General features: G+C 39.9%; 1 protein-coding gene across 5 annotated transcripts; it reads right to left on the bottom strand.

Moving 5' to 3' along the window:
• Nucleotides 1–43738: 43738 nt before the first annotated feature.
• PLCL2 (phospholipase C like 2) lies at nt 43739–138649 on the bottom strand. Of its 5 annotated transcripts, none has more exons than XR_004437353.1 (6): nt 136079–138649; nt 133334–133537; nt 98609–98684; nt 66135–66244; nt 64260–64331; nt 44478–44612 (listed from the first exon to the last, which is right to left on the bottom strand). XR_004437353.1 is itself a non-coding variant. In XM_033212750.1 (6 exons), exons 1-5 carry the CDS (start codon nt 138614–138616, stop codon nt 54968–54970), a joined length of 3024 nt encoding a protein of 1007 aa, XP_033068641.1. In that variant the 5' UTR covers nt 138617–138649; the 3' UTR covers nt 44479–44612; nt 54921–54967. The 5 variants fall into 5 exon arrangements, 4 of the variants coding, with proteins under 4 accessions (XP_033068640.1, XP_033068641.1, XP_033068642.1 ...); XM_033212750.1 differs by lacking the exon at nt 64260–64331 and adding an exon at nt 54921–55063 and having other exon boundaries at nt 44479–44612; XM_033212749.1 differs by lacking the exon at nt 64260–64331 and having other exon boundaries at nt 43739–44612.
• Between the last annotated feature and the right edge of the window lie 5530 nt (nt 138650–144179).

Genomic DNA, 144179 nt, shown 5'->3' with positions numbered 1-144179 from the left:
TGAATCTCACCTGCTTGGGAGGAAGTGGAGTGAGACTCCCAACTCTGCAGCAGCTCTCCCCAAAAATGTTTCTTCATAAACCCTCTCTCCTTCTTAACTCTTTCAGTCACTTTAGATCTTTTCAGTGATTTTTGAGAAGTCTAATTCGTTCTGTGTCACCTAATTTGAACTTTCTCATTTTGGAAAATCAGTTATTATATATATTAAACTTCCAACTTAACATGCTGTTACATATCTAGAAATATGATTGCTGGTTAAACTTTATCTTTCACTTAATGCAGGTGACTTATGAATAATTTAACTTATGGCTGCCAATGCCTGGTGTTTCTTCTCATTACTATCATTTTAATTTGTGAATCTGGTGTCACTGGTGGCCTTCGGTCACTGGGCAGAGTTACTCATCTATTGTGATGTCAAGCAAGTTCTGTCCTTAAATTAGTCACCCCTAATATCTCAGGTATGGGTCAAACACTTTCTGATGTATGGAGGGCAGTTACAAATTCCCTCATTTAAGAGATGAAAATCAGATGAACAGATGAATGGACTTAGTTAACATCAAAGTGCAGGGCCAGAGCCCAGGGTTCCTGACTCCTAGCAGACATGTTTCTTCTTCCCTCTCATTTCACCCCTGTGCCCATCCCAATCACATGGATCAAGGACTTTGTGGCCTTGTAGTCTCTTAATGAAGATAAAACAATCAAAGATATAGACAGGTGCTTGGCTTGGGGCTTTCCTTAAAAAATCTGGACTAACGCTGCATTTAAAATCCCTCAAAGGCAAGGACCAGACATTCTCTTCAATAAACAGTAAACAAGCTGACTATAAAAGGAAAATTACAGTCGCATGGGGTTATACAGCCTATTTATTTGAATTTCAGTTATTGTTACGAGAATTTATGGTATATTTATCATCATGAAAAGCCTTTATCTTTAGGCAATTGAAGCAATAAGAAAAGCGTAGTATTTAATTTTACCCTCAACATTTCCTTTAATCCAATCTGACACCACAAAAAAAGAATCAGTTAGAATTTACTGGCTCAGGATAATTCCTAATTCTCAGATGGCAGCTGCCAGAAAAGCTAATTAATTCAGATTGACTGCCATTTTTATTTGGATTTTTAAAAAATGAATGAGGGTAGCAGATCAATAACATATGTGCAGTCTGGCCTCAAATTTTAAAACGTTATCTGCCAGCTGGGTTCTGCATCCTTCTTTCATCCTACAGAGAGAAGTTTCTGGGAGGACAGTGTCCTTCAAATATTAGCAAAAGTCAAAGCTGTCTTGGCTGAGTTTGAGAGCAGGGCACCTGGGGAATGTCTGGGTACTGAATTCAGACAGGTCTGATCTCGCTGTCACTTACTAACTGTGACTGTGGGCAAGCAGATTCTGGGCTTCAGTTTTCTCATCTGTAAAATGGGCATGATGTTCCCCACTGCACAGGCTGCTGAAGGGAATCAAATTGCAGAGTAGGTGATCACTGGATGACAGTAAGAACATCACAGGGCCGGGCGCGGTGGCTCATGTCTATAATCCCAGCATTTTGGGAGACTGAGGTGGGCAGATCACCTGAGGGCAGGAGTTCAAGACTAGCCTGGCCAACATGGTGAGACCTCGCCTCTACTAAAAATACAAACATTAGCCAGGCGTGGTGGCGCATGCCTTTAATCCTAGCTACTGGGGAGGCTGAGACACCAGAATCACTTGAACCCGGGAGACAGAGGCTGCAGTGAGCCGAGATCACACCACTGCACTCCAGCCTGGGTGACAAAGTGAGACACTGCCCCAAAAAGAAAAAAAAAAAAAAAGAACATCGCAGACGATGTACCCTGTCACATGTCACACCAGGTCCTCAATGTAAGTGTTGTCTTTTAGAAAAGGTTCATCCCTTCATTCATTTGTTCAACAAACAGTATTTACTGGGCACGTAAACTGGGTCACAGCATGGGTGCTGTGGGTATGCACCAGTGAACAAGACCAACTGGGTCCCGACCAGGATGGTGCTGACATTCTCACTAGGGAGACAGTCAGTACACAAGTAAACAAATAATCTTTGGAAAAAATGAAGCAGGTCCATGAGCTAGAGAGTGAGGAGTGAGAGCACGTGGCCAGGGAGACCACAGGCCTTAGGGCTAAGACTGGGCTGATGAGAAGGAGCCAACCTTGTGAGATGAAGGAGAAAGACCAAGTGCATAGGCCTCAGGGGTCTGAGCGTGGAATATGGCTGGAGGAGTGGGCATGCGCCAGATTGCATGGGACTTCTAATCAGGGATTTCAAATGTTTTCTGTAAAGGATGTAGGCATTATGGCCCTTTATGGGTCTCTGTTACAATCACTCAGTTCTGCCCTTGTAGCTGATAGCAGCCATAGACAATATGCAAAGATTGGGCATGGCTGTATTCCAACAAAACTTTATTGACAAAACTGATGACAAGCAGGATTTGGTCCACAGGTTGCAGTTTTCCCGCCTTTGTTTTAAGTCATGGCAGAGAGTTTCAAGTTGATTCCAGGTACAATGGATTGCCACTTTAAGCAGGGATATGACCTTATTAGATCCATGCTTATGACTTTGATCTGAGGTTTTGCATCAATAATAAGCTGAATTATAGCAGGGCCCCCAGATTTTCTGAACAGAATCCAGGAGTGTCCACATGCTGTGCAGGGCTGGTCAGGAAAGGATTAAAAGAAGAGGAAGGAGGAGGAGGAGCAAGAGGAGGAACAGAAGAACAAGAGGAAGAATGAAAAGACAGAGAAGGAGAAGGAGATGGGAAGAAGAAAAAGAAGGAGAAGAAAGAGAAGGAGGAGAAGGAGTAGAGGGAAGAGGAGAAGAAGGAGAAGGAGATGGGAAGAAGAAGAAGAAAGAGAAGGAGGAGAAGGAGGAGAAGAGGGAGGAGGAGAAGAAGGAGGAGGAGGAGACATATTCCTTGTATTGAATAAAAGGAGGCTTTTTGGTCTGGCTTCTTCCTCTAACATTATACCTGCAAGGCACCTCTTTTGTGAGTGGTGGTATTAGGGTTATCATCATTGTTCTAAGGTAGGCCATTGTGTGACTACATCACAACTTGTTTGTGCATTCTTCTGTTAGTTACATCCCAAGGAGTACATGGGTACCTAGGAGGCCTCAAAAGCTGAATTCAGATGTTGGGTCACAGTCTGGGTCCCACAGCCAGGCAGGCCCTGGGTCAGCATCTGGCGCTGGGATTCTAGGGGATCTGGCGCCCACAGTGGCTTCCATGGGTCCTGATAGACAGGGAGGAACAAGCTTGTGAGAGTGAGTCCCTGACAAGCCCTGGCCCAGCCCTCCACTCTTCCACGCTTCTGGTTTATTTCAGATAAAGAGCATCAACAGCCTAGATCTGAGCCTGGCAGGTGGACAGTGGAGGTGGGGATGGGGTGGTGGGAGGGGAGCTTTCTACTCTTGGTTTGGTTCATTCATCCCCACTCTTGGTTCAGCAGACACATGCTGAAACAACCACACGTGTCCTAGAAAGCTGAAGAGTCTTCATGAGATTAGGAAAATAGCCACTGGTGGGAACTCCCCATTTCTCTCCTCTCTTCCTACCCCCCAGGCCCTGCCTGGGACTTCCCTGGGTATTCACTAGCCCTGCCAGGCTACCAGAGCCTCTATGCCCCAGCCTGCCCCTCTGGCCAAAGCAGACCTGTACCTGGCGGGAGGGAGAGGCACCTTGTCCTGGTGCTCGCACACTGGCTGGCAGACACGTGACACCCAGGAGCCCCCTGAGGCTGGGGCCACCCCATGTCACTGCATTGTCCACACTGCAGTGTGCCAGTTGTTAGGCACTGAGAATACCACATCTGCCTCCCCTCAGACAGTTGGAGTGAGAGCTACTTGGATGGCTAGCCTTGATCCTTGATAGCAGGGCTACAGACAACAAGAGTAATAGTAACCATAATAGAGATGATGATAAGGCTAACTAGAGCTAAGATTCCTCAGCTCTTACCACATTCCAGGTACAGTTCTAATCCTCATAACCTCACTTTGAGGTGGGTACACAGGAGGGGTATAAAGAAAGGGTAAGTAGTCTGGGTGCAGTGGCTCATGCCCGTAATCCCAGCACTTTGGGAGGCCAAGGTGGGCAGATCACTTGAGGTCAAGAGTTCGAGACCAGTCTGGCCAACATGGTGAAACACTGTCTCTACTAAAAATACAAAAATTAGTCCAGCGTGGTGGTGCACACCTGCAGTCCCAGCTACTCAGGAGGGTGAGGCAGGAGAATTGTTTGAACCTGGGAGGTGGAGGTTGCAGTGAGCTAAGATTGCACCACTGCACTCTAGCCTGGGCGATAGAGCAAGAATCTGTCTCAAAAAAACAAACAAACAAACAAACAAAAGACAAGTAGAGGGTGGTAAGGTGGCCTGAAGGTTGGGAGACAGGGAGGGAGAGGGATGTGCCAGGTGGATCAGTATCTCAGCCAGTGCTGTGGAGAGAAGGGTGCGAGTGCATGTGGTGGGAGGCTGGGTAGGGCAAGCACTCATGGGGATGCTGCCTGCGGAGGTGTTTGGGCCTTATTCTGGAGGAGACACACACTGCACACTATTTTGTAGTGATTTATTGATCTACACATCTTGCTCCACCTCACTTCCTCTCATACAGCAACAGTGATAAGGACAGTGGCTGAAAATACAAGTGGTGTCAGCAATGATCCACTGATGTGAGTCCCTCTGTTCTTTCCCATCTCCTGCCAGCCTCCAACATGTTGCATGTGGTTCTTCATAGGACTCTCCCCCATGCTATTTAAAGGTATGTGTGAAACCTTACTCACAGCAATGTCACCCAATACCATAAGAAAGAACACAATGAAGTCAACGGTGAGAATTTAGAACAAGCTGCTTGCCAGCTCTAATTGCTGCCCTGGGTCTCTACTTCATCAACACCCTCTCCTCCCCACCAGATATTCCCATCAGCTCCCTTGGCTGTAAATTCCATGCATATGTGCTAATGAGTCCCCAACATGTGTCTTGCCAGTCTTGACTGCTCCTCTAAGCTCCAAACTCATATATCGAACTGCCTACTTGACATCTCCATGTAGATGGGTAATAGGGTCTCAACCTCAGCATGTCCAAACAAGAACTCTTGATCTCCCTGGAATGTGCTCTTTCCCTAAACTTCCCTGCTTCATTTCTTAAGCCAGAATCTCCGATGTTATCCCAGGTTCCTTCTTTTCCTCATCCTACTCATCCAGTTGCTTGGAAAGTGTTTATCCCCAACATGGTGATAGCTTGTTGAGAGACAAAGGTGCACCAATCCACAGCTTGATGTTGCATCAAGTAGAAGATGACCAGGTGGCCTGAAGGGTGGGACTAAGATGCACCATCTTACTTGATGGTGCATCCAACATAGCTGGGATCACCCTTGTCTCGCCTTGTCTCTTGCAACCTTTGTCACTGAGACCGCCATAGCCTCTCACCATGGATGACTGCGTCAGTACCCTGACTGGTTTACAGGGTTCCAAAGTATCCATTCCAGCCCATTTCTCCAGGTTCATCTAGTGCCACTCTTCCCTTTGCTTATCTCTTCCCAGTCTCCACCCAACTGAGCTCCTTCCCGCCTCAGAGCCTTTGCACATGCTCCTCTCTCTGCCTGGAATGCTATTTCCACCCTCTTCATATAAGTGAATCCCACCTTTCCAGTGTCATGTTTTCAGAGCAGCCTTAACATATGTGTCTGAGGTAGAATCCCTCCCGCTGTTCTTTGCTGGAACTTGACTTGTTTCTGTAAAACTCATATTACAATTCATGTAATTTCATTTACAGGTCTATTTGTTTGTTGCCTCTGCCCCCTTAATGGAGTTAGCTGCAGTTCTCTTTCCCCAGCACGTAGAACCGTGCCTGGCACATACATGTGTTTGATAAATTAATTATAGAATGAATGCAGATGGTATAATGCCTCTATTTGTCTGCTGATTAGAAAGAACAAAAATCCTTTCAAAAGCATACATAAATGAGGCATAATTTATTTATGGGACTTTTTTGCTGATGTATATTTCCTATGTGATGCATCACATTTAGGTCAAAAAAATATCAAAAGTGACAGGGCTCTAAAGAACTGCTTAGTTGACAAAGACAAAAACTCTGGGCCAGAGACCCTGGGGGAGGCAGCTGTGTGTGATGGCCTTGCTGGGCTGGATATACCGGGTCCATCTACAAAGGTCTGTTGTGTGATTATAGCACTCAGCCCTGCTCAATTATGCAATTCAGATAAGCTAAATTACCTAGGGCCTGTGGCAGCAAAGAATCTTTCCTGGCAGAGCCCTGGTCTTGTTTCCAGGATACAAAACCCGATTCTTCTGGACCAAGGTCCAAATTCACACTTGGCGGTGAGGGGCAGGACCCACCACAAGGAGAGCATCTGTTTTTCAGAAAGAAAAGGATAATGATGAAAAGAAACCATGGGGTGCTGGCTTTAAGAAATGAGGTGCTGTGAGGACAGTTACACAGAGTGTTAGCAGGAGTGGGGCTTAATCCTTATCTATCACTCTGGGGAAGTCACTTGACTTCTTTAGGCCTAAATTTCTGAATCTGAAAGCCGCGGTTCCCAAACTTCCTCTATATATGCTTTAAAAACAAGTTTTCTAGCCTGGGCAACATAGTGAGACCTTGTCTCTATAAATAATAATTTAAAAATTAGGCCGGAAGTACTGGTTTATGCCTGTAATCCCAGCACTTTGGGAGGCCGAGGCGGGCGGATTGCTTGAGGTCAGGAGTTCTAGACCAGCCTGGCCAACATGGCATAACCCCGTCTCTACTAAAAATACAAAAATTAGCCTGCGTAGTGGCACTTGCCTGTAATCCCAGCTACTGGGGAGGCTGAGGCAGGAGAATTGCTTGAACCCTGGAGGCGGAGGTTGTAGTAAACCGAGATTGGGCCACTGCACTCCAGCCTGAGTGACAGAGTGAGACTTCTTCTCAACACAAACAAATAAATAAAATAAAATAAAATAATAAATAAATAAAATTAGCTGGACATAGTGGTGCATGTCCATAGTCCCAGTTACTCAAGAATCTGAGGCAGGAGAATTGGTTGAGCCGGGAGGTAGAGGCTGCAGTGAGCCGTTACTGTGCCACTGCACTCCAGCCTGGGTGATAGAACAGCCTGGGTGACAGTGAGTCTCAAAAAACAAAAAACAAAAAATTTCTGAGGTTTAATTCATTTTAAGTAGACAGTTCAAGGCTTTGACAAGTGTGTACACCTATGTAATAACCACCCTCCTCAAGATACGGCACATTTCCATAATTCCCACACGTTCTGTGTCCCCATCCGATTAGTTCTCTTTTGCTCAACACTGGTTGGGATGACTCACAGTGCTGTGTGCATCAGTAGCTCCCTCTTTTTCACTGCTGAGTAGAGGCCCATTGTTCCAGTCAGCTCAGGCTGCTATAACAGTGCCATAGACTCAAGTGGCTTATAAACAAGATAATTCTCTTTCACAGTTTTGGAGGCTGGAAGTCTGAGATCAGGGTGCCAGCATGGTCAGGTTCTGGGGAGAGCTCTCTTCCAGGCTGCAAACTGCTGACTCCTCAGTGTGTCCTCACATGGTGGAAAGAGGCAAGAGAGCCCTCTGGGGTGACTTTCATAAGGGCACTAATCCCATTCATGAAGGCTCCACCCTCCTGACCTAATCATCTACCAAAGGCCCCGCCTCCTAATACCATCACCTTGGGGTTTAGGATCTTAACACACAAACATTCAGTCCATAACACCCACTGTTTAAATACACCGCAGTTTGCATACCCTTTCACCTGTTGGTGGACATTTGGATTTGGGTTGTTTCCAGTTTAGGGTTACTATGAATAAGGTTGTTACGTACAAATCTTGGTATAGGCAGATGTTTTCATTTTTCTTAAGTGAATTCCTAGGAGTACCAGCTTTGTTAGACGCAGAACTCTGATATGTTAGGAGGATTACAGTGAAATAAGGGTGGGTTCCTGGAACTATGCCCTTACACCCATGGTAACCCACGTCACCTCTATGGGACCCAAGCGGTCCTGTGGTTTTCAGCCAACCCTTCTGTGTGGTCAGTCTGATCTGCCTGAGGGCCCCTCTCAAAAAGGGGAACCCTTCTCTGGCTGCAGGTATGGGTACAACGAGAGAAGCCTTCTCTTGCTCTAGTGAGTTAACACTAAGATTTTCTGACCAGGAAAAATCCAGGGTACAAATGAGCATCCACTCCTGATTTATTATAAATTATGGTGTGTATGATATATCACAAAAAAACTTAAATCAATAGTAAATGATTATAAATGTCACATACTTGAACTTACAAATCCACTCAATTTTCCTGAAATTTTCAATTTTTCCAGTGAAAATGATGAGAAAATCTAAATGCTTTGTATAGATTATTGGTGGAATTCATTTTTGTAACTCTTTCAGTAGAACAGGATATTATCTAGACTCTTGTTATTCAAAGTGTGGACTCAAGCAGGCAACATTTTACTTTTTGTAAAATAAAATTTACATTTTATTTATTAAGATATTTTCTCTAAATACTTCTGTCCCCTTTAGTGTCTTCACTAATGCTCTGAACCTAAGTCTAGGGCAGTTTTTGTATGATTCATTTTGGAGAAAACTTGGCATGTTACAGATAGGAAGCTGTTTTGTGTGCAGATGGTAAGACATGACAGTAAAAACTAGTCTATATGATTATTAAGGTGAAAAAATTTTTAAGAGACAGGGTCTCACTTTGTTGCCTAGGTTGAAGTATAGTGGCATGATCATAGCTCACTGCAGCTGCAAACTCCTGGGCTCAAGAAATCCTCCTACCCTAGCCTCCCAAGTAGGTATGCACTACCAATCCCACCTAATTTTTTATTTTTTTGAAGTGATGGGGTTTTGCTATGTTGCCCAGGCTGCTCTTGAACTCCTGGCCTCAAGAAATCCTCCTGTCTCAGTCTCCCAAAGTGCTGGGATATAGGCATGAGCCACTGTGCCCAGCCTCTTTTTATTTCTTAAACCAAAGTATCTACTCCCGGCTTGAGTTATGTTGCAGACAATATGAATTTTTCCTTCAATTACGTCATTTTTTCAGAAATCATATTCTTCTATTTTACTGCTAATAAAAATATGCAATTAGAAATCCTAAATGAAGATGGGTGCAAAACATATATATTGGAAATCTGTTAGAAAATTGAAATTTACCACATGATATGGTTTGGCTGTGTGCCTAACCAAATCTCATCTTCAATCGTAGTTCCCATAACCTCCACATGTCGTGGGAGAGACCAGGTGGAGATAACTGAATCATGGGGGAAGTTTCCCCCATTCTGTTCTTGTGATAGTGAGTTAGTTCTCATGAGAGCTCATGGTTTTACATATGGCTTTTCCCCCTTTTGCTCAGCACTTCTCCTTGCTGCTGCCATGTGAAGAAGGATGTGTTTGCTTCCACATCCAACATGATTGTAAGTTTCTTGAGGCCTCCCTAGCCATGCAGAACTGTGAGTCAATTAAACTTAATTCCTTTATAAATTACCCGCTCTTGGATAGTCCTTTATAGTAGCATGAGAACAGACTAATACGCCACACAACACACTACCTCTACTCCTGCTTCTCAGGTGCTGGGTTCAGAACAACCAGGATGAAAAATATGTAAGCCTCCACCTGACATGTGATATTATTTTGACTAGTACATTTCAGATTGCCAACCTATACATACTGTGGCATCATTTTCATAGGACATACAATTTCTATCAGGCATAATCTCAAACATTAAATAAAATGGTAAGAAGAGAGTTGCAAGAGTACTGAAATTGGAATCAGAAGTCCTGGAGTCTGGTTTTACACTTAAATCTTGACCAGTTCTCTGCCTTAAGCAGAACTTTTTCTTACGTTAACCTCTCTTGCCTCAGTTTCTGCACTTTAAATATTTAAAACAAATATTGAATTAGATCATTCCAATGGACATTGCTAGGTCTGAAATGCTATTATGACAACCATTTCATTTACCTAAGCCCAAAGGAGACATTTTAAGTCCTGATACATTCCTACAGATACTGCAAAATTCCAAGGCTCAAGTCTCATCAAGACCACCTAAATCTGTGAATATGACTTTAATTTGCCTTTTTCACTTAATTATCATCCATATTGATTTTCAAAATTTCTGAGATATAGAAAATGCATGATCCAACAGCAGATGTGGAAGGAAAAGAGGAAAATGACCTGTACTTCAACCAGGGCAATTCTTTTCCTTCTCCTGTATGGCTCTGCCAATTAAATGGAGATCCATGCTCTTTATATTGAAGGCAAATTTTTATCCATTTCTCTTTCTCTGAATCAATCTATATGACTTTCCCTTGCTGGAAAAGAAAAGAAGACGCTCCAAATTCTACTTCTACTAAGCTTTAGTTATTAGGAGCTTTTTCCATATCTTAACTAGTTTCCACAATGGTCAAAAGTCCATTTTCTGAATTTTCCATTACGTAACCTATACTGTATATAATGCTATATATAATATATTATAACCTATATAATATAGGCTACATAAGTAATAGAAAATTCAGAAAATGGACTTTGGATTATATATATATACACACATATATATACATACACATTTATGTGTGTGTATATATATATGAATCCTAAGAGAAGATGGAAGGTTACTGTGTTATACTTTTCTCTGAAAACAGGCTGCTTTCAGGGTTGTTTCAGGAAGTCACTGTCTACCTTGATTTTAGCTTGCATAGACATGAGGTTTCCGCTCTCTCGATAACCCATTGACATGCAGCTTTCCTGGGGTTAGGAAGTTTCTGGCTCTGAACCACCATGTTCCTTGTTTTTGAGGGGAACAGACAGCAGCTTCATTATTGACATGAAGGCTGATATAACTCAGCTGCTAACCCATTATTTTTTTTCACTTGGCTAACACAGCCCAAGGAGCTGCGTCCAAAGCTCCTTCCCATCTGCTTACTTTGGGTGTGCTCTTCCTCAGTTTCCCTTCATGCTTTAGATGAAAGAATCTCCACAGTAAACAGAGATGAACACTCACATCCACAGAAGAGCATTCTCAATATTTTCTTCTGCAATCAATTGGTAGAATATATTTACATTCAATATATTTATATGGTCCGGTATGTTTTTCTATGAACAGAAATTTTAAGGATTGCCCCTTTCTCCTTTGTGAGAAAGTAAAAACACAGCCCTGCAACACAACAGTGGTGTGGTAACTCTAAGTGATGTTACAGTTCACAAGTACCCCAATAGTAGACAACTGCCACAATCGTTAATGCAACATTTCTGGAGGGAGGGGCTGCTCATCGCTCACAATGCCAAAGATACTGTGGGCTCTGAGAAATTTATTTCTGCCTGGCCAGTGTGTGTGTGTATATATATACTCTTAATGAGAATGTCTTCAGAGTGACATTTATTCTCCATTTGGCACAGTCCTTACCACTCCTGATTGTACTCTCATCAGTTTCACACGTTTCCATCATCAGCCTGGCTCCTGGAAGCATTTCGGTGTACAACTCTTGCCCATTTCCCTTTCCCAATGATGATAATCATCATTTATCCCACCATTACACTTCTCTTTGAATATTTCTAATTGACCTTTAGCCTCACTGATTCATGACGATGGTAATGCGCTAACATCTTCTGCAGTGGCTGCTCTGCTAACCCTGGATGAATCAGCCCTGGCCCGTCTTGCGTTTGGACTGTTTGTCCTTCCTGTGTTCATAGCTGTAATTTATCCTTGTGGATATAAAATCTGTTGATACATGTCCCCTTTTACTGAAGTCTTAAAATATTCAAATCTGTCATTCCAAGTTACTAGCGATAACATCCTGTTTGGTTTCCTTTGCAGGGCCAATATATTTGTCTGTCTTATCAGCCATTAAAATAGGGTTACATGCAGTGAACTCTGATGAACCATGCCTGTGGAGGTAACAGAGGTATAGATATTCCCCCAAATAACTTGCATCAACCTTGGAATATAATAACTCACTTAACCATACATATGCATTTTAAGGATAATGCATGTGGCTACTTCATGCTCAAATTAATTCTCTCTCAGGGCAGTCCTCTTGTCAGCATTCTGGCAGCAGGGAGTAAGGTAAGTTTACATAAATTTCACTACGAGTTACCACTGACTGAAATAACTGTCATAGAGGCCCCAGCCCAATCTGCCTGCTCCAGGCTGGGTCTGAACTATGACTTGGACAGGTGGGTGGGCTGAAAACGGAAGGATTCGTGAAAGCCTCTGGCTATGAGCCTTCCCTCCCATACCCATGGCAGACATCACTGATGGTTCAATGCCTCGTGAGGGACTTTATCAGCTAGTGATATTTACCTGGGCATGAGTTTTCAGGGAGGGGTAACTGTTATTCATTATTCCTTATTTAAATAACAATGATGTGATTTCTCAGAAGAATTCATATTCCACTAAATTTAAAAGCACTTTAGATGTCAGCTTGACTGCCATTTCCTGCTTGTGCCTCTATGATGAGGCCTGAGAGTAGACACATTCTATTCTCTACGCCAGTTCCCCCATTCAGGGGAAAGACCCAGAGGACAACACACGTGCATGAAAACCTTCCCAACCATGAACATCGAGCAAGCAGTTCTGCACTGATAAAAAGGAACAGAGCTCTGTGGACCTCCTGACATACCATAAAAGAGAGAAGAACCAAGACAAACACACAGAACAACTGTCCACAGAGGTAGTAATGGAGAGAAAAAAATTTGGAAGGATCTAAATGGGTCCTAATTATAGTCACAAAATAGGAACGGCACCCATAAAAAGAAGTAATCATCAGAAAAAAAGGTCTTAAAACAGGAAATATTAAAGCCAGCATCACATGAATCAATCTAAGAACTGAACAAGAAAGCATCAAGAAAGTCTCCTAAGACATGGAACTAAAGCACAAGAGATGAACAAAGTGAAGGACAGTTAAGGGACCCTGTGGATTGATCTAGGAGATTTAACATCCATCTACAATCATCCCTATGGTGTCTGCGGGGGATTGGTTCCAGGACCCCCGCAGACATAAAAAATCCATGAATGCTCAAGTTCTGTATATAAAATGGTGTCATATTTGCATACAATCCATGCACATCTTCTAGTATCCTTTAAATAATCCCTAGATTACTTATAATACCTAATACAATGTAAAAGCTATGTAAATAGTTGTTATACTCTATTGTTTAGGAAATAACAAGAAAAAAAAGGTCTGTATGCATTCAGTGCAGACACAACCATCCTTTGTTCATTTATTTTTTATTTATTTTTATTTTTAATTTTTTTTTTTTTTTGCTGGACACCATTAATTAGAGGCACATCTTTTTTACAAAAATATTTTCTATCCACTGTTAGTTGAACCTACAAATGTGGATTCCATGGAAACAAAAGGCCAGCTGTAATAGGAATTCCGGAAAGAATAGGCAGAATAGAGAGAGTATAATTAAATAAATAGTAGAAAAATATTTCCAGAGTTGACACACAAGATTTCATAATAAGAGGGCCTATCAGTGATCAAGCAGGACGTTAAATATCACTGACACACTAAAGACTCTCAAACCTGTGTCCCTGATGTCTCGCTGCCCAGACCATCTGACATATACACTGGATCCATCAGTCTACCTGGCACGTCAATTTAGACAGGTCCCAACAGCACTTTTAATGTTTTTCTCCAAACCTGCTTTCCCCCAGGTCTTGCTGCTTTCATTGAATGACATGCTGTTTCACCTGAGTTCATTGCTCAGGTGAAAACCAAGGAGCCATCCTTGATTTCATTTCCCTTCCTCCTGCATCCAATTAAGATCTCACATCTGATGACATCTCCCCATCTCTACGGCCATATTCTATTCCAAACCACCATCATTGCTTGCCTGGTTGACAGCAAAAGCTTTCTAACAGATCTTCCTGTTCCTCCTCTAGACCCTTTATAATCCCATTTTCCATACAACAGCGAGAGTGATCTTTAAAGTAGAAATCAGATTATATTCCTCCCTAATTTATCCAGAATAAGATCCGAGTTCCTTGCAGGCTCTGCAGGGTCTATCTCCTATTTGGCTCTCGGACCTCATCTCCTACCCCTTTCAGGCTTTGATCACAAATTATCCAGTCACCCTGGCATGTTTCTGTTTCCAGACATTCAGTCCATTCCTGCCTTGGTCCTTTGGGGTTGTGTTCCCTTTTTTCTAGTGCTCCTTCCCAGATCGCTACATGGCTCCTTCTCATGATTCAGAGCTCTGCTTCAGTGTCACTTTAGAGAGGCTTCCCCATCCCTAATCACCTCATCCAAAGCACCTCCTCATTCTGCACCAGTTTACAATGACCTGTTCCATTCTCCTGTTGTATTTTCTTGGTATTTATCAATATCTGAAGGTTTCTCTTCTGCTCATTTGTTTATATTTTATTGTCTATTTCCCACATTAGAATGTAACCTCCATAAGAACCTCCATAAGATCTTATGTAACCTCCATAAGATCTTATTGCTTCATTCCCAGCCTCTAGGGTTCCTAGCAATTGATATCTATAATAACTGTTTGTTGAATGAATGAATAAACTTATATGTATCATTACAACATTTTAGAACAGCAAAAAAGCAATAATAAATCCAAAAAGTTCTCAGGAAAATGAAACAGATTGCTTACAAAGAAATAAGATCAGAAACTTACCTGTTTTCTCATAAGCAATATTGGTTCCAGACAAAAAAAAAAGTAGTGATACTTCAAGGTTCCAAGAGTAAATGGTTTTGAGCCTAGAATTAGATATTCAGCCAAACTTTCAATCAAATATGAGAACAGTAAATAATTTTTGAATGTGGAAAGACTCAGAAAATCTGCCTTCTATAAACACTTTATGAAAGAATGACTCACAAATATACTCAGAAAAAAAGAGAAAAAAAGAAAGAAGAATATAGAATTCAAGAAACAGCAATATATACTCAAATTAAGTCAGCATGGAAACAACTAAAAGTGAATTCCCGAATTAAACCTGTGCAGCATGCCTAACAAGTAATTTGTCCAAATTTAAACAAGAAATCAGACGGTTCAGAGAAAAAAACATCTTCAAAAGAAAATAAGCTGTAGGCTAGGTGTGGTGGCTCACGCCTGAAATCCCAGCACTTTGGGAGGTCGAGGCGGGTGGATTTCTTGAGCTCAGGTGTTCAAGACCAGCCTGGGCAACATGGCATAACCCTGTCTCTACAAAAAGTACAAAAATTAGCTGGGCATGATGGGGGGTGCCTGTAATCCCAGCTACTTCAGAGTCTGAGGCACAAGAATCATGTGAACCCGGGAGGCAGAGGTTGCAGTGAGCTGAGATCACACCACTGCACTCCAGCCTAGGTGACAGAGAGAGACTCTGTCTCAAATAATAATAATAATAAGTTGTAACATATTACATGATTAAGAAATAAGAAAAATTTTACTGATAAGGGAAAGGCATGAAATAATAGTAATAATAATATAGTATATTCCCTACTCCATTCCTACTTCCAATTGTTTTTCTCCTAATTTTTATGTTATATTTTTCTTTTTAAGATATAAAATGAGCTTTATTAAGGTATAATTTACATACAATAAAATGTAAAGATATCAAAGGTATAATTCAATGAGTTTTGACAGATGTCAAGTACATTGTAACTACAACTAGGTACACTAGTACTATTTGTACTAGTTGTATACTAGTTGAAACCAGGTGTACTACACCAAACATGATTTTGACTTGTTAGATCTATATTACATGTAAATCACTCCAGGAAGTTCCCTTTGGGGTCAACTCCCACTACAACCCACCCCACTCTAGGAAACCACTCACATGATTTCTACTACTATCTCTTAGTTTTGCCTATTCTAGACCTAATGGAATTATGCTGTATGTTGTCTGTAGTGTCTGGACTTATTCACTCAGCAAGAAGTTTTATAGAGTCACCCATGTTTGTTGCAGGTATCACCTTATTCTTACAGTTGAACATACGTGTATTTCCTGAATATAGTGCAATTTGTTTTTCCATTTTTGTATTAATGGTCATTTGGGTAGTTTAAGGTTTTTGAGTATTATGAATATGAATAAAGCTACTATAAATATTCTTGTGTGAGTCTTACAGTAGATATAAGTTGGAATTAGAATTGTTAGTTCATAGATCAGGTGTATGTTTTACAATATTTAAAATGTCCAACTATTTTCCAAAGTGTGTACCATTTTCTTTCCAACAGTGATGTATGAGAATTACATTTTCACCAACATTTAGTATTGCCAGTTGTATTAGTCCATTTTCACACTGCTGATAAACACATATTGGAGACTGGGCAATTTACAAAGGAAAGAGGTTTAATGGACTCACAGTTCCAAGTGGCTGAGGAGGCCTTACAATCATGGTGAGGGCAAGGAGGAACAAGTCATGTCTCACATGGATGGCAGCAGGTAGAGAGCTTGTGCAGGAAAATTCCACCTTATAAAACCATCAGATCTTGTGAGACCTATTTGCTATAATGAGAACAGCATGGGAAAGACCTGCCCCCATGATTCCGCTACCTCCCACCAGGTCCCTCCCACAACATGTGGAAATTCAAGATGAGATTTGAGTGGGGACACAGCCAAACCATGTCATCAGTCTTTAAAATTTTATCCATATTAGCGAGTGTGGAGTGACATATGTTGTGGTTTTAATTTCCATTTCCCTAATGACTTACAAAGTTGAACATCTTTTCAAGTGCTTTTTGGCTATTGTTATATTTTATATCAATTGTCCTTTATGATTTTTATCAAATTGGTTTGCTTTCTGACTGTTGAGTTGTAGGAGTTCTTTAAATATTCTGGAAACAAGTCCTTTATCAAATAGAGTATTGCAAATACTTTATCCCAGTCTGTGGCTTGAGTTTTGTCTTAATTGTGTCATTTGAAGGGCAGAAGTTTATTTTAAAATCAAATTTATGAAGTTTTTGTATTTAATAATGCCAGTTGTTTTCTATTTTTCTATTTGTCCCATGTATTCTTTGCTCCTTTTTTCCCTCTTTTCCTGCTTTCTTTTAAGTACTTTTTAAATTCTATTTTACTTCCTTTGTTGGCTTATTAGCTATAACTCTTTATTTTGTTATTTTAGTAGTTTCCCAGGGCTTACAGTCTACATCATTAACATATAGTAGCCTATTTTAAGTGCAATTATACCATTTCATACATAGCATAAGAACTCTGCAATAATATACTTCCATTTCTCCCCTCTAGGAATTTGTGCAATTGTTGTCATACATGTTATATGTATGCATATAAAGCCCACATTGCATTGTTATTTTTGAAACAGTCACTTATCTTTTAAAGAGATTTAAGCAATAAGAAAAAAATTAAAATGTATTTATTTAATATATGTGTAGTTACCATTTCAAGTACTCTTCTTTTTTTGTGTGAGTAGATCAATATTTCTATCTGGTTTCATTTTCTACTTCCTGAGAACTTAAAAAACTGTTCTTTCAATGTGAGTCTGTTGGTAATGAATTGCTTCAGCTTTTGTACATACAAAATAATTTTTATTTTTCTACTCTTAAAAGACACTTTTTGCTGGTATAGAAATCTAGGAAGAATTTTTTATTGGAGTCAGTACATTGAAGATATTGCTTCACTACCTTCTCACTTACATTGTTTCTGAAGACAAACTGCTACCATCCTTATTTTTGCTCTTCTATATAAAATGTCCTGTTTTCTCTAACTTCCTATACAATTTTTTTTCTTTATCACTGTGGGTTTTAAACAATTTAACTATGGTATGTGCCATGGTGTAGTTTTCTTCATGCATCTTATGCCTGGAGTTTGTTGAGCTTCCTGAATCTGTGGGTTTACAATGTACACCAAATATGAAAAATGTTTGGATATTATTTTTTCAACTTTTTTTTTCTGTTCTGCCCACTCACTCCTGTCCTTCAGATACTCCAATTACATTTACATGAGGCCACTTGAAGCTGTCCCACAGCTCACTGATATTCTGTTCATTAAAAAAAATTATTTTAAATTTCTGTGGGCACCTAGTAGGTGTATATATTTACGGAGTACATGAGATATTTTAGTACAGGTATGCAATGCATAATAATCATATCATGAAAAATAGGGTCTCCATCCCCTCAAGCATTTATCCTTTGTTTACAAACAATCTAATTATACTCTTTTAGTTATTTTGAAATGTACATTTAAATTATTATTATTGTCCCCCGCTGTGTTATCAAATACTAGATGTTATTCCTTCTGACTAGTTTTGGTACCCATTAACCATCCCCACCTCCCCTGACACCCACTCACTGCCCTTCCCAGACTCTGGCAACCATCTTTCTACTCTCTATGTCCATGAGTTCAATTGCTCTGATTTTTTTATATCCCACAAACACGTGATGTTTGTCTTTCTGTGCCTCGCTTATTTCACTTAACATAATGACCTCCAGTTCCATTCATGTTATTGCAGATGACAGAATTTCATTGTTTTTGTGACTGAATAGTATGCCATTGTATATAAGTACCACATTTTCTTTATCCAGATATCTGTTGATGGATAGTTAGGTTGCTTCCAAATCTTGGCTTTTGTGAACAGTGCTGCAATAAACATGGGAGTGCAGAAATTTCTTTGTTATACTTATTTCCTTTCTTTTGGGTATACACTCAGCGGTAGAATTGCTGGATCATATGGTAGTTCAGTTTTTAGTTCTTTGAGGGACCTCCAAACTGTTCTCCATAGTGGTTTTACCAATTTACATTCCCACCAACAGTGTATGAGGGTTCCTTTTTCTCCACATCCTTGTCAGCATTTGTTATTGCCTGATATTGGATGAAGTCCTTTATCCTCACACCTTTAACTGGGGTGAGATGGTATCTAATTGTAGTTTTGATTTGCATTTCTCTGATGATCAATGATGTTGAGAAGTTTATGATATACTTGTTTGCCATTTGTATGTCTTCTTTTGAGAAACATCTAGACATTTCTCAAAAGAAGACATCCATACAGCCAACAGACACATGAAAAAATGCTCATCATCACTGGCCATCAGAGAAATGCAAATCAAAACCACAATGAGATACCATCTCACACCAGTTAGAATGGCAATCATTAAGAAGTCAGGAAACAACAGGTGTTGGAGAGGATGTGGAGAAATAGGAACACTTTTACACTGTTGGTGGGATTGTAAACTAGTTCAACCATTATGGAAAACAGTATGGTGATTCCTCAAGGATCTAGAACTAGATGTACCATATGACCCAGCCATCCCACTACTGGGTATATACCCAAAGGATTATAAATTACTCTACTACAAAGACACATGCACACATATGTTTATTGCGGCACTATTCACAATAGCAAAGACTTGGAATCAACCCAAATGTCCATCTGTGACAGACTGGATTAAGAAAATGTGGCACATATACACCATGGAATACTATGCAGCCATAAAAAAGGATGAGTTTGCGTCCTTTGTAGGGACATGGATGCAGCTGGAAACCATCATTCTTAGCAAACTATCACAAGAACAGAAAACCAAACACCGCATGTTCTCACTCATAGGTGGGAACTGAACAATGAGATCACTTGGACTTGGGAAGGGGAACATCACACACTGGGGCCTATCATGGGGAGGGGGGAGGAGGGAGGGATTGCATTGGGGAGTTATACATGATATAAACGTCATGCACATGTACCCTAGAACTTAAAGTATAATAAAAAAAAAAAAAAAATGCAAAAAAAAAAAAAAAAAAACAAATCTTTTGCCCATCTTAAAATTAGATTATTAGATTTTTTCTACAGATCTGTTTAAACTCCTTATATATTCTGGTTATTAGTCCCTTGTCAGGTGGACAGTTTGCAAAAATTGCCTCCCATTCTGTGAGTTGTCTCTTCATTTTGTTGATTGTTTGCTGTGCAGAAGCTTTTTAGCTTGATGTGATCCCATTTGTCCATTTTTGCTTTGGTTGCCTGTGCTTGTGGGGTATTACTCAAGAAATTTTTGCCCAGACCAATATCCTGAAGAGTGTCCCTAATGTTTTCTTGTAGTAGTTTCATAGTTTAAGGTCTCAGATTTAAGTCTTTAATCCATTTTGATTTTATTTTTATATATGGCAAGAGATAGGGATCTAGTTTTTTTCTTCTGCATATGAATATCCAGTTTTTCCAGCACCATTTATTAAAGAGACAATGTTTTCCCCAGTGTATGTTTTTTACCACCTTTGTTGAAAATGAGTTCACTGTAGGTGTGTGGATTTGTTTCTGGGTTCTGTACCCTGTTCTATTCCTCTATGTGTCTGCTTTTATGCCAGTACCACGCTGTTTTGGTTACTATAACTCCAATGTATAATTTGAAGTCAGGTAATGTGATTCCTCCAGTTTTGTTCTTTTTGCTCACAATAACTTTGACTATTCGGGGTGGTCTTTTGTGGTTTCATGTAAGTGTTGGGATTTTTTTTTTCAATTTCTGTGAAGAATGCCAGTAGTATTCTGACAGGGATTGCATGAAATCTGTAGATTGCTTTGGGTCATATGGAAATTTTAACAATATTGATTCTTCCAATCCATGAATTAGGAATACTTTTCCATTTTTTGGTGTCCTCTTCAATTTCATTTACCAATGTTTTATCATTTTCATTCTAGAGATCTTTCCCTTCTTTGGTTAATTCTTAGATATTTAATTTTAGGCCGGGCACGGTGGCTCAAGCCTGTAATCCCAACACTTTGGGAGGCCAAGATGGGCGGATCACGAGGTCAGGAGTTTGAGACCATCCTGGCTAACACGGTGAAACCCCGTCTCTACTAAAAATACAAAAAGCTAGCCGGGCGAGGTGGCAGGCGCCTGTAGTCCCAGCTACTCGGGAGGCTGAGGCAGGAGAATGGCCTAAACCCGGGAGGCGGAGCTTGCAGTGAGCTGAGATCCGGCCACTGCACTCCAGCCCGGGGGGGCAGAGCAAGACTCCGTCTCAAAAAAAAAAAAAAAAAAAGATATTTAATTTTATTTGTGGCTGTCATAAGTGGGATTACATTTTTCTTTCTTTTTCAGATTATTCACTGCTGACATACAGAAATGCTACTGATTTTTGTATGTTGATTTTATATCCTGTGACTTGACTGAATTTGTTTATCAGTTCTAACAGTTTTTTGGTAGAGTCATTATCTTTTCCAAATATGAGATCACATCATCTGCAAGCAAGGATAATTTTACTTCTTCTTTTCCAATTTGAATGCCCTTTAGTTCCTTCTCTTACCTGATTGCTCTAGCATGGACTCCCCATACCATGTTGAGTAACAGTAGTGAAAGTGGATACCCTTGTGGTGTTCCAGATCTTAGAGAAAAAGCTTTCAGTTTTTCCCTATTCAGTATGGCACTATCTGTGAGTGCCATACTGTAATATATGACTCTGTAATATATGGCTTTTATTATGTTCAGGGATATTTTTTCTATACCCAGTTTTTTGAGGGTTTTTTTTGTTTATCATGATGGAATGTTGAGCTTTATCAAATGCTTTTTCAGTATCAGCTGAAATGATCATTTGGTTTTTGTCCTTCATTCTGTTGATAGGATGTATCACATTGATTAATTTGCATATGTTGAGCCATCGCTGTACCCCTGGGATAAATCCCACTTGGTTATGATGAATGATCTTTCTAATGTGTTGCTGAATTTGGTTTGCTAGTATTTTGTTGAGAATTATTGCACCAATATTTATCACAGATATTGGCCTGTAGTTTTCTTTTTTTGAACTCTCTTTGTCTGGTTTTAGTATCAGGTTAATACTGGCCTTAAAGAATGTGCTTTGAAGTATTCCCTCCTCTTCTATTTTTCGGAATAGTTTGAGTAGGATTGGTATTAATTCTTCTTTAAACGTTTGGTAGAATTCAAAAGTGAAGTCAACATGTCCCAGACTTTTTTTAGTGGAACACTTTTTATTATAGCTTCAATCTTGTTACTTGTTATTGTTCTGTTCAGGTTTTGGATTTCTTCTTGGCTCAATCTTGGTAGGTTGTACATGTCTAGGAATGTATCCATTTCTTCTAGATTTTGCAGTTTATTGGCATATAGTTGTTCATTGTAGCCACTAATGATCCTTTGAGGTTCTGCAGTATCAGTTGCAATGTCTCCTTTTTCGTCTTTGATTTTATTTATTTGGCCTGCTTTCTTTTTTCTTAGTCTGGCTAAAGGTTGTCAATTTGTTATCTTTTCAAAAACCAGCTTTTTGTTTCATTGATCTTTTGTATTGTTTTCTTCATTTATTTCTGCTCTGACCTTTACTAAAACCTCTTTTTTTCCTTCTAATTCTGGATTTGGTTTGCCCTTGCTTTTCTAGTTCTTTAACATGGATCATTCGGTCATTTATTTGAAGTTTTTCCTCCTTTTTGATGTAGGCATACAGCTATAACTTTCCCTTTTAGTATTACTTTTACTGTATCCCATAGGTTTTGGTATGTTGTGTTTCCATTATCATTTATTTATTTATTTATTTATTTATTTATTTATTTTTTTGAGAGCGGAGTCTCGCTGTGTCGCCCAGGCTGGAGTGCAGTGGCGTGATCTCGGCTCACTGCAAGCTCCGCCTCCCGGGTTCCCGCCATTCTCCCGCCTCAGCCTCTGAGTAGCTGGGACTACAGGCGCCCGCCACTGCGCCCGGCTAGTTTTTTGTATTTTTAGTAGAGACGGGGTTTCACTGTGTTAGCCAGGAGGGTCTCGATCTCCCGACCTCGTGATCCACCCACCTCGGCCTCCCAAAGTGCTGGGATTACAGGCTTGAGCCACCGCGCCCGGCCTCCATTATCATTTATTTTAAGAAATTTTCAATTTCCTTCTTAATTTCTTCATTGACCCACTGGTCATTCAGGAGCATATTGTTTAATTTCCATGTGTTTGTGTAGATTCCAAATTTCCTCTTGCTGTTGATTCATAGTTTTAGTCCATTGTAGTCAGAGAAGAATGCTTGATATCATTTAAATGTTTTTGAATATTTTAAATTTGTTTTGTGACCCAACATATGGTCTATCCTTGAGAATGATCCATGGTCTGGGGAGAAAAGTGTGTGTTTTGCAGTTGTTTGATGAAATGTTCTGTAAATATCTATTAGGTCCATTTGTTCTATTGTGTAGAATAAGTCTGACGTTTCTCTGTGGAATTTTTTGTCTGGGAGATCTGGCCAATGCTGAAAGTGGGGTGTTGAAGTCTCCAGCTATCGTATTGGGGTCTATCTCTGTCTTTAGCTCTAATAATATTTGCTTTATAGCTTGCTGCTTCAGTGTTGGGTGTGTATATATTTACAATCTTCACATCCTTTTGTTGAATTGACCCTTTTATCATTGTATAATGACCTTCTTTGTCTCTTCTTACAGTTTTTGTCATGAAATCTACTTTTTTGATATAAGTATAGCTTCTCCTGCTCTTTTTTTTTTTTTTTTTGGTTTTCATTGGCATGAAATATCATTTTCCATCTCTTTATTTTCAGTCTGTGTGTATTTTTATAGGTGAAGCATGTTTCTTGTAGGCAACAGATCATTGTGCCTTATTTTTTCATCTATTCAGCCACTTTACATCTTTTGATTGGAAAGTTTAGTCCATTTTGCATTTAATGTTATTATTGGTAAGTAGCAATTTATGTCTGCCATTTTATTATTTGTTTTCTGGTCTTCTCTTCCTTCTTTCCTTCCTTCTTGTCTTCCTTTTAGTGATGGTCATTCATTTTTGTTTTATGTTTTCTTTTATGTCTATGCTTTATTCTGGATACTTTGTATTATTGCTGTGTCTTCAGGTTTAATCTTTTCTTTTGCAAAATCTACTCTGTCATTAATCCCATCCATTGTATTTTTTATCTCACATGTTGAAGTTTTTACCCCTAGAGGTTTGATTTGGGCCTTTTAAGAAATATTATCCATGTCACTACTTAACTTTTTGAACATAAGAAATGCAGCTACAATAAGGGTTTAACACTCCTGTCTACTAATTCTGACATCTATGCCAGTTTTGGGTTGGTTTTAATTTTCTCCTCATTATAGGTCATATTTTTCTGCTTCTTTGCATGCTTGGTAATTCTGTTTTGGAAACATTTGTGAATTTTCCCATTTTGGGTCTTGATCAGGCAAACAGTTCAGTTACTGAAAAACAGTTTGATCTTTTCAGGTCTTGCTTTAAAATGTTTTAGGTAGGACCAGGGCAGTGTATAATTTGGGGCCAATTACTACCTACTTGAGACAAAACCCTTCTGAATTACGAGGATCTCTGATTGACACTATCCTGGCCCTATGTACCGTGTACTGTTCTCTCTAATCCATACATTCTCAAAGATGGCAATATTGCTCCCAAAGGGACAAAATGTAGTTTTTAGGGAAAAAATTCAACTGTGTATGCATAAAGCAAAGGTATATATAATATCTGTATCTATATATATATCATATACATAATGGATCACATATACATTAATATCTGTGGCATAAAAATTTCATGGGGGAGAACGATTATGAAAATGTCTAAAATGACTTCCATGAGGGTTGATAATTGTTAAAAGGTTGGTTGTTCCTCCAGTTATTTTGAATGGTTCTGTGCTTTGCCTCAGGTAGTGTTCTCACAGGTATGGTGATCAGCACTCTGCTGGATGCCAGAGGGGCACTCTGCAGATGCCTGCTCTTTCTTTGTGTGGCTCTCTCCTCTTGGGTGCTCTGTGCTGAAAACTCTAGCCACCTTGGTCTCCCAGGTATCTCACCTCCATTGCTTCAATTCAGGAGGTCTTCTAGGCTCTGCCTGGCTTTCTCCTTCTTGTACCATGGCCTGGAAACTCAAAGCTATAAGCCGGGGCAATCACAGAGCTCACCCCATTTGTTTCCCTTTTCTAAGTCATTACTGTCTTTCTATGCTAAGGGTCCGGGGTTGTGAAAACTATTGTTTCATATATATATTTTCTGCTTTGGGTTGTTCTATGTGGAAAATCTGTTCTCTACCTTGGCTGAAGGTGGAAGTTAGCATATTCACTTTTGAATGGCACAAGTTTGGTGGCATAAGATCACAAATGTCTCCTTTTTTGCAGGTTTGGCCACACTATTTGTGTAACAAGTTAATTCTTATGCAATTATAATATTATAAAGGCTGGTTATTACTTTCCAATTTTAGAACCAATCTTAGAGAAGCATGGAGAGTTTATAGTCACAGAAAAGAATATTAATGGTATCTAGAGACTGCCAGTGTGGCAAGTAGAGTAGCGGGTGGTTGGGAGTTAAAAGTGCAGAAGTTTTGCAGGGAAACAATAGAGAACATGAATTTTCTTATTTAACATGGTGATGAACGACAGTATGAAAGTCAACAATTAGAAGATGGCCGAATAGGAACAGCTCCAGTCTCCAACTCCCAGCGTGAGCGACACAGAAGACCGGTGATTTCTGCATTTTCAACTGAGGTACTGGGGTCATCTCACTAGGGAGTGCCGGACAATCGGTGCTGGTCAGCTGCTGCAGCCTGACCAGTGAGAGCTGAAGCAGGGCGAGGCATCGCCTCACCTGGGAAGCGCAAGGGGGAAGGGAATCCCTTTTCCTAGCTAGGGGAACTGAGACACACAACATCTGGAAAATCGGGTAACTCCCACCCCAATACCGCGCTTTAAGCAAACGGGCACACCAGAAGAATATATCCCTCACCTGGCCGGGAGGGTCCCACAGCCACGGAGCCTCCCTCATTGCTAACACAGCAGTATGCTGCGATCTAACCACAAGGCAGCAGTGAGGCTGGGGGAGGGGCGCCCGCCATTACTGAGGCTTAAGTAGGTAAACAAAGCCGCTGGGAAGCTCAAACTGGGTGGAGCTCACAGCAGCTCAAGGAAACCTGCCTGTCTCTATAGACTCCACCTCTGGGGGCAGGGCTCAGCTAAAAAAACAACAGGGGAAGCAGCAGAGGCCTGAGCAGATGCGAACGACTCTGTCTGACAGCTTTGAAGAGAGCAGTGGATCTCCCAACACGGAGGTTGAGATCTGAGAATGGACAGACTGCCTGCTCAAGTGGGTCACTGACCCCTGAGTAGCCTAACTGGGAGACATCCCCCACTAGGGGCAGTCTGACACCCCACACCTCACAGGGTGGAGTACACCCCTGAAAGGAAGCTTCCAAAGGAAGAATCAGACAGGTACACTCGCTGTTCAGCAACATTCTATCTTCTGCAACCTCTGCTGCTGATACCCTGATACCCAGGCAAACAGGGTCTGGAGTGGACCTCAAGCAATCTCCAACAGACCTATAGCTGAGGGTCCTGACTGTCAGAAGGAAAACTATCAAACAGGAAGGACACCTATACCAAAACCCCATCAGTACGTCACCATCATCAAAGACCAGAGACAGATAAAACCACAAAGATGGGGAAAAAGCAGGGCAGAAAAGCTGGAAATTCAAAAAATAAGAGCACATCTCCCCCTGCAAAGGAGCGCAGCCCATCACCAGCAACAGATCGAAGCTGGTCAGAGAATGACTTTGACGAGATGAGAGAAGAAGGCTTCAGTCCATCCAACTTCTCAGAGCTAAAGGAGGAATTACATACCCAGTGCAAAGAAACTAAAAATCTTGAAAAAAGAGTGGAAGAATTGACAGCTAGACTAACTAATGCAGAGAAGGTCATAAATGAAATGACAGAGATGAAAACCATGACACGAGAAATACGTGACAAATGCACAAGCTTCAGTAACCGACTTGATCAACTGGAAGAAAGAGTATCAGCAAATGAGGATCAGATGAATGAAATGAAGCGAGAAGAGAAACCAAAAGAAAAAAGAAGAAAAAGAAATGAACAAAGCCTGCAGGAAGTATGGGATTATGTAAAAAGACCAAATCTACGTCTGATTGGGGTGCCTGAAAGTGAGGGGAAAAATGGAACCAAGTTGGAAAACACTCTTCAGGATATCATCCAGGAGAACTTCCCCAACCTAGTAGGGCAGGCCAACATTCAAATTCAGGAAATACAGAGAACGCCACAAAGATACTCCTCCAGAACAGCAACTCCAAGACACATAATTGCCAGATTCACCAAAGTTGAAATGAAGGAAAAAAACTTAAGGGCAGCCAGAGAGAAAGGTCGGGTTACCCACAAAGGGAAGCCCATCAGACTAACAGCAGATCTCTCGGCAGAAACTCTACAAGCCAGAAGAGAGTGGGGGCCAATATTCAACGTTCTTAAAGAAAAGAATTTTCAACCCAGAATTTCATATCCAGCCAAACTAAGTTTCATCAGTGAAGGAGAATAAAATCCTTTACAGATAAGCAAATGCTTAGGGATTTTATCACCACCAGGCCTGCCTTACAAGAGACCCTGAAGGAAGCCCTAAACATGGAAAGGAACAACCGATACCAGCCATTGCAAAAACATGCCAAAATGTAAAGACCATCGAGGCTAGGAAGAAACTGCATCAACTAACGAGCAAAATAACCAGTTAATATCATAATGGCAGGATCAAGTTCACACATAACAATATTAACCTTAAATGTCAATGGACTAAATGCTCCAATTAAAAGACACAGACTGGCAAACTGGATCAAGAGTCAAGACCCATCAGTTTGCTGTATTCAGGAGACCCATCTCACATGCAGAGACATACATAGGCTCAAAATAAAGGGATGGAGGAAGATCTACCAAGCAAATGGAGAACAAAAAAAAGCAGGGGTTGCAATCCTAGTCTCTGATAAAACAGACTTTAAACCATCAAAGATCAAAAGAGACAAAGAAGGCCATTACATCATGGTAAAGGGATCAATTCAACAGGAAGAGCTAACTCTCCTAAATATATATGCACCCAATACAGGAGCACCCAGATTCATAAAGGAAGTCCTTAGAGACTTACAAAGAGACTTAGACTCCCATACAATAATAATGGGAGACCTCAACACTCCACTGTCAACATTAGACAGATCAACGAGACAGAAAGTTAACAAGGATATCCAGGAATTGAACTCATCTCTGCACCAAGTGGACCTAATAGACATCTATAGAACTCTCCACCCCAAATGAACAGAATATACATTCTTCTCAGCACCACATCGCACTTATTCCAAAATTGACCACATAATTGGAAGTAAAGCACTCCTCAGCAAATGTCAAAGAACAGAAATTATAAAAGACTGTCTCTCAGACCACAGTGAAATCAAACTAGAACTCAGGACTAAGAAACTCAATCAAAACCGCTCAACTACATGGAAACTGAATAACCTGCTCCTGAATGACTACTTGGTACATAATGAAATGAAGGCAGAAATAAAGATGTTCTTTGAAACCAATGAGAACAAAGATACAACATACCAGAATCTCTGGGACACATTTAAAGCAGTGTGTAGAGGGAAATTTATAGCACTAAATGCCCACAAGAGAAAGCAGGAAAGATCTAAAATTGACACTCTAACATCACAATTAAAAGAACTAGAGAGGCAAGAGCAAACACATTCAAAAGCTAGCAGAAGGCAAGAAATAACTAAGATCAGAGCAGAACTGAAGGAGATAGAGACACAAAAAACCCTCCAAAAAATCAATGAATCCAGGAGTTGGTTTTTGAAAAGATCAACAAAATTGACAGACTGCTAGCAAGACTAATAAAGAAGAAAAGAGAGAGGAATCAAATAGATGCAATAAAAAATGATAAAGGAGATATCACCACCGACCCCACAGAAATACAAACTACCATCAGAGAATACTATAAACACCTCTACGCAAATCAACTAGAAAATCTAGAAGAAATGGATAATTTCCTGGACACTTACACTCTCCCAAGACTAAACCAGGAAGAAGTTGAATCCCTGAATAGACCAATAGCAGGCTCTGAAATTGAGGCAACAATTAATAGCCTACCCACCAAAAAAAGTCCAGGACCAGATGGATTCACAGCCGAATTCTACCAGAGGTACAAGGAGGAGCTGGTACCAGTCCTTCTGAAACTATTCCAATCAATAGAAAAAGAGGGAATCCTCCCTAACTCATTTGATGAGGCCAACATCATCCTGATACCAAAGCCTGGCAGAGACACAACAAAAAAAGAGAATTTTAGACCAATATCCCTGATGAACATCGATGCAAAAATCCTCAATAAAATACTGGCAAACCGGATTCAGCAGCACATCAAAAAGCTTATCTACCATGATCAAGTGGGCTTCATCCCTGGGATGAAAGGCTGATTCAACATTCGCAAATCAATAAACATAATCCAGCATATAAACAGAACCAAAGTCAAGAACCACATGATTATCTCAATAGATGCAGGTAAGGCTTTTGACAATATTCAACAGCCCTTCATGCTAAAAACACTCAATAAATTCGGTAATGATGGAACGTACCTCAAAATAATAAGAGCTATTTATGACAAACCCACAGCTAATATCATACTGAATGGGCAAAAACTGGAAAAATTCCCTTTGAAAACTGGCACAAGACAGGGATGCCCTCTCTCACCACTCCTATTCAACATAGTGTTGGAAGTTCTGGCTAGGGCAATCAGGCAAGAGAAAGAAATCAAGGGTATCCAGTTAGGAAAAGAAGAAGTCAAATTGTCCCTGTTTGCAGATGACATGATTGTATATTTAGAAAACCCCATTGTCTCAGCCCAAAAGCTCCTTAAGCTGATAAGCAACTTCAGCAAAGTCTCAGGATACAAATTAATGTGCAAAAATCACAAGCATTCTTATACACCAGTAACAGACAAGCAGAGAGCCAAATCAGGAATGAACTTCCATTCACAATTGCTTCAAAGAGAATAAAATACCTAGGAATCCAACTTACAAGGGATGTAAAGGACCTCTTCAAGGAGAACTACAAACCACTGCTCAGTGAAATCAAAGAGGACACAAACAAATGGAAGAACATACCATGCTCATGGATAGGAAGAATCAATATTGTGAAAATGGCCATACTGCCCAAGGTTATTTATAGATTCAATGCCATCCCCATCAAGCTACCAATGAGTTTCTTCACAGAATTGGAAAAAACTGCTTTAAAGTTCATATGGAACCAAAACAGAGCCCGCATTGCCAAGACAATCCTAAGTCAAAAGGACAAAGCTGGAGGCGTCACGCTACCTGACTTCAAACTATACTACAAGGCTACAGTAACCAAAACAGCATGGTACTGGTACCAAAACAGAGATATAGACCAATGGAACAGAACAGAGTCCTCAGAAATAATACCACACATCTACAGCCATCTGATCTTTGACAAACCTGAGAGAAACAAGAAATGGGGAGAGGATTCCCTATTTAATAAATGGTGCTGGGAAAATTGGCTAGCCATAAGTAGAAAGCTGAAACTGGATCCTTTCCTTACCGCTTATACGAAGATTAATTCAAGATGGATTAGAGACTTAAATGTTAGTCCTAATACCATAAAAACCCTAGAAGAAAATCTAGGTAGTACCATTCAGGACATAGGCATGGGCAAGGACTTCACGTCTAAAACACCAAAAGCAACGGCAGCAAAAGCCAAAATTGACAAATGGGACCTAATTAAACTAAAGAGCTTTTGCACAGCAAAAGAAACTACCATCACAGTGAACAGGCAACCTACAGAATGGGAGAAAATTTTTGCAACCTACTCATCTGACAAAGGGCTAATATCCAGAATCTACAAAGAACTCAAACAAATATACAAGAAAAAAACAAACAACCCCATTGAAAAGTGGGGAAAGGATATGAACAGACATTTCTCAAAAGAAGACATTCATACAGCCAACAGACACATGAAAAAATGCTCATCATCACTCGCCATCAGAGAAATGCAAATCAAAACCACAATGAGATACCATCTCACGCCAGTTAGAATGGCAATCATTAAGAAGTCAGGAAACAACAGGTGTTGGAGAGGATGTGGAGAAATAGGAACACTTTTACACTGTTGGTGGGATTGTAAACTAGTTCAACCATTATGGAAAACAGTATGGCAATTCCTCAAGGATCTAGAACTAGATGTACCATATGACCCAGCCATCCCACTACTGGGTATATACCCAAAGGATTATAAATTATTCTACTACAAAGACACATGCACACGTATGTTTATTGCGGCACTATTCACAATAGCAAAGACTTGGAATCAACCCAAATGTCCATCTGTGACTGACTGGATTAAGAAAATGTGGCACATATACACCATGGAATACTATGCAGCCATAAAAAATGATGAGTTTGCGTCCTTTGTAGGGACATGGATGCAGCTGGAAACCATCATTCTTAGCAAACTATCACAAGAACAGAAAACCAAACACCGCATGTTCTCACTCATAGGTGGGAATTGAACAATGAGATCACTTGGACTCGGGAAGGGGAACATCACACACTGGGGCCTATCATGGGGGGGGGGAGGAGGGAGGGATTGCATTGGGGAGGTATATATGATATAAATGATGAATTGATGGGTGCTGACGAGTTGATGGGTGCAGCACACCAACATGGCACAAATATACATATGTAACAAACCTGCACGTTATGCACATGTACCCTAGAACTTAAAGTATAATAAAAAATAAAATAAAATAAAAAATAAAAAATACAGTTTAAAGCTTCAAAAATCAACTAGACCAAGCAGAAGAGAGAATCTCAGAACTTAGAGACAGGTCTTTTGAATTAATCTAGCCAGAAAACAAAAAGAAAAAAAAATAAAGAATGCATAAAGTCTTCAAGAAATATGGGATTACATAAAATGAAGAAATTTATAAATCATTGGTATTGCTGAGGAAGAAGCAAATGAAAAAAACTTGGAAAACCTATTTACATAAACAATTGGTAAAAAAAAAAAGAAAGTCAACAATTGATGCATCAATAAGCAATTTTAATTATATTATTAAAAGTTATTAAGGTAATCCAGTAGAACTAAAATGAAAATGTTCTTAATAGGGATTGGGAATGGAAGGAGAGCAAAGAGGTAGTGAAATGAGCCACATTTTTCATCTCCATGTGATGTCAGTATGTGTTTCTAAAGTTGATAAAGCAGAAAGCAGAGGTATAAACATACTATCAATCACTGCACTGTCCATTATGGTAGCCACTAGCCACATGGGACTACTGACTTGTTGAAATACAGCAAGTGCAGCTGAGAAACTACATATTTTATTGTATGACATTTTTATTCATTAAAATTTAAATTTATAGCAACATGTAGCTCATGCCTATCATATTAGCACAGATTTAGATGTTTCTATCATCATAGAAAGTTCTATTGTACAGCACTAGTCTAGAGTTTGGGAGACAATTATCAGAAGAATCAAAATCAGAAATGATTACACATGATAAGTTCTTAGCACTGAGGCTTGAGGAGATGAGGGGAGGACTTTACTCTTCACATTATACCTCCTTCATGCTTTGAATATTAATTACCTATCTTATATTTTGTTATATGTTCAGAATGCTCACCTTGACCTGTCATCTCAATGGCTACAATGGTCCATTTCCAAAGGATTTTTTACAATGGTTTTTGGTTTAGAGTCTTGTGTGAGACTTTAAAAATATTTTTAGAGGGGAGATACTTGTTCTTATACATTTGAATAGTTACATCTAAACATAAGTTGTTAAACTGTTGATCCCTACTTTCTACCTAACATCTGTGGCTTTGAATAAATACATAACTATTCTAGTTGATAAAACTGAATTGCTCATTGCCTTTACTTAAATACTCAATACTTTTATTTCTCTGATCCTTAAAAAGAGCTAAGCGTTTCCTTGACAGTAAAAGTCAGAACTTCTCATGGAGAGGAGGAGGGCATTTTTGGGGGGCATCTGAACATCACCGTGTAAGGAGGCATTGGCCAAACTGTTCCCTGTTGGGAGTGGGAGAAGGGCAGTGTGAGGGGTCACATGCACTTTTTAAATTTACATTTGTCAGCATTTGACTTTTCTTGGTTAACAATGAGCATGTACTTCTTTTGTAATTAAGTAAAATGAATGCAAAGTGGGCTAAATATAATACAACTAAATGGTTGGCACTCATCTTTTAGGAAAACAAGAACTCCCTAACAAGGACTGCCAAACCCTCCCTGAGAGGCCCCTGTGCCCTTGCCACTCACTCCACACCCTCTCCTTTTCCTTCTCTGCACCCCAGTCTCACTGTCCTTTCAGGTCCTCAAGCAAGGCTGCACTCCCTCCTGCCACTGGCCTTTGCAGCATGCTGGGCTCTTGGTCTAAATTGCCTGAATTGCTTTCCATTCTTCTGTCGCCAGCTGCTGACCCTTTTCTTTGGGGTGGGGCAAGTAGAGAGAGCGTCTTTGCTTTCAGGTCTCAGCTCAAATACCGCTTTCTCAGGGAAGCTTCCACGGTAGACTGTATTTTCCAAAAATAGTCTTAACATCTCCTATCCCATATCATCTTCCACAATGTGACCTTGCCACCCCCTGGTTGAGTTCTCCACCCCCTTGGACCTGGGCAGGACCTAGTGACTTGCCTTAACAATAGGATGTAGCTTCAGGGACATGCTGAGGTTTCTGAGGATAGGCCTCCGGGAACCTCAGGAAGAAGAGCAGTGTCCATGTTGGTCTTTGGAATGCTTGCCCTTGGGCCAATCCCTCTAGGAACGCAGTGTCCTGCAGTGAGGAGTCCAAGCCACATGGAGAGACCTGTGCAGATACCCTGGTTCACAGCCCCAGCTGAGCTCCCTGCAGTGGCTGTGCCAGCTAGTGAGCCAGCCAGCAGTTTAGCCCAGTCACATAACCAAAGCCCCTGCTAACATCTGCCAGTGCCTACACAAGAGACCCCAAGTAAGAAAACTGAGGTGAGCCCAGTCAACTCACACAGCCCCAGACATGAGAACAAATGACTGTTTCAGGTTTTAGGGGTTGTGTTACAGAGCAGTCAATACTCTCTCCATCTTCTCAAGAGTGGTGAGGCCCCATTAAACACCCTCATGTTCCCACCTATCAATAAGAAATGGCAACATTACAACAAGTCCACTGCGAACTGGGCTGGTCTAAGTGCTTTATAACAACTCATAAGACCCCTGTATGGGAAAGCAGCACTAAATAAAATACTTCCACAATTACAGAGGTAAGGTAGGTTAAGCACACCTCCCCTCAGCACTCAGCTAGGAAGTGATGGGATGGAACCCAGGTAGCCTCTCAGGGGGGCCTCTTCATAGCACTTTCCATAGTTTTAATTGCACTCATATCTTTGGAGTTATTTGGATAAATGTCTCTCTCTTCCCAGTTACACTGTGAGTTCCATGGGGGCTGGGACCATGCTTGTTTTTGTCCAGAGTGAATCCCTGGTGTCTAAAATGGGCTAAATAAAATCAGAGTCTCAGTGGCTTCTAGAGAGTCCACGTATCACATTAAAGAAGAAAAAGGCTGGGCATGGTGGCTCATGCCTGTAATCCCAGCACTTTGGGAGGCCAAGGTGGGTGGATCACTTGAGTTTAGGAGTTCAAGATCAGCCTGGTCAACATGGTGAAACCCCGTCTCTACTAAAAATACAAAAATCAGCAGGGCGTGGTGGTGCACACCCATAGTCCTGGCTACTCGGGAGGCTGAGGCAGGAGAATCACTCGAACCTGAGAGGCAAGAGTTGTAGTGAGCCGAGATTGCACCACTGCACTCTAGCCTATGCAACAGAGCAAGACTCTGTTTCAAAAAAAAAAGGAAGAAGAAAATGCCAACTGCCTCATTTTACTTTACAAGGTAGTACCCAACTTGTAGTTTAGAGGTGATACATATATATCTAGAATTCAAAAGAATGGTTGGGAATATAGGTTCTGCAGCAAGCAAAGCTGACTTTAAATCCTGACTTGAGCACTCTATGGCCTTAGTTAACTAACCTGTCTAAAGTCTTCATTTCTTCATCTGTAACATCAGACAAATACTTTGCCAGTTGTTGAGAAGATGAAATTGATATGTGCAAAGTGTCTTGGACACAGCCCTTGGCACACAGCCCCAACAAAGAGTCCCACTGTCAAATATTAGAAATAGAAAATTCTTACAACTGACAGCAAATATTAGGTCTGTTCGTAGCAAATATTGGCCGAGACATGAGCAACCACCGAACCTGTAGACAGATATATCCAGCTTGGGCGTTCTTCCTCACTGGATGGGTAAATCAGAACTAAGCTGTAACCACACTAAATTTGCATTTATAACTTTTTAAAACGCTTGATTGAAGATTCAACAAATTCAAAGTACCTCAACATACTATGAGGCCACGTGGCAAAGACTGCATGTGGAAACATTTGCAAGCTGGATGGCTTTCCCCATTCAGTGCTTCACAGCCCAACTCCATGTAGGTGAGGAAAAGCAGCCTCCTTAGGGGCTGCCCACCACCAGGCCTAAGAACTCTGCTCCTTGCCCTGGTTCCTGGGTCACACCCACCCAGAGATGGTAAGCACTTGTGTTTAGATGGCTTCTTTCCCATTGTTTAGAAGCCAGGCCTGCTAAGGGCAGAAAATAGACCAATGCCTGTAAGACTTTAAGTAGCTGAAAGGATACATTGAATATGTATGTGCAAAGAGGAAGCAGAATGTACTTAGTGTGTTCCTAGAGGCCTCAGGATTTACTGTGTGGGACTGACATCAACATAACTGCTGGAAACGTGACACTGGGCTTGCCAGTGTGACGTTTCATTTCCTACTGAATTGACCAGGTGTTTTCCATGATTTCTGTGCATTTTTGTCCAATTCTGAATTTTCCTGTGTCCTCAGCAGAGATTTACCAGTTGTTTTCATGCTACCTCTGATTGTATATATTCCTCCTAATTGGGAATAATGCAGTGTGTGTGTGTGGTGTGTGTGTGTGTGTGTGTGTGTCTATAACGTGCCCTATGTAAGCATTAGTCAAATTCACAAGGAATTACTGTTATTTACAATGAGTAACTTAAATGGGTGCCCCCACACCCATTTAAGGAATGCAGATAACGGGAGGAAGCAAATATGTTACCCCTGCTGTCACCACAACTTATGCAACCCAGGAGCAGGGATCTCACTTTTATTTGACCTGTGGGGTTATAACAAGGCCTCCTCAGGTTCAATCCAGAGTGGACCAGTCCTTTGTAAGAAAAGCTGTTTATAGAGGTCCAGAAATCATTACCTTGGCCCTTGCCAGTTTAATGAATGTTTTCTTTTTCCATACGAATGGGAAAAAAAGAACAGAATAGCTCAACTGGCCATGAATTTGTGCTCTGCTGATAGGAGTCATCATCCTCAGGAAGGATGGTGCAGTTACCAGATAAACAGGAGGAGCGCTGCATCTTTGGGAACAACTCCCAGCAGGCATGCCTGCCATTCCCATCACCTGCCTTATTTCTCTGATGAAATGGGTCAAAAGACGGTTGACATTTTATCATGGAAAGGTGGAGTAAACCCTGGGCTGGGTTCAGCACCAACACTACCCCTAACAGACTTTTTGACATCAGGCAATACATTTTATTTTTATCTGCAACTTTGGCATCTGAAAAAGAAAGTGTAAGACTGAATGTTCTCTCACACTCCTCCAATTTTAAAATCGATTCTAAGCCTGTATAAACTACAATATATTACATGTATTTTGCTATCAAAGTTATTCAAGTCACATATTAGATAATGCTTGTCATTACTAGACATGTAAATTTTTTTTTTCAATTTCATTATTCTTTAAAAGACATTTTTCATGATTTCTGGATTTTTCACTTTAAATTGAATATTGCTATTTACCTACCAGCTAAGTTTAAGTATTTGTAACAATAATCTAGGTTACACATTATTTCATTTCTCATTCTATAAGTTTACTTTTAATTCTCTGCTATTTTCTATTCCTTTTTACCCCGTGTAGAGTTCATATTTCTGGGCTAAGAGCCTAAGCTACTGGCTGGTGGTTAGCTGGGTGTGCAGGGAACAGCACCATTATCCAAGTAACAGGCTTATTTTCTAACAAATTATATCCAGAGAAGGGCAGTGGAGATGGGTACCTTAACTTAAGCACATTATTAGAATGCAAATGACAAGAACTGAGCAAAGCATTATTTAAGAGGATACTAAGGAGCCTGGGCAGAAACAAATGAGCAGCATCAGCGCCTAAGCATCTCTTGAACTGTGAGGAAATCACTAATAAGATACTCAGCTGAAGATTACATACACTTATCTGGCTCACATACCTGAGTCACTGAATAGAAAAGAAGGGATTGTTGAAGATTTAGAGTAAATATTGACCCTTCCAAAATTTGAAAGCAGTTTTGGTTTGGGAGAAGCAGTAATTAGGCGGCAGTGTTCGGTATCTTGAAAGCACTAAGTTTCACTGATTTGGAAAATAAAAGCTTGGATTAAAAACTCACCTGGCTCAAAATTACCTTTCAAAAGTGAAGGAAAAACAGATACTTTCTTACACAGACATAAATTGAAGGAATCTGTTGCCAGTAGAACTGGAGGAAAGCTACACCTGCTCCTGCCCTGTAACTGCTTTTGACTTACTATTTGCCAGATTCTGAGGCGCACATCACTACAGACCTGATTCAGAAGCATCAAGAGGGCAGCTGTGGGTATCTAGGTTCACTTTACAGTCAGCTGCTATTGCTTAAAGCTGTTGAAACCTTACCAAAAGCAAAATAAGGTCAGCCCAGACAAGCAACTTATTTTTGACAAAGCTGTTCAACAAGTAAGTGGCCACGCTTAAGAGTAGAATATTTTGGGGCGGAGCAAGATGGCCGAATAGGAACAGCTCCAGTCTCCAACTCCCAGCGCGAGCGACACAGAAGACCGGTGATTTCTGCATTTTCAACTGAGGTACTGGGGTCATCTCACTAGGGAGTGCCAGACAATCGGTGCTGGTCAGCTGCTGCAGCCTGACCAGCGTGAGCTGAAGCAGGGCGAGGCATCGCCTCACCTGGAAGTGCAAGGGGGAAGGGAATCCGTTTCCCTAGCCAGGGGAACTGAGACACACAACACCTGGAAAATCGGGTAACTCCCACCCCAATACTGCGCTTTAAGGAAACAGGCACACCAGGAGAATATATCCCACACCTGGCCGGGAGGGTCCCACGCCCACAGAGCCTCCCTCACTGCTAACACAGCAGTCTGCGGCGATCTATCCGCAAGGCAGCAGCGAGGCTGGGGGAGGGGCGCCCGCCATAGCCGAGGCTTAAGTAGGTAAACAAAGCCGCTGGGAAGCTCCAACTGGGTGGAGCTCACCGCAGCCAAGGAAGCCTGCCTGTCTCGGTAGACTCCACCTCTGGGGATAGCGCACAGCTGAAGACCAATACGGGAAGCAGCGGGGGCCGGTGCAGATGCGAACAACTCTGTCTGACAGCTTTGGGGAGAGCCGTGGATCTCCCAACGCGGAGGTTGAGATCTGAGAACGGACAGACTGCCTGCTCAGGTGGGTCCCTGACCCCTAAGTAGCCTAGCTGGGAGACATCCCCCACTAGGGGCAGTCTGACACCCCACACCTCACAGGGTGGAGTACACCCCTGAGAGGAAGCTTCCAAAGGAAGAATCAGACAGGTACACTCGCTGTTCAGCAACATTCTATCTTCTGCAACCTCTGCTGCTGATACCCTGATACCCAGGCAAACAGGGTCTGGAGTGGACCTCAAGCAATCTCCAACAGACCTATAGCTGAGGGTCCTGACTGTCAGAAGGAAAACTATCAAACAGGAAGGACACCTATACCAAAACCCCATCAGTACGTCACCATCATCAAAGACCAGAGACAGATAAAAACACAAAGATGGGGAAGAAGCAGGGCAGAAAAGCTGGAAATTCAAAAAATAAGAGCGCATCTCCCCCTGCAAAGGAGTGCAGCCCATCGCTAGCAACGGATCAAAGCTGGTCAGAGAATGACTTTGACGAGATGAGAGAAGAAGGCTTCAGTCCATCAAACTTCTCAGAGCTAAAGGAGGAATTACGTACCCAGCACAAAGAAACTAAAAATCTTGAAAAAAGAGTGGAAGAATTGACAGCTAGACTAATTAATGCAGAGAAGATCATAAACGAAATGACAGAGATGAAAACCATGACACGAGAAATACGTGACAAATGCACAAGCTTCAGTAACCGACTCGATCACTGGAAGAAAGAGTATCAGCGATTGAGGATCAAATGAATGAAATGAAGCGAGAAGAGAAACCAAAGAAAAAAGAAGAAAAAGAAATGAACAAAGCCTGCAAGAAGTATGGGATTATGTAAAAAGACCAAATCTACGTCTGATTGGGATGCCTGAAAGTGAGGGGGAAAATGGAACCAAGTTGGAAAACACTCTTCAGGATATCATCCAGGAGAACTTCCCCAACCTAGTAGGGCAGGCCAACATTCAAATTCAGGAAATACAGAGAAAGCCACAAAGATACTCCTCCAGAACAGCAACTCCAAGACACATAATTGCCAGATTCACCAAAGTTGAAATGAAGGAAAAAATCTTAAGGGCAGCCAGACAGAAAGGTCGGGTTACCCACAAGGGAAGCCCATCAGACTAACAGCAGATCTCTCGGCAGAAACTCTCCAAGCCAGAAAGAGTGGGGGCCAATATTCAACGTTCTTAAAGAAAAGAATTTTCAACCCAGAATTTCATATCCAGCCAAACTAAGTTCATCAGTGAAGGAGAAATAAAATCCTTTACAGATAAGCAAATGCTTAGAGATTTTGTCACCACCAGACCTGCCTTACAAGAGACCCTGAAGGAAGCCCTAAACATGGAAAGGAACAACCGCTACCAGCCATTGCAAAAACATGCCAAAATGTAAAGACCATCGAGGCTAGGGAAGAAACTGCATCAACTAACGAGCAAAATAACCAGTAATATCATAATGACACGATCAAGTTCACACATAACAATATTAACCTTAAATGTAAATGGACTAAATGCCCAATTAAAAGACAGACTGGCAAACTGGATCAAGAGTCAAGACCCATCAGTCTGCTGTATTCAGGAGACCCATCTCACATGCAGAGACATACATAGGCTCAAAATAAAGGGATGGAGGAAGATCTACCAAGCAAATGGAGAACAAAAAAAAGCAGGGGTTGCAATCCTAGTCTCTGATAAAACAGACTTTAAACCATCAAAGATCAAAAGAGACAAAGAAGGCCATTACATAATGGTAAAGGGATCAATTCAACAGGAAGAGCTAACTATCCTAAATATATATGCACCCAATACAGGAGCACCCAGATTCATAAAGGAAGTCCTTAGAGACCTACAAAGAGACTTAGACTCCCATACAATAATAATGGGAGACTTCAACACTCCACTGTCAACATTAGACAGATCAACGAGACAGAAAGTTACAAGGATATCCAGGAATTGAATTCATCTCTGCACCAAGCGGACCTAATAGACATCTATAGAACTCTCCACCCCAAATGAACAGAATATACATTCTTCTCAGCACCACATCGCACTTATTCCAAAATGGACCACATTATTGGAAGTAAAGCACTCCTCAGCAAATGTCAAAGAACAGAAATTATAACAAACTGTCTCTCAGACCACAGTGAAATCAAACTAGAACTCAGGACTAAGAAACTCAATCAAAACCGCTCAACTACATGGAAACTGAACAACCTGCTCCTGAATGACTACTGGGTACATAACGAAATGAAGGCAGAAATAAAGATGTTCTTTGAAACCAATGAGAACAAAGATACAACATACCAGAATCTCTGGGACACATTTAAAGCAGTGTGTAGAGGGAAATTTATAGCACTAAATGCCCACAAGAGAAAGCAGGAAAGATCTAAAATTGACACTTTAACATCACAATTAAAAGAACTAGAGAGGCAAGAGCAAACACATTCAAAAGCTAGCAGAAGGCAAGAAATAACTAAGATCAGAGCAGAACTGAAGGAGATAGAGACACAAAAAACCCTCCAAAAAATCAATGAATCCAGGAGTTGGTTTTTTGAAAAGATCAACAAAATTGACAGATCGCTAGCAAGACTAATAAAGAAGAAAAGAGAGAGGAATCAAATAGATGCAATAAAAAATGATAAAGGGGATATCACCACTGACCCCACAGATACAAACTACCATCAGAAATACTATAACGCATCTACGCAAATCAACTAGAAAATCTAGAAGAAATGGATAATTTCCTGGACACTTACACTCTCCCAAGACTAAACCAGGAAGAAGTTGAATCCCTGAATAGACCAATAGCAGGCTCTGAAATTGAGGTAACAATAATAGCCTACCCACCAAAAAAAGTCCAGGACCAGATGGATTCACAGCTGAATTCTACCAGAGGTAAAGGAGGAGCTGTACCATTCCTTCTGAAACTATTCCAATCAATAGAAAAAGAGGGAATCCTTCCTAACTCATTTTATGAGGCCAACATCATCCTGATACCAAAGCTGCAGAGACACAACAAAAAAAGAGAATTTTAGACCAATATCCCTGATGAACATCAATGCAAAAATTCTCAATAAAATACTGGCAAACCGGATTCAGCAGCACATCAAAAAGCTTATCCACCAGATCAAGTGGGCTTCATCCCTGGGATGCAAGGCTGGTTCAACATTCGCAAATCAATAAACGTAATCCAGCATATAAACAGAACCAAAGACAAGAACCCATGATTATCTCAATAGATGCAGAAAAGGCTTTTGATAAAATTCAACAGCCCTTCATGCTAAAAACGCTCAATAAATTCGGTATTGATGGAACGTACCTCAAAATAATAAGAGCTTTTATGACAAACCCACAGCTAATATCATACTGAATGGGCAAAAAATGGAAAAATCCCTTTGAAAACTGGCACAAGACAGGGATGCCCTCTCTCAGCACTCCTATTCAACATAGTGTTGGAAGTTCTGGCTAGGGCAATCAGGCAAGAGAAAGAAATCAAGGGTATCCAGTTAGGAAAAGAAGAAGTCAAATTGTCCCTGTTGCAGATGACATGATTGTATATTTAGAAAACCCCATTGTCTCAGCCCAAAAGCTCCTTAAGCTGATAAGCAACTTCAGCAAAGTCTCAGGATACAAAATTAATGTGCAAAAATCACAAGCATTCTTATACACCAGTAACAGACAAGCAGAGAGCCAAATCAGGAATGAACTTCATTCACATTGCTTCAAAGAGAATAAAATACCTAGGAATCCAGCACAAGGGATGTAAAGGACCTCTTCAAGGAGAACTACAAACCACTGCTCAGTGAAATCAAAGAGGACACAAACAAATGGAAGAACATACCATGCTCATGGATAGGAAGAATCAATATCGTGAAAATGGCCATACTGCCCAAGGTTATTTAGATTCAATGCCATTCCATCAAGCTACCAATGAGTTTCTTCACAGAATTGTAAAAAACTGCTTTAAAGTTCATATGGAACCAAAAAAGAGCCCACATTGCCAAGACAATCCTAAGTCAAAAGGACAAAGCTGGAGGCGTCACGCTACCTGACTTCAAACTATACTACAAGGCTACAGTAACCAAAACAGCATGGTACTGGTACCAAAACAGAGATATAGACCAATGGAACAGAACAGAGTCCTCAGAAATAATACCACACATCTACAGCCATCTGATCTTTGACAAACCTGAGAGAAACAAGAAATGGGGAAAGGATTCCCTATTTAATAAATGGTGCTGGGAAAATGGCTAGCCATAAGTAGAAAGCTGAAACTGGATCCTTTCCTTACCCCTTATACGAAGATTAATTCAAGATGGATTAGAGACTTTAATGTTAGACCTAATACCATAAAAACCCTAGAAGAAAATCTAGGTAGTACCATTCAGGACATAGGCATGGGCAAGGACTTCATGTCTAAAAAACACCAAAAGCAACGGCAGCAAAAGCCAAAATTGACAAATGGGATCTCATTAAACTAAAGAGCTTTTGCACAGCAAAAGAAACTACCATCAGAGTGAACAGGCAACCTACAGAATGGGAGAAAATTTTTGCAACCTACTCATCTGAAAGGGCTAATATCCAGAATCTACAAAGAACTCAAAACAAATATACAAGAAAAAAAAACAAAAACCCCATCAAAAAGTGGGAAAGGATATGAACAGACATTTCTCAAAAGAAGACATTCATACAGCCAACAGACACATGAAAAAATGCTCATCATCACTCGCCATCAGAGAAATGCAAATCAAAACCACAATGAGATACCATCTCACACCAGTTAGAACGGCAATCATTTAAAAATCAGGAAACAACAGGTGTTGGAGAGGATGTGGAGAAATAGGAACACTTTTACACTGTTGGTGGGATTGTAAACTAGTTCAACCATTATGGAAAACAGTATCGCAATTCCTCAAGGATCTAGAACTACATGTACCATATTGACCCAGCATCCCACTACTGGGTATATACCCAAAGGATTTTAAATTATTCTACTACAAAGACACATGCACACGTATGTTTATTGCGGCACTATTCACAATAGCAAAGACTTGGAATCAACCCAAATGTCCATCTGTGACAGACTGGATTAAGAAAATGTGGCACATATACACCATGGAATACTATGCAGCCATCAAAAAGGATGAGTCTGCGTCCTTTGTAGGGACATGGATGCAGCTGGAAACCATCATTCTTAGCAAACTATCACAAGAACAGAAAACCAAACACCGCATGTTCTCACTCATAGGTGGGAACTGAACAATGAGATCACTTGGACTCGGGAAGGGAACATCACACACTGGGGCCTATCATGGGAGGAGGGAGGAGGGAGGGATTGCATTGGGGAGGTATACATGATATAAATGATGAATTGATGGGTGCTGACGAGTTGATGGGTGCAGCACACCAACATGGCATAAGTATACATATGTAACAAACCTGCACATTATGCACATGTACCCTAGAACTTAAAGTATTAAAAAAAAAAAAAAAAGAGTAGAATATTTTGAACCAGAAATCTTAAAAGTTAAGGCTTCATTAAACACATGTACTGCTATTGGAGAAATATCATAAAACATCTTTTTAATGTGAACACTACTTCATACAATGAAAAACTATTTACAATGTATTGTTTCCAGATTTGTTGCTTCTACATCATCTCTACCCATGTGCTGACTCAGCATGTATCTTCAGCCAGGGAGCTTCAGTCCAATTGCACATTCTCCTCGATGGCTCTCCAAGGACCCCGAGGATTCAGGGAACCTGTCCACTTACATTCTCCTTAGTAATTATGGCTCAGCAAGCATGCCACCAAAATCATCTAGAACCCAGATACTCTGGCAACCCCACATAAGTAAAAATGCGTAGATCAGGTTTTTTCTCCAATAAATAATAATTTGACAATCCAATCCATTTCCATCTTAAGAAATTGTTTTCACTTAGGAAAATGTTTCTCAATGGAGCTAGAGTGAATAATCTGTTCTTCATACTGGAACTGAGTTAGAATGTCTTTGTATACAAATATAGCATATTTTGGCCAGCAATATAATTGCTTGCTATAGAGTTTATTTGCCTTCACACGCAGGATTGCTACATACATTCACAGTTTTAATAGACTGTAATTAGCTATTCCAGTTGTGCTTTAAAATCCCGAGTATTATTCTCATTAGCGAGTGCAAAGCAAATGTCCCATCTGACTACAATTGGTCCTAGAGTTATAAACTCCATAATGATTTATTGTAAATTTCCTCATTCTCCAGTTTCATCATTTGCTTTTTCAGGTATGACTTCCAAGCTCCGGCGTGGCTTCTGGACATCAGCATTTTCAGTGCCTGGTTTATTCAGTCCACATGAAACAGCAGCAAAATGGATTTGTTTCAGGTTTTCCAAAGTCTCATTCTTAGCATATTTCAAAAGATCTGCTTGTCCCTATAACAAAACAACAAAACATGCAATTAAACAGTATTAGATATGACATAACTTAGTGTTAGACTTCAACAATACATACCTTTCACTGAAATATAAGTATTTTGATTCCACAAGAGGGCATAATTATTTCTTATTGGCACTGCATCTGAATAGGTCAATTTTAATAAAAAGTGAGTTTGTTTTCCCAATTTCAATACCACACTCCAAGAGTATGCTGCTTTTCTGGCCCTTTCTATTTATAGATCTGCATGGGGTTCTGTGTGCATGGACTATTCCTGTCTATCCTGGTTACAATTACATCTTTCATTAGTTGTTTGGCCAATCTTGTCTTTTCCCTTTTAAGGTTTGAATTAAAAAAAAACTTTTTATTTTGAAATAAGTTTAAATTCACAGAAGGATACAAGTGTAGTACAGAGAGGTCTTGTGTACCCTTTCCCAAATTTCCCGCAGTGGTTATGTCTCACATAACTATAGCACAATATCAAAACCAAGACACTCACAGGGGTACAAAGTGTGCCCATGCTTCTGTGTGACTTCATCACGTGTGGGTTCACGTAACCACCATGGCAACCAAGGCACAGTACTGCACCATCACCACTGGGAAGTCACACCCACCCCCTCCTCTCCACCATCCCTAAACCCTGGCAACCACTGATCTGTTCTCCATCTCTGAAGAACCACTGATCTGTTCTCCATCTCTGAAGCCCACACAGCCTTTGGTAAGTGCTGACAGCCGTGGGCACACAGCAGGTCCTCACTGAGCAGCTGCTGAAAGAAAGAGTGAAGCAAAGGATTCTCTACTCAGGATATATTTATCAGCCAAATTTTAATTTCTTTGCTGAGGTCTGACCATCGACTTGATCTGTATGCAGTACAACACGATATAGGTCAGAAAACAGTGGGTGAATTGAAGCACAGTCACTTGGAGTCTGGAACTGGTGCTGACAATGGGCCAATGCAGTTTGTCACCCTCTCTGTTCTTGACATTTTGGACCAGATAATTCCTTGGAGGTGGGGAGCTGTCTTGTGTATTTTCAGATATCGAGCAGCACCCTTAGCACACCCTAATGTTTGCAGACATTGATAACTGTCTCTTGAGTGGGAGGGTGAGATACCCCCAGTTGAGAACCACTGGGCTAATGCATCAGCCAACAATTCCAAAATTATTGAGCAGAAGAGATGATGTGGTGCTCTATTGTTGTAAATTCCAACACCCCTACTTTGCTTTTTTGTTCATTTTTCCTTCCAAGTTTAACCTGCCTTCCACTAACAGTTTTTTCTACTTACACTATTACCTTTTCTTCTTTTTCTCCTTGCTTGCTATTTTTTTCCATCCCCTTGGGTTCTCAATTTATTCTATTATTTTCTTTTCTTTCTTTTTTTTTTTTTTTTGAGACGGAGTCTTGCTCTGCCCCCCCGGGCTGGAGTGCAGTGGCCGAATCTCAGCTCACTGCAAGCTCCGCCTCCCAGGTTTACGCCATTCTCCTGCCTCAGCCTCCCGAGTAGCTGGGACTATAGGCGCCTGCCACCTCGTCCGGCTAGTTTTTGTATTTTTTAGTAGAGACGGGGTTTCACCGTGTTAGCCAGGATGGTCTCGATCTCCTGACCTCGTGATCCGCCCGTCTCAGCCTCCCAAAGTGCTGGGATTACAGGCGTGAGCCACCGCGCCCGGCCTATTCTATTATTTTCTTTATGATTCCTCTGTAGTTTGACTTTTCTTTGTCCTACTTACACCTCCTCCCCATTTCCCTCTTTCTGAACTGCCTCCCCGTGTGTGTCCCCTTTAAGGCATTCCTGTCCAGCAAGAGCTTGGGGCCAGCTGCAGACAGCAATGGGTAGGGACTTACCTTGGCTGGCAAATGGACTATAGTCAAATGTCAGCCACTTGTGAGATCAAATTGCAAGGCAATTTTAAACCATCATGAGGCCCAAATCCACAGAAGTTTGCTGCTTACCACTTACCATACATGGTTTTCCTGCTTTACAGAGTCCTTTAATTAGTAACTGTAAATAGATGTTCCCTTGCTTAGATTAACTAAAGGAGCTTCATTTTTATTCATTCTTATTAGTCACTGGACTCACATGTTGAAAATTTACCAGTTATGAGGTCCCTGTATATATAGCATATTGTGTCAGGAGTACAATTTCATGTTAAATACTGTATTTCCCTTCACAAGCAGAATTGCTACCTACATTCACAGTCTTAATAGACTGTAACTAGTCTTTGATTTGTGTTTTAAAACTCCAAATATTATTTTTTTAAATTAACAAACTTTAATTTTTAGGACAGTTTTAGGTTCACAGCAAAACAGAGCAGAAACTACAGTGAGTTCCCTTACGCTCCCTCCCTATGCAAACCTTCTCCAGTAGCCACAACCTGCACCACGGTGGTATACTTGTTACAATCAATGAACTTATGTTGCCACATCCCCTCAAGTCTATTGCTTAAATTAGGGTTCACCCTTGGTTTTGTATATTCCATGGGTTTTGAAAAATGTATAACAACATCTATCTACCCTTATAGGATCATGCAGAATAGTTCCACCACCCTAAAATTCCTCTGTGCTTTGCTAGTCATCCCTCCCCACTCCCAACCCCTGGCAACCACTGATCTTTTTATTGTCTCCAAAGTTCTGCCTTTTCGACAATGTCATATAGTTGGAATCACAGTGTGTAGCCTTTTTGGATTGGCTTCTTTTGCTCAGTAATATGCATTTAAATTTCCTCTATGTCATCTCATGGCTTGATAGCTCATATCTTTTTAGTGCTGAATAATATTCCATTGTCTGGATGCACTGCAGTTTATTTATCCATTCATTTACTGCAGGACATCTTTGCTGCTTCCAAATTTTGGCAATTAAAAATAACTCTGCTATAAGCATCTGTATGCAGATTTTTGTGTGGACATAAGTTTTCAATTCATTTAGGTACATTCCAAGGGGTATGATCACTGGATCATATGATAAGAGTATGTTTAGTTCTCTGTAAGAACTACAGACAGTTTGACAGTTTCTGACAAATTGTCTGCACCTTTTTGCATTCCCACCAGCATAAATGAAAATTCCTGTTGTTCCACATCCTCACCAGCATTTGGTGATGTTAGTTTTGTGTTTTGGCTACTGTAATAGATGTGTATTGGTATCTCATTGTTGTTTTAATATACAATTCCCTAGTGACATGTGGTGCTAATATATTTTCCATTTGTATATCCTCTTTGGTGAGGTGACTGTTCAGACTTTTGCCCAGGTTTTAATCAGGTTGTTTTCTTAGTGTTGAGTTTTAAGGGTTCTTTGCATTTTTTAAGAGTTCTTTGACTGTTCAGACTTTTGCCCAGGTTTTAATCAGGTTGTTTCCTTACTGTTGAGTTTTAAAAGTTCGTTGCATATTTTGGAAAACAGTACTTTATCAGGTTGTCCTTTGAAAATATTTTCTCACAGACTGTGGCTTCTCTTCTCATTCTCTTGACATTGTCTTTTACAGAGCAGAAGTTTTAAATTTTAAGGAAGTCCAACTTACCCATTCTTTAATGGATTGTCTATGGTGGTGTATCTGAAAAATTACTGCCATATCCAAGGTCACCTAGATTTCATCCTGTGTTATCTTCTAGGAATTCTATAGTTTTGTGTTTTGTATTTATGTCTATGATCTATTTTGAGTTAATTCTTGTGAAGGGTGTAAGATTTGTGCCTAGACTGAATTTTTCATGTGGATGTCCAGTTTTTCCAGCACGATTTATTGAAAAGATGAAGTCTCTATTCCACTGTATTGCCTTTGCCCCTTTGCCAAAGATCGATTAACTATTTTATGTGGGTCTATATCTGGGCTCTTCTATCCTGTTCTGCTGATCTATTTGTCTATTCTTTTCACACTGTTTTATTTCCTATAGCTCTGCAGTAAGTCTTAAAGTCAGATAAAGTCAGTCCTCTGACTTTATTCTCTCCTTTAATATTGTGTTGGCTATTCTGGGTCTTTTGCTTCTCTCTTTAAACTTTAGAATCCGTTTGTCAATATCCACAAAATAACTTGGTGGATTTATTTAATTTTATGCTTGCTGGAATTTTGATTGAGATTAAGTTGAATCTATATATCAAGTTGGGAAGAACTGATACCTTGACAATATTAAGTCTTCCTATCCATGAATATGGAATATCTCTCCATTAACTTAATTCTTTGATATCTTTCACAAGAGTTTTATAGTTTTCCTCATATAAGTCATATATACGTTGTTAGATTAATACCTAAGTATTTTATTTCTGGGGTTCTAATGTAAATGGTCATGTGTTTTAAATTTCGAATTCCACCTGTTCTTTGCTGGTATATAAGAAATCAATTGGCTGGGTGTGGTGGCTCATGCCTGTAATCCCAGCACTTTGGAAGGCTAAGACTTGAGCCTCAGGAGTTCAAGACTAGCCTGGGCGACATGGCAAAACCCCATCTCTATATAAAAATACAAAAATTAGCTGGGTATGTTAGTGTGCACCTGAAGTATCAGCTACTTGAGAGGCTGAGGTGTGAGGATCACTTGAGCCCAGGGAGGTCAAAGCTGCAGTGAGCCATGATCATGCCAGTACACTCCAGCCTGGGTGTGACAGAGTGAGACCCTGTCTCAAAATTTTTTTTCTTAAAAAAATAATTCAATTGATTTTTGTATATTAACCTTGTATCCTGCAACCCTGCCATAATTGCTTATTATATTGTTCCAGGACATTTTTTTGTCAATTCTTTTGGATTTTCTACATAGATGATTATATCATCTGTGAACAAAGACAGTTTTATTTCTTCCTTCTCAAGATATATACCTTTTATTTTATTTTCTTGTCTTACTGCATTAGTTAGGACTGGACTTCCAGGTCAATGTTGAAAGCACTGGTGTCAGAGAACATCCTTGCTTTGTCCCTAATCTTATCAGGATTGCTTTGAGTTTCTTACCTTTAAAAATGATATAAGCAGTATGACTTTTGTAGATGTTCCTTATCAAGTTGAGTAAGGTCCTCTCTATTCCTAGTTCACTGAGAATTTTTATCATGAATGGGTGTTGAATTTTGTTAAATGTTTTTTCTGCATCTACTGATATAACCGTGAACTTTTTCTTCTTTAGCCTGTTGATATGATGAATGACATTAGTTGATTTTTCAAAAGTTAAATCAGCCTTATATACCCAGTATAAATCCCTTTTGATCATGGTGAATAATTCTTTTTATTCATTTTTGGATTTTAATTGTTAATAGTGTGTTAAGGATTTTTGCATCTGTGTTGATGAGAGATACTGGTCTATTGTTTTCTTTTCTTGTAATGTCTTTGGTTTGGTATTAGGATAAAACTGGCCTGGTAGAATGAGTTAGGAAGTATTCACTCTGCTTCTATTTTCTGGAAGAGACTGTAGAGTATTGGTATCATTTCTTCTTTAAATGTTTAGTAGAAACCAGTAAACTTATCTGGGTTGGTGCTTTCTGTTTTGGAGGCTTATTAATTATTGATTTGATTTCTTTAATAGATATAGAATTATTCAGATTGCCTATTTCTTCTTATGTGAGTTTTGGCAGATTTTACCTTTCAAGGAATTGGCTTATGTCATCTAGGTTTTCAAGTTTGTGGGTACAGAATTGTTCATCATATTCCTTCATTATCCTTTTAGTGTCCATAAAATCTGTGGTGATGTCCTTTATTTCATTTCTGACATTAGTAATTTGTATCATCTTTTTTCTTAGCTTGACTAAAGACTTAATTGATTTTAATAAGGTTTTCAAAGGAGTGGCTTTTGGTTTTATTGATTTTTCTCTATGCACTTTCTGTTTTTAATTTCATTGATGTATGCTCTTATTATTTTTATTAATAAAAATTAGTACCTACCAAAATGCCTATCTAGGCATCATTCTTTGGACATCACACGTCCAGTTGAGTTTCTGATATCCTGCTACTACTCCTACTACCAGCTACTCTTCAGTCAAAGCAACCCCATTCTTGACCTGGACCAAGGACCCTGGTGTCATTATTTACTCTTCCCTTTTTCTTCCATCTATCATCCCACCTGTCAGTAGGTCTTATTGTCACAATCTTCAAAACATATATATAAAGTTTCTCACCATTTCTTACCATCTTCACTGCCACCATTGTGGTTTAAGCCACCATAATCTTTCTTGGAGTTTATTCTGACTGGTCTTCCCTCTCCATTTTCAACATGACAGCCAGAGAGCTCAAATTAAAACACAGGACATCCCGTCCTCTCTGTTTAAAACTCTTCAGCAGCTCCCCAAATAACTCAGAGTGAGAGTCAAAGTCCTTGCCCACAGCCTCATCTGACTTCTTTCACCCACCCACCCACCCTGTAGTGTTCACCCAGCCTCTGATATGGTATGCTCCTAAATGTTCCTCAAACCCATCAGGTCCTCTTTAGTCCAGCTTCAATGTCTATGCACTCATTGTTCCCTCTACAGGGAATGCCCTTGCCACAGAAATGCACGTGGCTAGCTCCCTCCCCTCCCCTTGATGCCATCTTGACTCTGATGCCCTCTTCACAGCAGCGCCCTCTCTGACAGCCCCATCTTGTCTAATTAGAACCCTCACTTCCTGTCCATAATTCTCCTTACTGCTTCCCGGCCTTGCTTTTTCCATAATACTTATTACCTTACTCTACTGCTTGGTTTACTGTCTGTCTCTTCCACTAAATGTAAACTTCACGAGGGCAGGAATTTTTGTCTTCTGATCAATGCTGAATCCTCAGAGCCTAGAACAGTGCCAGGTACAGAGTCAGGGCTCCATAACCATCTGTTGAATGCATTTAAAGTAACGTAATTAAAGTAAAATGTGAAAGTCTCCCCTTTAATCTCACAGCTGCCCCCTAAACAATGAGTTTTGTCTTTTTCTCGGCATTATATGTATATTACAAACAGTTATCTTATTTTACTTTTAATGTAAATACAATCAAGCAATCTACATTGTTCTTTGGTTTCCCTTTTTCTTTAAGAAAAGTTATGTCTTAGTGATCTTTCCATGTCAGCATATATAGATCTACATGATGATAGGGTATTTAAAAACAAAAATCCCCAGATGGCATACAGTAATTAATGTGGTAATAGCAGAATCCTTCATCTCGTTGAATCTTACATTTCTCAACTTCAGAGAAGTCATCATGGTATCTTGAACAGAATAGGCCTTTGGACGTTACCAAGGCAAGACACAAAGGACTCCCAAAGGCAATAAATCTGGGCTTCAGAAGCTGCTGAACTTTGTCCACATCACTTTTAGTTTGTTCTATGTGTCTAAAAATACATGTTTAAGACATCTTGGAGGTAAGGCATGCAGCGTGAGTGAAGAACAATTCTGGCCAGGCATGGTGGCTCATGTCTGTAATCCCAGCACTTTGGAAGGCCAAGGCAGGCAGATCACCTCAGGTCAGGAGTACATGGTGAAACCTCGTCTCTACTACAAATACAAAAAATTGGCTGGGCATGGTGGTGGGTACCTGTAAACCCAGCTACTTGGGAGGCTGAGGCATAAGAATTGCTTGAACCCAGGAGGCGGAAGTTGCAGTGGGCCAAGACTGTGGCATTACACTGCAGCCTAGGCAACAAGAACAAAACTGTCTCAAAAAAAAAAAAAAAAATCTGAAAGAGGTGGGAGTGTTTGTTGTAGCAGTGTTCATATTTCATAGATTCAAAAGACTTGAAAAGAGCAAAGGTTACTTAAAACACTGCCACCCACTGACACAGGGTGTCTGGTTTTGAAGACTCCTTCCACAAAGCTGGCTTTGCAGTGTTTCCAGCTGAACAACTCAAATGTCATTTGATTTCACACATTCTGGTTTGAATTTTTTTTAACTTATTCTATTTGGTTTTCATCTTGAAAGAGTTTTTAACAACCTTAGGTCAAAATATTTAAGGTTCTTACTTAGTAATCTTTAAAAGATGTAACTGAGGGCAGTGGCTGGATCCCAGCAGCTCTTGCTGCGAGTCTGGCATGACCGTGCTTTTTCTGGCTGAGCCTGTGGCTTACCTGGGATTGGATCAGAGGCCGCAGCAGCCAGGAAAAGAATGATGGCAGCTCCAAATGCCAGAACCACACCCCAGCTGTGCTCAACCCTTGGGCTAATCACCATACTTTCCGTATGAGCACAAAAGATGTTCTAGTTTTTAATATATTAAAAATATTTCAAGACACATCTGTTAGTGCTACATTTTAGGAGCCAAAATTAACAAGTACAAGTCATTGCTTTTATTTAGTCGTAGGGACAAAACAACAGGGATTCTACAACTGGCTAATGTTTTCAAAGTCCTTTTGTCCAACTATCTATTAGAGAAAAACAGTTGTCTAACTTCTGAGGTGAGGGATCCAGTGTGGCAGCTGAGACTTCCCCTGCCCTCTGCCACCTGTGTAATGGCCACATGCTTGGGTGTTGAAGAGAGCAAAGATTAGCACTTGCCATTTCCTGGGGGCCAGCAGGCACTTTTCTTCCAAATCACATGCAGTGTGAGGGAGGAGAAGAAGGAGGGTACTCATACCTTTATGGGAGTCTGAGGCACGAGAATACTCCTCCTTCCTGGCTTTCTTACCTATTTGGGAACACAGACAGGAACCCAGCAGAATTTAGGTACCTTCACTGATACCACCTGCTCCACAAAGACAGGATGCAGGGGAAGAGCTATTACCATTCCTCTTTCATAAAAAGGACACTGAGTTTAGAGAGATTACAGGTGGAGTCTGAACAGCAAATCACACTGAAACACACACACCTTTCTCTCTGGTGTGTTTGTTTTATTTTCCTGTTGGATAAACTAAACTGTGAGGCCAAAACTGTAGAGAGTTGAACCCCACAGACCGCATACAATATTTTAAAGCAAGCAAGTTGAAATGTCCACTACATTTTTCATGTACCCAGCACGTCAAAAACTGTGTAGACAATTCCCTCTTCCTGTAATTAAAAGCAGAAACAGAAATATGGATTTCCAATGTGTGTTTGTTGAATGAGGAATGAGTGAACAAAAGAATGAAACAGGTGTGGTGGCTCACACCTGTAATGCCAGCACTTTCGGAGGCTGAAGTGGGTAGATCACCTGAAGTCAGGAGTTCGAGACCAGCCTGGCCAACATGACGAAACCCGTCTCTACTAAAAATACAAAAATTAGCCGGGCACGGTGGTGGGCAACTGTAATCCCACCTACTCGGGCGGCTGAGGTAGGAGAATCACTTGAACCCGGGAGGTGAAGGTTGCAGTGAGCCAAGATCACACACTGCACTCCAGCCTGGGGGACAGAGCAAAACTCTGTCTGGGGTGGGGGGCGGGCAGAAAAAAAGAATGAATGGATTGTAGGAGTCTTGGCTATGGATTCTAAATCGCCTTTCATGATTATACGTTGACAGTTCTCCTTTCAAGAGCTCTTTTGAGGCTGGCTGAGATTGTGGCACATTCATTAGAATTAAGGAAGGCCTCCTAGCTTGGTCAGGCCCACTTCCCACTGAAGTCTCAATAAACCTTATGGTTGAAAAAAGACTCCCTGATCATCAGAGTCACCTAAACCTAGAGCAACAGGACACAGGCTGTTGTACAGGATGTTAGGCTCATTCCAAGAGTGAGTGATGTTTTTTGTCCTTTTGGCTTCCTGTATGTGCACTCACATGTTTGATGGGCATGGAACATGAACTGCAAATCAGTTTGTCTCCCCACAGCAGGAAGACCGCTTTCCCTCCACCCTGACTTCCACCCCAAAGGGTGCAAAGAAGCTGCCAGAGGGGGATGAGGGGTTCTGTGCAGGAGCAGAAAGGAGAGCCCTCTAAGCACAGCTCCTGCCCTTGGTTTTTCCTGGATCCAAAGAGATGTTTCTGTGGTTCGAGGCAGTGTCTTGATGATGCAAGGACAGTGGGCTGCACAGATCTGACTATCCGTGCGGCTTCCTTTGCCTGCCACATCTTTTGCCTATATTTGGGCTGTCATCACATTTACAGTTAGTCTCCAATTTTCCCAAGGTTGTGCTCAGAGGTTTGTACAAAAGTTAATAATTTTACATATAATATTCAATTTATTAAATTCAGAATGAATGCCTTCCTCCTTATAAACAATTTTACATTTCCTTCACCAAAGACAGAGGGTTGGGGGCTCCTCAGCAGCACCATGGAGGAGACAGTGTCTGAGATGGGGAAACTCAGGGCAGGAAAGGATGGTGGCAGGCCCAGGGGCTGATGCTGCCTGCCACAGAGGAGTGACCATGACTCCAACACATGGCACCTCTGGAGCCCAACCATTTAGCAGAATGATTTCTATGCTACAAAGCGTTCTAGGTTCTGACTTTGACTGCATGTCCCTCTGCTACAGACCTGGCCATGGGAAGGGCTAAAGTCCACCATGCAGTACGACAGTGGCCTCATCTGGCACAGAGCTGGCAACTCTGGTGGCAGAGGCAGGGTGAGCGTTCAGGAGCAGCCTTTGGAGTCTCCAGACAGTGGAGGTGAGCCATGACCTAAGCACAGAAGGTTGGGTGCAGGCAGAGGGTTCCAGGCAGGGACCAGGGCCAGAGGGCAGGGGAGGGTGGCCCAGCTGTGTAGAGAGAGGATGCAGAGAGCAAGGGGACACTGAGAGGCAAGTGGGGCTGGCCCATGGGCGTAAGAGCCCTTGGAAACACCAGGGAAAATAGCGCGCACGTAAGCACCTCCTTCGCACTATTAATCTTCCAAGTACACCATTTACACAGTCAAACATTAGCTGAGTAATCACAAACTCCACATGAGTGGGGTCCCAATATTGGAGGTTTTACTGTGTTTCAAATGGACCAGAAAGAACAGCCTGCCTAATGACAAATGCTACTGTAGTTTGATTTTCTGAGCCATTCTGAGGCATTTTCACACACTAAATAGAGAAATGGCTTTCAGTCAATTATAGCTTTTCAGGAAAAGAGACAACATAATATTCTACCTATAATAAATAAAAACAACTAAAAGATATGAGCCTCAATAAAAGGAGTCACACATCAACTATCATGGTAACTTCAAAAAGGAAACAAATGCCAGTCTTTTAAGTCTTCAAGATAAGCACTGTACCTCAGGTGAAAATGAAGAAAATCAAGACAAACGTCTTACCAGGTGCAAAAACCATCTGTTTCATTGATTTATTTTTTGGCAGAAGTCTTAGGTTCCTAAAGAGAATGAATCTCGAATTACTTTCAGGGTTTATTGATAGTCTTGTTTCTGATGGTAGAGGGACACAGGTCAGGAGAGCTAGCCTGGCAGCCATTCATCTGGAAAACATCTTGGGCTGTAACAAGCTTAATTTAAGTCCAAGATATGATATAGATGCTATAAAAAAAAGTCCAGCCATCCCAGCCACCCCAGATGAGATCCAGCCATGTGAGTGCCTTCTTGGATGTTCCAGGCCAAGCTGAGTTCCCAGCAGAAGAAAATCTCTTAAGTGATCCCAGCTAACACTGTATGGAGCAGGAAAACCATCTGGCTGAGCCCAGCTAACCCAGAGAATCACAAGAAATAAGAAGTCGTTGTTTTAAGCCACTAGTTTTGTAGTGGTTTGTTATACAGCAATAGACAACTGCAACAGTCACCAAAGGGAGCCATATGTTGTGCTATCTGACAATACCTTCCTGGACAAAGTGGATTAAAGCAGAGAGAGAACCTGATCAAAGGACACTTAATTCAAGAGGAGGTTTATCAGGACCACTGGTCTGGAGCTAAAAGCCTAGGCTGAGGTAGCAAATACAAATAGATTGAGTACTTGAAATAAATGCTGAGAAGGTATGGTAAAGAACAGACCAAGGCCAGAAAAAGTTATAAAGCAGTAGAAACTCTGAGTGAACAGAATGAGCCAGCCAGCAGAAGCAGCAGAATGGAGAAGAGGCGGAAAGATAAGCAGAAAGACCCCTGTTCCACAGAGAGGGTCAGCTACCTCGGGGGCCGCCAGGTTTTTGGACAGCTTGCTCTTGTCATGAGGCTGGACTGCAGTTTCCGGTCTCCAAGTTCCCTGAGGTCCCTGTCCCTCTCATGATCCCTTGTGTGAGCCAGCATCTGTGGCCACTCCTCTGTGAGCTGGCCAGAGAGAGTTTCTACTCTTGGTAACCAAAACAGACCAATGAAAACAGGATTCTTCTAGTATGAGATTCTACCATTTTAGGAGTGGCAATCAATCGACACAGTGAAAATTACCACCAGTACAGTGAATATTTTGGCAACTGGAAAATAAAGGTAGAGGAAGTCTTGATTAAGCTGGTGGATTGAAAATGCATTACAGAATTTCCATTCCACATTCCTGATGAAATGAGCAAAAATAAAGCCAAGCAAAAAGCCACAAACCACAACCAAACTAAAAAAGGGTATAACATCATTCTATAAACTAAAACTCATAGAAGTCATGTTGGCAAGTCATAAAAGTTCTGAAAGTTCTATCTCAAACACAACCAAACCAGAGAGATGAAAACTGAGCGAACATCCTCTCTGTTTCATGGAGTAACAGATGGGGCAGAGGGTGGGAAGAAAGAAATGACCCAGGAAAAGTTGGAAATGTGGCTGGCATACAATTAGAAAACCAGATAGAATGCAGAAAACAATGACTTTCAGATAGTACAACACAGTGATCCTGAGAGAAGAAATACAAATAATCGTGTCCAGCTTACTGCTTGCAGTTTCCAGGTGCAGTGCAGGAAAGGGGAACTCAAACAGAGCCCAGCAGTCCCACTGGGGTGAGAAGACAGAGCGTAGAGTTCAGGGAGCCGACAGTGGCTAGAATACGAGGGGCCGAGAAGCAGAGAGGAAGGAGTTGGAAAACAGCTATTGTGAATATATGACATGTCTTCAAGAAGGTAGAGGATATGACTAGCATGAACAGAAACATGAGAAATTTGAAATTAAAAATAAAACTGAATAGGATTAATGGCAGATTAGATATTATGGAAGACAGAAGTATTGCTTGAAAATATAGCAATATTGCTTGAAGACATAGAAATAAAAATATCAAGAATTAAAAAGGAAAACAAAAAGGAAACGGCTGAGTAAGTTAATTCCAACACGTTGGGAGGCTGAGGTGGGAGGATTGTTTGAGGCCAGGAGTTTGAAACCAACCTGGGGAACATGGCAAAACTAGTCTCAACAAAAAATGTACAAGTTATCCAGGCATGGTAGCATGTGCCTGTGGTCCCAGCTACTCAGGAGGCTGAGATGAGAGGATCATTTCAGCTCAGAAGGTTGAGGCTGCAATGAGTACTGTTCGTGCTACTGCACTCCAGCCTGGGCAAGAGTGAGATCCTGTCTCAAAAAAAAAATTTTTTTTAAACCACAGAAAATATTTAAAAACTAATGAATAAGCATCTGTGATTGTGGGATAATAATATCAAGCAGTATATTTATACATATAATTGGAGTTACAGAAAGATGGTAGAAAGGGTAAGAGAGAAAAACATTTCAGGAAAGAATCACCAAAAAGTTTCCAAATTTGTTAAAAACTATAAATTCACATATCTAAAAATCTCAACAAACCCCAAGCAGAACATAAAGAAAACCACATCAGAGCCTGTCATATATTTTTTAAAACTCATATACACACAAAGATGCTCAACCCCCATCCACTTACTAGAATGACAAAACTGACAATTCCAAGTGTTGACAAGGATGTGGTGCAACTGAAACCCTTGTAACACTGCTGAGGAAATGCAAAATGGAACATCAGTTTTATTTTAAAGCACTGTGGCAGTTTCTTATCAAGTTTCACATACATTTACCATGTGACCCAGCAATCGCCCTCACATTTACCCAAGAAGAATAAAAACGTGTCCATACAAAGACTGATATGTCAATGTTCATTGAAGGTTTATTTATAATAGCTAAAAATTGGAAACAACACAAATGTCCATAAATCGGTGCATGTATAAACAAAATGTGTTATATCCATAAAACAGAATAATATTTAGCAATAAAAAGGACTGGAGTACCGAAACCTGCATTAACTTGTATGACTCAAAGCACTATGCTACATGAAAGAAGCCAGGCAGAAAAGACTGGATGCCATGGAATTCCATTTATATGACATTCTGGAACAGGTGAAACTATAGAGACAGAAATAAGATTAAGTGGTTGCCAACGTAAAGGATTTTACTACAAAGGGGCACAATGCAATTTGGGGGAGCAGGGTGACACCTATCATCATTGTGCTGGGGGTTGCATGACTCCAGATATAGTTTATTTTATCACACTTCACAAATACTGCATTTTTTTTTTTTTTAACAAACTGAAGGTTTGTGGCAACCTTGCGTCAAGCAAGTTTACAGTGTCATTTTTCCAACAGCATGTGTTCACTTTATGTCTCTGTGTCACATTTTGGTAATTCTTGCAATATTTCAAACTTTTTCATTATTATTATATCAGTCATGGTGATTTGTGATTGGTGGTCTTTGATGCTACTATTGTAATTGTTTTGGGGCACTATAAGGTGTGCCCTTCCTTATAAGACAGCAAACTTAATTGGTAAATGTTGTGTGTGTTCTGACTGTTCCACTGGCCACTCTCCATCTCTCTCTGTCTCTTTAGGCCTCCCTAACGACATGAAAAGTCCCTGAGACATAACGATATTAAAATTAGGCCAAAAAATAACCCTACAAAGGCCTCCAAGTGTTCAAGTGAAAAGAAGAGTTGTACTTGAAATAAAAAACTAGAAATAATGAAGCTTACTGAGGAAGGCCAAGTTCAAGTCAAAAGCCAAGATGAGCAAAAAGCTAGGCCTCTTGCACCAAACATTTATCCAAGTTGTTAATGCAAAGGAAAAGCTTGTGAAGGAAAGTTAAAGTGCTGTTCTACTGAACTCACGAATGATGAGAAAGCAAAGCTGCCTTATTGCTGATATGCAGAAAGTCTGAGTGGTCTCAATAGGAGATCAAACCAGCCACAAACGTTCTCTTAAGCCAAAGCCTATTCCAGAGCAAGGCCCTAACTCTCTTCAATTCTATGAAGGCTAAGAGAGGTAAGAAAGTTGCAGAAGAAAAGCTAGAGGCTAGCAGTGGTTGGGTCATAGGTTTAAGGAAATAAGCCATCTCCATCACATCAAAGTGCAATGCAAAGCAGCAAGTGCTTATGTAGAAGGTGCAGTGAGTTACCCAGAAGATTTAGCCAAGATCACTGATGAAGGTGGCTATACTAAACAACAGATTTTCAGTATAGATGAAACAGCCTTCTATTGAAAGAAGATGCCATCTAGGGCTTTCATGGCTCAAAAGGAGAAGTCAATGCTTGGCTTCAAGGGTTCAAAGGACAGTCTGATAAACTTGTTAGGGAATAATGCAGTTGGTGGCTGTAAGTAGCAGCCGATGCTCATTGGCCATTCTGAAAATCCTAGGGTCCTTAAGAATTATGCTAAATTTACTCTGCCTGTGCTCTATAAATGGATCAATAAAGCCTAGATGACAACATACGTGTTTACAGCATGGTTTTCTGAATATTTTAAGCCCACAGTTGGGACTCAGTAAAAAAGGTCCCTTTCACAATATTACTGCCTATCAACAATGTACCTGGTCACACAAGTGCTCTGATAGGGATGCACAAGGAGATTAACATTGTTTTCATGCCTGCTAATACAATATCCATTCTGCAGCCCATGGATCAAAGAATAATTTTGACTTTCAAGAAATACATTTAATAAGGCTATAGCTGCCATAGATAGTGATTCCCCTGATGAATCTGGGTAAAGTAAATTGAAGACCTTCTGGAAAGGATTCACCATTCTAAGATGCCATTAATAACATTCATGATTCATGGGAGAAGTCAGAACGTCAACATTAACAGGAGTTTGGAAGAAGCTGATTTTGGAGGAAGTTGATCCCAGCCCTCATGGTTGACTTGGAGGGGTTCACGACGACAGTAGGGAAAGTACATGCAGATGGGATGAAAATAGCTAGATAACTAGAATTAGAAATAGAGCCTGAAGAGGTGACTAAATTGCTGCAATCTCATCATAAAACTGTAATGCATGATGAGTTGCTTCTTATGAATGAGAAGAGAAAGTGGTTTCTTGAGATGGAATCTACTCCGGTGAAGATGCTGTGAACACTGCTGTAATTACAGCAAAGGAGTTGGAATATTACATACACTTAATTGATAAAGGAATGGCAGGGTTGGAGAAGACTAATTTTCAAAGAAGTTCTACTGTGGGTAAAATGCTACTGAACAGCATTGCATGTTACAGAGAAATCTGTGGTGAAAGAAAGAGTCCATTGGTGCAGCAAGCTCCATTGTTGTCTTAAGAAATTGCCACGAGCCACCCTAGCCTTCAGCAACCACCACCCTCATCAGTCATCACCCATTAACATGGAGACAAGATCCTCCTCCAGCAAAAGGATTACAACTAGCTGAGGGCTTAGATGATTATTAGCATTTTTTAGCAATAAAGTATTTTTAAATTAAGCTATGTACATTTTTTAGACATAAATGCTACTGTACACTTAATAGACCATATTATAGTGTAAATATAACTTTTATATATACTGGGAAACCAAAAAAATCATGTGACTCACTTTATTGTGATGTTTGCTTTATTGCCATGGTCTGGAACTGAAAAAGCAGTCTCCAAGGTATGCCTTTATATACATTTGTCAAAACTCATAGGATTTTGTGCTCAAAATTGGTGAATTTTATTTTACAAACATTATGCCTCAAAATTGACACACAAAAAAGAATGATGCAGACTATCTAATGGAGGGAGGTTTGAAAGTTGGTTTCTAAATCAAAGAAGCAACTGGAGGCCTCTGGGAATGGATTACACCCTCTCCCCAGTTTGCAGCAGAAACCCTAGAACAGGACATTTTACAAACTCTGAGAAGAGAAAGCTGGGTCCAAGTATCATAAGAAGCCTGGCAATGACACCCGCTGGCTTTCTCTCTTTTCCCTGCTATTCATGTAGGCTGCAGGAAAGCATGGGTGCCTTCTCAGATTGATGGTGACATATCGTCTTTCTTTTTTTTGAGACAGAGTCTCACTCTGTCGCCCAGGCTGGAGTGCAGTGGCACGATCTTGGCTCACTACAACCTCTGCCTCCTGGGTTCAAGTGATTCTCCTGCCTCAGCCTCCCAAGTAGCTGGGATTACAGGCACCCGCCACCATGCCCAACTAATTTTTGTATTTTCAGTTGAGATGGGGTTTCATCATGTTGGCCAGGCTGGTCTTGAACTCCTGACCTCAGATGATCCACTCGGCTTGGCCTTCCAAAGTGCTGGGATTACAGGCATGAGCTACCATTCCCGGCCCATATTGTCATCTTTCATAGCAGGTCAATCAATAATACTTATAACTAAAACATGTAGCTTTAAAAATACCCGACAAAATGACTTCTATTAACATTTTTCATAATCCCTTTTCTTAACCTCAAAGGGATCTTTTGGGAAATGGAAATAAATCTTTGTTATGGTAGAAATTGCTCACCAATTCATTTAGCATCTTTATGGTTAAGTAAAATGAAATTTAGTACTTAAAAAATATTAAAGAACAATTATATTAGAATTCTATCGGTCAGGCGCGATGGTTCATGACTGTAATCCCAGCACTTTGGGAGGCTGAAGTGGGCAGATTACTTGAGGTCAGGAATTCGAAACTAGCCTGGCCAAGATGGTGAAACCCTGTCTCTACTAAACATACAAAAATTAGCTGGGCATGGTGGCACATGCATATGGTTCCAGCTATTTGGAAGGCTAAGGCAGGAGAACCACTTGAACCCAGGAGACAGAGGTTGCAGTGAGCTGAGATTGTGCCACTGCACTCCAGCCTGGGTGACAGAGTGAGACTCCAACTCAAAAAAGAAAAAGAAAAAAAAGAATTATATCTACTGACATAACTTATTTCATAATATCTGAGACATTAGTGCTTGTGAGATGTGCCAGTATTTTATGTAGCACTAACAAAGAAAAATCATTGCCAATTTAAACAGGATATAATGCAAAGATGCCATGGACTATAAGATGTACGCTAATTTGAAAGATACCGAAAGTGTGAAAAAAAAGTATGACTTAGAATCAATAAAATATGTACTGATCCATCCAGACATATTCATACAGAAAGGTTCCTGGAATAAGGTCACCTACATCTAATAATGGTTATTTCTCAGAGGGATAACCTTGGGTCATTTAAAAACATTTTTCTTTTTTAAAAAAGATAGATTTACAATAACAAATGAATGCTTTTTTTTCAAGAAAAAAAAAGACTGGAAGTAAGTATGCCAAGATGTTAATAGTAGATAATTTTGGGCGTGGCAGTTATAGATGACTTTATTTCTTCTTTGTTCATTTCTGAATTTTAAAAGAACCTTCAAAATTAAAAAACTAAACAAAGCAAGTAAAGATTCATAAAAACTGGGACAGACATCCTTTAATGAAAGGACATTTTTAGTGGCAAGAACTCCTCTCAGGGTGATCAATGGTCCCAGTTTGCCCAGATTGTCCTGGTTTTAGCACTGAATGTCTTGTTCCTGGGATGGCTGGTCACCCTACCTCCTTATGGTTCAAATGACTATGGTGATGCATCAGGAAAGCTTTTGATTCTAGGACAATAATAATAAGGTTTGTTTTTAGTGTGCCTCAGAATCCCCCAAGAAACTTGTTAAATAAGCAGATTCCTTAGTTCCAAGCCTGGAGATTCTGGTCTGGGAAGGCTGGGGTTAGGCTTAGGGGACAGCATTTTTAAGCATCCCAGGTAATTCTCAAGCCTTGGACTGTTTCAGAGCTCCTTCAGCAGTCTTCCTGGCTTCCTCCTTCACTTCTTCTTCTCTGCATTTCCAGGGTCATCTAAAACCCTCCCTAAGCATTTGTGCCACTGGGAGCCTCCTGCTGTGTGTTTACTGCTGGCCATCTGCCTGGAGCACTGCCACCTCTCCAAGTTCACTGCAAAGAAAAAGTGATGGGAGGAACTCAACAGATCCCATGCCCTCCTGCCAGGAAAATACTGGTAGCTCAACTCAGACCTAAATTCACGTTCAAGATTCCCTGTCAGCACTCATTCTTCTAAAGAAAGTTTAAATCAGTGACATACAGGAATGAAAAAAGCCCCCCATTCTACAGAATGACACACAGATCTTTCCAATTCTTCCTCATCCCTCACTTACGTTCTACCATCCTCAAACACCATCTGTAGCAAATATTATCCTGGAAATTAAAAAAAGACCTATTACCCCATCCTATACATTTTCTTCCATATGAACATAAGTCTGAGGTGTTAATTCTCTCTCCTGGACACAATTCAAAAGAAAGTAGGTTTCTTCAGTGTATCTATTTGGTCCAATTACTTCTAAAATATGGCACACTGCTTTGTGTCAGCTGTTTTTCATTAATATGTGCATCAGGCTCCCATTTTTGGTGGCTCTCGGCCCAGTGCTTCTCAAACTTTAATGTGCCTAAGAATCACCTGGGGATCTTGTAAAAATGCAGGTTCTGAATCAGCAGGACCAGGGTGGGGCTTGAGATTCTGAATTTCTAACAAGTTCCCCCCTGAGGCCTAGGCTGCTGGTTCCCAGACCACACAGGAGTAGCAAGGGTACTTGACAGGCCAAAGTTTGGTTCCTACGTCTTTATTTGCCTCTAATACAATTAAAACAAAGTGAGCATTTGTTCCTACCACAGGCCTTAATCTGCTGTGCTATATTTTCTGAGTTTACAGGAAATTTGTAGTGTGCCCCCCACCTCTGACCAGGAGTGAATCAGCAAATTGTAAAGCCAAATCCTTTTTTGTTGTAAATTCTTATGTCTGCTGTTTACTGATCTGCAAACAATCAGGGTTGCATTCTAAGCAAAATAGGTATATAAGAAAAGTACATATGTAAAGAGGGAAATGTCTGAAGAAGTCAAGAAAATGATCTTAATTATAAAAATAAGTAGAAGTTTAACGTGAGAAAAATGCAAATGGTGACTAGCTTTGGAAGAGACCTTTTATTACATCAAATCTGAAAATTATTGTCAGCTCCAGGGATGGAGCTTTTAACTTGAGGGGGAATGAGGAAATTTAAAATGGCAGCTGTGATAACGTCTTTACGGTCTTGAATCTGTTGGGGCTCAGAAAACAATACCCCAAAAGATGACACTGACATGCTGACCTAAAGAAGCAGGCTCAAGGTTTCTCTGACCACCCCCACCACATATCTCTCAGTCCTCTCTCCCCCAAAGATGAGGCTGTTCAAATTCCCTTATCTAACTAGAAACTGAACCCACCAAGGAGGAGCACAAATGCTTCTGATCTCCTCTCTGAAATTTCATTAACCAGAGAAGATTAAAATTTGTATTACAGAAGAAGAGACTGAAAATTTAACACCACAACTACAGCACAAAGAACTTCCTCCCAAACTATTTTTCTTTCTCAGACCATTCGATTCCCAAAGAGAATCATTTACTATCCCATTTCTGAGCACTGGGCCCATTCATTTCCCCTAAAACTCATTTACTACCCCTCAAAAACGGCCACATTTCCCCCATGTCCCTCCACTATGAAGAAGGGTTTGTAAGCATCAAGATCATACTGGGTTGTTAGGTAATCATCCTCCTGTCATTCCCCATGCTTCTGCACCTTAAATAAATTTAATATGTAGGTCTTTTCATGCCTGCTAATCTGTCACTTGTCGGTTCATTTTCAAGGCAGCTTCAGAGGGTGAAAGGGAAGCCTTCCTTTTTTCCCTACAAATTCAGCTAAGCAGAAAGTTTGGAAGGCAAACACCAGAGAGTAATTTTACATTTATTAATTGTCCAAGATCTGGAATGAAATAACCTCTGTGTTATTATTATTTATGCTCTGTGAATAACACTGAGAAGAACTATTGAGGTAAAACTCAAAAGTTTTGAGGTACATATACCGTATTATTTTTAAAATTATGTCATATTACATATAAAGTAGAAAATCAGCCTGAGAGAATGCACAGCAAAAGGCCAACAGTAATTGGATAATGGGATTGTGTTTACCTTTGATTATTGCTCTTTTGACATTTTTGACAATGAAAATATATTATTTTATAATAAAAATAAAAAAGTTAATTTTTAAAAACTGTTATGCCAAAATAGATATGCATACAGATGGCATTTCCCTTCAAGAAATATTTCTTTCAATAACAATTCTTTTATGTATTTCCTTTGATTATGCTCCATACAATTCTTTTCTATTTATTTCTGGGATTATATGAACATTATAGCTATAATTATAAAGTGTTATATGAAATTTGAGTAACTAGAATCTTTAAATTCCCAATCATTCCTCTGTAATCAATATTTTCTATTTTACATATAGCAACTGGCATTTATAAACTTTAAAATGTCTTAAGGATAAAATGACAAAGTCCTTTATCTATCAGAACCTACAATGTGCCAATCATAGAAGTTCCCCTGTTCTTCATCTGATCTACAATGCCAAACTGCTGTGCCTACAGACTCTAGGAGGGCAGAGTTCTTCATGTGATTTCTGTATCCATTCTACAATCTCAGTGGCTGACCATGTACCATGCAGGAAATGTTATACTAAGAAAGGGAAGCATGCTGTAAAAGACTGCAAAATCACCAGCATCAGAAACAACTCTGTAGATACCTTTAAGATGGTAATATTCCAGGTAAAGCTCTCCACTGCTTTTTGTAGCTTTCTTTCCTTCAAACCTTCCTTGGTGCCTATGCTGTGCAAGTGTTCATGGAATTCCATGGCTGAAAGAAATAAAAAAGACAAAGTATATTACCTCCCATCCAATCTGTGGTAATGAACTGGAAATATTTCTTTTTCTAGGTAAAGTTAAAATGATTCCAACCTCCAGTGGAATTTCATAAATGTGTCCATTCAAGAATGTAATAATGGGGACAAAACACTGAAAAATTATGGCAACAACAAGGCAGAAGGCATCTTCGAAGTCAGCAATTGTTCCTCATTGTTTAGAAGGGAAACAGGGCACCTGTGATCACTGTTATTCTTATTTTAGAGAAGGGAAGCTCAGCAAGCTTCAGAGATGGGAGACTGCAAGGGAGCAGAAAGAAGGGCTGGGACCAGCATCTGGATCTGGACTCTCAGAAGGCGGATTTCAGCTCCACTGAGAACACAGTGGAGACCAGGGATAGAAAGAATACAAAGTGATGTATTTTCTGTCACAGAAAGGGTCAATCTGAGGTCAAAGACCAAGCCCACAGTACAAGGAGGGGAGTGGAGAAAGACCCCGAACTCTAACTCTGCATTTATGCTACAACTCTACACCAGAATTTATATAATAAATAAATATTCCCTACTGCTGTTCAAAATAATTTCTGCAAGATCTATAGATCCTCTAATTCAAATTTAGTTTACAGGGTTTCCACATAAATTTAAAAATTTTATGCTTTTTTTCCATTAGATGGAAAAATCTTAATTCCTAATCACACCAATATAACTGCTAATAGTAAGACTACTGAATCCAATTTAAACATTCTTAGCATTTTTTTTGTCCTTAGAGTATAAGTAATTGAGAATGTTCAGTGAAAAATATGATGTTCTAGGGTCAGCTGGAATAATTCTTTTCTCTCTGTGGTTATGTTACTGACAATGTACAATTAGGTCATGTGTTTCTTTTTTCTCATTTTACATATATGTGGTGGGGGAGTACTTTTTTTGATGTAATTTGTTTTATGGATTATGTCAAAACATTACATAATTCCAAAGTTAAACTACATATTGAGGTGAATTCAGGTAAGTCTTGCCTCATTTATGGTCTTCTCTACCTTGATCCTTCTTCCCTTTATATGTTCTTATTAGTTTTTTATTGTATTGTTTCTCTTTGTAAATGTAATCAAATGGGTATATATTATTCATAATCTTCCTTTCTTACAGGAAAGTAGCATACTATGTACAGTGTCCTGCATGTTGGTTATTTTCTTTCTTTTTCTCACACAATTGCATAGTGGAGTTCACTCCATGTCAGTGTAGAGCTCTTCCTCACTCTTTTCTGTAACAGCTACAGACTCCATTGTGTAGATGAACCAGTATTTATTTAACCAGTTCCCTACTGAAGGATGTTGCATGGTTTAAAAACTTTTGCTATTACAAATAATTTAGCACCGTTGTAAATTTTACAAGACCTTTTGTACATTCTTTTGCGCACTTTTACTCTTCAGTTGGGCATTCCGATTTCTAATTCCCTTTCTATGCAACACCATTTCAAAGCAACTCCTCATATGGTGATTGACAACTTTATTCCTTAGTGTGTTTAAATATCAAGCAAAAGCTGACACACATATCATAAATACAATAAATGGCCAATTTAGTCTTTTTACTTCTGTGCTTCTTTCTCTCACCTAACCAGGAGCTGTGGTCCTACTTCCTGTTATGCTAATAAGATATGGTAGCCTCACTGGTTTTGGGAAAGAACAGTAACTAGTAAGATTCATTCCACTCTCCAGGGAACTAACCCATGGACCATTCCCCTTTTCTCCAACTTCTCTTTTGCTGATGATGGTACTTGAGAACATTCCAACTTGGTTAACTGAATAAGCCCCCTCCACCCCAATGCCACACACACACTTTCCCCACTCTTCACCTCTAGGAGACTCCCTGGGGTGTGCTGCATGACTCAGATCCACCCACTGGGGCCCTAATGGTAAGACTGATGTGCTTGGCTTTTCTAAGTTGTAATATTGGACTTCAAGAGTTCTGGATTTCCAAACAGGAATAATTAATACTCATTATGTTTCTGGCAGTCAGAAGCTGCCATATTCTCATGAGTTATCACTGAGGCTTGCAGAATGGAATCCATGACTGGAATTATAGGAAAGGAGACACAAGAGTGGGAGGGAGGGGGTAGCTCTCTACAAACAAGAAATATGGCTCCATGGACTGTAAGATGAATGGGAAAAGAAACTAGGAGGAAAACTGGAAGTGATATTAACTAAAGCAGGACCACATATTACAATTGCTTGACCGGATGTGGGCTCTTCACAATGGTTTTTTATGGCATTTCAAAACTGGCACAAGGTGTAACAATAATAGTGAGGGATTTTTCTAACATCAAGGTATCTGCATGGAAGCCTCATTCTGCTAGGGGCAGACTGTTTACGGTGCCTTGCTGAGCATTTGATCACCTGTAAGGTAATGAGGCAATGACAGGAACTGGTATGCTGGGCTTAATTCCAGCTCACATAATGTAAGTATGGAACAGCAGAAGAAGGGAATGCTGAGCTTAGACAAACAGCTACTCTTAAGAAAACAGCTTTCAGGCCAGGTGCGGTGGCTCACGCCTGTAATCCCAGCACTTTGGGAGGCCGAGGTGGGAGGATCACGAGGTCAGGAGATCGAGACCATCCTGGCTAACAAGGTGAAACTCCGTCTCTACTAAAATACAAAAATTAGCCAGGCGTAGTGGCAGGCGCCTGTAATCCCTACAAAAATTAGCCAGGCGTAGTGGCAGGCGCCTGTAATCCCTGGTTACAAGGGAGGCTGAGGCAGGAGAATGGTGTGAACCTGGGAGGCGGAGCTTGCAATGAGCCGAGATAGTGCCATGGCACTCCAGCATGGGCAACAGAGCGAGACTCCTGTCTCAAAAAAAAAAAAAAAAATCTTTCAGAAACTTCAGAAAGTATGAGCCTAGGGAACAGGCTGCCTTGAGAAGGACTGGGGACTTGAAGATGAAACAGAGTTGAAAGGATAAAAAATGATATAGATAAGGAAGAAATGGGGAAACATTTAAAGAAACAAGTGTAGCTGCATACATGGCTGCTATCTAAAAAGCTCATATTTTACAAGTCTATTAAAAAAATGAGACGAGACCATTCTCCCTTATCTTACTCCTCTTAAAATACCTCTAGCCCAATAAAAGTTCACAGGGACATGCAAAATGTTTTATTAGTGAAGCTCTTTTAAAACACAGGCAAAAAGGTAATAAATTGAACACTGGAAATACTAAATTAAAAATAAAAAACTCAGACTATCAATCCCATTGTCATTTATTTAATTATTTGAGTTGCTGCATAATACATCTGTTTCTTTTAAACAAGTCTTTTTTTATTTTTATTTTTTATTTTGAAACAGAGTCTCACTCTGTTGCCCAGGTAAGGGTGCAGTGGTGTGATCTCGGCTCACTGCCACCTCTGCCTCCTGGGTTCAAGCAATTCTCCTGCCTCAGCCTCCCAAGTAACTGGGATTACAGGTGCCTGCCACCACACGAGGCTAATTTTTGTATTTTTAGTAGAAATGGGGTTTCACCATGTTGGTCAGGCTGGTCTTTTAAACATTTCTGTGTTATTAACTTAGAAATAACTGATCTTTGCTAATCCACCAGAGTGGATTTTGCTAATCAACTAATTTGAAGCATACATTGATTTTATTTTTTTAAGAAAAGGGTTCTCACCTTGACCTTTCACTGTCTCCCTGTGACATGCGAGGGCCAGGGCAAGGACTAAGGATACACAACCAAGGGAATCGCAAGGCAACTTGCCAGGCACTTCACATACGCTATAAGAGAAATGCAGAGGCTACAGCACTTTCCTAAGGAAGTGGCAAAGAAAGATTTTAATCTTGGTTTGTCTGATATAGTCATATGTGTAAAATAATTATTCTGTGGGCAGAACACTATAAGGGCTATTGCATAGCTACCAGTTAGAAGGGAAGAGAGAGAGAGAGAGAGAATGAGATTATACATTTGAACTGGATCAGTCTATATATATAAAACAAAAGAAATCCATTAAGATATCTAAGATGCAAATTGCATTATTCTCTCAGTACTAAATTACTAGGAAATCTATTCCTAGCATGTCACAGGAGGTCTTCAGAGTTCTTTACAACAACAGTGCTGTATAAAGAACTTCTCTGGGTTAGAAGTTAAGTAACCACTTCATTTTTCAAATTATTTTCAGCAAAGAAACATTAGCCCAACGAAAAAGTCCTTCTCTTACTAAAAAGCTGAAGAGTAGTATCTCTTCTCCTTCTGTAAGTCATACTATTCTGTCTAAAGACTAGATAGAGTGAGTTTTAAAGTAGCTGGTGAAAATCAGGTGAGAAATAAAAAGCTTAAGACTAAGTCACACTCCCTCTCCCCCCGGCAAGAAGTCAAGTTCGTTTTATTTTAAAACTCCTTGCACTTTAATTACAGGAAGAGAAAAGATGAGGGACTCCCACTGTGGGGATGCGAATGGAGCATGATCCAGTGTTGGTAAAAGATGTGGTGAGCAAGGAGCTGTGTGAACCTGTGACTGCAGTTGAACAGGCAAAAGTGGATTACAGTAATCCAGAGAATTTAAAGAGCATGTGAGGAGGGTCTGGGGGAACTTGTCAGAGAATAGTGGGCACAGGCAGCACAGAGAAGTCACATGGAGACTGTATCTCAAACCTCAACGAGTAACAGAATCGCTAGAGGTGTGTTTAAAGTGCAGGTTCCTGCGTCTCCCTGGAGGTTCTGATTCAGGAGGTCTGCGGTGGGCCCAGCCAGACATTTTCAGATTTCCATGTAAGAGGACTAGGGATCATTTTGAAGAAAACCCGATTAGGTAGATGGGGAGATGGGACTGAGAGGTGCAAAGTCCATGTCCAGTAGGTATCAGAGGGTCATTATTAGAGGGGTATTTCAGAAAATCTAAGAATTGTAAGACTGTCTATCCTAAAAGACAAGAAGGAAGGAGGGAAGGAAGAAGGAAGGAAGGACGGAAGGAAGGAAGGAAGGAAGGAAGGAAGGAAGGAAGGAAGGAAGGAAACGAGAGAGGGAGGGAGGGAAGGAAGGAATGAAGGAAGGGAGGAAAGAGACACAAGTGTTTTTCATTGATGAATTATAGGTAAGAAAAACCTACTACATACTTAATAAAAATAATTTGAATTGTATTGATCCTGAGAACATTTCTTTTGTGATGATCATCTGCATATTTAGAAGGTCATATTTAAAAGTTTTTAAATTGTTGATTTAAGCCAAAAGAGTCCTAATATTCTTAGAGAGTGTGGCTGTTAGCTTATGTGGCCAGAGCATTGCCTGCTGGATGTATGAAAAGCCACCAGGCAGACACTGGGGATAATAAACAGAAAGGCAGATTCGGGACGGTGTCAAGGTTGCTGCTGCTGCCTCTGCTTAGTGACGGTAACAAGAATTCCCACTGTGAAAACAATCTTCAGGTTCACAAATAGAAACTAGGCCAATAATAATGAGGGGATAAAAAGTAGGATTTTTTTTTCAAAAACAAGTCCCATTTACCTGCGTGTTTCCAATATCTTCCAAATACTATAGCAACACATTTGCATCGTAAATTTGTATATTTTAGAGTCATGTATAGCTGTTCATATTATCTTGAAGTTAACTGTTTAACAAAATAATTGTGTTTTTTCTATTAGCCAATGTCCCATATACTAGTCTAATTTAAACTAGATGGCACTATAAAAGTCTCAAATAGTATGGCCTTGTCCATGTTTCCTTTAAAGGTGAAACGTAACATTTTGGGGCAGCTATTAAAGAGGGAGGGAAAGGAACTAGGATTCCTTGATTCTACAACCATGTTGCCACCCAAGTGAGAAGAGGTAACAGTTACTTCTAGCCAAAGAAAGGAAAAAACTTCATTTGAAAACCAACTCTAACTAGGTAAACAGTCCTTTGGAAGTGTGACACAATTGCTATGTGTTATATATTTAACAGTCAGAATATACAGTGTGTTTAAAGACATCAAAGTTTGAAGGCTGTGAGTATATTACATGAATCCAATAAAACATGCAGGAATACAGATTAATGCTTAGGGGTAAATTATGTTCAGAGATTAACAAATGATCAGTGTCTCATACACAGACCTGGCTGGCCTGGTGTGGCTGCTCTTTCAACAAAATGATTGTCTTAGAGCCTCAGTTGCTCTGTGCCAAAGACCCAACCATTAGGTTCCTTTGACTCCATGACCCTAAGTTTCTGTTCCTAGGGAAAAGCAGTGGGTTATTTTTTCTTCTGGAATGTTAACCATTAGGAAACCTGCTGCAATTTCTTTGTGATAATGAACTTGGGAACTAAGGGTATAAATAGTAGGTCATCAAGCAGCAGAGAAAGGACACATGGAAAATCCTTAGGTGATGTCAATGAGAGTTTAATTCAGTTTTTGTCAAAAGGAAATGGAGATATAAGATGATTTACGTTGGAGCAAGATGGCAGAATAGAAAGAGCTCCAGTCTCCAGCTCCCAGCGCGAGCGACACAGAAGACAGGTGATTTCTGCACTTTTTTTTTTTTTTTTTTTTTTGTGAGGCGGAGTCTCGCTCTGTCACCCAGGCTGGAGTGCAGTGGCCGGATCTCAGCTCACTGCAAACTCCACCTCCCGGGTTCACACCATTCTCCTGCCTCAGCCTCCCGAGTAGCTGGGACTACAGGCGCCCGCCACCTCGTCCGGCTAGTTTTTTGTATTTTTTAGTAGAGACGGGTTTTCACTGTGTTAGCCAGGATGGTTTCGATCTCCTGACCTCGTGATCCGCCCGTCTCGGCCTCCCAAAGTGCTGGGATTACAGGCTTGAGCCACCGCGCCCGGCCAATTTCTGCATTTTCAACTGAGGAACGCAGCTCATTGCCAGCAACGGATCAAAGCTGGTCAGAGAATGACTTTGATGAGATGAGAGAAGGCTTCAGTCCATTAAACTTCTCAGAGCTAAAGGAGGAATTACATACTCAGTACAAAAAAACTAAAAATCTTGAAAAAAGAGTGGAAGAATTGATAACTAGAATAATTAATGCAGAGAAGGCCATAAACGAACTGACAGAGATGAAAACCATGACACGAGAAATACGTGACAAATGCACAAGCTTCAGTAACCGACTTGATCAACTGGAAGAAAGAGTATCAGCGATTGAGGATCAAATAAATGAAATGAAGTGAGAAGAGAAATCTAAATAAAAAAGAAGAAAAAGAAATGAACAAAGCCTGCAAGAAGTATGGGATTATGTAAAAAGACCAAATCTACATCTGATTGGGGTGCCTGAAAGTGAGGGGGAAAATGGAACCAAGTTGGAAAACACTCTTCAGGATATCATCCAGGAGAACTTCCCCAACCTAGTAGGGCAGGCCAACATTCAAATTCAGGAAATACAGAGAACGCCACAAAGATACTCCACGAGAAGAGCAACTCTAAGACATATAATTGCCAGATTCACCAAAGCTGAAATGAAGGAAAAACTCTTAAGGGCAGCCAGAGAGAAAGGTCGGGTTACCCACAAAGGGAAGCCCATCAGACTAACAGCAGATCTCTCGGCAGAAACTCTCCAAGCCAGAAGAGAGTGGGGGCCAATATTCAACATTCTTTTTTTTTTGAGATGGAGTCTCGCTCTGTCGCCCAGGCTGGAGTGCAGTGGCCGGATCTCAGCTCACTGCAAGCTCCGCCTCCCGGGTTTACACCATTTTCCTGCCTCAGCCTCCCGAGTAGCTGGGACTACAGGCGCCTGCCACCTCGCCAGGCTAGTTTTTTGTATTTTTTAGTAGAGACGGGGTTTCACCGTATTAGCCAGGATGGTCTCGATCTCCCGACCTCGTGATCCGCCCATCTCGGCTTCCCAAAGTACCGCGATCGGCCCCAACATTCTTAAAGAAAAGAATTTTAAACCCAGAATTTCATATCCAGCCAAACTAAGTTTCCTAAGTGAAGGAGAATTAAAATCCTTTACAGATAAGCAAATGCTTAGAGATTTTGTCACCACCAGGCCTGCCTTACAAGAGACACTAAAGGAAGCCCTAAACATGGAAAGGAACAACCAGTACCAGCCATTGCAAAAACATGCCAAAATGTAAAGACCATCGAGGCTAGGAAGAAACTGCATCAACTAACGAGCAAAATAACCAGTTAATATCATAACGGCAGGATCAAGTTCACACATAACAATATTAACCTTAAATGTAAATGGACTAAATGGTCCAATTAAAAGACACAGATTGGCAAACTGGAGAAAGAGTCAAGACCCATCAGTTTGCTGTATTCAGGAGACCCATCTCACATGCAGAGACTTACATAGGCTCAAAATAAAGGGATGGAGGAAGATCTACCAAGCAAATGGAGAACAAAAAAAAGCAGGGGTTGCTATACTAGTCTCTGATAAAACAGACTTTAAGCCATCAAAGACGAAAAGAGACAAAGAAGGCCATTACATAATGGTAAAGGGATCAATTCAACAGGAAGAGCTAACTATCCTAAATATATATGCACCCAATACAGGAGCACCCAGATTCATAAAGCAAGTCCTTAGAGACTTACAAAGAGACTTAGACTCCCATACAATAATAATGGGAGACTTCAACACCCCACTGTCAACATTAGACAGATCAATGAGACAGAAAGTTAACAAGGATATCCAGGAATTGAACTCATCTCGGCAGCAAGCGGACCTAATAGACATCTACAGAACTCTCCACCCCAAATGAACAGAATATACATTCTTCTCAGCACCACATCACACTTATTCCAAAATTGACCACATAATTGGAAGTAAAGCACTCCTCAGCAAATGTAAAAGAATAGAAATTATAACAAATTGTCTCTCAGACCACAGTGCAATCAAACTAGAACTCAGGACTGAGAAACTCAATCAAAACCAGTCAACTACATGGAAACTGAATAACGTGCTCCTGAATGACTACTGGGTACATAACGAAATGAAAGCAGAAATAAAGATGTTCTTTGAAACCAATGAGAACAAAGATACAACATACCAGAATCTCTGGGACACATTTAAAGCAGTGTGTAGAGGGAAATTTATAGCACTAAATGCCCACAAGAGAAAGCTGGAAAGATCTAAAATTGACACCCTAACATCACAATTAAAAGAACTGGAGAAGCAAGAGCAAACACATTCAAAAGCTAGCAGAAGGCAAGAAATAACTTAAGATCAGAGCAGAACTGAAGGAGATAGAGACACAAAAAACCCTCCAAAAAATCAATGAATCCAGGAGTTGGTTTTTTGAAAAGATCAACAAAATTGACAGACCGCTAGCAAGACTAATAAAGAAGAAAAGAGAGAAGAATCAAATAGATGCAATAAAAAATGATAAAGGGGATATCACCACCGACCCCACAGAAATACAAACTACCATCAGAGAATACTATAAACACCTCTATGCAAATAAACTAGAAAATCTAGAAGAAACGGGATAATTTCCTGGACACACTCTCCCAAGACTAAACCAGGAAGAAGCTGAATCCCTGAATAGACCAATAGCAGGCTCTGAAATTGAGAGAATAATTAATAGCCTACCAACCAAAAAAAGTCCAGGACCAGATGGATTCACAGCCGAATTCTACCAGAGGTACAAGGGGAGCTGGTACCAATCCTTCTGAAACTATACCAATCAATAGAAAAAGAGGGAATCCTCTGTAACTCATTTTATGAGGCCAACATCATCCTGATACCAAAGCCTGGCAGAGACACGACAAAAAAATGAGAATTTTAGACCAATATCCCTGATGAACATCGATGCAAAAATCCTCAATAAAATACTGGCAAACCGGATCCAGCAGCACATCAAAAAGCTTCTCCACCATGATCAAGTGGGCTAACCCTGGGATGCAAGGCTGGTTCAACATATGCAAATCAATAAACGTAATCCAGCATATAAACAGAACCAAAGACAAAAGCCACATGATTCTCTCAATAGATGCAGAAAAGGCCTTTGACAAAATTCAACAGCCCTTCATGCTAAAAACGCTCAATAAATTCGGTATCGATGGAACGTATCTCAAAATAATAAGAGCTATTTATGACAAACCCACAGCCAATATCATACTGAATGGGCAAAAACTGGAAAAATTCCCTTTGAAAACTGGCACAAGACAGGGATGCCCTCTCTCAGCACTCCTATTCAACATAGTGTTGGAAATTCTGGCTAGGGCAATCAGGCAAGAGAAAGAAATAAAGGGTATTCAGTTAGGAAAAGAAGAAGTCAAGTTGTCCCTGTTTGCAGATGACATGATTGTATATTTAGAAAACCCCATTGTCTCAGCCCAAAATCTCCTTAAGCTGATAAGCAACTTCAGCAAAGTCTCCAGATACAAAATCAATGTGCAAAAATCACAAGCATTCTTATACACCAGTAACAGACAGAGAGCCAAATCATGAATGAACTTCCATTCACAATTGCTTCAGAGAGAATAAAATATCTAGGAATCCAACTTACAAGGGATGTAAAGGACCTCTTCAAGGAGAACTACAAACCACTGCTCAGTGAAATCAAAGAGAACACAAACAAATGGAAGAACATACCATGCTCATGGATAGAAAGAATCAATATTGTGAAAATGGCCATACTGCCCAAGGTAATTTATAGATTGAATGCCATCCCCATCAAGCTACCAATGAGTTTCTTCACAGAATTGGAAAAAACTGCTTTAAAGTTCATATGGAACCAAAAAAGACCCCACATTGCCAAGACAATCCTAAGCCAAAAGAACAAAGCTGGAGGCATCATGCTACCTGACTTCAAACTATACTACAAGGCTACAGTAACCAAAACAGCATGGTATTGGTACCAAAACAGAGATATAGACCAATGGAACAGAACAGAGTCCTCAGAAATAATACCACACAACTACAGCCATCCGATCTTTGAGAAACCTGAGAGAAACAAGAAATGGGGAGAGGATTCCCTATTTAATAAATGGTGCTGGGAAAATTGGCTAGCCATAAGTAGAAAGCTGAAACTGGATCCTTTCCTTACTCCTTATACGAAAATTAATTCAAGATGGATTAGAGACTTAAATGTTAGACCTAATACCATAAAAACCCTAGAAGAAAACCTAGGTAATACCATTCAGGACATAGCCATGGGCAAGGACTTCACATCTAAAACACCAAAAGCAACGGCAACAAAAGCCAAAATTGACAAATGGGATCTAATTAAACTAAAGAGCTTCTGCACAGCAAAAGAAACTACCATCAGAGTGAACAGGCAACCTACAGAATGGGAGAAAATTTTTGCAATCTATTCATCTGACAAAGGGCTAATATCCAGAACCTACAAAGAACTCAAACAAATTTACAAGAAAAAAACAAACAATCCCATCAAAAAGTGGGCAAAGGATATGAACAGACATTTCTCAAAAGAAGACATGCATATAGCCAATAGACACATGAAAAAATGGTCATCATCACTGGCCATCAGAGAAATGCAAATCAAAACTACAATGAGATACCATCTCACACCAGTTAGAATGGCAATCATTAAGAAGTCAGGAAACAACAGGTGCTGGAGAGGATGTGGAGAAATAGGAACACTTTTACACTGTTGGTGGGATTGTAAACTAGTTCAACCATTATGGAAAACAGTATGGCGATTCCTCAAGGATCTAGAACTAGAAGTACCATACGACCCAGCCATCCCATTACTGGGTATATACCCAAAGGATTATAAATCATGCTGCTCTAAAGATACATGCATATGTATGTTTATTGCGGCACTATTCACAATAGCAAAGACTTGGAATCAACCCAAATGTCCATCAGTGACAGACTGGATTAAGAAAATGTGGCATATATTCACCATGGAATACTATACAGCCACAAAAAAGGATGAGTTTGTGTCCTTTGTAGGGACATGGATGCAGCTGGAAACCATCATTCTCAGCAACCTATCGCAAGAACAGAAAACCAAACACCGCATGTTCTCACTCATAGGTGGGAACTGAACAATGAGATCACTTGGACTTGGGAAGGGGAACATCACACACTGGGGCCTATCATGGGGAGGCGGGAGAGGGGAGGGATTGCACTGGGAGTTATACCTGATGTAAATGATGAGTTGACGGGTGCTGACGAGTTGATGGGTGCAGCACACCAACATGGCACAAGTATACATATGTAACAAACTTGCACGTTATGCACATGTACCCTAGAACTTAAAGTATAATAATAATAATTTTTTAAAAAAAAGATGATTTACAGGGCTTAGCGGAGGAAGAGTCCAGTGGTTTCACATATCTGTATCTGGTTATATTTTGGTTGCATGACTTGGCACATCATAAATACTTAATCTTTTAAAAAATTCATTACCTTTTTCCCCCTCCTTGCTTCTTACCTTTTTTTCTTTCCTTTCTAGATAATTCCCTGGTATATTCTTGCCATCCGGGATCTGAAGGTCTGCCCTGAGACAAAGTCCCCTGCCTGGCTCTTTTTTTATTCTGATAGCTCTTCTAGCTGCTGCTTGCTTGCCTGCCTTCCTGCCTACTTCTGCAACTAATTCCCGTTCCTTCCTTTGCTGCCTCTTTTTGCTATGACAATGTAATAAGAAGCCTTCTTGAGGCAAGTTTCAGGTGGGCATTACAAAACCATCTTGTTAACTTCCATCTCCGCCCCACACTTTGTCCTGCTCAGCAGCTGAGTTTCTTCCTAGCTGGAGCTATGGCCCAGAAGGAACTCAATGTAAGCCTACCCGGCCCTAAGTCTGTCCCACAATGGGCCTTATATTTCACAATTCCTTCTGGTCTTGCCCTACCCTACCCTCAGCCATTCTGTACTCCAAATTCTTTTTTATCTGACACTCTGTAGGCCTGCCCTGCCTCATAGCCTGTAGCCACACATGAGTACTGAGTACTAGAAATGTAATGAGTTCAAATGGAGATGTGCTGTCAGTTCAAAAGATGTACTGGATTTCGAAGATTTACAACAAATAAAATAATGTAAAATGCCTCATTAAAAAAAAAAAGAAATGGAAGATACAGGCTGTGTGAACAAAGAACAGAATGAAGCCATCATTTCACGGTGAGGACTGCACAAATCATGTAACCTTTGCTTTATAGCTATAATGTTAAATTTTAAAAATTGGTATGGCCACACAAAAGTATATTATTGAATTTTTATATAAAGAAACATTTTAGAAATTTATTGCTTCTTTCAGCGTTATCTCTAAAATCTAAACAGCTCAGATTTTTTATATGTGTAGGTGTTGATTACACATAATTTTCCAATTATTATTTCAAAATATTTTATAATTTAAATAGTTTAAAGAGTTTTTTCCTGAAGGGCTTTAAAGCTTAATGACAAAAAAATGAATTGTAATGCTGATAAAATGTCAGGTTCTGTAAAAATTAATAAATGGGTGCAAAAATTTCAAGATGGCATAGTTAACTCAGAACATTTAGTACAACTGCATACAACTATACTGGGAAATAGTGAAGAGAAATTTCCACTTCTATCAAGTTTTCTGCTTCCCATCACAGATAACAAACTTAGATGAAAACCAAACAGCCCTAAAAATAAAAATATGTTATATACAATAAAAATATATCAAAAAGAGGTTTTTGCTTTGAAAGGAAGTGAGGGCCAAGTCAGAAACATGGCATCATCTCCTTTTTCGATGAAATGAATGCCATTTATTCTTGCCAAACGTAAAGCAGACGACCTTTCAAACATTCTGGTTGGGATTTTCTCTACCAATCTAAATGATATGAAAATAAAATACAGCATGTAGCACATGGCTAAAATTTTAGAAGCAAATATAATTTTAAAAATTCTTCATGAGGAGACATATTGATCTTAAATGGATACACTTGAAGATTAGGTTTTCAACTGAAAATTTACTTTGCTGTCCCAAAAAGCTCTTTTATCACAAACACAACCAGTACAAAAATTTTTGTGTGTAGATTAAAAAACAGAAATTAAAAGCAAAAGCTAAAATCTTTTAAATGGTGACAAAATATATATTTATATTTTTAATTTACTTCAAATTCCCCAAATTAGGTGTAGTGGATTATTTCCTGAAGGATCGAATACCATATGACACAGGTGTGTTTGGGACCTCATTCAAGAGGTGGATGTCAACAATATTAAACATACCTTAACGTAACATGGTTTGTACGTGACTTACGGTATGATATCACACTACTTAGAGAACAAAATATGGATATCTGATAATTTTATGAGAATACGTATAATTTATATATACTACCTGTTTAAATGTACAGCCTTTGTAAACTATACGCTCTGCCTCAAAACTCCAGAGGTCTGAAGTTTGGGTGTGTGGCCGACCTGTGGGTGTTTACATCCTAATCCTTGTGGAGATGTGGAAATGCCTAATTGCTTTTCAGATAGTTTCAGTTGGTAGCCTCCTTTTCTTGGCCGTCTTCCCAAACAATCTGGGCATTAACAAAAGCCAAATTATTTTAAGATGGATTTTGAACTGTTAAATCCCGTTCCACATGAGATGGAAAAGATAAACCAGGTCTCTTAAATATATTCCTGAAACCCAGATGGATGACAAGATCCTTGCAATGCCAAATCCACAGCAGTACAATTTGTGAATGAATTATATGAAGGAGGTTTTCTTCTTCTGCCAGCACTTTCCATCTGGGTAGAGCTAGGTGAGATGAAGTTGCATAACTTTCAGCCCTTTGTGGAATCTAATTACCACGCCACCATTCTAAACACACGACCACGTGACTCACCCAAGTGGGATAATAAGAAGAATAATGTGCTTAGCAAGACCCTCCTCACTTCATTTCACTGAGAAATAAAGAGGTCTTCACCACAATTATGCACAGAGGAGTTCTGTTAGACCTAGAACATTTTTGTTTGCATCGCCACTTTCACATCAATGCTTTCCTGCTCTCCCACAGTTTGGCATGATTACCATAACATACAAGGTCCTCGTGACTGCAGCCTGTCCATGTTTCTCCTTCTTTTTGACAGCTCTTTCAATTTTAATTTTCAACAGATAATGTCGTCATACGGTTGAACAATTTTAGATGTATAAACTGATACACAGGTAACTGTCTTTCCTTTCCCGATCTCCCAGCCTCCTTGTTTCCCTCCCCATCTCAGGCAACCGCTGTCACTCCTTCTTAGGTGCCCTTCCTGAGAGATGCGCACACAGCACACATGGCATATTCTCCCTGCCTCTTTAAAGCAAATGTTAGCAAATAACACACACGGTTTCTCTTGCTTTTACAACTATCTGTATCTCTATACATGTATATAAGATCTTTCTTATATATGTACGCATATGTCTGGAGGCAAGTATATATATGTATATATGTGTATATATACATACAAATATATATACACACATACAGAAATGCATATACATATATAGACACAAGTGTATATATATACACACACACACATACACACACATATACTTCTTTATTATTTTTTTGTTTTGAGACAGATTCTCGCTCTGTCGCCTAGGCTGGAGTGCAGTGGTGCAATCTCGGCTCACTGCAACCTCTGCCTCCCAGGTTCCAGCGATTCTTGTGCCTCAGTCTCCCTAGTAGCTGGGACTAAAGGCATGTGCTGCCATAGCTGGCTAATGTTTGAATTCTTTATTCTTTATACAGGGGCATAATGTTCCATTATAAGAATGTATCATAATGTATGTCCCAGGGCCCTCCTTGTAAGCATTTAAGTTGTCCTCAATATTACAACAAAGACCTTTGCATATATGACTTTCCCTAAGTATTTGATCATATTTATAGAATAATCTCTGAAACAATGGAATTATTGGTTGAAAGTATATAGACTTTGAAATTCTGAAATTTACTCCCATATGGGCTTCCCTAGATATGGACATGCACACAATTTACATGCCCTTTCTCCCCCAAATCTGAGTTATCAGTTTCCCCAATATCCTTACTAATCCATCGTGATTTATATGTGATGGAATTCTGGGGTCTCTAATACAAACATCTGAAAAATGGTATCTTCTTGAAATACTTCATTCAGTAGACTTCCAGAAGATCAGTGTTCTCCTCCCCGCTCTCTAGCTGTCACACCTTAACCTGAAACCCAGATGGATGCCCACATGTTTTGAACACCTTAACCTCCTGTTTGTTCTTCTGCATCTTGCTGACATATAAACAGTGGGGGCCAGGGATCTCTCTTCTATGTCTATGATCATCTCTTAGATGAGCTCAGTCTCCCGGCTTCAAAGATTACCTTTGCAACGATAGCTCCCAAGTTTATTAATTCCAGTCTTGACTTCTCTAAACTTTAGACTTGGAGGTCAACTAGGCATATCAAACTTAACTTGTCCAAAACCATACCCCTGATCTTCCCTTTCAAGACCAGGCCTGCCCCAGTCTTCAGCATCCTGGTAAATAGCAGCTCCATCCTTCCAAGATGAAGCCAAAAATCATCTCTTTCTCTCCTCCTATGCCACATTCAATCCATCAATAAGTACCATTAGCACAACCTTCAGAATGTTGGTTTTTGCCATACAAAATTCTTTTACATGCAGTCTAACACTAAGTTTGTTTGCTTAATATTATGTTAAAACTTCCGGGATTGTATTAGTTCCTGGCCTCCATCTCCAGCCTCATTTGCTGCTCCTGTCTTTCCCATGTGATATTCCATGTTACTCACTGCTGCTGCTGGCATGGACTGTATTGCCCTGCATACGTTCTTCTGTCTGTCTGGAATGTCTGTGCCCACTTGCCTTGGCTCTTAGACAAACAACCTTCTTAACTCATGCCCTAAAGTCTGGTTCAACTATCCCCACAGACAGACCTCCCCACTCCTCCTCTGTGTGATCAGGGCTCTAGGGCAGTGTGCACTCACTCCTGCACTTACACCCTAGGCTGCACTTGCACTTATGAGTGGCTTAGATGCCTGTCTCCAATACTTGACCTGGAGCCCTCTTAGAGGAGGGTCCGTATCCTGTTTTTCTGTGGAATCTCCAGCTTCTGGTCAGATGGAGAGAAAGAACTTGTTCGTTGAACAAATAAATACGCAGCATTCTGTATTCAATTCAGCTCAACAGATATTTATTGAGTGCTGGCTTTGTGCCAGACACTGTTCTTGGCGTTTGGGAAACATTATGAACAAACAAAGGTCCCTTCCCCTCAAGGAGTTTCCACTCCAGTAGGAGGAACACAGACAACAAGTGATGGGCATAAGAGATAACTCATTCACTCAAGTGGCCCTTCTATTTGGATGACAGTCAATTCTATCTGTAGGCCTGATCTCCATCCGAAACTTCACTCTAATTGTTTTGACAACTTACTAGCTATTTCCACTTGACCATCCTACTGTGATCTCATATGTGTCACACTTGAAACAGACCTTCACAACCAACTTCTTTCTAAACAAATACTTCAGGCATCCACATTCTGTTGCTGGGAGTAGTATATGAACATGAAGGGCACAGGAGACAGAATCAATCACTGAGTTCCTGAGTGAGTCCTAAACTATCTAGTGACCTCACTGCTTGTAACAGTTTCCCGAAGTATTTAAGACATTGACAGATAGAACTTGAGACAAGGGCTTTATCACCAAATAAGTTTGAGAAATGCTGAGTTAAACTGGAGGATATTTAGCATGATAATGTGTACTGAGAATCTCCAAAGGGGATAAGGTGCATTATAAAAATGTGATGATGAAGTCCTTTGCCCAAGGAACATGACTAGTGTTGCATGAATTAGGCTTTAGTAAATGTTGGCTTAAAAAAAATCAATCCCAAATGTTTTAGACTTGAATTAAAAGGCTTCCTTCGTTGAGTCCAGCCTGTATTTCCAACCCTAATTTTTACTGTTTCCTGAAGCAAATATTTCCCTTCAGCCAGGACAATATATTTCATGTGCACTGAAAGTACACCTTGATGATAAAGTCTGCTAAGCTTTGGCCCATCTAAAATGCCCTGTTCCTTCTGCTTAACTTATACAAATCCTGCATTCCCTCAAGCCCCTAGTCCAAGCTTGGCCTCCTTTCCTAACAACAAAAGACTCTGAGACTGCTCCTTTCTTCAAATTTCATTTATACCTGTTATCTATCCCACTCACTTGGCTGTGTTTTATTATAACTTTCCATGATGGTAGAAACATTATCATCCTTTTTTTTGCATCTCCAATAAGTAATTAGTATAATAACTTGTCATGAAACAAATTCCACAAATGCATGACTGTGTTTTTTCGTTAATATGTTAACATGTTATGGACATGGCACTGGCCTATAATGAGAATACAGTGACCTATAATAAAAGAACACAGGTTAATTAAAGTTGCTTTATATTCCTTATTCTTATAAGAAAGTTTACCTCTAAATACTGTTAAAACATTCTTAGAATGCATTTGTTCACTTTTATTCAATTATTTATATATTCCCTTTTACAATCCCTTATATATTTTTAATATACTATAGGATTTGTAGACCACAGAATTTGAGAGCTGGAAAAGCCTTAGAGACAATTTGGGCCAAATCACTTTATATTAAACGTAAGGATACCTCATATACACACATACGTGTGTATATACATAACCTTCTGGTATTTGTATGAGAAAGGTGATTCACTTTGTGGACTTTACTTGAATTGTAGTTCTTCTCAGCTTTAATAAGCAATTATAATGGGAATTCTCATAACCAAGTGGTTTATTTATGCAAGTGCCAGAGTTACAAACAGCCTGAGAGTTACTCCTGACCCCTCTTCAGCAGAACACCTGCTGAGATGACCCTGAGAGTTGCTATTGAAATACAAGGGGATGCTTTCAGAGACTCTACGGGTTTACAAAGGAAGGAGGGAGGAAGATGTGACAAGAGAGCACAGTGTTGGGATTTAATCACAGAACAGGTACCCCAGGAAGGGCAAATATCCCCCAAACTTCCCTCCCCTTCATTTGTGGCACAGGGGAAATGTCACTGGTGAAAGCCATGTTCTATGCTGCTCTAGAAAGATAATTTGGCTGTCCCTCAATCACACAGCTGGTGCATGTCTGAGTCAGAGCAGTCACTCACACTGTCCCTGTGCGAGACAGAGGAGAGACGCTTAGGGAAAGAGCATGAACTCAGAAGAGGGCCTGCTCTGCTCCACCCTCAAAAGAGAAGTTCTCAAAACCTGAATGTGCTCACCACAATGCAAATTCCCGAGTCCCACTCCCAAATGGTCAATATTTTGGGAATGATATAAAGAGACTGCATTTCCAACAAGCATTCCCAGGAGATTCTGACCACACGTATGAAAAATACCACTAGTGTGAAAGCTGATGTGGGAATCTTTCTTTTCTTTGCATGACTGTGAATATATGATGTGGGAATCTTACAGCAGAATTAGGGTGAAGGTTACAGGGACGGTTGGGGTGTGGTGAAACAGGGGTTTCTAGAGACCAGTTGCTTATTGTGAAGTTTTTGCTCTGAATGAGTTGGCCTAGTTGTTGTCTTTGTGGTCATTTCCTCTGCCATCCCTTATCAGTGATGAAGGTCCCTTGTGAGGGAATTAAAATGAGAAAGAGGCCACTGAGGATGCTGTTACTTCTTTTCTTCCCTTGACTTCACTAATTATTAGTTAATTAATTAGTAAATGTCTAGAAGAAGATGTGGTGGTTCAATACCCAGTCTTTAAGAGAAAAGATGCTGCGGATTTCAAATGGGGTATGGGAGTCTGATGCAGGTGTCCTGTGTCTCATCTTCAGAAAGGTTGGCTTTTCACCTTCAGAGTTAAGTGTTAACTTTACTCCTTGAAACTAATGATGATGGGCTACAATTTATGTGTCCTGTAACATTGTATGGGATGACTTGTTTAATCTTTTTCAGTAACTGTAATCCAGCCATTCTCAAATTGCTGCTTATGTAACTGATCTTAGTTCACTGCAATTTAGAAGGCATAGGGCCATCAGGGAATCACATAATCCACTGTTACTTAGAAGAAGGAAAATGGGCCAGAGAGGCGTCAAGTGACTAAACTAAAGTCACACAGCAAGACATGGTACAGAGGGCACCAGAACATGGGTCTCTGAATTCCCAGGAAAGAACCTTTCACTTTTGTAAAACAGAGCTGAAAAACATTCTGACATAAATGAGAACTGATAGGATTTGGATCTGTGTCCCCATCCAAATCTCATGTTGAAATATAATCCCCAATGCTGGAGGTGGGTCCTGGTGGGAGGTAATTGGATCACCGGGGTAGCATTCTCATAAATGGTTTAGCACCATCCCACCTTGGTAGTATACAGTGAGTAAGTTCTCACGAGATCTGGTTGTTTAAAAATGTGTGGCACCTCTCCACTCTCTTTCTCCTGCTCCGGCCATGTGAAGATGCCTGCTCCCGCTTTGCTTTTCACCATGATTGTAAGTTTCCTGAAGCCTCATAAAACAGAAACTGATACTGAGAAGCAGGACATTGCTGGAATGACACTTGAAGATGTGGAAGCAGCTTTGGAACTGGTAATGGGCAAACGTTGGAACAGTTTGGAGAGTTGAGAAAAAGAAAGGAAGATGAGGGAGTTTGGAACTTCCTAGAGACTTGTTAAATTGTTATGACCAAAATACTGATAGTGATGTGGACAATGAAGTCCAGGCTTAGGAGGTCTCAGATGGAGATGAGGAACTTATTGGGAACTGGAGTAGAGGTCACTTTTGCTATGCTTTAGCAAAGAGTCTGGCTGCATTGTGTCCTTGCTCTAGGGATCCGTGGAACCCTGAACTTGAGAGTGATGATTTAGGATATCTGGAAGAAGAAATTTCTAAGCAGCAAAGTGTTCAAGATGAAGCCTGGCTGCTTCTAACAACCTATGCTCACGTGCACAAGCAGAGCAATGACCTCAAACTGGAACTGGGAAACAGAGCATAAAAGTTGGAAAAATGTGCAGCCTGGCCATGTGGCAGAAAAGAAAAGCCCATTTCAGAAGAGGAATTCAAGCCGGCTGCAGAAATCTGATAACTAAAAGGCAAATGCTAATAGCCAGGACAATGGGGAAAAGGCCTGAAAGGTACTTCAGAGACCTTCCTGGCAGCCTCTCCTATCACAGACCCGAGGCCTAGGCAAGAAGAATGGTTTCATGGACCAAGTCCAGGGCCCAGCTGCTCTGTACAGCCCCTGGACACTGTTCCCTGTAGCCCCTTTCTTTTGGCTGATTTCTCCCTTTTGAAACGGGATTATTTACTCAATCCCTATATCCCCATTGTAACTTGGAAGTAAGTAACTTGTTTTGATTTTACAGGTTTATAGGTGGAAGGGACTTGCCTTGTTCAGATGAAACTTTGGACTTTTGAATTAATGCTGGAATGAGTTAAGACTTTGGGGGAATTATTGGGAAGGGATGATTGTAGTCTGAAATGTGAGAAGGACATGGGATCTGGAAGGGGCCAGAGTAGAATAAATGGTTTTAATCTGTGTCCCCACCCAAATCTAATGTTGAAACATAATCCCCAGTGCTAGAGGTGGAGCCTGGTGGGAGGTGACTGAATCATGGGGGCAGAGTTCTCATGAATGGTTCAACGCCATCCCCTCTTTTGAGTTCTCATGAGATCTGGTTGTTTAAAAGAGTGCATCACCTCCTCCAACCCTCCTGATCCAGCCATGTAAGATGGGCCTGCCTCTCCTTCACCTTCCGCTATGACTGTTAAGTTTCCTGAGACCTACACAGAAGCTGAGAAGACGCCAGCATCATGCTTCCTGTACAGCCTGTGGAACCATAAGCCAATTAACCATGAGCCCATTTCTTTCTAAATTACCCAGTCTCAGCCATTTCTTTACAGCAGTACGAGAACATAGTAATACAAAACAAAAAGTTATAAGGCTCTCGAGTTTCCTTTTGCAAATATAATTGACCTTTCAACAACAGGGGTGTTAGGGGCATTGACCCTGCATGCAGTCAAAAATCTGCATGTAACTTTTGACTCCCCAAAAAGTTTACTAATAATAGCCTACTGTGGACCTGATGGATGCTTTACTGGTAACATAAACAGTTGATTAACACATGTTTTGTATATGTATTATATACTATATTCTTACAATAAAGTAAGTTAAAGAAAAGAAAACATTAAGAAAATCATGAGGAAGAGAAAACATATTTACTATTTATCAAGTGGAAGTCGATCATCATAAAGGTCTTCATCCTCATCATCTTCTAGCTGAATATACTGAGGGTAACAAAGGAGAGAAGGGGTTGGTCTTCCTGTCTTAGAGGTGGCAGAGGCAGAAGAGGTGGAGGAGGCAGAAGGAAAGGCAGGAGAGGCAGGCACACTCAGTGTAACTTTACAGGAATGCACTGCAATTTCTGTCTTTTTTGCTTTTTCACTTCTCTAAAAATGCTTCCATACAGTACCAGTCCTTCTTCTACTTTTTGCTTTAGTTTCAGTGCCAGTATCATAGGAGGATCTTTGTCATAAAAGAAGTCAAAAGCACTCTTGAATAATAGGAATGCTTCTGCCAGATTGTCTGATGTCAATTTATTTGCTGGCACTGCTTCTTCTACATCTTCCTCATTGTCTGGCACTGGTTTGGAAACACTCATCTCTGTCAAGTTATCTTCTGCTAATTCCTCTGGTGTGGTATTCATGAGCTCTTGATTTTCTCCAAAACCCATAACCTGAAACCCTTCACCCCCCAACATTTTTTTTTTTTTTTTTTTTTTTTGCCATATCCACAATCTCTTTCATGATTTCGTTCAGCAGTTCTGTTATAAATCCTGTGAACATCTGGACAGTTTTCTCCAGTAGGAATTTACTGTTTTGGACTTGACGACTTTCATGGATTTTTCTGTAACAATAATGGTATCTTCAACAGTATTTCAAATCCTTCTTGGCATGTATGATGTCCTCTCTATCAGGGGTTCTCTTCCACAGCATTAACAATCCTTTCCATACAGCATCCTCTGTAATGAGCTTTAAAGGTACTTATGACCCTTTAATCTATAAGCTGACTTGGAGACATTGTGCTTGGGGGAAAATAGACCATATTTCATCGCCTTCAGTGTTGAACTCATGGGGTTCTGGGTGGCCAAGGGCATTGTCCAACATCAAAAGAACATTAAAAGGCATTCTCTTACTGGCAAGGTACTTCCTGACTTTAGGAACAAAGCATCAATGAAACTAATACAGAAGAAGCTCTTGTTGTTCAGGCCTCCGTGTTGTACAACCAAAATACTGGCAGCTGGTGTTTATCTTTCCCCTTTAAGGCTTGGGCATTAGCAGCTTTATAGATGGGGGTAGTCCTGATCATAAACCTGACTGTATCTGCACAAAACAGTAGTTAGCCTATCCTTTTCTGCCCTAAATCCTGGTGCTTGCTTCTCTTCCTTACTAACAAATGTCCTCTGTGACTTTTTTTCCCCCCAGAATAGGGTATAGCTGCATTAAACACCTGTTCAGGCAGATATCCTTTCTCCTCAATGTTTTTTAAATTTTATTTTTATTTTAAATTTTTACAGGAGCATAGTAGGTATATATACTTATGGGGTACATGACATGTTTTGATACAGGCATGTAAAGCATAATAATGGAAAATGGGATATCTATCCACTTAATAAGCATTTATCATTTGTGTTACAAACAATTCCATAATACTCTTTTCATTGCTTTAAAATGTACAATAAAATTAGTATTGACTACAGCACCCCTGTTGTGCTATCAAATACTAGGTCTTACTCATTCTTTTTAACTTCTTTTTTTTTTTTTTTGGTACGCATTAACCATCCCCACCTCCCCAACCCTGACCTCCCATTGCCTTTCCCAGCCTCGGGTAACCATCTTTCCATTCTCTATCCCCATAAGTTCAATTGTTTTGATTTTTAGATCCCACAAATAATTGGGAACATGTGATGTTTGTCTTTCTGTGCTTGGCTTATTTCACTTAACATAATAACTTTCCAGTTCCATCCATGTTGCAAATGACAGGATCTCATTCTTTTTTATGGCTGAATAGCACTCCATTATGTATAAGTATCACATTTTCTTTATCCACTCAACTGTGGGTAGATGCTTAGGTTGCTTCCACATCTTGGCTAGTGTGAACAATGCTGCAATAAACATGGGAGTGCAGGTATCTATTTGATATACTGATTTCCTTTCTTTTGGGTATACACGCAGCAGTGAGATTGCTTGATCGTATGGTAGCTCTATTTTTAGCTTTTTGAGGAACCTTCAAACTGTTCTCCATAATGGCTGTACTAATTTACATTCCCACCAACAATGTATGCGGGTTCCCTTTTCTTCACAGCCTCGCCAGAATTTGTTATTGACTGACTTTTGGATAAAAGCCATTTTAACTGCAGTGAGATGGTATCTCATTTAGTTTTGATTTGCATTTCTCTGAGGATCAGTGAAATTGAGCACCTTTTCATATGCCTGTTTGTCATTTGTATGTCGTCTTTTGAGAAATTCCTATTAAACTTTTTGCCCATTTTAAAATTGGATTATTAGACATTTTTTCCTACAGAGTTGTTTGAGCTCCTTACATAATCTGGTTTTTAATTCCTTGTCCCATTCATTCAGTGGGTTGTCTCTCCATTTTGTTGTTTCCTTTACTGTGTGGAAGCCTTTTAACTTGATGTGATCCCATTTGTTCATTTTTGCTTTGGTTACCTGTGCATGTGGGGTATTACTCAAGAAATCATTGCCTAATCCAATGCTTGGAAAGCTTCCCCAATGTTTTCTTGTAGTAGTTTCACAGTTTGATGTCACAGATTTAAATTTTGATTTGATTTTTGTATAAGGAGAGAGATAGGAGTCTAGTTTCATTCTTCTGCATATGGATATCCAGTTTTCCCTGCACCATTTACCGAAGACACCCTGTTTTCCTCACTGTATAATCTTGACACCCTTGTGGAAAATAAGTTCATTGTAGATGTGTGGATTTGTTTCTGGGTTCTCTATTCTGTTCCATTGGTCTATGTGTCTGCTTTTATACCAGTACCATGCAATTTTGATTACTATAGCTCTGCAGTATTATTTGAAGGCAGGTAATATGATTCCTCCAGTATTGTTCTTTTTGCTCCAGATAGCTTTGAATATTCTGGGTCTTCAGGGGTTCCATATAAACGTTAGGATTTGGTTTTCAATTTCCACGAAGAATGCCACTGGTATTTTGATAGCGACTGTATTGAATCTGTATAGCTTTCTGTAGTATGGACATTTTAACAATATTGATTCTTCCAATCCATGAACATGGAATATCTTTCCAGTTTTTTATGTGTACCCTCTTTAATTTCTTTCATTAGTGTTTTATAGTTTTCATTGTAGATGTTTCACTTCTTTAAGTTAACTCCTAGGTATTTAATTTTATTTGGGGCTAATTTAAGTGGGATTACTTTTTAAATTTCCTTTTCAAATTGTTCACTGTTGGCATATAGAAATGCTACTGATTTTTGCATGTTGATTTTGTATCCTACAGCTTTACTGCATTTGTTTATCGGTTCTAACAGATTTATGGTGGAGTCTTTAGGCTTTTCCAAACGTAAGATCATACCATCTGCTAACAAGGATAATTTGACTCAATGACTTTCTTAATTGCATCTGGGAACTTGCCTGCTGCCTGTTGGTTGACAGAAGCTGCTTCACCTCTTACCTTGACATTTTTTAAGCCAAACCTCTTTCTAAAATTATCAAACTATCCTTTGCTGGCATTACATTCTCCAGCTTTGGATCCTTTACTTTCAACTGTCATATAATGACTTCACTGTTTCTTGAATCATATTAGTCTATAGGTGTGTCTTTTGTATAGCAATCCTGTACCCATCTAGAAGCTGTATTTTCAATGTGAGATAAAAAAATTTTGCAAAAGAAGTGCAAGGTTTTCATACCTGCTGGTATGGCTGCAACAATAGCTTCATGAATTTTCTTTTCTAAGAACAGTCCTTATGCTGGATTCATTTATCCTGAAATGGCAGTCAACTGCACACCTCAATCTATGGTATATACTAAGCAATTCAACTTTTTCTTGAAATGTCATGACTCTTCTCTGCTTGTTGGGAGCACTTACAGTATCACCAGTGGCACTTCATATAGGTCCCATGGTGTTACTCGAAGTTTATGGTATTACACTAAACATGATGAATAATATGCCATAACTGTGAGATATCACTTTTTACTGGGAATGCAATTTACTGGAATGATAAACTGCTCAGTCAGAAATGATTAGCATCACACAGCGTTTTAAGCAGATACTCCCAACACTTGAGCTCACCACAACAGCAACAGGAGGTGGCCATGAAATTATTACAGTAGCAAATTATGTTTTGCAGTTAATTTTAGCAGTTATGAGTTAACAGTGTATCTTACAATTGTTTACATTTTTCTTAACTGTGAATGATGTCATGTATGGGCTTTAAGTGTGTGCATAAGTTTTGATAAATTTTAACTTTTTATAACAGATTTGTGCATTATCTTACGGCAGTAAATGATAAAATAGACTAGTACCTACATATATTTTATGCATTTGTGGCCTATCTTCTTCTTAAATTTTTTGATATTTCCATGCTACATGGTTCATCTGTCTTTTTTCAAATTGTTGCCAACCTCCAAAAAACGTCTCAGTATATTTATTGAAAAAACTCACATATATGTGGACCCATGCTGTTCAAACTTGTGTTGTCCAAGGGTCAACCGTATTTTCAAACAGAACACTTGTGAAGTGCTTTCAGAATGAATCTCACAGATGATTTTCTTTACTATGTTGGGCAAGATGATGTGCATGAACCAAGTGACAGATGGTGATGGCTTACTTATCTGATAACCTCAGCTCCTAGGAGCACACTGAGATCTGAGGAGTTTGGGAAAAAAAAAAAAAAAAAAGTCTCTGAGCAATTAAATCCAGGTAATGTAGGTCTGGCCTGACATTCTGCCGGTTTTCCCCATGCAGGAGTGTGTTGGGGCCTCATCCTCTTTTATGTAAGATAAATTGCTTGGTCCCAGGGGAGACATCAACAGCTCAGCAGACTGGAAGCAGCAAATATAAGAGCAAAAAAAAAGAGCGGTATACAAACAGACAGTTAGAAATACAGTACAAAGTAGTAGCAAGTGAGAGTTTAATGAAAGGAGATGGAATTAAACTATTAACACCACGTCCAGATCTGAACAGTCACAGCAGGCAGGCTGCTGCGTGTGCAGGTGAAGGGGCCTCCAAACTGAAAGCCTTCGAGAAATCACTGCATTAAACTGCAGCATCTCAAGATGACCCTGGGTCTTCAAAACAAATATTCAAATTATTTTTGGCAAATCAAATTTAAGAAAGCAGGGATGTATAAGATCCACTGAAAATTTCTCATTAAATTGATTAAAATGAAGGGTAATTAAAGCTTTTATTATTAGGAAAGTTATCTTCTTCGATCACACTTTACTCAGTGATGATGCAACCCTGGCCATGCATGAAAATACGTTGGAGCTTTTAGCAAAGAAGCTTCCATTTAAAGAGGTCTGGGGAGGGCTGGGTCATCTTTCATTTAGTTTGATCCTCCCTCCTAACAGTCATTCTGAAAGTGCACAGAACAGATTCTCCTGTCAAAAGAGGAACCAGGCTCTCATCCTCCCAGGCATGCAGGCATCACCTCTGCCTGGGGCATGCCCATGAACACAGGGAAGCCAGCAGGGGTCCTTTGCAGGCTCTCTGCCCCTCTGCAACCTAACACTGTCCCAGGTCTTGTGGGTGTGGGATCACATTTTTGGGAACATCCTCAGTTCCTGCGGCAGCTTTTGTCCCTTGATTCCTTCCTTTTTTTTCCTTCAAATTTAGTTTTTATTTTTACTAGAATTATGCATGTACATAAAGAACCAAATAATTGTCCACAATTCTCCCTCCCTAGAAGCAGTCACATTCAACATCTTTAGCTGATTATTTCCCTTCTTTAGTATTTATGTTCATATTTCTAAGTAACATGCTTATATTGTTTACTTAGAATTGTTTTTCAAGCATCATCTATTAAATTCCCCATATGAAGGATAAGAATTTTGCTATTTTTAACCTCCCTACTGTCAGGACACAGAGATCTAAGCGTTAATTAACCAACTTCCAGACAGTTTCTCTCTTTTATCACTAGCTTTATCCCAGTTCCCAGAGGTACCCGGTCACCAGGTTAGATCTGAGCTGGTGGCTGGCCTGTGAGTCACATCAGGCCCCCCAAAACCAGCTTTAGATTCAGGTTCCTGAGTGGGCAGCTAAGCCAATTATCACTTGTTCAGCTGTTACTCAGTTTCTAGAATTTTGTTGCTCCCATTTTCTTTGTCCTTATGGATTTGTGGCTTTAAAAAAAACAAACAAACAAAAAAAAACCTTTACTATCATTTTAATGAGGTTTTAGAGTAGAGATTAAAAGCATTTGTTAATTCATCATCTTTAACAGGATGTCATTGATTTCTTTTTTTCCTCCTCCAGAGAACAATTTATTTTCCATTTAAAATCACCTGACAGAAACACCTAGCTCACTGAGGGAAAGCAGTTTGGGTTTCCTTCTTGATCATCTTCCTATCCTTTATTAAGCATACCAATTCAGTGACTAGAAAGGAAATTATAATCCAAAAATGGGCTACAGTTTTGGCATTGAAAGAGACAAAGACATAGGTATTAGAAAGTGGAAAAGACTTTTGCTCTAAAAGAATTTGACACATCTTTTCCCAACTTTTATACATTTCTAACAAATGAACTTTCATGATGTTTCTCCCTCTGCAGATTCCTGTTCAGCTCTCCTGCTGGTGTTCCTTACCAATCCCCTACTTGAGAACGTGTATGCATGTGTTTGAATTATAGAGACCCACTCTTGTATGGCCACATCACTTCTCACTCCCATGGCGGCCCAGACTCACGCATCCCATCACCCCAGCAGGATCTGATATTTAATCAATCCCTTTGGCTGGCACTGCTGATCTCTGACTCTGAGCAAAGTCCCCATACTCTTGCCCCTGTCTTGAATCCCCGCTTTCACTTCCTCACCCCCAAAGTTGGTGTTCTCCTATGACACTACTTCCTTGTTTGCCTCATCAATGGAAAACACTCCTCTCTTTTTCAGAATTTTTCTAAATGTCATGGCTTTCTGTATTACCTCAGACGAGGAGCCTTTCTCCCTTTCTAAGGTCAAGTGTTTCATGACTGTACTTCATTCCTGACCTCACATCTTTCATCCTGAATCTCCGTCTCATCTATTAATGTCTTCCTCTTCACTGGGTCATTTATAATCCTAGCAACATGGTTTTATTACTAAAATTTCTCTTTTACCCCAACTCTCTGTGCTACCGCATTCTCTTCTTAACAGAGAGGACTATGCAGGCAGGCTGCCTCCAACTGCGCATCTCTGAGTTGTTCCCACTGCTCTTCCCGCAGTCCCTTTGGGTCCTCCACTACTGGGATGCATAGGTTCCTAGCCTACCTTGGTTGGAGGTCTTCACTTCTCAGCACTCCTCTCCTGCCACGCTTCCTCTTCCCAGTACTAACATCAGCATACGCATGTCCCTATGTAAAAAATAGATTACACACTTTGGGAGGCCGAGATGGGTGGATCACGAGGTCAGGAGATTGAGACCGTCCTGGCTAACACGGTGAAACCCCATCTCTACTAAAAAATACAAAAAACTAGCCAGGCGAGGTGGTGGGCCCCTGTAGTCCCAGCTACTCGGGAGGCTGAGGCAGGAGAATGGCGTGAACCTGGGGAGGTGGAGCTTGCAGTGAGCTGAGATCCGGCCACTGCACTCCAGCCTGGGTGACAGAGCGAGGCTCCGTCTCAAAAAAAAAAAAAAAAAAAAAAATAGATTACACAGCCAGAAGCCTGAACCCTTCTGAACTGGGGACACTTTTTAACATGTGTTTGGTGGTGGAGGTCTGACTCTTTATTTCCATTCAATTATTTAAATGAGGTTTTAACTAATAAAAATACATGTTTGTGCTTTAACATTTGAAATACATTGAAAATAATCCTCTCTTGCAGCACTTTGGTGACCTATATCTGTTGGCAAGCAGAGTAACAATTACTTATCAAAAGTAAGATCTTATGCAAATGTCTTTTGAGCCCAATATAAATTAGCAATTCTTCATATGACTAATGACTATATGTCCTTACCATAATTGTAAACATGAGAAACAAAAGATCAAGGGACTCTAAAATAAGTACTTGGTATAACAGAAGGGCTGTGTAGGCGTTCAGCAGTAACTGTGAAACCAAAAGATAATCTTTACATGCTTCTAAAGATCTTTAAACCCAGAGCAACTTGAACCATTACACAGTGGTTATTCTTCCCCCATCCTAATCAAAATCCCTAATAGATAAGATTCTTCTGCTTTTTAAGTACAAGCACATGTATCCCTTACTGAAATCAAACATAAACAGAAAGCCACATTATACTCAAAATTACCAAATTTCATAAACCAGTGAATTGACAATAACTCAAATTGTTGAATGTTTTTTTTTCTGATAAACAGTTCTTTTTTCAAATTCCACAAAGGTCACAATTTTCATAGCAATACATGCATTGAATGGAATCAAATAATTAAAATCAAATCATATTTAGTCAGTTAATATTTGGGCAACTACTCTGTGCAGAATGTTAGAACAGATGTCATGTGTAAGATACAGAGAGCAACTTGATATACAATCTTAGTGCTTTAGGAGGTTATTATCCTGTTTACAAGATGGAATGCATTAATAAAATACACAATAACTGAAGAAGCCCTACCAACTGAAGCAGATTAAAGGTTTAAAGGGCTCAATAGAATGCTTTAGGTAACATAAATCCTGGAATCTTGAAAGGTCTCCTAGAAGACTGTTGAGATAATTGAAAAAGAAGAAAGTACAGATTGGCAGAGAGGACAGAGAAAGAAGTCTCAGCAGATGAGTGGTATGTGAAAATCTGATTAAGTAAAAACACAGCGAATGGGGACAGGCAGCCCGAAGCAGAGGGTGGATGGTTCACCATCCCTTCCCTTCCTTCCTCACTCTCCAGAAGCACCTTCCTTATCTATTGTCAACTGCCTCCCATCAAGTCTGCCCACGGACATGCTCTGCACACAGCTATTATGGTCAGTACCTGAAAGCTCAGGCCCTCTCCTGTTCTACACAAACACCAATGTCTCCCCAGTGCCTCACACACCAACTTGAGAATCCTGAGTAACACACAGTAAGTATTTAATATATTTACTGTGTTTACTTCCATATCTCCTGTTCAATTTGAAGGCTCCAGAAGGTACCCAATCATTGTTTTTTCATGTTTTGGTATGCAAGAGCTACCATGTACCTTTCACATACAGAAGTTCAAAACACACCTATTAAATGAATGAACAGATGATTTAATAAACTGTATATAATATTGGCAAAATGGTGGGCTTGTTGGTAGATGACCTCACTCCTCCTGGTGAGGTTAGGAGTTTAGATTTGTTATCAGAGACCCTGCTAAGCAACTGGATGGTTTTGTACAGGACAGTGACATGATAAAAATTGTGTTTGAAGAACTTGTTTTAAATGTAGATTGTAGGGAGAGTTAGCCTGGAAAAGACTAGAAATTGGAAGATCATTCTGCTAACAACATTTGCTGACAAGATTAGTAAAACAAGATGGGGATTGTGGAGTTTGTTGATTAGTCACTAATATGAATACTCTTTCAATAGATACTGGGAAAAAATGTCACACATATCCTTATCTTCGATCTATTTTAAACAAGTTCATTTCTGAGATAAGGGATTTTTTTTTTCAGAGTAGGCGATTTCGTTTTTTAGTTTTAAAGAATAGCAACTAAAAAGCCTTAGAAAGTCAGGACAGTTTTTTTTTTTTTAAATGACTTGAAAATATTCTCTATATTAGAATCTCCCAAATCAACACTCAAAACATTAGAAAATTAAAAGAACTCCATTTTGTGTATTTTTATTACAGTGCAGAATACTGAATTTTTTGGTTTTACCACAGCTAAAATTAACTGGATGATTGTTTACATAAGAAGAATTTTATAATCTGGTATAACATTTGGATGTTAAATTAATGAATTTATCAGCACTTGAAAATGCCAGTGTGTTAAAAAGTGTCAGGAGGTTGTAACTGGTATCCATCTCCTTTACAAGAAGCCATTCTCCCTCTGCTCAAGCCTTACCTATCCTACTGTGTACTAGAGTCACAGGTGACCAGCAGGAGCTTTGGCAACACAGTTCACACTGAAGAAGAGATTAGTGCAGAGTTTCTCAATCTTGGCTGTACATTAGAAACACCTGGGAATTTAAACTAGTTATTAATTCCCAGACCCACACCTGAGACCAATGTTGATGTATGCTGAACGGTCCCCGCAGGTGAGTTTGTTACCTAATGCCGAGAACCACTGAATTGGTATTTTCTTTAGCTGTAGAAAAACAATTTTCTTATTTGATTTTCTTGATATAGCATCCAAAAAATGAAATAGTTTTGGGGCAAAGTATATGATGCTATTAATTTTATTTTAAAGAGAGGAAACAAACTTTCACTTACCCGCCTTCTGACAATGTACAATCTTTTCATACACAGCATCTGCATTTTCAATCAACGCCTTGAGGGACTGAATCATCTGCAAAGGGAACATTCAGACATGAGATTACACCTGACAACTAGACACCCTCCTGCATTCATGCACAAGGCTCTTCTCCTAAAACAGGCTGATACGATGATATCAAATGCTTTTTTATCTGACTTTCCACTACTCAACTTCAAATGTGCATGTGAAAAATGATACAATCACGCATCCCCACATAATGATTAAAACAAGATGTGAATAGTATTACTTTCCAAGTACAGTGAGGCTATTACAACACTGAACTTGAACCCTGAGCTAATAGTGAACTGAGTTCATTTCAGCGTGAAAAGCTACAAATATGCATGCAAATCTGATCTGAGTTTTAAACTCTATTTTTGGTTATCCATTTTAACAAAATTTTCAACTTCATCTTATAGAAAACTTCAACACCTACACACTTCACTCATTTTAGCCAAAATGTCTTCATTTGAAATTCAGTTTAAAACATACAATGAGAATTAAAAAATAGCATTTGTTTGATACCGTCCATCACTAATAGTACCTCTAAAACTAGTAGTTTTATGTTCCTATTAGTGGTTTTTAAAATGTTCAAATTTGAATTCTTATTCCAAATTGCATGTATTTGTTTTAAGAGCTCAAGCTTGAAGAAGAGAAAAAATGAGTGAACAGCTGATCCATTATTTTACTCACCAAAAAGCTAGGAAAAGATCCCTCTGAAGTAATCTTGTTGGCTCTAAAATCATTATGAAAAGGAAATGGGATAGCCAGAAACAACCCTCATGGCTCAAATGGGTACAATTATGATATCTGCCTTAGTATAAATTCTACATATTTTTATTTAAATGTCCAAATATTTTGCATTATAATATTACTCATCTATTTGACATGACCATCATATTTTAAGTAATAAACACCCATCCATTCCTTTCATTTCTGTCTCATTTCTTATTTATTTATTTTTTAAAGAGACACGGTCTGTTCTGTCAGCCAGGCTGGAGTGCAGTGGTGCATTCATACCTCAGTGCACTCTCCAACTCCTAGGCACAAGTAATCCTCCAGCCTCCATCTCCCAGGCAGCTGGGACTACAGGTGTGTGCCACCATGCCTGGCTAATTTTTAACATTTTCTATAGAGATGGGATCTTGCTATGTTGCCCAGGCTGGTCTTATACTCCTAGGCTCAAGTGATCTTCCCACCTCGGCCTCCCAAGTACTGGGATTACAGGCATAAGCCACCGCACCTGGCCTGCCTTATTTTTCTTTATAGCATTTATCACTAACTGCCCTAGTAATTATTTTATAGTAACTAAATATATGTAGGTTGGATTATTTGTATAACTCAAAAACCACCATATTTTGGTAAGTTACACTTATTTAAAATATAACCAACATGTCTCTTAAAAAGTGTACTGGCTTCTTAAGGTTAGTCAAACAGTATTTATCAACTTGTACAGTTCTAAAAAAATGGTAAACATCAAAAGTTTAAAGGCCAAGGTAGGCATTTATTTACACCTTCATAATGTATCTTTAATCATCACTGGGGTCTACTGCAGGCAGCCCCTGTGTGGAAAGCAGGGATACCTGACCTACAGGATACAACCCCTGTCCTCAAGAAGTCCACACCCTATGGCAGAGTTTGCACTTTGGAGTTCAGTATTTTCAAATTCATTCTTCAAGATCTGAGTCATTCCTGTAAATTAAAATATTCTATTTTACAGCTTGACATATTGAACAGGCAGCGATACAAATGAACCGTTAAGAACTTTATTATACTGATATAAAGTCGTTTGTGCCATTACATAATTTGCATACTGAAAAGGTTCATACCGTCATCAGTAACCTTTTTCAGCTTTGATGTCAAGCCAAATGAGAGATACAAAGAAGCAAGGACTTCTTCAACCAAGGATGGTGATTGTCACAGCTTAGTATCAAAGAACTGGCCAACTGTGTCCCCATCATTCAAACAGGACAAGGAAAAAAAATATGATCAATGAAATGAACCTAGTCATGAAACAAATGAGGACAGGAGCAAAAGCATAAGGAGTGGAGAAGAGCAAAACAGCAGCATTAAGCGGAGGCTCACACAAGCAGACAAGAAACTCATCTGGGGAACAGTGTAGCAATAGAAAGAGCACAGATTTACATGGGTTCCAACCCTGGTTCTATTACTCATTAGCTTTGTCATCTAGGACAAGATATTTAACCTCACAAGCCTAATTTCCTACCCATAAAATGAGCTTACTAAAGACATTACACCTCATAATGTGAGGATTAAATGAAAGGATGCGTGAGGAGCGACTGGCGCAATGAAGACACTTTCAAGTGGCAGCTGTCACGGTTGACTCCCCATTTATCCAGGAGGCCTGGCAGAGCATTTTCTGGTAGCCCCAAATTAGCTGAATGCCTTCCTTTCATATGTTCACTGGCAATGTTTCCAATACTCATTACTAATTTTAGTTCCACTTGAAAAGCTGGGTGTGATGAAGCTCAGAGAAACAAGTTGCATTATTATTCTTAGAATCATCTTCCAGTTTAAGTATCACCAAAGGATAAATAATTATGTACCTTCCAGCTATAAAATATATGCAAGGCTGAATAAATGCACATTCATCTCAAGGGTCCAGATACAGAAGCTCATCTGCCTCCTAAATTCTATAACACTTGGAGGATTATTTGTTTATTCTTGGGACAATTGTTTACTGAGGCCCTGTATGTGTGGGACCCTGAGCTAAGGGCTGAGTATGAAGCACATGTACCCTAGAACTTAAAGTATATACATAAAAAAGAACAACTGCTGCACTAGGACTATGGTACAGAAATAAAACAGATGCATAAACAATAACTAAAAAGGTGGGATTGCTATTGTAGCCTGTGAGCTATGGGATGTGATAAAATTAAATACTCTGAAGCTACAGCCCTTTGGTGGGATATTTAATGGTGAAGTACTTGCGGTGTAATGGTATCCATGTTGACACCCACAGAATGATCCACTTGTGGCTTAGATTTCAATACAGGAAGTTCCTCTGCTGATAATGAGAGTGAATATCACCGCTGCCCCCCATTCATGAGTAGTATATAAAATATGAAGATGACTAATACATCAGGGTGGAGAACACTAATAGTGAGAAGCCATTCCTCCTAGGTTTGAAAGTAAACAGCAGGAGGCATTTGCAGACTGTGTTAGAGGGAATTCCAGAGGGAACCAGCCTAGGAGAAGGCAGGCCCATAGTAAACAATCAGCAAAGCGTAGACAAGGCAGCAGAAAACACATGCAGACCTCAGCAGAGATGATTCATATTGTCACACCTGTTATGAAATATTTGTACTACTTGCTTCAGAAGGAAGAACTGCCAGTTAGGATCTTTTTATAGTTTTGGGGAACATATTTATTATTAAATTAATGTATGGTTAGCAGTTTATAGTTCTTGTTCTTAACAGGCATATATTAATCTTCAACTTTTGCAGTATTGCATAAATTCTCCTTGAGTCTAAGAGCTCCTCTAGGTGCTCTTAAGGAAGCTCTCAGGACTGTAGGCTCCATAGGAACACCAGGTGCAGAGTCCAGCAGGCTTAGAGGACAGGTGAGGCGATGGGCCTTCAGGCCCCTGCTCAGCGGACTGATGCTTCCCTTTCATTCTGTCATCAATTAGTATTGAACGTAGTGCAATAATATTGAGGATGCAGCAGAGACGACATGGGGCCGCCAGCTGATCTAGCAGGGGCCACTTTCTGTCTGGGTCTACTGCTTTATAACAAGCTGTGACTATAAATAGTACAAGTGTTGGTTGAATGAATCAAGATGAAAGTAATTCAACATCTCTGCATCAAGTATGTACTTGGTGCTTTCTATTTTATTTACTGATCACATTATCCATGTGAGGTGAGTAATTATGAGGTTAGTTTTACAGATGTGAACACTGAAGACCTACCTGAAATGTAAGCAACCTTTCAAGGTCATCTGGTACTATAGGTAAAATAACTCTAATTAGTAAGTCATGAAACTGGTATTCTGTATGGTCTTGAAGCCTCTGCTTTTTCCACAAAACCATGATAGGTCTTGACACATGAGTGGCAACTGCACAAGTGAAGACGAAAGGATGTTCCAACCAGAAGAAAGCACAAAAGCGGAGGAAATTTTGTAACTCCTAAAAGGTGCTACACACAATATAGTAATCTCATCTCAGCTACTAACATTGACCCAAAGTTTTTTTTTCAGAATATTTCTATAAAGCACTTTGAGAAAACATTTTAAAATGGCAGCAATAAATTACTTGTCTCCATTTTACAATTCATTATTATAAATAATAAATAATTTATATTTAATGTGAAACTACTAGGATAGGCATCTGAGTAGACAAAAGCAGATGTGTGGGTAGTAATATCAATGCATGAGCCAAAGGAAAAAACTACTTTATCTTGTTTTCTCTGTGTATATTACATTGATATGTCACTAATGAATGCAAAGCCAAGTAGAGTGGTTAATTATATAAGCATTATCTGCATTAATGCAAATGCATGAATTTCATCTAGCCCCTATAAACACACAGGTGTAAGTCTTGGCACAGCAATCAGACACCCTGCTGCCAGCCTGAGTAACTCGCCACATGGATGCTTATATTGTTTTCTCCAGGGCAAGATGCTTTTATATAGTTGTTGCTAATGGATTTTCTATTAGTGGCCTGTTACCAGTACCTCCTACATTTCTGGAACTAAAGTGTTTGGAAAATCTATGGATTTAACATAGCCTAGAAATCTATTTCATAAATTTGATCACCTCTAATATAAGATTTTAAAACAGAATTTGAGCAGATGAAAAGCAGGAAATTTCAACTAAAGGCAAAGTAAAAATTAAAATTTATATTTTATTAAGCTGGAAAGAAACCAGAAATGCCTTTCATCAGAGTGCTACGTTTTGAAAGTAACTCCCATGTTAGTGGAAAGTAAACTTCTCTGTTTATAGACACAGCTATGAGAAGGGTTATTATAATATAAATATATTATATATTACTAGATTTCTATAGACTGCTCTTCATATTCTGTTTTGAAACTTGCTTATCAACTAGGAAAATTCCGTTTTCAGAATAAGCAAGTCTGTGATTTTATATAAGGATCTTATATCTGATTTCAGACAATTCACTGAATTGCTCTTCATCTTAAGAATACAGATTTTGTTAATAATTATAAAAGTAGTTTGTCAATAATTTTAAATACTTGGGTGAAAGAAGTTTTAGTAATAACATCTTCTGAATTATAGATTATTTCCCCTTTATCTTGTTTCGAATCTCAGTTTCAGACAGAAAATCCCAACCTCAAAACTCCTTTCTTTGCCTGTCCTACTCAACACAGATGTGACTACTGCATCTTCTGTTGTAGCTGTTTCTAACGAAGTTACAAAGTCTTAGATGTCCTAAAGTTGCTATAAAAGAAAAATGCTAGAGAGTAAAAAACTTTATTCTTTCACACGGATTCTATGATTACTTGACACATAACAGGGAAGTATCTTTCCAAACTCAAAAAATGTAAAGATTACCATTCTCAAACATGCCAATGGACTTACAACAATGATGGACTATACACCTGGCCCTAACCACTGAATGCCCCCAAACTGCCATGACCACCTTGGAGATCCATGATAGGCCTCAGTGGACCAGTAAACACCCAGGTAGCAAGATGTGGCTTCAGGCACCACCAGGCTCAGGATGACCTTGGGAGGATTGGACCAAAGGAGGACTTGCTTCTCTGGACTCCAGGGGTGAATACAAAACAGCAAATGTGATCGTGGACAAGGTTTTCAGAAAATAGGAACTAATTCAATCCAAAGTAATTTTTTCCCATCTAGTCAGAATTTTCTGAATGGCAGCCTCTGTTATGGTTTAAATGTGTCCCCTTCAAAATTCAAGTGTTGCCAATGTGATTGTATTAACAGGCAGGGCCTTTAAAAGGTGATGAAGCCATGAGGGCTCCTCCCTAGTCAATGGGATTAAGGTCCTTATAAAAGAGGTTTCACACAGCATTCAGCTAGTGTGCCCTTTTGTCTCCCGCCACATGAGGAGCCAGTCAGAAGACCCTCACCAGATACCGAGCCTTGATTTTGGACTTCCCAGCCTCCAGAATTATGAGAAAATAAATTTCAGTTTTTATAAATTGCCCAGGCTGTGATATTCTGTTTTAAAAGCACAAAATAGACTAAAACAGCCTCTTAAAGCTCAGCGTCCCTGGTGGATGGTCAGCCTTGTACTGTGTGGCCCTGCAAAGCCAGTCAGTTCACTAATGCCATGAATAGGACAGAAAGTAAGATCAAGATGCCCTCAGGAATTTGTAAGCTTTGGTGCTTTTTTCTGAGCTCTTGAAAGAAACAGCTCTCTGAGTTAGCAATATAATCTGTCTTTTTAACACTTTAAAATAATTATTACTGTGTGGGTGAAGAATTTTGTTTGATTCTAAAACATCAGGATTTAAAACTTCTCAACTGAAATCCAGAGGTAAGTTTTTCCTTTACTAAAGCTGCCAAGTACAGAAAAATCTTACAAAGTTGAACTAATGGAAGAGGCACCATTTATAAAGTTATTGTTGGAAAATACAGCATACTTTTAAATACTTGAACATAATATAAAAGTCACATATTTAAATTGAAATACTAAAAGATTATTGCTGTAGAGGTCTTTTGCCACCTATGCACTACAATTAAACCCAGCTCCCCTTTCCATCTCACATGGCAGGAGCATTGTGGCTGCAGTCCACCGTGGGAAGGACAGAGAGCTGGTGGTGCCTATCCAGGGCCCGAGGTCTGCCATATCATTAAGAGCTGTGGTCATCCTCTCTTCCAGCAAGGTCACTATGAAAACACTTTCTAAATAACAAATCGTTTCCAGAGTAACTTGTCCTGGGTTTCTTATGAAACTTCATTTCCACTACCACATCTTTCACTACACAATTTATACGGGGGGAAAAACCTATATAAAAGAAAGTTATAGAGAGAACCTGAGATATGCTTGATAAAAAGTACTACTCAATTGTTAACAAATATATAGAGGAGCATATTTTTGGGTGCTGCCACACACAGAACCCCGCTGCAGGCATGATGCGGAAGGGCAGGACTTGAAATTATGTAAAATATTGTTAAGCTTTCTAGGCATCTCAACTTGTGTTAAAGAATGTAAGGAAACATGGATAGAAAAGGAGTAAGGGCCAGATTGGATTAGATATGAACTTCTACACTGTAGAGTCGGAATTTAATCACAAACCCTTGACAATTTTAAGCAGAGGTGTTGTGATCAAAGTAAAATTTCAGAACTATGAACAAGCATCAGTGTGAAGGAAGAAATGGCAGATGGGGGCACAAAAGTGGGAACACGAAGCAGGTGGGGGCCACTGCTATATGACAGACATGAGAGGCAGCAGAGGGGCTGGAAAGAAAGGATGACATGAAGAGATTACGTAGGGGAGGACTCCAAGGCTGATTTGCTGTGGGCACAGAAGGAAGAGCCAAGATAAGAGAGGAAAACTAGTCAGGATAAGAAAAATTGTAACACACCTTACAGTTATAAAGTGCTTTACAGTTTACAACTAGACATGTTACACACCCCACAGTTATAGAGTGCTTTACAGTTTACAACTAAACATGTTACACACCCCACAGTTGTACAGTGCTTTACAGTTCCTTTAAGTATGTTAACGCTTTTAGGATGTGAACTTCCACCCTAGCTGAATTCAGCTGGTGGTTACAGTAGGGAAGTCTAAGAATCTTGAGTAGCAACCAGAAATTATGTGACAGCTTGGTTCTGGCATTGGATAATCGAAAATTTTCTGCACAAAGGTAGTAGCTGAGATGAAAGAATGTCTACATCTCTGAGGAAGGAATTTTAAAGATGAATGAACATTGCATGATGCTCCAAAATCACTGGAATAAGCAGAGAGAATAATAACTAGTATGACAGGTGCAAGAGTGGTCAGAGGGCAGGAAAAGAACAAGGATGCTAAACATTTACAGATATGTACAGAGAGAGGTTCTGGAAGGAGGGTGAGTCCACAGTATTGGAAACTGTGGACCTGGTCATTTGGTGATCTTGAGTAACTGTGAAGAAATATACAGCAAGTCTTCTCTTAACATGAATAGGTTCTTGGAAACTGTGACTTTAAGTGAACAAGGTACAACAAAACCAATTTTACCATAGGCTGACTGATACAAACAAGGGTTAAGTTTCCACAGCGTATTTCTGGTCACAAAAATGTCATCAAACTTCTCAATAAAGATCAAAACACTTCTAATTTTAAATGCTGAAATAAATGCAAACTATACATACATTTAAGAAAGATTAATGAAAACAAGTAAGATCATTATTTACTCAATTTGTGGTGAATTTGTGACAGGAGTCATAGTGGTGGTGTATTAAATCAACAAATGTTTGCAAAATGAAAATTTTCAGAGGCACCTCCTACTACCACACAGCTCAAAAACAGTTAACAAGTATTGCTGTGCATTTGGATGATTGCCAAATACCTGATAAATTTTTATTTCCCAATAACTTATATGCATTCATTCATTCATTTATTCATTTTCCAACCCACTTATTCCAGATCAAAGGTGGCCAGAGCCTATCCCAGCAGCTCAGGGTACAAGGCGGAACCCACCCTGGACAGGATGCCATCCCATCTCAGGGCACATCCACACTCACTCACACGGAGACCCTGAAGATTGTCCAGTTCATCGGAAGTTCACATCTTTGGTATGTGGGAGGAAACTGGAGTACCTAGAGAAAACCTACACAGACTTGGGGAGAGCATGCAAACTCCATACAAGTGGCCCCAGCTGGGAATCAATTATTTTTTCCCCTTCGATGTTATCACGAAATGATGCTGAACAAAACGACATTATTCAAGGATCTGCTGTAACTGCAGTACGACAGTTCTGCAATCCTAAAACTCACCTCACTATACAAAATTGTGCAATAAAAACCACAGGGCTTATAAGGAAATTGGGTTAGGGGCACAACACTAAAAAATTTGCAGTGACACATAAAAAAAAAAAGACATCGAATAAAAACAGTATGACAGTTCTGCATATGTTAAATGGTTAAAGAATGAAAAAATACTACAATCAACGTGGCACTTAACCTTGAAAAAGACCTGAAGGTTGCTGGTGGAAGTGGGTGTTGGAAGAGTTGCAGCTTGTGAGTCACTGTGAAGTGGTGGAAGGAGGGTTATCTGAAATCTAACAGAAAATTGTAACACAAGATGTAGAGGGTGTAGCTCATAACACATTTTGTGAATTGAAGAGTATGGTGGACGTCTGAGGGGTGTGTGTGTCATTTCAGTTCACCCAGGTGCAGTTCTGTGCACACAAAATTGTGCATACGCAAATGCAAAATTTTTGATATGCTCAAATCGTTACTTAACATATAAACTGAATTCAAGCAAGTTTGAATGTTCAAAACAAGTATTTGTAGTATAACTTACTATAGAAGGGAGAATACTTCAAAATATTTCCAAAAAATTTGTTTACAAAATTCTTCTATGCAATTTTATTTGAAGTCTAAGTTAAACTCTCAGTTTCTGCCACATTCAAAGCATGGTTTTGGCATCATACAAGTCTGCCTCAACACCGTATTCAACTATTTTAACGATCATTTCTTGCTAGAGAACAGATGCCAAATGCTATATAAATCTGGAATGAATTATGAATTAAGAGTGACCCAGGGTCCACATGTGGGAAGCTAACTATTCTCTAACTTTTTCCAATATACTCTAACTTTTCATAAAGCTCACTTCAGAGCTAGGGTAGTACCTAAGGGATCAATGTGTCTTTCCTGTTACATAACTTTTATCTAAACCCTGATACAGTCTGAACCTCTCATGTACTACATTTCAGATAAAATCCTATATAATAACATCCCGTCTTGTCTGTAGGTATCTAGTTGAATTTTCATATTATAAAAAGCCTCCTCTAACACAACCAATGTCTCTATCACTTCTCACCCTAAATTAATATATAATCATATTCACACACTTAGAAGGGAGCCACATTTCACAGGTTAAACTTTAAGTGCAGTTTCTGAATGTAATCACCATACAAACATAAGATATAGGCATATGCTTACCATATACAAGTGTAACATAGGTGTCTCCTGCATTCACTCAATAACCATTTGGATTCAGCATAACACTCATGAAATAAATAGTATAACGTAGTCAAAAGAACCAGTTTATTGCCTTTGGTTCCTACTTTCTACAGGCGCTGTGTGTCCAATGCGCACTGCACCATTTACAGTTGTGGGTATTTCTGAGAGGCACTTCCCACATTAGCCACTAGAAGTCCTTAGTAATACACATTTGTTAGGCTGGGAGGAGAGGAAAAAGGAGCAAAGATAAGGAAAAACAGCACAAAGAGGATAGTGGGCAAAAAACAAAAAAGCACATCTAGAGGATTAAAAGAAAAACAATCGACAAAATCATAGAGGCAGAGCTTAGAGGGATCAAAACAATGAATGCACTAGGGTGATTTATGTTACCAAAAACTGTGCTTTTAAATTAGGTAAGAAATTTTTATTTTTATGCAGACAACTGAATGAGCCATAAAGTCACAACCAAACTTATATTTAAAAGGTATTCACCACTATTTCTAGATTAATTGAGATTTAGCATTACCAGAAGTCTCCAAGTATTCCCCAACATATTTAAATAGACCGGAGGCAATAGCTTGGGGAAAATTGAAAAGGGTGCTGGAGGGGTTCCAGTTGTACCAAAAGATTGGTTATGAAGTCAATGAATATACTTTAAATACTTATCCTACTCTACATTTTTGGAAAGTATTTAAAATTTTTAAATTTCAAATTTTAGCTTTTAACCAAAACTTAGTTAAGAAATATAAGTTATTTAATCTCATTTCAGGAAATAAGCAGAATTTCAAAAAATGGAAGGAGTTTTGAATTTGATTTTGTAGTTTCTTGTCCTGAACAATATAATATTCATAGGAAAAGCAAAAAAAAAAAAAAAGTTGAAAATTGAGCAACAAAACAGAAGCTAAACTACCCTGCAAAGGAACTCTGCTGCAATTATGAAACTATCCAGAAAAGCTATGTAATAATTTCTACCAGTTTATGTGGTAATTTATTATACTATGCTTTTCTATATGAAGAGACCATGCACATTTAAATGATAATAATCCTCTTACTTCTCTATTTTATTATCAACCTTACATGACCAGAAGTCTTGTTCGGGGAGAACTTGGTATGCTATATATCATTTTGTACATGATTACTGTGGGAAGCCTTATACAATAGTCTCACATTAAACAATCTACTTTATAGCACATGATAAATTGCTTTGCACCATGGTCACCTCAAGGATGTACACACACACAAACCCCATCCTTTCCCAGGTCTTTGGTCATGTCAGCCTCTTAACACTGTAAAACACTTCTCAGCTTTTCTAAGCTACAATAATGATGTGCTTACACGACATCCTCATCCCATCCTAGACAGCACGAAATTTATGTGTGCCTTGTGCTCAAGTATTCTCTACAGTCATTAAAGGAAGAAGGGATGTGGGTAGGTGAAGGGATTTAGCAACTGAGAAGGAACTTTCAACAGGCGCTGTGAGCAGCCAGGTGCAGTCCAGTGAGGATGGAGTCCACAGCCACCTTGCTGGCTTACTCTCTAGTAAGTGCTTGGAAAGGGGGCCCAGGGTCTCAGTGTCCCTCCCTTGGTCTTGGAAATGTTAAAGATAGTGAGTTCAGAGGCTATATCTTGAATAGAGGGTAGTGTCTCCAAAAAAACTGATGAGAATGGTTCAAAACCTGCTCTGAATCATTCCCGTGGGAGGAAAAGGGAACTTGAGCTGGTTAAACCCAATTATTCAGTGAGCAAGCTACTTCTGAAGAGTACATTAGGAACTTCTGAATGCTACATTAACTCTTTCAAGTCACTAAGGACCCTTTAGTTCTGACATGCTCATTTAAAACTATTACTACTAAATTAATTAAATTTCAAAAGATACAATTTGAATTAAACATAGTACCACTTTTATTACTGCCTATTTATATCAAGTCTTTTCTCCAAGGAGATAAAGGTGATTTAGAAACTCCTAATTAACAGAAGGTAATTTAATCATAGTCTTACTGTAAGGTATCATTAGTTTCTCTCAAGTCTGTGATAACTAAGTACAGATGTTAGTTAAAAGAGGAAAGCAATTGAAGACTTCTCTGTAATGAAAAGCAATACTTTTTTTTCAAACACAGCAGAGTGTCCACAGTTCTCCAGGAATAGCAGAGCTGGAAGAATGCATCTGAGCAGCTACTAGAGTATTTACTGTATAAACCCAGCCATGGTGTTCTTCCTGATGTTGACCACATAACTCACATGTTCTAGTATCTTCCCTTTTCAGAGCAGAGAAACAACTTGCCTAGCAAGATGATGGGAAAACTTACCTTTTGCTTTTCATTTTGAACTTTAAACCTGACTTTATGAAATGCTATAACCATGCTCTGTATGAATAACAAAGTGGGTCATCACAAATGTGGCTCTGGAATTTGGAGTGATGTTAAAATAAACTCACACATAGGTCTTCAAGCTTCAGAAGCTATATGCATCCAGCCTTTGAAAACTAATAATGACAATCATAATGACTACGATTTATTCAATATTTATTACGTTCTAGTCTATTTACAGGTATGTAGTCTTATTTATAATCCTTTGAGGTTGTGATCTAATGTCTATTGTAGAGTTTTAAAAATGGGCTTGGGCTGGGCACAGTGACTCACACCTGTAATCCCAGCACTTTAGGAGGTTGAGGCTGGAGGATCGCTTGAGGCCAGGAGTTCAAGACCAGCCTGGGTAACACAGTGAGACCCTATTTCTTAAAAACAAGAAACAGCCTTGTCCCCGGTCGCACAAGTAAGCACTAGTGCAGGAGCTAGCTCATTAGCAGGGGCTCATCTATTTCCTAGGGTGCAGTCTTGTGCGTATGTGTTCACACCCCACGCACGCCTACCTGGGTGGTCTGTGAATACACCACTGTTCTTATTAAGATGTGCCCTTTGCAAAACATGCCAGGGAATATCTTCTGTTGCCCTGGGAGCCAGTTCATGGTGGCAGGTGAGATAAAGATGAAGACAAGGATTTCCCAAGGCGGAGCTGGAGCTGGTGGATGCTGTGTGTGGTTGAGGGGAAGGGGAGCCAAGGCTTTCTTCCCTGGGAGATGTGGTTTGGCTCACTCACCAGGGTCAGTAGGTGTTGGGGAGTGGGGGCCTGTAGCAGCTGGGGGAAAGTGGCTATCTGGCTTTCAAGAATTTCTCTGCTCAGCTCAAATGGAGCCTATCCCCACCTAAGGCTTCCCTTTTCTCGTGTGACCCCAGTCCATGTGCTAACATCATTGCACACCACAGCCTCTGACTATCAGCTCATGTAACAACTGATTTATGAGCATGCTTGGGAAAAATCATAAAACACTGTACACATATGAGGGATGTTCCCACCTCAGGTGGCTTAACTGCACCAGGTTGCTCTCCTATCGTAGCCAGGTGAATAACTAGGGGCTCTCACATTTTCCTCCTCCTCTCTTCTGCACTAAGCTCTTCTATACAGTTTTTTTTTTTTTTTAAAGGACATATGAATCTTTAAGGAGGGAATTTCAGATAGGATAAAGGATCCTCTGGTAAAAGGTGGGGAGACATCTAGGGTCTGAAAAAGAGGTAAAAGATCCAGGAGCTGGGATGCTCAGATCTTCCTTCTCAGGACTGGTCTCTCCAGCCTCTGGTCCCTCTCTCCCTACAAGCATCTGGAGCTGCCCAGCACCTCAGGCATCCTCCTCTTCTTAGACTAGCAAAGCCAGCCCTCACTGTCTTAGAATGTGAGTGCTTCCATACAGACCTAAGACTAGAAGTGCGGCCACTCCACCCTCTGCTCCCCCTGCCCCCAGGCTTTTTGTGTGCATGGAAATAAAAATCAAGTTCGGGGAATACAGGGACATATGGGAAAGACATGTATGGTAAGAAGGGCACCTGATATCTGTGTCCTGGAGATCAAGGTTATTTTCATTCATTCACCAAAAATGGATTTTGAGTACCTGCTGTGTGCCAGGCTCTGCTGTCGGTGCTGAGAACGCATTGTTAAATAGGATACATGGGCCCTGTTACCCTGGAGCTCAGATTTCAGGGAGAGGAAGAATCCCCAGCACTTTGGGAGGCCAAGGTAAGAAGACTGTTTGAGCTCAGAATTTCAAGGCCAGCCTGAGCAACATGGCAAAACCCCATCTCTGCACAAAAACAAAACAAAAAAATGAGCTGGGCATGCTGGTGCGTGCCTGTAGTCCCAGCCAATCAGGAGGCTGAGGCAGGAGAATTGTTTGAGCCCAGGAAGCAGAGGCTGCAGTGAGTCAAGAGCTCATCACTGCAATCCAACCTGGGTAACAGGAGTGAAACCCTGTCTTAAAAAGAAAAAAAAAAGGATCAAGCTAATGAATGTAAAATTATAAGTTGTGAAAAGTGTAAGAAGGAGGTGAAGAGCATAAACAACAGTAAGGTGTGGGAATCCACACAGGCTTCAGAGCATCTTTCCCATTCCTCAGGTGGGAGAGGGTTTCATGGGAGGGTTTCATAGTCTCCACCTCCAGCACTTTTATAATCCCTTCCTTTAAATTGACTGTGGTTAGCACAGCCTGGATTTTACAGTTTGAGAGAAAGTCCTCCTCCTTGCCTTAGGAAAGGGTGAGAGGAAACGTGAGGTTTTCAGAGACAATGCAGAACTGCTCACTAACTCTACCCATTTCCCTTCTCTCCACCCAGTCCTTCAGCCCCTTAGCAAGAAAAGGTTGTTTTCGCTGAGAGAAGGGTACTATTTAAACTCAATTCTTGGACTGGCTCATTTTTAATGCCTTATTACCAAGCAGCACAACCATGGTTATACATAAACCCTAAATATGTGTGAGGTTAAATTAGTCACAAATGTTATTGAGTCGCAGCACACAGCTCAGGTGGATTGTCACCACTTCCCACTGACATAGCATGCTTGCCTCACAGGCACTATAAAAATCAAAGCAAACATTAATTTCCACTGGCTTTTTCCTCTTTTAGTTTCCACCTCTTGTTTCTTCAGGTTTCTGACCGTAACAGTTAGTAGGACCACATTCGGGCTCACTGCTTTTTCCAGCAGAGGAGTGCTCAGGGAATGGTAACTGTCTCCTCCTTCCTACCAGGTTAACAATTTGAATCCCATTCTTATGGATCAAAATTCAAAATGCAGTGAGTACATTTTAAAGGAAAGGAAGGAAGAAAGGAAAGAAAGGAAAAAGAAAAAGAAAAAAGAGAGAAAGAAAAAGTCATAATTTAGGTTGGCAAAGGTGACTTTGAAAATCACTGTATCGGCCGGGTGCGGTGGCTCAAGCCTGTAATCCCAGCACTTTGGGAGGCCGAGACGGGCGGATCACAAGGTCAGGAGATCGAGACCCTCCTGGCTAATACAGTGAAACCCTGTCTCTACTAAAAAATACAAAAAAACTAGCCAGGCGAAGTGGCGGGCGCCTGCAGTCCCAGCTACTCGGGAGGCTGAGGCAGGAGAATGGCATAAACCCGGGAGGCGGAGCTTGCAGTGAGCTGAGATCTGGCCACTGCACTCCAGCCCGGGCGACAGAGCAAGACTCCGTCTCAAAAAAAAAAAAAAGAAAATCACTGTATTAAAAGACCCTAAGGACTTTTACCCAATCCACTTTTGGAAGTGTTGGCAAATTTGTTCTGTATAGAACCAGACAGCAAACACTGTAGGCTGCTAGGCTTAGGCTTAGTTTCTGTCGCAACTACTCTACTCAACTCTGCCACTGTAGTGAGAAGGCAGTCATTGACAGTATTCAATGGAGGTGGTTGAGCTCCAAAAACACTTCATTTATGGAGAGCAAAATTTGAAGTTCATATGACTTTCATATCACAAGATATTATTTTTTATTTTTCCAATCAATTAAAAATGTAAGAAACATTCTCAGCTTTCAGACTATACAAAAACAGGTGTTTCCCAGCTCCTGTTCTAAAATGTTACACGATGCATCACTTGGTAAAACTGGACTGAAAGTACTTGAGATAATATAGTTTGATATGCGACATGCACTTTTTAGGAAAGAACATGAAAAATCAAGTGTAGTTGGTATTTTAAAAGAATAAACACATATCATGATATATTTGGCCAAAAAATTTTGGCTATGGAGAATTCTAACATTTAACAATAAAGACAGGGCTTAGTTTTAGGAAAACAGGTTAAAATTCATACCATCCCAGTTATATTTAGCTAAATAATGAAATAGCTGTTTCTATTTACAAAGAATTTGTTTTGTTTTTTCTAATACAAGATAAATTATCTATTTATTTATTTATTTATTTATTGAGACAGGGTCTCAGTCTGTCACCCAGGCTGGAGTGTAGTGGTGTGATCTCAGCTCACTGCAACCTCTATCTCCTGGGTTTAAGCGATCCTCCCACCTCAGCCTCCTGAGTAGCTGGGACTACAGGCATGCACCATCATGCCTGGCTAATTTGTGTAATTTTAGTAGAGATGGAGTTTTACCATGTTGGCCAGGCTGGTCTCAAACTCCTGGATTAAGTCTGCCTCGGCCTCCCAAAGTGTTGGGATTACAGCATGAGTAATCTGTCCCAGATAAATGATTTAAAAGCTAACGTTATTTCATGCCACAGAAGTACATAAATGATGGTATGCTTCCATCTGATGTCTCTCCAGTGTCAGAATATAATTACAAAGAAAACTAGAATGATCAACATTGATTTCAAAGAAAATATCTGAATTAAATATTTCTGTAGGTAGGTGAATAATCTCATATAAAATCTCCATATAAAAATCCCTAACATTTAGCCCTAAAGATCTGACTAATACTAATGTGGTAGGGACACAAATGTTTTAAACTACTTAACATGTTAGTTTTAAGCTAATTGGTAATTAAATTTGTAGAGTTAAACTTAACTCTGAGCACATCATATTGTCCACCCACTGTGTGAGAGTAATTTTCTTATGGCTCAGAATTTTAAATGCCCTAATTAAGTTAGAAAAGGCTTAAAAACATTATTAAATGCTATTTTTTATTCCTGATAAATTCGTCTGGTAGTAAAATCAGCTTACTGGTATTAAAAGTGGTTTTTTGGTGGGGTGCGTGGCATTAATTATTTCACAGCAATCTGGGGGAACAGAAGTGAAGATAATGAAAAACAGGAGCTGTTAAATAAACTAACAAGTGACAATTCCCATAGTCCCCACTGACAGAGCAGTTACTGTGCAGGAGGGACTCAGCCTCCAGACAAGTGTGCTGCTCTGAGAGGTCTGGTGAGGGCGATGGTGAGTCTTCCCACTCATGTGAAAATGAGAGGCAGTGCTGAATTGTATCTCCTATGAACATGAGGTCAAATGTAACATAACAACAAAATATGAGCTTCAAAGGTTATGAAGTATCAAATGTTATTTATAGAAATATCAGCTGTGGAGAAAAATCACTACCTCATTATTCAAAAGGTTGTGAAGAAACACCTTAGAATTTTTTTCCAGGTCATGACTATGGACATGACAGACAGGAAAAAGGGTCAGAAATTAGCATACCTTACTGCCAGAAGGTGGCCCAAGTAGTTGTCAACAATCACATTTACAAAACAATTCTGAAATACTTGATTTCTCATATAAACTGGTTATTTCAATAGCTTCATTTTATAAAGTATATTCCATCCAAAGAATTCCATTTTTAGAGAGTTTTCTTATAAAATGTGATTGCACATTCCAAAAGCTCATGTCCACAAATACAGAGCAGCTCATCATGGCACTTACAAACAAACCCACGTCTCATCACTAACAATTTGGTATAAGTCTCTGATATAACTTCAGTCTTCCCAACTCAACTCCACTGGACATGTGACCCTGACAAATTTCTAAATAAAAAAGCATATACCTCTCTAAACTACGTAAGAATGGGTGGCAATAGATTGAGTAAATCCCTTATGAATGGATCTTGCATTTATAGAGCCAAGGAATGATATCAAGAACATCAAGATTCTAAACAATAAAATTATATTATCACTGCAACTTACACACTTGACTCTACCCTGAATATGTTCCACCTTCCTTCTCAGGTGCAATGAAGAACCACGACAGTCTTCACATCATCCTACCTGGTCAGAAGTTGCCACCATTAGGACAACTAATTAAATTCAACAGTAAAGGTGTGTGTCCCATGCCCTCTAATAGGGTGTGGCTCAGGGAGTACTTGGGGTTTCAAATGGAGCCCACACTCAGTAAGCTCCCCAGGTTTCTATCACTAGTCTCCGTAACTTGTATTGATAAAGATGAACACATCTGTTCTGTTTTTCTTTCAAAGTAGCCAGCACAAGCTGGCACAGCCACCTCTGTGCCCACAGAACAGGTTGAAGGACCAAGGAGCAACATGGCTCTCCTCTGGGTCCCAAGTAAAACTCAAAGGGAGAAGCAGGCTGAATGCATTAATGAGCTATGAGTCACATGTTTTAGGTCAGCTAGTCTTCATTTTCGTCAATCTGAAAAGATTTGGCACTCACAAACTGCATAAAGACATACAAATTACCACACATGGAAAGCCAATTAAGTTCTTTGTTTCTTTGATCATTGCTTTTCTGTTTGAATTTCCACAAAGAGGACAATCATAATCCACAAAACTGAATGTAGAGACAATACTATTCTGTGAATACTACAAAAATAATTACACAATTTAAGATATCGCACAGATTCTAGATGCTATAAAAACGTTTTTTAAAAAAGGTTTTATACTATTGCCAGTAGTGTTTGATACATATTTCAACAGTAAATAAAAAATCTGGATGCTGGAAAGATTCAACTGCTAGAAGAAAACAGGCATGAGGTGTATATTCTTAAAGTTATTCCTCTCACAGTCCACCCTCCTTTTTTTCTCTCTTGGCAATTATTAGGCTAAACTCAAATTCTTCATCAATCTCAACACACCAAACAGATGCCACTTTTCCAGGATGCTCTAAGAAAAAATGTTGTTCACCTAACAAAAATAGTCAAGGTAACAGAGCAATTTGGCTCCATTGTTCTTGATGACCATAATATAATCCTTCTAGCTGGCTTAATTCTTAAAGCTGTCACACCATACTTCTAACTCTACCTCTTGGACCCTCCCAGAAATACCCAGGCCCTTCTCTGGGTGATATTTCAGGAAGAATGTCTTTAAGGCAAACCAGAGGATGAACGGCAGCAGAGAGGGAAAGGCTGCAGGCTGGGTGGCTTCAGCAGTCTCGGAAGTGTGATGAGGATAGTGTCAATAAGTTACTTCTTTTCACAGATGCTGCCATAGTTTATGAATCATGTTTTCCCTGGGGCTTTCCACCTATTCAAAGGACAAGTTTCAGAGCTCGGATGAAGAGCAACTATATTATGAACACAGAGACATTTCTCAGTTTTAAAGGTCAAATTAGATTTTTGCTTGGGTTCTCACCAAAATGATAGACTTGAAAATCAGGATTTATCAAGGGGAAACTATTTTCTAAATTATTTTGACATATTGAGTGTATTAGTTTGTTTTCACGCTGCTGATAAAGACATACCCGAGACTCGGAAGAAAAGGGAGATTAATTTGACTTACAGTTCCATATGGCTGGGGAGGTGCTACAACCATGGCAGAGCATAAAAGGCATTTCTTACATGGTGGTGGCAAGAGAGAATAAGAAAGAAGCAAAGTGGAAATCCCTGATAAACCCATCAGATCTCGTGAGACTTATTCGCTATCACAAGAATAGCACAGGAAAGACTGGCCCCATGATTCAACTACCTTCCACAACACGTAGGAATTCTGGGAGATATAATTCAAGTTGAGATTTGGGTGGGGACACAGCCAAACTATATCATGGAGAATCAACCTGTAGATCACAGCGTGTTATCCCTAAGGTAGAGGAGACTTCCTTCCAACTACAAAGGCTGAGCCAAGGGAATTGCAGCTCTGAGGCAGGAGGAAAGGAGCTGGAAGTCCACCTCTTGCAGTATTGAGTGACTCATGTTGGAGCTGGGAAATCTCCGCACTATGTACCCATCTCAAGGCGAACAGAAAGTGGAGGAGAGGATGATGGCTTTAGATGTTTAGACATTCTTTGCCAAGAACACAAAAAGAAGGCTTTGCAACCACAGGCTTTGCAACCACATCCTCTCCAGGCAACTAGTGGCCACTTTGTGAAGGAAGACGGGGAAGGAGAGACTGAGCATTTTTACCTAAAGAGCTGAGCATTTACAGTCCAAAATGAATAATGTAATGAATGCAATAGATGAAGTTTACCAACAGAATTAAAATCCAGGGACATCTACCTCCCTCATAAGAGAGGTAAGACAGTTACATTTTCTTTTGCATCTGGACTAAGCATGAAGTTTGAACTCAAACTCTGTCACATAGCCTAAGGCGATGAAAGGCTCAACTAGAATTAGGGCCACAGAAATGGAAAGTCAGCCAGCATGGCCTCCTCCACTCAATTAAAGTTTATTTGTCTAGTAAAGACAAAAAGTTTACTGAATAAATGGGGTAAGGAAGCTAAGTACTTCCTCACAGCTTTGGAAACTGCCAGTTGACCAAAAGAACTGTGTATATTATCTCCAGAGCACCAACAGAATTTTAAAGATGTATAAAATCCTTTTCTTTCTTTTTTTTTAAATTTCCTGTAAGGGTCCTTGACAGAGAGAAGAACTTAGCAAAGAACTTAGGAGGCACCTTCAGCCACTACAGAAACACAGAGAAACTATCAAAGAAGAAAAAGTATCAAAAAATAAGCCTTGAAGAAATTATATAGGAGCAAAATCCAATATTCAATGTGGAATTTGATGGGAACATAGGAATTAACTCCTCTACTTTTGCACAGGAAGAAAAAAGGCTACAGTACTTTGAACATCTTAGTTTTATAAAAAATGTAGTAGTATTCTTTTCCATAAAGCATAGGTTTAGAAATAAGTTCCCTAACTTTTCTTGAGCTTTGGGTTTCAGATAAATTCATATTTTCTACCAGATTCGGGGAAATAAACTGTTTGAAAAATAAGCAATCTGTATTTGCCCCTTTAAAAAGCAATAAAAATGCTCTAAACAGAAAAGTAAAACCATGGAGACCCTATCAAATACATGGCCCTAAACCACTGTCCCCTAACAGTTCTCCAGGTGGCACTGGCTCAAGTGAAATCTACCCAGGAACTGAAGTGATGCTAACAGCCGGGTCCCATTTCTCATTTACCAATAGGGCTGGACGGCACTGCAGCTCTTGTTTCCTAGCTTACTTGGCAATTTTAAATCAGACTGTTAGTATGTCAGATAACATAGTGGCTTGCTTAATACCATTTATCATTTCTTGTCTGAGGACACCAGCTGACCACATGTTGAACTCTATTAAAGTCGTCCTCCCAGAGAATTTAGACCTGGATATCAAACTTAATTGATAAAAGCTGCTCTGTGGTGCTATGTGATGAAGCCTCTTTCAAGGAGGCTGTCATCCCCTAAAGTGCTACTCTTTCCTCACCTGTTCCTTGCTTAGTATCTGGTGTGTGTGTATGTGTGTGTGTGTGTGTAAAAATACTTTAAAATATGTATTCCTCTGTGTTTTCTGTGGAGACACGTTAAGTTAGAAAACTGGATTGGAAGGAAAATCTTACAATTACCACTACTTACATACTTGAAGCACAATCTCCCAAAGGTTTCCCAATCTTCCAGCTTCTGATTACTCTGTGGTGGCCTGGTACTTCTCATCTGATGATACATGTGACGCTACCAGCACACTGTATCTTTTAAACATTTATTTTCACTTCCATTGGCTTGGTAACTTGAACCATTACAAAATGGCTCATCAATGGTTTTGATGATTTCAGAGAAACTGATTTTGGAAACATCGGCTGGACCTCTCCAGTCATCAAATTAAACAATAGCCTTTGGGTTTCAAATTATCAGTCTGTAGGATGCATCTACCTTTCCCAAATCTCCCACCGCCCCCTTCCTTCTTTCATTCGTTTTTAGTTTATTCTTATCCCGAAGCACAATATTCCATCTGGTCTTTTTTCTACAGTTATAAAAGTTGGTAAAGTTAACACCTTTAATTAAAAGGTTTTAATGTCAAGTTCTGAGGCAGGAGAGTGACAAAAGAAGCCACAAAGGCAATGGGGATCAATAGTAACCTTATTACAGATCATCTCTGGCTTGGTCTAAACCAGCATACTCCATTAATTATGAAGTATGATTTATCTCTTCACTGAATAGAGAAGTAACAAGAAAAAGTATATGAAACCATACCAACAACTTAACACAGAATGTTCATGATGCTGCATGTCAACTGCCAACATTTCTGTGTGAGGAAAAAAATCTTCATTTCACATATTTTATTTAAAGAACCTTGTTTTATTTAAGAAATATTTAAAGTCATGTGTTAGAAGAGACTACTCAGCAACTTATATACAAACACTCACAGAGAGCAAATAATATCCTCCCAGACAAAGCATCTTGTTCTGCCCTTTAAAAAATACTATTCTCTGCTGGGTAAATGGACTCCTCAGAGTATGCTTTCTTAATTAAATCAAGGCAATTAAAATCAAGACTTTTGTGAAGTTGCAAAAAAAATGACTGAAAAAAATTAATTTCAAATGGAGAGTACAGAGAATGGAACTACAATGACGAGAATGAATTCATGTATAATCTCTGAACAGGTGGAGACTGCCCATTTGCTGCGTATAAGACCACCCCGTACTGCCTGTAAGAGAGAGGTGGGCTTCATTTTCTTTATTTTTTTCTTCTTCTCTCCTTTTTCCTCTCTACGACTTCAATTTAATTACAATGACTAAAGCATAGCCCATGACAGAAAAACTGCAGCAAAATTAACAAAAAACTTTAGAAAACAACTTTCTTTTTATGTAATACATCACAAAATATTTAAATTTTCAATGTTTTCTCTCTATAGAGGAAGAATGTTGACTCCTTGATCTCTATAGGTTAGTACAGATCTCATAACAATTTTAAAAATTCAAGTTTAAAACAGTTGGTAAACCTGCATCTAATAAAGATAGGCAGAGAATGGAATTATCACTCTCAACATTAAAAGGATAGTAAAAGCCACTTCAGTTTTAAAAGATTATGAATTAAATCACTTATATGATGGGGGAGGGTAGATGCACCGAAATGCCAGTGCAGATCCATCCTTAAGAACACTGTGTTCTATGAAGAGTATCCAGATAGTCACTGGACTCTCTTAAACTCAGGTTACATATTCCTTATTTTCTCTTACCAGCCCCTAATTACACGAGTGAACAAGCTCAATCTTGATCTTGATTGTCAATAGTGGGTGTATTCAAGTTCATTTACAGATATTTTAAGTAAAATATTTACATTTTTGTTTTCTGAAATTATAAACAATATGTTCAGACTTTTTTTTTTTTTTTTTTTTGAGATGGAGTCTCGCTCTATCGCCCAGGCTGGAGTGCAGTGGCCGGATCTCAGCTCACTGTAAGCTCTGCCTCCCGGGTTTACGCCATTCTCCTGCCTCAGCCTCCCCAGTAGCTGGGACTACAGGCGCCCGCCAACTCGCCCGGCTAGTTTTTTGTATTTTTTTTTTTAGTAGAGACGGGGTTTCACGGTGTTAGCCAGGATGGTCTCGATCTCCTGACCTCGTGATCCACCCGTCTCAGCCTCCCAAAGTGCTGGGATTACAGGCTTGAGCCACCGCGCCCGGCCCGTTCAGACATTTATGATCAAATTTCTTTGAGTGGAATTTGATCTATTGATTACAGTTTTCTTTAAGTGCATTAAATCTGCCTTTTAATATATGTTAAGTAATGCAAAATGAAGAATTTTCTACATTTTTCAGGCACAAGAACAAAAAATAAGGTGCCTGTAACTTTAAGAGTCCCACATGAATAACTGCAGATTATTATTATTAAAGTTACTTGGGTTTTATTGCTATATTGATCATTCATCTGCACATTCTACACAGTTAATTTTTCTGATCTGGATTGCAGAAAAAAATTGGACAGAGATACCACTTGGGCACCAACCCCGGGTCTGTTGTTAATTTGATGTGCTATAGGGTTTCCATTTTCTCACGTGCAAAATAAAGGTGCTCAACAGGTGGTCTCTGAGTTCTGTTTCACTCCAAGTCTCCCAAATTCCATAATGCCTAATTCTGAGCATAGTCCTTTGCTCAAAAATCTACTATTTGTTACAGTCCAAACCTGGATTTCCCAGAATATGTGCTTGAGCATATTTCACCTATGAGCATGTTTCACCCTGTGAACTCATCTTGCAATAGCCTCCTCTTTACCAGTTGAATTCCAACTCATTCTTACAGGTCTAGTTCAAGGCCAGTGTTTCACTGAAGTCTTCCTAATCCCTGAACCTGAAACTAACCATTCTCTCCTTTGAAGATTCACATAATTCATTTATATATTTTAAAATATCTATTTACTTTCTGTTGTCTATCACCTTACCAGTTATCTATAAACATACTGCAGCATCTCTTCAACTAAATTATAAGCTCCTCAAGGGAAAAAAAAGTCTTTTTCATCTTTATATTACCACATGTTGCCTAGAATAGTCACTGGTACACAGTAGGCACTCAATAAATACTTGTTGTTGATGAATGAGCAGTGCACATGGTAAGAGCTTATAAATGGGCATTGAATTCATCACCAAAAATGCAGTAACTTATTCTGTATCTGTTTTATTGAAATAAAGCAATTAAATTTCTATTATACGCCACTTCAAAACAACCAACATGACATCTTTAAAGCAAATCAATCATTTGGTACAAAAGTTCGACCCTCTGACTTTATGGTCATGATGTATGATATAATAAAATATACTGTTCAATGCAATAAATATGGAGTTGTGGGCAAAAGCCCAACCACATGCCTTAATAATGGAGCCCAGCCCCCATCTGTTGAAAAAAAGTAGATAGGTATGAAAAAAAAAAAAAAGGGACTCGGGGCGGAGCAAGATGGCCGAATAGGAACAGCTCCAGTCTCCAACTCCCAGCGGGAGCGACACAGAAGACCGGTGATTTCTGCATTTTCAACTGAGGTACTGGGGTCATCTCTCTAGGGAGTGCCGGACAATCGGTGCGGGTCAGCTGCTGCAGCCTGACCAGCGTGAGCTGAAGCAGGGCGAGGCATCGCCTCACCTGGAAGCGCAAGGGGGAAGGAAATCCTTTTCCTAGCCAGGGGAACTGAGACACACAACACCTGGAAAATCGGGTAACTCCCACCCCAATACTGCGCTTTAAGGAAACAGGCACACCAGGAGAATATATCCCACACCTGGCCGGGAGGGTCCCACGCCCACGGAGCCTCCCTCACTGCTAACACAGCCGTCTGCGGCAATCTATCCGCAAGGCAGCAGCGAGGCTGGGGGAGGGGCGCCCGCCATTGCTGAGGCTTAAGTAGGTAAACAAAGCCGCTGGGAAGTTCGAACTGGGTGGAGCTCACAGCAGCTCAAGGAAGCCTGCCTGTCTCTGTAGACTCTACCGCTGCGGACAGCGCACAGCTGCAGTCCATTAGGGGAAAGAGCGGGGCCGCTGCAGACCCGAACGACTCTGTCTGACAGCTTTGGGGAGAGCCGTGGATCTCCTAACGCAGAGGTTGAGATCTGAGAACGGACAGACTGCCTGCTCAGGTGGGTCCCTGACCCCCGAGTAGCCTAGCTGGGAGACATCCCCCACTAGGGGCAGTCTGATACCCCACACCTCACAGGGTGGCGTCACCCCTGAGAGGAAACTTCCAAAGAAAGAATCAGACAGGTACACTCGCTGTTCAGCAATATTCTATCTTCGGCAACCTCTGCTGCTGATACCCAGGCAAACAGGGTCTGGAGTGGACCTCAAGCAATCTCTAACAGACCAACAGACAGTCCTTCTGACTGTCAGACGGAAAACTATCAAACAGGAAGGACACCTATACCAAAACCCCATCAGTACGTCACCATCATCAAAGTCCAGAGACAGATAAAACCACAAAGATGGGGAAGAAGCAGGGCAGAAAAGCTGGAAATTCAAAAAATAAGAGCGCATCTCCCCCTGCAAAGGAGCGCAGCCCATCGCCAGCAACGGATCAAAGCTGGTCAGAGAATGACTTTGACGAGATGAGAGAAGAAGGCTTCAGTCCATCAAACCTCTCAGAGCTAAAGGAGGAATTACGTACCCAGCGCAAAGAAACTAAAAATCTTGAAAAAAAAGTGGAAGAATTGACAGCTAGACTAATTAATGCAGAGAAGATCATAAACGAAATGACAGAGATGAAAACCATGACACGAGAAATACGTGACAAATGCACAAGCTTCGGTAACCGACTCGATCAACTGGAGGAAAGAGTATCAGCGATTGAGGATCAAATGAATGAAATGAAGCGAGAAGAGAAACAAAAGAAAAAAGAAGAAAAAGAAATGAACAAAGCCTGCAAGAAGTATGGGATTATGTAAAAAGACCAAATCTACGTCTGATTGGGGTGCCTGAAAGTGAGGGGGAAAATGGAACCAAGTTGGAAAACACTCTTCAGGATATCATCCAGGAGAACTTCCCCAACCTAGTAGGGCAGGCCAACATTCAAATTCAGGAAATACAGAGAACGCCACAAAGATACTCCTCCAGAAGAGCAACTCCAAGACACATAATTGCCAGATTCACCAAAGTTGAATGAAGGAAAAAATCTTAAGGGCAGCCAGAGAGAAAGGTCGGGTTACCCACAAAGGGAAGCCCATCAGAATAACAGCAGACCTCTCGGCAGAAACTCTACAAGCCAGAAGAGAGTGGGGGCCAATATTCAACGTTCTTAAAGAAAAGAATTTTCAACCGAGAATTTCATATCCAGCCAAACTAAGCTTCATCAGTGAAGGAGAAATAAAATCCTTTACAGATAAGCAAATGCTTAGAGATTTTGTCACCACCAGGCCTGCCTTACAACAGACCCTGAAGGAAGCCCTAAACATGGAAAGGAACAACCGGTACCAGCCATTGCAAAAACATGCCAAAATGTAAAGACCATCGAGGCTAGGAAGAAACTGCATCAACTAACGAGCAAAATAACCAGTTAATATCATAATGACAGGATCAAGTTCACACATAACAATATTAACCTTAAATGTCAATGGACTAAATGCTCCAATTAAAAGACACAGACTGGCAAACTGGATCAAGAGTCAAGACCCATCAGTCTGCTGTATTCAGGAGACCCATCTCACATGCAGAGACATACATAGGCTCAAAATAAAGGGATGGAGGAAGATCTACCAAGCAAATGGAGAACAAAAAAAAGCAGGGGTTGCAATCCTAGTCTCTGATAAAACAGACTTTAAACCATCAAAGATCAAAAGAGACAAAGAAGGCCATTACATAATGGTAAAGGGATCAATTCAACAGGAAGAGCTAACTCTCCTAAATATATATGCACCCAATACAGGAGCACCCAGATTCATAAAGCAAGTCCTTAGAGACCTACAAAGAGACTTAGACTCCCATACATAATAATGGGAGACTTCAACACTCCACTGTCAACATTAGACAGATCAACGAGACAGAAAGTTAACAAGGATATCCAGGAATTGAACTCATCTCTGCACCAAGCGGACCTAATAGACATCTATAGAACTCTCCCCCCAAATCAACAGAATATACATTCTTCTCAGCACCACATCGCACTTATTCCAAAATTGACCACATAATTGGAAGTAAAGCACTCCTCAGCAAATGTACAAGAACTGAAATTATAACAAACTGTCTCTCAGACCACAGTGCAATCAAACTAGAACTCAGGACTAAGAAACTCAATCAAAACCGCTCAACTACATGGAAACTGAACAACCTGCTCCTGAATGACTACTGGGTACATAACGAAATGAAAGCAGAAATAAAGATGTTCTTTGAAACCAATGAGAACAAAGATACAACATACCAGAATCTCTGGGACACATTTAAAGCAGTGTGTAGAGGGAAATTTATAGCACTAAATGCCCACAAGAGAAAGCAGGAGAGATCTAAAATTGACACTCTAACATCACAATTAAAAGAACTAGAGAGGCAAGAGCAAACACATTCAAAAGCTAGCAGAAGGCAAGAAATAACTAAGATCAGAGCAGAACTGAAGGAGATAGAGACACAAAAAACCCTCCAAAAAATCAATGAATCCAGGAGTTGGTTTTTTGAAAAGATAAACAAAATTGACAGACCGCTAGCTAGACTAATAAAGAAGAAAAGAGAGAAGAATCAAATAGACGCAATAAAAAATGATAAAGGGGATATCACCACCGACCCCACAGAAATACAAACAACCATCAGAGAATACTATAAATGCCTCTACGCAAATCAACTAGAAAATCTAGAAGAAATGGATAATTTCCTGGACACTTACACTCTCCCAAGACTAAACCAGGAAGAAGTTGAATCCCTGAATAGACCAATAGCAGGCTCTGAAATTGAGGCAACAATTAATAGCCTACCCACCAAAAAAAGTCCAGGACCAGATGGATTCACAGCTGAATTCTACCAGAGGTACAAGGAGGAGCTGGTACCATTCCTTCTGAAACTATTTCAATCAATAGAAAAAGAGGGAATCCTCCCTAACTCTTTTTATGAGGCCAACATCATCCTGATACCAAAGCTGGCAGAGACACAACAAAAAAAGAGAATTTTAGACCAATATCCCTGATGAACATCGATGCAAAAATCCTCAATAAAATACTGGCAAACCGGATTCAGCAGCACATCAAAAAGCTTATCCACCATGATCAAGTGGGCTTCATCCCTGGGATGCAAGGCTGGTTCAACATTCGCAAATCAATAAACGTAATCCAGCATAAAACAGAACCAAAGACAAGAACCACATAATTATCTCAATAGATGCAGAAAAGGCTTTTGACAAAATTCAACAGCCCTTTATGCTAAAAACGCTCAATAAATTTGGTATTGATGGAACGTACCTCAAATAATAAGAGCTATTTATGACAAACCCACAGCTAATATCATACTGAATGGGCAAAAACTGGAAAAATTCCCTTTGAAAACTGGCACAAGACAGGGATGCCCTCTCTCACCACTCCTATTCAACATAGTGTTGGAAGTTCTGGCTAGGGCAATCAGGCAAGAGAAAGAAATCAAGGGTATCCAGTTAGGAAAAGAAGAAGTCAAGTTGTCCCTGTTTGCAGATGACATGATTGTATATTTAGAAAACCCCATCGTCTCAGCCCAAAATCTCCTTAAGCTGATAAGCAACTTCAGCAAAGTCTCAGGATACAAAATTAATGTGCAAAAATCACAAGCATTCTTATACACCAGTAACAGACAAGCAGAGAGCCAAATCAGGAATGAACTTCCATTCACAGTTGCTTCAAAGAGAATAAAATACCTAGGAATCCAGCTTACAAGGGATGTAAAGGACCTCTTCAAGGAGAACTACAAACCACTGCTCAGTGAAATCAAAGAGGACACAAACAAATGGAAGAACATACCATGCTCATGGATAGGAAGAATCAATATTGTGAAAATGGCCATACTGCCCAAGGTGATTTACAGATTCAATGCCATCCCCATCAAGCTACCAATGACTTTCTTCACAGAATTGGAAAAAACTGCTTTAAAGTTCATATGGAACCAAAAAAGAGCCCACATTGCCAAGACAATCCTAAGTCAAAAGGACAAAGCTGGAGGTGTCACGCTACCTGACTTCAAACTATACTACAAGGCTACAGTAACCAAAACAGCATGGTACTGGTACCAAAACAGAGATATAGACCAATGGAACAGAACAGAGTCCTCAGAAATAATACCACACATCTACAGCCATCTGATCTTTGACAAACCTGAGAGAAACAAGAAATGGGGAAAGGACTCCCTATTTAATAAATGGTGCTGGGAAAATTGGCTAGCCATAAGTAGAAAGCTGAAACTGGATCCTTTCCTTACCCCTTATACGAAAATTAATTCAAGATGGATTAGAGACTTAAATGTTAGACCTAATACCATAAAAACCCTAGAAGAAAATCTAGGTAGTACCATTCAGGACATAGGCATGGGCAAGGACTTCATGTCTAAAACACCAAAAGCAACAGCAGCAAAAGCAAAAATTGACACATGGGATCTAATTAAACTAAAGAGCTTTTGCACAGCAAAAGAAACTACCATCAGAGTGAACAGGCAACCTACAGAATGGGAAAAATTTTTGCAACCTACTCATCTGACAAAGGGCTAATATCCAGAATCTACAAAGAACTCAAACAATATACAAGAAAAAAACAAACAACCCATGAAAAGGGGGCAAAGGATATGAACAGACATTTCTCAAAAGAAGACATCCATACAGCCAACAGACACATGAAAAAATGCTCATCATCACTCGCCATCAGAGAAATGCAAATCAAAACCACAATGAGATACCATCTCACACCAGTTAGAATGGCAATCATTAAGAAGTCAGGAAACAACAGGTGTTGGAGAGGATGTGGAGAAATAGGAACACTTTTACACTGTTGGTGGGATTGTAAACTAGTTCAACCATTATGGAAAACAGTATGGCGATTCCTCAAGGATCTAGAACTAGATGTACCATATGACCCAGCCATTCCACTACTGGGTATATATCCAAAGGATTATAAATTACTCTACTACAAAGACACATGCACACGTATGTTTATTGCGGCACTATTCACAATAGCAAAGACTTGGAATCAACCCAAATGTCCATCTGTGACAGACTGGATTAAGAAAATGTGGCACATATACACCATGGAATACTATGCAGCCATAAAAAAGGATGAGTTTGCATCCTTTGTAGGGACATGGATGCAGCTGGAAACCATCATTCTTAGCAAACTATCACAAGAAGAGAAAACCAAACACCGCATGTTCTCACTCATAGGTGGGAACTGAACAATGAGATCACTTGGACTCGGGAAGGGGAACATCACACACTGGGGCCTATCATGGGGAGGGGGGAGGAGGGAGGGATTGCATTGGGGAGTTATACATGATATAAACGTCATGCACATGTACCCTAGAACTTAAAGTATAAAAAAAAAATAAAAATAAAAATAAAGTCACTAGGGGCCTTGAAAAAAAAATAAAAAAAAATAAATAAATAAAAAAATAAAAAAATAAAAAATAAAAAATAAAAAAAAAGAAAAAAGGGACTCAAGGGTCACTTCCATTGAGAGAGGCAGAGAGAACAAGTTGACCAGAGGAAGACGAGCCCTCACAAGTTGAGTCCCTAAATCATGGGATGAAGTACTTAAGGACACTGAGCTTAAGTGGACAAAGATGCCTCATTTAAAGGCCCAGCAAGCCTCCATTTGCATGAGGCCCCCTTCCAGCCCTGCTACAATTTCCCTACCTAGGGTTGCTATGTGCAGCTTTCTTGCTCTAGGTTCTAGCGGGAGAGGACTCTAGGGCCCTTGTTCACCACTGGGAGGAAGAAGGGTCATCTATGTGCCCCAGGCCTCCAGGCACAAGTTCAGCAGGTGCCTTCTATCCCACACTCATGTCTCTGACTCCAGCACTGCTAACAGGGTCATTCCCACTTTCCATCCCAGGCCTGTTCCTACTAAAACTCCCTTAATCTGCCTAGTCTAAGGATGTGTGTGAAAGTCTCCTCTTCTCCACTCCTGAATGGCTCTGATACCTGCCTTCTTGAGGTAAGTCCCAGGCTCACCCCACCACAGGAGCCACAAGAGCACCACAAGTCCTGTAAAAGCACAATTTCAGCAGTGTTCAAGGCCTGTTTGTTGGTGGTAATCACGGAAGCCATTAGGACAATGATCTGCATTCTCTGTTTTCACAAAGAAACTGGCACACTTCTGAAATACTATTTTACTAATAGAGTCTAGAAATTGAAAAGTAATCACAATCTTGATAGCATAAATACACATCCGTACATTTTAGGAGGTACCATGGCACTGTCCTCACAGGAAGACACACTTTAGGCATGCAGACTGGCCACAGCACAGGAGTTCTGGAGGAGTTTCTCAACTTGACTTTACTTCTTATTCGCCTCCACACATGATATATGGGAAGTCAACAGAATGAAATAAGATCTTATTTCTAATGTTAATTTTGGGTCAAGCTCAACATAACATTACAAAAATAAAGAGCTATATTTAGAGTTATGGGCTGTCTGAGACCTTTAGTACATTTCCCATCAATATTTAATCTATTCTGGCTAGCTTTAATAAATTGTCACAAGGTAAGAAACCATTAAGTCACTAAAAGAACTGTAAAATATTACAAGAGTTATAATATTGCTGCAGCTATAATTTGAATTTAATTTTCAATTTTATCAGCTTATTTTATCAGATGGAATTAACAGAACATATTGATAATAAGGCAGTATAAGGCTGCACAGCTATTTCAATTATACATTATAAAAGAGTAATTTTATAATTTAAAAATTTTAAGCAAGCTAGCATATTCTGTCTTGTCAATTCTACAACAATATAATGATACAGTTAGATGCAGATAAGAGTTACATATTCAGTGCTAGCAACTACCAGTCCAAGAGGAAGGAGCAGGGAACCAAGGAGCAATGAGCCATTCCTGAGCTGAATATTGCTGTGAGTCCCGTAAAGGTTGCTGGTGGCCATAAGGATTTTTAACACAGACCATGAGAATCCAGCTATGATCACACTCCTGATGGAGCAGAAATCAGCCCCTGAACTTGGCCTGCCCTGTTATGCTGTTACCACCTACACGGGGGACTAGCACCCCACTCTCAGGAAGTCCCTGTTAAAAAGCTTGCCATGAAGAAACGTCACTGTATGACTATCACAGAAATCAAAGAAATGTCTTGGGGGTAAATCATATTAGATTTTGGTCAATGAAACAGGTCTGTGATTTTATTAGTGGCTTATGCTTAAAAAAGTCTATAAATATCAGTTACTTTTTTTGGCTTTGTCTCATAAAACTTAAGAAGTCAAGAACTATCTAGGCAGTCTGGGTCACAGCATGGAAAAGTTCTTCAAACTTTTCCATTTTCACCCCTTTTTCCATTTCCCCACCAAAGGAATCTCGGCATAAGTTTGCTGTGTTGATGTTGGTCCCCAGCCTCGCTTTCTCTCCTGGTGGACTCCACGGCTCCCCGAGGATGGGGCTGTTCACATGAGTCTTTGTGGCCCCCTTTGGCACTTAGCACAGTGGCACTCAGCACCCAAGCATAATCAGACACCTGACCCTGGCCTCCCTCCTCTCTGCAGGAGGGTGCCACTCTATGTAATTTGCTTGCAGTGTCCAGTATTCAGTTCCTGGTGTCTCTTAAGGTTACCATGAATGCTAAGAAGGAAACAGCCCCACTACAATGTGTGACTACTTCATAGGAATCTATGAAATATGCAAATATCACTTTTTTAAAGGTAATAAACTCACAAGCTGTTTAAAACATTGCATTCTTCTGACTTGTACTTCTAGACTTATTCAACCAAAGACTACAGAAGCATTTTCCAAAATATATTATTCAGAACCTTTGTTTTTAGAAATAGAATTCCAATGGTCAAGTCAATTTGTGAAACTGGAAACTGATTACTTTTGCTTCAAACTAGTATTTCCCAAAATTATTTAATCAAGGAAAATAATAAAAAATTATTTTCCCCCCATGTGATATTTACTAATATCCTATGAAACCCTTCCCGTATGTGGTATTTACTAACATCCTAAGAAACCTATGAAGTAGTCACAATTTGAGAAGTGCTGGCCTAACATCTTTTTTCTTTCCCTTGAATTGCATAAATCCCTCTAAATTACAGCTTTCAGACAACTTACAAAACCGTCAAAAATATTTCTGATTAGGTTTATGATGCTGATCCTGTTTTGTCCTTGATCACGGCAAGCTACATCAGAAGAAACCTAGAGTTTAGTGGTCTTAGCTTGTGCTTTTGGAGTGGAGGAGGTAGCAGATGAGGTACTAACCCCCAGGCGCTCTAAATAGTACTAGAAGACAACCTGGCCCATCTGGGAGGGGAGTGCCCAACATCACCCTTAACCCTGAGAGGCTGAAGAGTCACTGACAGCTTCAACTACATCATACACTTTAAATGGGTGTCCTTCACCCACTAAAATCTCTCTTAGAGTTACAGTAAATAAAAAATTACAATAAGAGCAGGATGTGATTAAGAAAATTCAAGGTAAATCTTAAGTACAAATATGTAATATTCTAGGTATCCTGAGGATACCCCATTAGTGTTAAGCTGATTACAAGTACAGGTGTCACACAGCAGCTGCCGTAAGAAGGGAAACCACTGCCTGGTGCAGAGTCATGTGATACAGGCACCTGCCCCTCATGGCATTACATTTTTAGGTTAAATTGCTTGCCTTTACCAGTTGAAAAAATGAAAATAAAATGAAAACAAATAAATCAATGACTGGCTGCAGGAGAAGATTTTTAAAAACTCTTTCCTACAGCTGTGTGGAAAATAGTGCATCCTTTAAAAAATCAATTCAGATATAGTTGAGAAGCTAAGTAATATTTAATCCAACTGAGGTGTCTCTGAATTCTGCTTTCGAAAACAACAACACGCTAATCTCTTTCAAATACAGCAAGGTCAGGGGAATTATTTCTCCAGCATAGGTGAATGAAGCATGAAATAGGAAAGTGCACTTCAGCAAAAGCTCCAAAGCATGTCTGATGTGTTGTCTTAGGACATCTCTCTCACCCAGGCTATGTAAAAGGACAAAGGACAACTCACCATGTCATAAGTTGTTACGATCTTCTTCAGAACCTCCGGCACAATTCCCTGCAGCTCCATTGTGGGGTACTGCTCGCTGAGATTCAGGACCACTAGGGGTGTGTTATCAGGCCCCAGAAAGCGGGGGGACACCGCCAACATGCACTGCATGAGATTGGCCACAGAGGACAGACCACACAGCTCCTTGAATGACACCACCGCATTCTGTTAAATGGAATGAAAGGAGCATTTGTAACTAACTGGGGGTTTCAATTTATCATGGATATTATATTTGATATATCTGTTTACGTTTGAACCACCTGGTACAACAGTTATTACCAGTGTTATAACAGAATTGGCTAATGATTATTTTATCCTGGGAAAAATGGCTACTATCCAAAGTAAATGCTGTTATGGGCATTCGTAACACCAATTTATCAAAAGTACTGAAAATGCAAATAAGTCAAATTTCTTCTGAAGGGCAAGGCCTCTTTTCAGCCCAAAGTTCATAGTAGTGCTGATACGGATAAGCAACTATGAGCAAATAGAGAGAATGGCTTCTGCATTCAAAGAGGGTAAAGATTTAGGGGGAAAAAATCCAATCTGGTTTAAAATAAGTATCAAATATACCAGCCATACAAAAGAGAAAGAAATATTTGCAAGGTGGAAACCTGAATCTCTCATCTATTTATGACTGCTGGCTCAAAATCTAAAGAACCTTTGAGGATGCTACTGTTCTCTCGTGAGTCTGCCCAGCAGGGACCTTGGTTACCTGTGACCTTCCCCTATTAGAGTCACTGCTGATCTCAATGCCTCTCTCTTTTTTCTAATCACCAGAGGTATGCCATTTAAATATCCACGAAAGAAAAACCTTCAACACTGTAAAATGCCATAAGCTGGCCTTCTTTGAACACTTATTAAGTGCTAAGCCATACTAGGCATTATTTATTACACATTACTTCCATTTAATCCACACAGCAAACCATGTTATGGATAAGAAGACTGAGCCTTGGCTATAATCCCTCTCTGTTTGTCTAGAGTCACACAGTTAGTAAGTGAAGGAGTCAAGATTTTACCTGAAGGCTGTTGATGTTAAGGCCCAGGCTTTGAGTCACCGTGAGTAATAACAGGCCAATTATAATCATAATAAGAGTCAGGTGGGCTATTTCAGGCACACTTGGGTCCTGGACTGGACTGGGCATGCGGGCAGAGGGGGTGGATCTAGGCCCTGTAGGCCTGTCCTTTTGCTCTCAAATAGCCCAGGTTCTTGGGAATGAACAACACTTTATTTTTAAATTTAAACATTTCATTTTTATTAATATTGCTTTAAATACGGACATCAAACTATGTATCATTGGCTCAAATCACTTTGATATATTCAGTTACAGAAATCAATCATGACTGTGATATTTAAAGTGCGGTTCCCCAGTCACTCTTATCACACCACTTACTCATATCTGCAGTTGTTCTATTTGTTTATCTGCCTGCCTCCTGTCTGTTTCCCCTTCCCACTGCCTGCCCCCAACTAGCATGCAAGCCCCTTGATGGCAGGCAGTCAATCTGTTTGTTCACCACTGCATCTTCATGGCCTAGATTGCTTGTGCATGGCAGCTGCTCATTCAGTATCACTACCGACTGCTTTGTCAGGTTCAGTGCAGACAAGGCTTTGGAAAAGACAATGCTTGAGCTCTGACAAATCCTCAAAGGAATTCTGTGTCACACACACCCCAGCAGCCACTGGGCAGTGGACAATGCACTTGCTCAGAGCTGAGGGTTTACAAAACCACTTTCACCCTCAGGAATAGGGAAAAGCCCTTCATATGTCTGTTATGCTTTTACTTTAACAGAAAAGAAACAAATTTCCTTATTGTGGGAAGGTCTTTTTATTCATGAAGTATACATAGAATTAGTAGATAGGGAAAATACGTTGAATTTTCTCAGTCAGATTTTATTTGTTGGCATCATTCTCATTGGTCATTTTAAAATATAATTTTTTGAAATACAAAATAAACAGACATGGAGCACTTATCACACACACACACCACTTCTCACACACTGACAGGTTAAGGCTGCTGTCTCCATGAGGCAGGCCCTTGCTGTCTAGATCTGTGTCACTCAGGGGTCCTAGTGTATGGCTAGATGTATGGGTGATCCTTAATTAAAAATGTAATTCCTAACTGATTGCTTTTAGCCATTATATATTTCAGGGGTAATTATTATCTTAAACTTCTAATAAATACAGACACCTCTTTTACTCACAGAATTAGCTATCCTCTCAAATCAAGATGAGGCTCACTATGTATACACATAGATTTACAGTTCATTTAAAGGCTTCCCATCTCCTCAGCATTACAGCTTCATAAGAAAGGACTGGATCACATCCATTTTACTTTGACTTATATCCTTTTTATTTTGATAGATCATCAATTTGTGTTCCAGGTAAGGAATATGCAGAAATCCCAGAGATTCCCATGTATACTATTAGAAAAAACAAGGAACTGTTCAACAGTCATTAACGGAGACTGGGACAAAGGTGTGTAACACAGCAACAACACTCACTTATCCTAATATGTAATCAATATTTTCAACACCAACTGTACATTTAGGAATTTAAATGATAAAAAAGAGACTAGTGGTAAACATTCTAATAACTAATTGGAATTTAAAAACTACATAAATACACTACTATAAAAAATATATTTATAAACTATGGAGATGTACTAAGTAGGAAAACCATTTAGTAAATAATTAAACACAAGCACGCACCTGCATGTTTTCTCTCAGATCTGTGGCATCCCGTATAGGGGGCTGGGCATTCTTGAATACCTCATCCACAGTTTTAATCCACAACGTTCTCAAAGATGCATATTCCCTGGATTTCTTCCCTTTTCTCACAGAAAGGCCCCTTTTATGAGGCTTCCCTCCTCCTCTTCGGTTAGTAATAGCCACGTGGACAAATAAAGAAGCATGTGCAAGGACCTCTCCAGTTAAGGACTGCAGGGGGACATGGCGGTAGCCCGTCTGTAAACATTCAAAGGGAATTGTATACTGGCCAATGAATTCATCCCCGATGTAGTCATCATCCAGCACTACAAAGCGCACCATGGCCAGTTCAGGCAGGTTGATTTGAAATTCAAAGCTTTCATCAAAAATGGGAGCATCTCCATTCTGGTGCACTGTTTTTGTCCTTTGTTCTGCACAATCAGCAGGGATTCCATGGATTTCAACATAGACATAAGGATCCACCACATCACCTTTGGCACCTGATCCTTTGGGCTTGGGAAAGTTCTGCCCACTGATGATTTTAATGTGAAGAAGTTGAGGTGAGACCCCTGGGACAGAGTCTTTTGTATTGGCACTGAAGAAGGAGACCTCCTCCCTCATGATGGCTGGCCGGAGGACATAGCCACAGTTTCCGTTCTGCCTAAACCAGCCAATATTCAGGTCCATCATCAGTCCTGGTGTCTGAAAGTTCATGGCTACAATTTGGCAACCACATTTCCAAAAATCTTGAGGGTTCATGTTACTGGAGTCAATTCTCATTGGACTGGGGAAAACCCTAGCAAGAAAACGCTTGTTGTAATTTACAAAGTCCCCTGGATTTTCATTGGCGTACTTGCTGGCAAGCACTTCATTAAACGAACAGACTTCCCAATACTTCTGAACCTGAAATGACACCTGAAATTCTTTGAACTGAACTGATTTGCAGATGCTGACCAGTTCAGATAGTTCTTTACAAAGCTGAAATCGCTTCACAGGCACATTGTTGGGTTGCTCCACGTTTTCTTTTCCCATCCTCTGAGACATTTCCGCTCCTTCATCTTCATCAGTAACATCTCCTTCTACCCCAGAGCAATTTAAGGACAGCTTCTTTGCTTTAATTAGTATTTTCCCTTTCAGGACATCTGGGGATGGTAGATAAGATTCCTCAACATTGGGTGATGTTGTATAGAGCTTGTCTCCTAAAAGTTTCTTCATGTGCTGAACCATTACCTTCTGTTGTTTAATGGAACAGTGGTTTTCTAAACACAAGATAAGAGGATACTCTGAAGCAAAGAATGCATACTTGTTAATAATATCGATGACACTGCGGAAAACTATCTGAGAGGTCATGGTGTGGCCTGTGTAAATTACAGGTTCATTGTCTGGCCCATCCCATACATCTAATTCAACACTCCGGCAACCCATTTTAAGAGCTCGAATATATCCTGTGATGTCGGAGGGACCTCGGAACTGATCCTCTATTAAGTATGTATTATGAGATGAATTTATAAAGTAATGAGACAGAGGTTGCTTCATATCCTGACAGACCTTCTTATGTTCTGGATCAAATATATAACAGTCAGGTGACATAAGGTAATTAGTGAACCCATCTATGGACAGCCAGCCCTTTTCCTGACCCTCTTTGGATGGCTCATATTTGTGAATAATTTCAAGGCTTATTTCCTCATTTATATGTGCCACACCCTGTTCTGCCTCAAGAAACATCATAAGGTCCTTGGTATCAAGGAATTCTTTATTGCTTGAAAACTGAACTAAAAGGAAATAAATTTCAGGTCTAGTACAAAGCTCATGAAAAACCTCAATAAATTCTTCCTTTGTGACCTCGGTACCGGCTTTGTCCTTTGATTTATGCAATTCTTTGAACTTAAGCTCAATTTTGCTTGTTTTTAAACCAGGATTGAGGTTTCTGATACATTGCACAGCATTACACAGAGTTATATGTCCAAGGTTATCTACATCGATTTCACTAAACATTTGTGAAACCCAAGAAGTCCTCATGTTATCTTGGCTACTTTCTAACATATCAAGTGTATGTTTTCCATAAGAAATTAGGTACCGCAGTCCTGTAACCCAGATGTTTGCAACATCTGCGGAGTTGGCAACCAAATCCAGTGACTCATAATTCTCTCCATATATGACAGAAAATGCACAATCTTCAGATATCTGGTCAGAAATGCCATTGCTGCGGAATATGTCTGTGTTTTTTCCTGTTCTCACTTCCTTGATGGATTTAATGTCAATCTTGGCTTTCTCGGAATCCTTCTTAGATGGCTCCCACCTTAGGCTCTGCATGTCGGCATCCAGTAAAAAGTACCTATGATAAATTCTAGAGTTGGAGCGAACCTTTTTGAGTTCTGAACCCTCAACCATTGAATTAATACAATCACTTGCACTGCTAATCTTCTTCTCTGTTGGCATGCTGCTGAATGAGACTGTCTTTTTCCGTTCCCTTTTCTGTTTTGTACCATCCTGAGAGAAAAAAAGACAGTGTATTAGAATAACATAAATATAGGTTTCCATGTTCAAGATTATGAATAGAAATTTAATTTCCTTGAAAAAAAATCATACTATTAAGATTTCCTATTCTAGGTCCTGTGATGAATGATACTCATTTATCTCCAAAGCTCAGAATTGGCCTTGGAGTTGACAGCCTAATACCAACAGGTATGAAATCATTATTGGATAATTGCAATTCATATTTATCAAGAAGAACAATTTCAGGCCAGCCACAGAAGTTCACACCTATAAACTCAGCACTTTGGGAGGCTAAGGCAGGAGGATTGCTTGAGGCAAGGAGTTTGAGACCAACCTGGGTAACACAGTGAGATCCCATCTCTACAAAAAAAAAAAATTTTGGTGGGGCGTGGCGGCTCATGCCTGTAATCCCAGCACTTTGGGAGGCCAAGGCGGGCAGATCACCTGAGTTCAGGAGTTTGAGACCAGCCTGGCCAACATGGTGAATCCTTGTCTCTACTAAAAATACAAAAATTAGCCGGGCACGGTGGCGGGTGCCTATAATCCCACCTACTCGGGAGGCTGAGGCAGGAGAATCGCTTGAATCCGGGAGGCAAAGGTTGCAGTGAGCCGAGATTGTGTCGCTGCACTCTAGCCTGGGCAACAGAGTGAGAATCTATCTCAAAAAAAAAAAAAAATTAATTAGCCAGATATGGTGGCTCATGCCTGTAGTCCTAGCTATTCAGGGGACTGAGATGGGAAGATTGCTTGAGCCCAGGAGATTGAGGCTCCAATGAGCTATGATCTTGCCACAGCACTCCAATCTGGACATCAGTACAAGATTCTGTCTCAAAAAATAGAAAGAAAGAAACAATTTTCAGAGCCCAGAGAAAAGTGAAAATGCAGGATTCCTTGATTAAAAATTATTAAGAATTTCAAGGTGACAGAAGAGCTAAGTGAAGCCCAGGGCTCTTCTGAGTCAGTGTGAAACCTGTGCAACTGTACAGGTCATATACCGTGAAACAGGCCCTGTTTCTATGTACAACTCCTACACCAATGCTTCTCAAAGGCTTGTCACCAGACCACCCGCCTCAGAATCATCTGGGTTACACCTGGTTACAATGCAGATTCCTAGGCCCATGGAACCAGCTCCCTGGGGCTGGTGCCCAGGAATTTACATTCAAGGTAGCATTCCATGTGATGGGGGATGTACACTAAAGTGTAAAAACCATTTCCTGACTACTTGGGCTAAGATGTCTAGACTATTTCTGGAAACTATTTGCACCAAATGATAAGAAACAGCTAAGTACCAACCAATTAAGTATCTGTTAAATGGGAATTCCAGCAGAAATTCCTCTCTCCAAAGTCTCATACGAGATCAGTCATCAATATACATCAGATAGATGTGTAAGTCTGAGATGAAGGGCTAGATTATAGTTGTTGGAGCTTCTAAAATCGTAGAGTTGGATTTATTAAAATCTATTACTATACACCAATGCTTAGAACAGTGTCACTTTGTATCTTAACAGATTATTAAAAGGACTAAGTTTAAAACTTCAGGCAGCACTTATTTCTAAAGAAGTTAGCATCACCAATAAGGCACTGTTCAACTTTCCTGCTTAAGGTAACATGTTCTCATCTTAAGGGGCTGACATCCATATCTGTGTGTGTATTTAAGTCCTTCCTTGTATAGAGATCTTTACTATTTGAAAAAAAAAAATGCTCAAATTACCTCAAAAGATCTTTCACAATTTTAAACCCAAAAGATGATACTGCCTTTCAGTATGTGCATAAAATCTATGACAAATTTTCAGTATTCATTGTATTCACAAATAAGAAATAGGGATGTGAGTTGGAATTATATCACTTTCATGACAAAGAAAAGAACATTGTTAAATATTATCCAAAGGCAATTCCAATTTTCCTGCTCTGGATAGAAAATCTCTATATTTTAAAAAGCTATTATGCTATACTCTATCTCTGAAATTTAAAACCACTTTTACTTTCTAACTATCTATACTTCCAAAAGCAATTTGCCGAAGGTAATTAAACTTAAACTTTAAATCATATGGGTATCATTTTCCTCAAAGTTTCAAAATGAACCATAGAAGTTTTTGTGATCTGAGTGCTAAGACAAAACATAAACGCCACAAGGTAGAATATTTCTTTACAACTATACCCTCAGAACAATAAAGTGCAAAATACATAAAAACTGTGGTAATTGTATCTGTAAGATACATTATATTATAGCCATTCCAAATCCCTAAAGCATAGATTGTACTATATCAGTTCGAGTGAGTTAGCATGAAATTAGTTTTGTAATCAGCCATGCATAAGGACATGAAACAAATGTATAAATTTTCTATTTTTCAGAATGACGTCTTTAGTTTTTTTGTTTTTTTTTTTTTTTAGTAGAGACAGAGTTTCACCATGTTAGCCAGATGGTCTCAATCTCATGACTTTGTGATCCACATGCCTCAGCCTCCCAAAGTGCTGGGATTACAGGCATGAGCCACCGCGCCCAACCGATGTCTTTAGTTTTTAAAAGACACATTTACCTTTGATAAAGGCAATACACTGACTCAGTAAGATAATTTTATAATCTTTATATATTGTGTCTCAAAGACGACACTAGTAGAACAATTACAAAAATATATGGAGGTATTTATCCACTGATCCATTAAGAAATACATAGTATTTTCTCAACATTGTAATCTTTTATTCTTTCATTTTTATAGGCTGATTAATATTTGGTTATACTTTTTAATTTGTTACAAATGATACATTTCAGATAAATAGGTTTCTTTTTTATTAAGAGGGAAAAGGCCTAATAGCAAAGTAAGTTAATAACATACACACATGCTCACATACCCATGTATGGGTGCATACCATAAATATGTGTGGTATATGTTTAAGCTTAAACACCATACTGTGGCTTAAAAACATTGCCATGCTTTTCACAAAGCAGCCCAGGCTTTGAATGGAGACTTCTGGTCATCAATTGCAGACACAAGAACATGGTGACCACCCAAGCACGGGCAGATATAATGACATCAAGGACACCCCTTAGCAGAGACTTCCCATCTCTTCCTCTCCCTCCCTCTGCTGTCGCCTAGAACCGTCTGTCCTCTCCATAGCACACTAAGGCCTGAATCTGTTTCTCCTTCCTCACTAGCAGATAAAGTGATCAGAAAACACCGACAGAGGAGTATGCTTGTTTAGAGGCCAAAAACGAAGAGAACAGATGTGAGCTTGCACTCATCAATGGGTGGACCAGAATCTCTGGCTGGGAGCAACAAGTGGATGTGACTAAAGGAGAAGCTGGTGAACTGGTCTTACACAGCCAGGAGAAAAGGAAGGGGAGGACAGAAGCACTTGTGTGGGAGGGAAGGAGAACTGGAGCTCGATGGCAGGAGATTGAGCCCCAAATTGCCTAATTCCTAGAATCCTTATCCCACTTTTACTCATTTCAACTTGGTTTTCATTGTTCAGCCTGGCAGTGATCAAATACTTGCATAAGCTGAGTAGCTGGTCAGAAGCAGAGAGCTGGGATCTATTGTCTATGCTGCCTTGTAATGCAAGTTAGTTTAAACTAAATAATGGAAATTATTCAAACTACATGTGCTATACATATAGCTTTCTAACTGGAAGAACATTAAATGCATAATACTCACATGCATTAACCATCTAAAACCAGAGGGAAAAATGCAGGTTTCTGCTGAGACAGTTGTGCCTCAAAATACTTTTTAAAAATAGTATAAATGATTTCTCAGAGTTGGCTGTTATATTGTGAAGGAGTACTCATCACCCAAAGCTTCTGAATGGTGAATACAACAAAAGTTGGAAACTTGGTGCAATTCTCCTACTCTATTAGCACTTAGTAACCTCAAGAGAAAGAACACACAAAAAATGTCCGGACTGGAAGAAAACTGCTTCCGAAGAACCTACCTCCATATCAACCCTGAAATTTTGTATTTGTTGACAATCATAAAATTTAGAACTAGAAAGAAACAAAGGTTCATTTGTACATTAGCCAACATTTATTTACAGAATAACAATTTCATACCAGGAATGATTTTAGGTAAAGCAATGAACTAGGAAGAGGCTAGGGAAACATTCTGCACCACAGCAAATTCAGGGAAAATAAAAATGTTTATAGAACACATACTTAGCATTAAAAATACAAATAGCCATATTGAGTCCTATGGAAAAACATACATCTTTCTAACATAACTGCCTACTTTATTTAATAGAAGGCTGTCACTAAAAATAAGAGGCCACTAAAATTACCATCTGGGATACTTAAGTAGTGGCAATTTCATAAATGGGCATGGGTAATTTCATAAATTCTCATCCTGAAATGGGATAAGGAATAGGTGAACCTCATTTCTTCTGCTGGCAACAAAGTGTCTGGCACTGATTCAATTGATTTAGCTTGCTCTGGAGAAGAGGAATGAGAAATCGAGTTGTGGAGTTGCAGTCTTGTCTAAGGGCACACAGATAGTTAACGGCCTGCTGGAAGAAAATTACCTCGTTTCCTATTCCATTTGAAAGACCTGAAAGACTTCCACTTGAAAGCCTCCTGTCTTTCAAGACTCATCTGTTCCCATTTTCTGTTTGATTATTCCTCAAAAAAATCATGAGCAAATGATGTTTCAATATCCAGATTCAACACCCTGGCCAAACAGTGACCAAGTCTAAGCAGTCATTCTGGTGTGGGGCTGGGGTGTGAGCACAGGGTGGCTTAGAATGGGTAGAGGGTGTAGTATGAAAACAAAGCAGCCGTTTATCTCTCTGGTTTGCTTGAATCAAGTTATTTAATTTGAAATAAGAAAGGTAGGGGATCTTCATGTTTATCAAGGGGATCCAGAATTAAGACGGTTGAGAAACTGGGGGTTAAAAAAATTTCTCTTTTACAAAACAATATAAAACAAAACAAAAACCCCAAGAAAGAACTTGAGGTCCATTAAACGAGCACAGCAAGGCCTGACCTTTTTTCAGCTCAATAACAATAACTCTGAATTGAAAGAATAAGTCATGCCAGGCACATAAGGCAAGGTTTTTCACACATCTTTAAAACTTTGATGTGCTCTCCAAGATGAGAAAAAGTAAGAAAAGGGGGAATTTGGAGCAAGACAGTCAATCTGAAGGTCATTTTATAAAATAAAATGAAATGAAAAAGAATAAAATAACATAAAGGAAAGCTAGGTACAGTTAAATGCTGCTTCTTGCTCATGTGGAAGGGCCCTTTATTTCAAGTAACATAAACTCCTTGGCCTGTGGATGTCTCTCCTCCGTGGGCCCTCCTCTTCTGTCATGCCCTCTACTGTATTCTGTTTTCCAAAAGCTCACCCCTGCCCCAGTTTGGCAGAGTCTATGAGGACTCAGATCTGCTAATGGCATAAGAGCCTATGGGTGACTTAAAAAGTCATGAAGCAGGGGCAAGGAAGGTTCAGATGGTGGTTTACAATACAGAAAGCCAAAACAGAGTATCACTTCTACTCTAACAAGAAAAAGCCCAATAATCTATAAAATCATAACTGTTCTTGTATCTATCAGAGAGCCATGGTCACACAGGAACCAAGGGAACTGAATTTCAATGAGTGACACGCCCCTCCAAGGAGAAATA

Source organism: Trachypithecus francoisi, unplaced genomic scaffold (assembly GCF_009764315.1).
Source record: "Trachypithecus francoisi isolate TF-2019V2 unplaced genomic scaffold, Tfra_2.0 Lachesis_group0, whole genome shotgun sequence".
NCBI lineage: Eukaryota > Metazoa > Chordata > Mammalia > Primates > Cercopithecidae > Trachypithecus > Trachypithecus francoisi.
Note: the sequence above shows the minus strand (reverse complement) of the source record. Positions and strands in the feature narration are given on the sequence as shown.

Coding starts and splice junctions, on each gene's coding strand:
- PLCL2 (XM_033212749.1), bottom strand. CDS start 138,616: ATGGAAACCTATATTTATGTTATTCTAATACACTGTCTTTTTTTCTCT. Junction 98,685..133,333: donor TCGTAACAACTTATGACATG/GTGAGTTGTCCT, acceptor TTCCCTTTGCAG/ATGATTCAGTCCCTCAAGGC. Junction 44,613..66,134: donor GGAATATTACCATCTTAAAG/GTATCTACAGAG, acceptor GTTTTGTTATAG/GGACAAGCAGATCTTTTGAA.